The following is a 143,719-nucleotide window of genomic DNA, read 5'->3' as shown; positions in this document are numbered from 1 at the left end:
GTTCGAGAAACAAGATAAATAAAAATAAAAATTAGTGTATCATATGCTGAAAGGTAAACATGTATGTCTTTCATTTCATTAGGAAGCTACATCAAAGGTAAAAGTTGGTTGGTGAAACTTGCTGAAATTTGGTGAAATTTGGTGAAACTTACTTTACATATGCTAATGCAGGTCTTGCATCGCATTTCCTCTTCTTGGTTCTCTTTCATTCTTTCTTGTTTTCCCTACATTGTTTCGGCTTCTGTATGGTTTAGTAGTGGTTAGTAAAATGGTTATGCTCATCGTGACAGAAAATATATCAATTTATACATGCCCTTTGATGGACTAAAAAGAGGGGTTGCTATTGTTAAGTTTTTAATATGAGTCATATGAAGGACTTGAGAAATATGTTACCATGATGTTGAACTTATTGACTAATTTTCCTTTTTTATTTATTATGTTTTAGTGGGAGAAGATAATTGATCAAAGTTACCCGTAAAAGGAGATTGATGAAGTGTGTTGTGAAGGATCAGAATTTCTGGGGGGTTATACATAGACCTTGGGGGTGAGTTTTATGGGTAACTTAGAAGAATTCTTTTGTATTTTGGTTAACTTGTGGACAAAAATTTATGCTCAACAGATGCTTGTGATGAATTCTTTTATATTTTGGAGCATATTTTGTCTTATGAGATCACATTTGATTACATTTTTTAATTGAAATATTTTGAAACATGTTTTGAGAATTGAAAAAGTCTTTGCAAATGAAACAACCTAAAAAAAGGGATATAAACCTACAATACCATTACAAAATATCACAACTTAGATGACGGTAACGAAATTATACTGTCGTCTAATTAAGCATTAGGACGACAAAAAATAACAAATAGAGGACGGTGATCCACTATTGTCAGAATTGATAAATAGACAATGATGATCTTGTAAAACTGTCGTCTAAATGGTTAATAGATAACGATAAATCATCGTCTTCTATAGTGTCACAATAGATAGCGGTCACCTATACGACGACAGACCACCGTCGTCTATAGCCTTTTTTTTCTTTTTTTTTTCCTAGTGAATAGCATAAAATAATGGTGAACGGGTATTAAATCAGATATGATGCAGTGGCTAATGTATGATAATATAAGAATAGAGTAATAAACATGACGCATGGGGTGAAAATATAACCTTTAATATATAATAACCAATCAAAAGATGCTTAAAATTGAAAATCTTAGGGGTGGGCACTCAAACTGGCGAATCGGAAATTCAAGCCGAACCAAATTGAAAAAAAACCGAGTTAATCAAAAAGTCAACGACCGGTCAAAAACCGAATCGGATCGGTTTGGATCGGTTTCGGATCCAATTCCATGTCTTCAAAAATCGGACCGGGCCGAACTGAACCGGTCAAATTAAAAAAATATATAATTTCAATATATATTTATATTTAATGCTATATTTTTAATTTCACTAAAAAGAAAAACTAATATTTATCCAAGTTCAATTTCAAAATATCTCTTTTCTAACTTTAATATTTATTTTTATATGAAATTGAATAATTTATTAATTTTCAAGTAAAATAATAATATTTCAGTTGAGAATTGTATTAAAAAACAATTAAAAATAATAATTTTTATAATCCAGTTCAAAACCGAACTGAAACTGAAATCGGATCAAAACTGGTTCAAACCGAACCGAACAGTTTTTGAATTTTTTTAATTAAAACCGAACCGAACCAAACTGGATGAATAGTACCGAATCGGTTATAATTTGAGACAAAAACGAGTCCAAACTGAATCGTGCCCACCCCAAAAAAATCTTGAAGTATTGTCATATTAGTTTAGTAAATGCATTTGAAAGTTGCCAGATGAGAGAAGGAAATAATTTTGCTTGGCATATTATTTATTTATTTTGCTGCTTGGCCTGTTGTGAAATCTGACATTCGCATGGTTTTTTATATTTTTTTTTTATTTGCATTGGATGCTTCCTTTTGCTCTTTTTTATTTTTTGTTGATGGCTTGCTTCGTAATTGTAGCCGTTGCTTCTCCCTTTCACATGGGATGACCTTCCTTGTTTTTATATCTCAACAGAGGACCAGCCGGTCATGCTGGTCTCGTCAAAACAATTCGTCGTTGTGCTTTTCAAACGTCCCCAAGTGGATTGGGACAAGTGGTTTGGCCATAGGAGAATATCCACGTGTAGATTCTTTATCTTTTGAGTTTCCTTCTTTCTCATTCTAGGTTCTTGCGAAATAAATATGAGCAAAAGACCACACTCAGAGGCCCTCCGATACCTAAGTTAGTTCAGTTCAATCTTTTAGAAAAGATGCGGCAATAGCTAAAAGGATGGAGTTTTCTCTCACTGGAAGAGCTAGGTGGCCAAAGTCGTATGTGGTGGTGCTTAGCCTTGTGAGGAGAGGGAGAGAGAGAGAGATGTTTCTTTCGGGTTTTAGAACTAGGTTTAGGATTACCTTGAATGTCTTGTATAGCTATGTATTTATAACTTCCTTGTGTGCTAGGATTTTGGGAGAATAATCCTTATTTGGTTAGGATTATTCTTCCCAAAAAGATAATAGGAAGGATTATTCACTGTAGATGTCCCTGAACTTGGCCCCCAATTGCAATTGGGTCCGTAAACTTTTTTATGAGGCAATTAGGTCATCCAACTCTCTCATACGTTCCAATTGAATCCTTCAGTCAATTTGGTTGTTAATTTGAGGGCTAAAACAGTCCATTTAAATTAAAAAATTTAAAATTTTTAAAAATTGAATAATTAAATTATATTTAATTAAATAAGTAAACTTAAAAATAAAAAATCCAAACCCAAATCCCTCTCTCTCTCTCTTTCGCCCTCTCTGTCTCTCCCTCTCTCCCGTAACCCATTCCCCCTCCTCCTTATCCCACCTGCTCAAAACCCATATCCCAACCTAACCCCCTTAAAACCAATGAGAGAAAGCCAAAGAACATACTCTACCCTGCCCTCCACAATCCTTACGTCAAGACAGATTGAAGTTGTCTACTTGGGATTTTGGGTTTTGTACATTATGTGAAAATAAAGTGTTGTGTTTTGTGTCTTCTTCTTGACCAAAAAAGCATCTCCTTGAGGGACCCAAACTAAGGTTTTCGACAAAGAAGTTTTTGCAGGTTGGGTTGGGATCTGGGTTTTGAAGGAGGAGGGGGGAATAGGTTGCGGGAGAGAGAGGGAGAGACAGAGAAGGAGACTGATGAACACAAATGAAAGCAAAAGAAAAGGTGAAAACCACAGGAAGAGGCCAAGAGATTGTGGAATTGAGAAGTTTCCTTGAAGAAGAGAATTGTTGGGTAGGGTAAGTTTCTCTCTCGCTGCTTTTTTTTTTTTTTTTTTGTCTTTCTGAAATTCCAGAACGTTGGAATTTTCTGTACCAAGTCTCCTCTAACAAATGGCTTTCCAAAATAGTCAGATTCTTGAGGTGGGGTTGTTGAATTGATGATGGAAGAACAAGGTGGCTTTCCAAAATAGTCAGATTCTTGAGGTGGGGTTGTTGGGTGATGATGGAAGAAGAAGGTGGAGTTGGGGTCATGAAGAACCCGAAAGGACGTTTTTACCCCTTCATTTTGACAGACAAATTGACAGAGTTGGACGGTAGGATCTAATTGGAACTATTTGGCCAATTAAAGGATGTAATTGGCGCAAAAAAAAAAGTTCACGGACCCAATTGCAATTGGAGGCCAAGTTCAGGGACGTCTACAGTAGATAACCCTAATATGAATTATTCCAAGAGATTTAGTGGAGATTGGTTCCTTGATTTAGGGAGATATTCTTATCTTAAATCAAAGATAATTTCCCGAATTAAAAAGAAATTAATTAGGGCAATTAGTTTGACCTAAGGAGTATTCCTTTTCCACGTGTCGTTTTCTTATTGGCCGGTGAAATATATGCTCCCACATCTCGATAACTCTAGAGAGGTAAGGGTTGCTGCGAAGGTGATTTATGACGATGACTAGGCTTGCTAATGGTGTTTCATGGTGGAGATGGAGGTGAATGGCAGAGCTAGCCTCAAAAGTTGACAACAGTGGTCAACAACTTTGCATGTTGGCTGAAGCTTGCCGTCAGTTTGTGGGTGAATAATGGATGTTGAGCTCAATTTTCTTATGTGCTCAATTTTTTGTTTTATCTTGAGCTTGGAAACTTTTTCTTTGATTTTGCTTTAGATTTGCTTGGCACGAAGCCTCCAAGTCATTTGGATTTGGGGATGGTTATGGAGTTTGCTTTGGTGTTTCCGACACCTCAGTGGCATGGGTGCTCCACTTAGTGGCATGACAAGATCATATAAAGCTCGTGGTTGTGGAGGAATCACTTCAAGAGAAATGGCTTAATTCCCAGCAAAGTCATCATTTATGTAGGGCCATCTTTGTTCCAGTAGCTCTAGATGGACTTGGGCCGCTTTGCCCTGGTTCAAGAACTAGGCCCCAAAATACCCCGAAAGAATGCAGATTCTTAGGGAATACTCTTGTTTTTCTCACCAAGAAGATAATGATTAGTAAATCAAAAGTTTAGGCTTGGCTTGTGTTTCAATGAATCAATATGGAAGGGCTTGGCATGAGAGGCTTGTGGTGTGGGGGCTAAGAGCCCATAAGTTTAGCAAGATAGAGTTTCTGCTTGAGTTGGAATGATGGCGTTGTAAAAGAATATGGGTGATGCTCAGGCTTGGTGTTATGAAAGAAAAGGCCAAGGTTTTTTGGTGCTTCCGGCAGCTAGAGGATGAGCCTGCCTCTGCTGCCATTCTCTTTTTGTTCTTTCCTCCTTTTGCAAAGCATGAGAAAGCCTATTTATAGGATGGGCATGCAGAGTCTTTCTGTTTTAATTATTGGAAGATGAGCATTGGCAGTTGAGGTTTAAATGGGAGGCATTAGTGCTTGCAGTTTAATGATGGACGGTAGAAGCTAGGTTTTAAATAATGGGATGCAAAGGCAATGGCGGTTGGGTTTTAAAAGAGACCCAAACATGTGGAGGTCCCAAATATTAAGACATTTACCTCATAAATATGCCTCCCCCCTTAAACCCTCTATTGCAAGCTTCAGTCGGTAATATTTGATCTTCAAAGGGTCAACTTTATCCAACGAAATCCCAGCACTGAGATGCTCGATGAATTTTACAGTCCCATGATTCCGCAGGACGTACTGTCAGGCCAATAAGTTGGGAAATTAGAACTGCAGTTATGTAAAATACCTATAAACTGCACTAAATTCACAAAGCTTACCCATCTCGTTGTTGTGGCACATCTCCAATGCTGCAAACTGAGAATGGCAAAAACCTCGACATCTTCAGCCCCTTTTGCTTAACCTCTTCAACCTAAGAAGCTTCATAAAAGTGCATATTGTACAGCACTTGTGCCAGCGTATAGCTAATATGGTGCATATGTGTAACCAGCTTTGAAGTGGCAGTAAAACCAACTTAAGAGTCATACACAGTTGCAGTATGTCAAACGAAATCAATTTCGATTGCAACCCAATGGGACCCTTGAAGATTATATGGAAAATAGACCTTCCGGACTTTTGTCCAAGCTTGGCCATACCCATGTTGCCACATACAGCGCACATAGTGATGTATATTGTTCAGCTTGCTGGGTGGAAGGTCAATGGTGTTTGAAGCAACTGCCTTCTTCGATCCACGTTTCTTGGCAATCCCTTTGACCGGCTCTAGAAATTGCTGCAGACATTGAAATGAAGGCATATTATAGAATGACAACCAAAAGCAAATGAAGCAGTGAATGTAACATGTTTACCTGCAAGCAATAATCTGCCGTTGTCCAGTGAGTTCCAAATACCAACGGATGAGAGAGTTGTCTTTTCCGGATGAGAAAGGTTGCCATGTCCAGGTGCTGAAAGTTGACGTATATAATATCAGCACAATTTCATACAACTGTACACTTAATAAAGGTGAGAAAACAATTGAATTATCGTAATAAAGTAGAGATTTGTGTATTATTACCCTTGGGCTACTCCATTCCGTATCATTGATCAGTTTGTAGAAAAAATCAGCGCCCACTGAACATGATTCCAGCTGCACCTCCGCACTTCAATAGGCAAAATTGCAACGATGAATTTTGTACTCATCTCATAATTCTGACTTTGTTCATGACAAATATACACATGTATATTAAAGGAAACTCTACATTTTCTCATTACTATATGACTACATACTAGAATAACATGAAAATCGGATTTCGAAGGTAAAGAATCCTAACCTGATATCATTTTTCCAGGCAGTGTAAAACTCTATTACTGCCTTCACATCTTCAATGGGCAGGGGTTTTGATGGATCAAAACATGGCGGGGTTGCAGTCGCATCTGACACACTCATCGTCCTCTTCTTCCTCAAAGGATCAGTAAATAGACTCAACAATGTCTGGGCCAGACACTTCTTTCTGCACCATTTACCTTCCACTTCTTTTTTTTCAACACTCACACGACCTTCTTCATCACCAACGATACTAACTTTGGGTATACTTGAAGGATTCATCGGACCTCCCGATGGCATACTATCAGTTATTTTCCAATCTTCTAACAAAAACAACAATCTTTTGCAGATTTCGTCACACCCGACCACATCTTCCGGGGTAGGTAGCTTCTCGGATTCTGCCTGCTCAACTGCTTCATGCACTTGTATGTGAGGAACTGAACCGGCCATTTCTGTCTCTTAGACTACCATGGCTGCAGAGGGTTCGGCTCCATCACCGGGGACTTGTGTTTCCATTACTGCCGGTTCTGTAGGCGGACTAACATAGTCATATAATGGCAACAAGTCATTGTAGCCTCCTTCATTCATATGAGGACTACCGAGGTCCTCATGTCCTTCCCCACCTTCATTCAACCCACCATTTCGTTTTTTCAGCTGCTCTATCTCCAGCTTAAAATTGTGTTCCATTGAAGCGAGGGTCTTACCGAAATCCTCCACACACTTTTTATTTTTTTTGCAAACTCTCTTTCAAGTTTCAATGACTCCTTCCGTATCATTTATTCCAACTCATGCACTCTGTTGCGAAGCACTCGATTCGAACTGGCTACATTGGCCAATTCATCATTTGTCCTTTGAAAGTCACGCTTCAAAGTGCGTAACTCAGTGGACTCGAGTTTACCCTGCATTCAGTTATAATGCAAGTGTTACAATATTTCCAAAATATATCCCAAATACAACAGTTATTTTCCTATTGTATTATGACGTATATATTGCAAAAAAAGTAATGATTGCCTTAGAAGACGACATAAGGGCCTCAGTTTCGTCAATGTCATCATCTTTTTCTTCTACAAAGGCAGAAGTGCTGGTTTTTTCTTCAGCGTCATCGCCAAACAACTCAACAATTTCTTCAGTGTCTTCAACACTGTCACCCCAAGTCCAATAGGGCTGCTGCTTGTCAATTACAGTTGGTCGGAGAAGTTGCACATCAACCTGCAATTTACACAGACAATATACATATCAGTAAACTTATTATATTTTGATATGCCTAACATCATCATTAAAAACATAACTAACCTCATGGTTCTCGAATACTTGGCTCATTAGCTCATGAAAATGAGCCAAAGTATTGCTCCTCCAATGTAGTATACGAGGAATGTAGGCATTATCTTCGTGCACCACCAAATGTAGTGCAGCCAACGCTGGAAATACCTCATAAGCCCAAATATGGTTTGAGGAAGAAAACGTCACTCACTGTAAACAAATGAAATTTAACTTAAACATGAATGGAAATTTGCTCACCTGAAGTGCAAAGGCAAAACCTTTGATGTGATACTCTCTTGGTTTACCAGTTGTCGTTTTCTTTGCTTTCTTTTCAGATTTGTTTGTTTTCGCAGCTTTTTTGGGCACTTTCACTCACTGGTAATCTGCACAAAGTGCCTTCAGAAGTGACGCATTTGTCTTGGCATAAGATACAACACCCCATGGATACTTCACAAACTCTTCAAGGTCTTCCGCCAACTTCAAATACCGCATGTCAATGTGGACATGTTTTTCACTGCACAACAACACAAAAATAGCAGAGTATACAAATCCAAGCTTGAATACATCGTCCTCATCAGCGCAGTCGAGGAAGGCTTTTTCTAATTCCAAAAGGTTGACAGTTTTATCGTTGCCAAAGTATCTCCTTTTCAATGAGCAGTTCTCATTAGTGGCAATCGGAATGAAAGGAAGGTTTCAAAATCTTAGCCCTGTGACAATGCAAAATTGTTGCGCCGTGAATTGGATCACCTTATTGCCAACGATGAATTTTATCCCGTTCACTTGGGAAACTGTATTCAGATCAGCCTTCCTCAGCAAAAATCCGTGGACAATTGGCGAAGTCCACTTAAGGTCCTCAATCAGTAAGAGATGACCAAAACAACTCTCTTCAAACCTTCGTAGTTGTTGCTAACTGAATTTGTCCTTTATGGTACTGATTGCGATCATTGTATGGGAAAGGGACAACGCCTTTCCCTGGAACTTTTCTTCCTCAACAATCATCAACTTAATTGGAGAAACCATATTTCCCTGCACACAAATATTATACAAATAATTTCAGGCCGTTGAAATCTAGACAATAACAAGCAATAAACAAACAATATACAGGCATAGTTGATTAATAGGTAGGAGATATATCAGTCACACACGTACAATATAGACAAAAGATGAAACCATATCACAGATATTAACAAAAGAGATAACCATATCACAAATGCATATTGCCAAAGGAACATATGACCAAACAAGATCAGGAAAAATAAGAAGAAACTTACAAAGGGCGAAAGATAAAGAATAAAGACAGAAGTCGGTATTTTATAAGCAAGCAAACTCTCCTCGGTTATGTTGTTTATCTAAACAAAGTAGAAATATGAAGGAAAATGTCAATGTTCCCTCATTTACAAGTAACTCATCTCCTATGTCACACAATGTACAACATTTGAAATAAAGAAATCAGAATTATAGACTATTAAACGAAAAATAAACAAAAAATACAGAGCATAAACAAAAACATAGCTATTTACAATTCACCTACTAATTCAACGGCTCAAAGCCAGTTAGAAAATTGTTGTATCCAAAGAAATAGTGTTGGTTATAACTCTTATATCAATTATAACTGTTCAGTAAGCCAGTTGAGGTTAGTTGTAACTATAATAGGATAGGTGCAATGTAATTGAACAAATCATAATATCTAATTTCTTAGCACCTCTTATCTCTATAATCACTCTGTCAAATTTGTGCTAAATACCAAAATCCTATGATCAAAGAGTAGCTGTTGAGAATGTATGCATGTCGTTTTTCTATTATAAATCAATTGTTAAAAAATATTGCATTGAAATTCATAATTAAGCTCACATATTAAAAACAAAACAAAACAAAACAAACTCAGCCCTTATCAAGAGCCTATTACCTCACTATTGTATTCAAACGAGCTTTTTTTATATCTAAAAGAACATTTTGCTCTGCAAAGTTGTGTATTTAAGGAGCCTATTGCTCTGTATTTGAAGTTTTTTATGCCACTTTTCAGCACAGGTCATGCACTTCACTATGAGCTTTTCTGGAAAATAGTAAAAAGTTCACAATTTTAACTTTTAGCCATATTCTCTCAGTGCACATACAGCCCAATTGTATAGTGTCATCTGCTCTGTACTCTTTTCATCAATTCATGATTTTGTGCAAGGAAATGCAAAGAAGTAAGAACCCCTTGAACATCATCCACGACCGCATTTGAAGTTATTATTTTTGTTGCAGTTTCTATTTTTATTTGCAGTTTTTGTGTGAATATGTGTTGAAATGATTTTTTTTTATTTATAACCATTGATTGTTTATATAAATATTGTATAACTGAATAAATATTACAAAATCAAGTTTGGTGTAGTGGTTTGTGAGTGAGCCTCCCTCCTTTGAGGGTCAAGGTTCGAGTCCCTTCAATGACACAAAATATTTCTTTTTTTAAAAAGTGAATAAAGGGCAACGGAGTTGGTCCCCTGCAGACAGTGGCAGGCCGACGACGGGCAGTGGCGGCCTATAGCGAGTGGCTGGCGGTTGTTGGCAGGTAGCACAAGTGGCCGGAGGTGGTGGCCAGCATTGGCGGTTGGCTAGATATGGACATGTGGCATAGTATGCTTGCCTTAGAAGGAGTGACATTGTGTGTAATTTTGATATTTTTTAATGATATTTTTGTAAAATTAGGTACTACATTTTGGTCATTGCCCCTATACTAATTAGATGAAATTGTATTTCTATCTTTCAAATTAGTGAACTATATTCTGTTTAAAACTAAAGCTCCCTAATATTTATTGGAGCATGAATAATTTACACCCAGTTCAGTACTTCATAAATCTTTTCCTATTTTACAAATCTTCCTACTCCAGCCTACACGTAGGTCTGTCTTTAATGATAACACTTCCACATGACATAACATCATTGGCCGAGTATAACAAAATAGTGGTATTCCCAATGCAACCAAGTTTGTTGTGAGCTTTGAGCAAAGTAGACATGATGTTACTAACGAATGAGGAAGAATTGAGATAAGAGGAAGAAGAAGAATCGAGAAATCAGAGAGAGAAAATGAGAATATTATTTGAAAGTTTGTTTGTGATTCTTGAATATTACAGTATCCCAGAGCCATTTATACTTTGAGCTTTGCTTAGTAATTAAGCTAGCTCTTCCTAACTAACAGAGAGATACACGTGACTATTACAACAACTAATACAAATTAACACCCATGATTAAAGCAACCATCTTGACACCTCAGCACCCTTGCTATTAGCCAAACATCCCCCCTCAAGCTTATTATGGATTTCCCAGTTTGAGATTGATACAGTGCTGTGAAAACACAGGTGCATGAAGTCATTTTGTAAATACATCTGCAACCTGCTCATCTGTTGGAATGTATTGCACTAAGATATCTTTGCGTTGAACCCTTTCTCTCACAAAATGGTAATCAAAATCGAGGTGCTTAATTCGGAGATCCCAGCGATGACAGAGCCTGCCATTTCAAGCAATGGGCACCGATTGGTGGTGAAATCGGATCGGGTCGGAACATTGGCCTTAAGTAAAGATCCAAGAGCAGCTCTGGTACTTCAATTTGAATTAGTGGTCGAAACGATTCATTTTGTCTTGAGATGGTTTTATATAGTAGAGGGTGGGTTATGAGGTACTGTGGGTGAGTGAATGGTGGTGGAGTTGGGAGGTATGGTTGGGGCTGCTTGAGAGAGAGAGAGATATCAGAAAAGAGCGAGGTGCATCTAGGTGCGTCGTGTCAGGGAAGAGTTTGGGGAGGTGGTGGATCTAGGTATGGGTAAGGGGGATGTGGGGATGGAGTTTGGGGAAGATGGATTGGGCTGGTTTTGGCTTCTTCTTTTTTTTTTTCTTTTTTGTTGTTGTTGTTGTTGTTGTTGTTGTGTCAGTGCTTATTTTGGTTTGAATGTTCTTGTTTTTGTTTTTATTTTTTCTAATTATAATTTTTATACATTTGATTTTAAATTTTTTACTTTATTAATTTGGCTTAAGTGTTACAATACCCCTAAAACATTTGTCAATTTCCACTAAACCCCCTTAAAATTAAAGTGACCCACTTTGCCCCTTATCATCAAGTCTGTTAAAAGTTCCATTAAAAATGCTGATGTGGCACCAATGGGCACTATTTTGCTAAACTAAGTGCCATGTGTGAAGAAAAAAAATTAAAAATTATCTTTTAAAAAACTTAATTTAACTATTAAAAATAATTAAAACCAAAAAATCCCAAATTCCCTTCCTCCAACCCCATTATCCCTTCCCAATCGCCATCACTACAATCACAACCACCCCTAACTGCTCCTCTCTCTTCCTTTCTCGCAGGGTATGGATACAGCTATTTCGAAACTAAATCAAAGTGGTTGGGTGCACATCTTCCCAGAAGGTAGTTGTTCTCGAGATGGTGGCAAAACCACAGGGTCTTCCAAGAGAGGTGTTGGGAGGTGAGGATCTTGTTGTGAAAGTGTGTTGCAGAGAGAGATTCCCCTTTTCTTGGATTCATAGTTTTTTAAATGATTTTTTTGGGGTTGGCTCCCAAGCTTTGGTCTTTGAGCTTTGAGCTTCATTGTAAAGAGATGTGTCTTCCTTATGAATAGTAACTTTTGGCAGATTGGTTGCAGCTGCATTTGGATGCAATGCTCTTTTCTTTGGAACAATATTTGATGACTGTTGCATATTCTTAGGGAGGGGGTTGGGTTTTGGGTCTGCAAGAGAGGAAGAGAGAGGAGCGATCGGGGGTGGTTGTGGTTGTGGTGATGGCGACTAGGAAAGGATAATGGGGTTGGAGGAGGGGAATTGGGGAATTTTTAATTTTAAAGTATTATTTTGATTTTTTAATAGTTGTTGAGACCCAAAAAATTCATGGTTGGGCCCGAATAAATTATCAGCCCAAAACGACAATCTATTAAGAAAAGGCGTAAAACGGAGTACACGAAAACTTGCTACATACGAATTGCAGTTCACGTGCCATGCTAAATAAATAATTCATCATGCTAGAATATACCGGCTCTACAAGCCCATGCCAAAATTAAACATCGCAGCCCTTCCCAAGGGCGATAAAATTAAAACATGCCGAGCAACATACCATGCCAAGCACGAAATCGTTATTTCATACCCAACCACACTACAAGTCTAAGTGGGCCCAAGCCACTCAAATGCCCGGGGCTTGCTTGAGTGGGTTGTGGTATGGATGGTAATAAATCAACATGAGGCCCATTGATGGGCCGAGAAATGAAAAGTCTCAAGTTGCTTGGGAGCCTCAGAACTCAAGCCCATTTCTTAGGCCCAAACATTTGGGTGAGCACAAGAGAGAAAAAATAGTCAAATAGCCCAATCAATTGACTCAACCAAAAAGCCCAATATTTAATAAAAATAGCTCACTTACCACCTTAGCCCATACAATTGCCACAATGAGCCACAAAAGCCCCAGGCCCTTGCTAAAAAAATAGAAGCCACAAAGAGAATGTCTGAAGGTTCATTGAACAGAGCTGCCGAGAGGTTCCAGCACATGGGGGGAGCAAGTTTCAAAGCCAAATCATTCAAGAAACCAAGGGGTATTAGCGTGTAAGATGCCAGGAAGAGAAGCACCCTTCAAACCAGCATATATATCCAAACTCCTTTCCCCATCAGACTTGGCCATGAAAAAAAGAAAGGAAAGCAATAAAAGAGATGGCTGGGATGGAAGTCTCCTATTGGGACAGCTGCAGGAAAAGCGGGCCTTGAGCTATAAAATGAGGCCTCTTCTACCCAACGAACTCAACCCACATTTCAGAGAGCAAGCTTCCTCTCTCACCTGCAAAACCCAGCAATTTTGTGCACTATTCACCCTTCTTCTCCATTTTCCTCTTTCGGCATACCACTTTCAGAATCTGTCAAGCTGCCGGAAGAACATTGTTCTTCCTTGACCTCTTCTCAACCAAATCTTCTTGCAAACCTCTCCTTTCTTACCTTAACACTTCCCTCTTTCCCCCAAAAAAGCCTAAATTTCCCCTCAGTGCTAAACTCATGTTGATTTTGCTTCCATGCCACATGTCTCTCATGCCAAGCTCAAAAGTTTATTTGTAAGCATTAAGAAATCACCTGTAAGTTGTTGTTGTTTTAGTTAGTGAAGATAACCAAAATACTTCTTAAGGCTCTGCTGCCCTTTCGAAGCATTTTTAGGGCTTAATTTTCGAGCTCAGACAAAGGGGACAATTTCATCAGTTTGCCCTTTACGGCAGCCCAGCCCATTTACAACTGCTGGAAGAAAAGTCCCCTACAATAGTTAAATTAAGTTTTTTAAAAGATAATTTTTAATTTTTTTTCTTCACACATGGCACTTAGTTTAGCAAAATAGTGGGTCTCATTGGTGCCACATCAGCATTTTTAACGGAATTTTTAATAGACTTGACGGTGAGGGGCAAAATAAGACATAAAACATCGGTAATGGGGCAAAGTGGGTCACTTTAAATTTAAGGGGGTTTAGTGGGAATTGACCAATGTTTCGGGGGCATTGTAGCACTTAAGCCTATTAATTTTAACTGTTTCTAAAATAATACAAATTTTTAATTGTTGTTTTTTCCTATGTGGAGTCCAAATCAGCATAAAAATGGGATTACATCAACATTTAACGTTGTAATTTCTATAAGTTAGGGTACCAGTCAAAGAGGTTTTCAAAGGTTGGGTATGAGGGTTTTACTATAGTTGATCCAAAAATATAAGTAATGTAAAACATCATTTAGTTATAGGCTCGAACCATGGTGATAAGTGTAGTATTACAATGGTTTTTGCGTGTTGTGTATACATGTCAAATACAGAACACCTCTAACCACAACACGCTTTAAACTAAATACACAATGATTTAGGTCTTTTGTGGATTAATCATGTGTGATTAGTATGCTTTTATATTTGTATTACCCCTTTGTTGGTATATGTATTTTCCTTTGTGGCGGATGATCTTTGTTCCTAATTGATGAATACAATTATCCCTTTTTCTCTCACATATACACATTGATTTTATTCCATCGTTTAGTAACCTTTTTGTAGCGTGTTGGCAAAGTTCGTTAGTCCTTTGAACTTGCCCCGGTTCCCTTTCATATTAATACCCTTCAAATGGGGTCTTTTAATATAGGTCTAATATTGAGTTTGCACTATGAATGCAGTCCACCTCTCTTTTGAGAATTGTGCTCATATTTTAAATTTAATTGTGCAAGATGGTTTGAAAACAATAAATCAATCTATAGCAAACATTAGAAGCTTAGTAACCACCCTTCATACATCACCGACCAAGTACCATGTTTTTCTAACCTGTTGCCAAAATATAGGGTTAAAACTCAGAAATGTTCCATTAGATGTGAAAACTAGCTGGAATTCAACTTATAAGATGTTGGAAGTGGCTACAAAATATAAAGCCGCTTTAGGATTATTTCAAACAAACATCAAACATCAACCCTTTTTAACAGATGAAGATTGGGATATTGCATCACTTTGGAGACATTTAGTTCAATTTTATGAATCCAATGAAATAATTTCTGGCTCTGACTATCCAACTATTCCTTCAGTACTAAAAGAAATAACTAAAATAAAAGACATTTGTCTTGAAATTGAAAACAATGATCTTTCCAAACAGCTTCTTAATGTATGTGATATGAAGTCAAAATTTGCAAAGCACTTAGGGGATTTGCCCTTGATTTATGGTTTGGGTGTAATTTGCAAAATAATTAAGATGTGCAATTGATTAAATGCCGTGTTATAAGTGACCATCGAGCAAGTTTGGCTCCAAATAGTGTTAAAGTGTGCATTTGTGGAAGTGATTGGTTTAAACAAGAAAAAAAAAAAAAAGGTCAAGAAGAAAATGAGTACAAGATGAACAAGAATGGCCAGAGTGGTTTGTCCAAGATGCAGAATAAATATTTTCTTTTTTGATTGTTTTGTACTCTACTTCAATTTTGTTTCAACATTATTTCAAAATTTCAAGGAATTGTTATTATATTTAATTACGAATGGAGTTTTTAAACGGAAAAAACGAATGGACTGGCCCATTTCATAGGACTGGCCCGACCCGGCCCGATAACTCTTTAGTGCTGAAAAGGCCCTAAGCCCGGCCCGATAACTTCGTAAAACCTAATTGAACTCATCTTCTTTCCAGCCGCCTCCTCTTCACCGTTCTATCGTCTTCTCTTCTTATCTCGACTCATTGTTGTTTTTTCGGTACTTGCTTTGCTCTCTCATCACAATATCAGGTATATCTCATCTTTCGTCTGTATCTGAGTTATGATTTTTTCTCATCTTTCTCTTCTTATCTCGACTCATTGTTGTTTATTTGGTTTGTGGGTAAAAGTAAGGTAAAATTTTATACATTTCCATTTTGATAATTGTTGATGCCCTCTCCATTTGCTATTTGATGTTCCTTCTTTCTAGGTTTTCAGTTTTTTCAGTATTTAAATTCTATTTGCATTTGTTCTCTGTGGTTCAACATGTTATATTCATTGTTTAGGGCTCTCTAACACAGGTAAAAGAATTGCCTTTACTGTTTTTTGTATAATATTTGCCTTCATTGTTGTTTATATTCTCATGGATTTTCGGAAGCTTTTTTCGGCTCAAAATTTGCATCTATTGGATGTGGATCTTCTGTATTGGAAGATAACGAATTTCTCTCTTTTATTTTTCTTCCTCTAGTGCGAGAGAGACCTCGACCTTCTTTGTTTGCCGCCGTCTCTTCCTCTAGTCGTCAGCTCAACTTCGCAACCATGGTATTTCTCTCTCCAATTTTATGATTGTTTCCTGTGAAACTGAAATGAAAATTAAAATGAAAAGTTTGTTTGTTCATGGTTCTGATACGTTACGTTTGGTTTTTTCTATCCTAGATCATCCCAGAGAAGAACAGGAGAGAAATCTCCAAATACCTATTCCAAGGTACACACAAAAAGCTTATATTTTTGTTTATTCTCAATGAAATTTTGGTTCGTTTCCATTTTTTGTTAAAATTTATTGAATTTAATTTCAACAGAGGGAGTGTGCTATGCAAAGAAGGACTATAACTTGGCAAAGCACCCAGAAATCGATGTGCCAAATCTGCAGGTGATTAAGCTGATGCAGAGCTTCAAATCCAAGGAGTATGTGAGAGAAACTTTCGCTTGGATGCACTACTACTGGTACCTGACCAATGATGGTATTGAGTTTTTGAGGAACTACCTCAACCTTCCATCTGAGATTGTCCCTGCAACTTTGAAGAAGCAGGCCAAGCCTCCTGGTCGCCCCTTGGGCCCATCTGGTGACCGCCCACGGTAATTGATTTGTTTTATCGTCTTTATTGGTTATTGGATCTATTGATTTTTGTAACTGGGATTGATTCTTTGAGTGTTTTGCGAACTGGGTTTGATTATTTGAATAACTAATAGTGGCGACTTGTAACTGTGGCCTTATTTGAAGGATTTCTGTGGTTCTTTGTTCTAATTGTAAATGGCTATTCAAATAGGTGGTTTGTGTTATTTGGTTTAGCTGATAAGTTGGTTTGCACGTGTAATTTGTACAGGAAGTCTTTAGTTTGGTAAACTGCTTCAACAATCATTTTGTTTTTGGAGTTCTGAAAGAAACTGCAAGACAGTTTGAAATTAGATTGTATTGAATACTGTAATCGATTGAAATGTGGTTTGGTTGATGGAATGATTGAGAAGTTTGTTAGAAAGCTTGGATTTTATTTGGGTTTTAATTTAAAGGTCTAGAGTATGTGATATCGATCATTTAGGAAGAAGTTATTTAACTGATTTGTGTTAGTAAACTGTGACAGATATATGCTTCCTTTTCTAGTTTGTATATTGAACCCTTTGATTTGTTGGAATGTAATGTGGATGTTTTGATGATGTGAACAGTGGCCCACCTCGCTTTGATGGAGGAGAACGCAGATTTGGTGACAGGGATGGGTACCGTTCAGGTCCTCGTGCACCAGGGGGTGATTTTGGTGACAAGGGTGGAGCACCTGCTGACTACAGACCTTCTTTCGGGGTAATTTTCTGTTGTAAAGTAGTTTGTTTTATATTTCTCATTTAGGTACTATGTCTTTTACCATATATTGGGTTGGAGATCAATTGCCTTTCGATGATATACAATTCTTCTTTGCATTTTGGAATTGTATTCTATCTGATCCCATGTACCTTGTTACTGAGGACTTGACAAACTTATATACTTCCCACTTAAATGTGTTGTATGATTAGAAGATTTCCTCACTTTGGAAAAATGATGCATTTGTTAACTTGTATGCTTCTCTCTCCTGAAATATCAGGGTAGTAGGCCTGGCTTTGGTCGTGGTGCTGGTGGATCTGGTGGAGCTGGTGGTTTTGGTGCTGGCCCAGCGAGCTCTGATCTCTCCTAAGGAAATGGTTTACTTAGACATTGTTTGGTTTCCTAAGTTTTCATTTAAGAACGGATGACATTCTGTATTAGGAGACAATAGCAGTTTTGTTTGACTTGCAACAGTCTTGGGATTGTATTAGATGTTTGTTTTTATTCTATATGGTCTTTGAATCGCACTTTGCAAAATTTATTTTTCTGTTATCTATATATGTCGTTGAGAAATTTCGTAGACGATGTTTAATAATTATTTTCTTGCGTTTTTTGACCCTCATTTTTCTGTGACCTTCAGTAGCTTGTCATAGTTTAGCTTGGCATTTTTGGACCTTATAGCACTAGCATCATGGTTTAGCTTTAATAAGGATAAATACCAATGAGCACTGATGTGCTTAGCACGATGACTGGCGGTGCGGCCTCCTTTTATCTTTACTCTTTATATACCCCGCTTTTAATGTGTCAACATGTAGTAGAAAACAGTCTTAATTTGCCGCAGATGAGTGATGTCAAGTTCGAACATCTATGGCACTTTGGCAATGTGTTTGTGAGAGAGGCGATTTTCAGTAGAGCATTCCACAATCTACTGAGCATTCCACAATTCCCAACTTGTGGAGGCTTTTGTGGGGGCTGATCCCAATATCAGGTTTGCCAAGTTGGACTGTCTCTCGACCTTCATTTCGTCAAAAAGCCCTAGTTTTTCTTGGATGGACTCAAGCTCCTGAAAAGTTCGACAATGATGGCAACTTGGTTGATGCACAGGACAAGGAGGGGTTGAAGGAAATTCTTCCGACTTTGTAGGAATTCACTTTGAGGCTTCAAAAAAAGTGATGAGAGGCGCTCTTTCATGTTTCGAACCGCTGACTTCTAGGGCACAATGGAGGTTGCAGGTTTCAAGGTGCTGAAGTTGTTGTATTGCAAGAGTTTGAGGGGGTTTTTTTTTTCGGTCGACAAGAGATTTATTTGTTTATGCCTTTGGACTGCCGCTAGAGTTGGAACTTAACCTAATTGATTTGTGTTATGTTTCTATGGGCATGCATTGTGCTAATAAAACCTATTCATTGCCCAGGAAAGTCAATATATCTATAATAATAAGAAAAAATATGCACAAGGTCTCTCTGGACGGCCTTTGATCCTACAAAATATATCGCAACTCAACCACTTATAAGAAGCATTTCCAGTCTCCAGTATAAAATTTCGAACAGAAAAATCATTGCAAATCTTTATGTAACTCGTGAATTTTCCATTGCACTTGAGATATGTTGAAAGTCTTTTGACTGAGCAGACAGTTGAAGGCAGATGTTGTCTCAAATGATGAAATGAGTTAGCCACACCATGTATGAACACGCTTGGTCTGTCGGGAGAGGTTTTTTTTTTAAATGCTATTTATAGGGTATAGCCGGACGGCCATACTTTACAATTTTCTTTTTTGGGGTATATCCGTGCGGCTATACTGTTAAGATATTATATTTTTAGAGTATAACCGACCGGCTGTACTTAAAAGTATTGTAAATATAATATTTTGGGGTATATCCGGGCGGCTATACTGTTAAAATATTATATTTACGGAATATGGCCTCTCGGCGATACTATTTAAAGGTATAGAATAGTAAATAGAATATTTTAAAGGTATAGCCGTTGAATATATTATGTTTTAATTACTTTTATTTATTTAGTGAAGAATTAGTATTTAAATATTTGAATTAATTTCATAAAAATTACTTAATAAAAATTAATTAATTATGTTTAATGATCTTAAAGAATTTTGTGGAATGTAAAATTATTTTTAAAATAGTTTCAATTATTTAAAAATTCTAGAAAATTATTTTATAATTCGAAAAATGGAATTTTAGCCTCCAAACCAAAAATCTGAGCCTTGAAACAAAAACCATAGCTTTCGAACTTATTAGAACTTGTTCCAAAACCGTTTGCAAGCCTCGAATCCTAACTGTAAACCTATTGTAGGGCACTTAGGACTCGATTAGGGTCAGATAATCACGTAACTTGACCCAAGGCTTTACGATTTAGGTTTCGCTCTCAATCTTGGGCTTTGGGAAGATTTAATTAAGACACCCAAACGAAAATGAGTAATTTATTTTTTCTTTTTTTCACAATAGAATTAAATCAGTAACATATTTAAAAATTCACTAAAGAAATAATAATTAAAACATAATTACTAATTAAAAGTTATTCAAAAAAGCTAAGATATTACTTAATCGCATATATTAAATTAAAGAAGTTGGCCAAAAAAACAAAAGTGAAGAACTTAATTTTATATTTTTAAAATTCAAAAAAAAAAAAAAAAAAAACCTCTCCCGACAAAATTTCGTCAGCGGAGGTGGCATTCGTCGGGAGAAATCTAATCCGATAAACATTTTCCACCTGTGCCAAAGAGAAGTTCAAATTCGAATTGTATAAATAAATGAAAACAGGAATTTATTTTTTATGTTTAGGTTCTAAATGCACCATAGAATCATATAACATCTCAAGTCTCATGAAACAAAATCGGAAAAAGTTAAAAATTAAAAAATTGATGGAAATAGGATTCTAAATGAACCATATTAAATCTTGCTGAGAAATTAATCTACGTAGACCCTTATAGAGAAAGGCATTTACATTGAAGTAAGCAGTTGAGGTGACATCTATGATTGCAACATCAGCTTCAACTCGGAAATCATGCATGGTTGCCTACACAAGTTGTTTTGTCCTCCAGACATGGAAGAATTTCTGAAGTCTGCAAGTACACATGTAACATCTCAAGTCTCATGAAATAGAACTTTGCAGCTAAAGGAATGATTTGTGGAACAAAAAGAGAAAATCATTTCCACATAAGATATTATAAATGCAATATATATGCCAATTACCATAAGAATATCTCAATCATGTTGGAAGATGTTACTCCTGGAAATTAGGAATTAGGCTCGAAAAACAGGTTAACTGATCCTTAGTTGATATACATACCCTCTAGCTATGTAATATGCCTTCAACTTATAGTCCTATTTATGTATCTTTGTAAATTGTGCATATGTACAAAACTTACTCGTTTTTTAATAAATGAGAAACACAGCTTATGTGCAAGCCAAAATAAAGTATCTCGTTGGTGCGCGATATGTAAATTCCTACGTAAATTCATACCGGTGACAGCTAGCAGTTAGGTGCCACACGTAAGTCCTTCCGGCTCGAGGTTGTGGGTATGCCCTGGCGCTGGTGGTGAGAGTAGTCAATCTCCCCCTAAACTTTTTTCCATCAAAAAAATAAAAACCGTTACAGAACAACTCGAACACCAAATGAACAAAACAGAAGCATTCCATCAGAAAGATCTAAATTACAGCAGCTTACCTATTTGAATAGATGACAGAGAAAGAAAACTCCCTAAACTCCAAGGATACAGAGTCCAATATAAGGAGCTCGAAAAATGAACCCTCTTCCCCAACTGATCCACACTACCTCTCTCTTCATATCATCAAAGACCCTCCTATGCCTATTGTTGGAAATAATAGTGCTAAATTGCTATAAAATAAACAAATAAACACTACAAACAAAACAAATTTTTACAACAGTAGTATGTAATTAAAAGAACCTTAATTGAGTCGAGGCAAGTGTTGGACACTAAGCACTGCAATTCACAAGGAACTTTGAACCAAAATTATGCAGGAAACTCTCTTTATGCAAACTCTAATGCTCTCTATATATGAAAGTATGTATCTAGAGAATTGATTGAATGAATTAAAACTGCAGGAGGATTGCTCTATTTATAGATGATGAAATACCCTTTCCAAAAAGGTATCCCAATCTGAAAAGGCAAACAGTGCATCCTTTGGTCTTGAAGAGTTGTCACCCCAAACAATGTATCCCTTAGTTTGAAGAGTTGTCACCCCCTAATTGAAGATGTCTTTACCCAAGGGTCATGTCTTTAACCCAATGGATTTTATTAATTTCCATTCAAATAGAAAATTAATATTAAATATAATATTAAATTTCTCACAATCCCCCACATGAATGGAAATTAGTTTCAACAATATGCAAATGATAATGCAGACTTAGAGAGAGTTCCTATTAGAAGAATATGGCATCTGGATAGGTAGCTTTTGGCTTTGAACCTTCCATAGTGAAGTACTATCGGATTTACTTGGCTAATCAGTGAACGTGATGTCTTGAACTGTTCAGCCGTTTGTGTAAATCCAGACAATAATACTCACACAATACCCTTCTAGACATATCTGGTTCGATCGGTTGTGCCCATTTTGGCCCTGAGCAACTCCTGGCATTCATAAGTGCTTTAGAGAATTTAGCCCTAAAAATTCTCATGGAAACAGCCCTATTTCACACTTATATAGGTGATTTCCTATTGGTAATATCCTCTCATATCTTACTCGGATAATCAAGGTATAGGAATCATTAAAAGCATAGCTTAACCTAAACACATTTCATACAACACTGTATCATCATAGGATATGGGTAGGAGAATATATCTCTGCAGTGTTATTTTTGAGTTATCATAATTTAGTTGTCCCTTTTGAACCTAGATCTTGAGATCTCCAGTCAACTAGGTTGGGTTTCCACTATGACTACTCATTTGACATGGGCTTTAACCCCATTCCCCTCGATGATCTATAAACTTGTTCTCCGTTCAAACCTTTAGTAAATGGATCCGCCAATTTATCTCTTGACTTTATGTAGTCAATGGTAATTATACCACTGGAGAGCAGTTGCTTAACGGTGTTGTGTCTTCGACGTATATGTCGAGACTTGCCGTTGTACATATTGTTTTGTGCCCTTGCAATTGTAGATTGACTATCACAATGTATACATATAGCAGGCACAGGTTTTGGCCAACATGGAATATCTTCTAAGAAATTACGTAGCCATTCAGCTTCCTCACCAGCTTTATCTAATGCTATGAACTCAGATTCCATAGTAGATCTAGCTATAATAGTTTGCTTAGTAGATCTCCATGATATAGCCGCACCTCTAATTGTAAAGACATATCCACTTGTAGAATTGGAGTCTTTAGTATCCAATTAGCATCACTATATCCTTCAAGTACAGCTGGATATCTTGTATAATGCAATCCAACATTTTTGGTGTATCTTAAGTATCTTAGAACTCTGACTATAGCTTTCCAATGATCCCTTCCAGGATACTAGTGTATCTGCTTAATCTATTAACAGAGTAAGCTATATCAGGCCTTGTGCAATTCGTAAGATACATGAGACTACCAATAATACGAGCATATTCTATTTGTGATACACCATGACCTATATTCTTCACAAGATTAAGACTTGGATCATAAGGAGTTCTTACTGGACTAGTATCATACTTGCTAAACTTCGCAAGTATTTTCTCAATATAATGTGATTGGGATAAAACTAGTCCATCAGATGTTCTAGAAATTTTAATTCCTAAAATCACATCTGCTACTCCCAAATCTTTCATGTCAAAATTTTTGGTCAACATTTTCTTGGTAGATTTAATCATCCCAATATTGCTACCAATAATTAACATATCATCAACATAAAGACAAATAATGACAAAACCATCTTGAGTGCTTTTCATATAAACACATTTATCACACTCATTGATCTTGAAACCATTTGACATTAATGCATTGTCAAATTTCAGATGCCATTGTTTTGGTGCTTGCTTTAACCCGTACAAGGACTTAACAAGCTTACATACTTTCTTTTCTTGTCCAGGAACAATAAACCCTTCAGGTTGTTCCATATAAATTTCCTCATCTAAATCACCATTTAGAAAGGCCGTTTTCACATCCATTTGATGTATCTCAAGATTATGGAATGCTGCAATTGCAATTAACATTCTTATTGATGTTATTCTCATAACTGGTGAATATGTGTCAAAATAATCCAATCCTTCTTTTTGTTTATAACCTTTGACAACAAGCCTTGCCTTTATTTGTCAATTGATCCATCAGCTTTCATCTTTTTCTTAAAAATCCATTTATAACCCAATGGTTTATTTCCAGGAGGAAGATCCACAAGTTCCCAAGTGTGATTCTGCATGATGGATTCAACTTCGGCATTAATAGCCTCTTTCCATAAAAGAGCTTCAGGAGAAGTCATGGCTTCTTTGTAAGTTTGAGGCTCATTTTCTAACAAATAAGTTAGAAACTCAGGACCAAAGGATTTGGTTGTCTTAGCTCTCTTACTACGCCTGGGTTCATGTCCAGGTTCTGGTTCTGCAGTCTCTTGGTCTATATTTTCTTGATGACTTTCTTGGTTATCGCTATTAACAGTATCTAAGGTTCTTTTAAGTGTATTTCTTTCTTGTGCATCCTTATAAGGAAATACATTTTCAAAGAAAGATACATTCCTTGATTCAATAATCGTATTCACATGTACATCTAATATATCAGATTTGTGTACAAGGAAACGATATGCACTACTGTTAATGGCATAACCGATAAATATACAGTCAATAGTTTTGGGTCCTATCTTAACCTTTTTAGGGGTTGGAACCGCAACTTTAGCTAGACACCCTCACACTTTCAAGTATTTATAGGAAGGCTTGTGACCTTTCCATAACTCATAAGGTGTTTTGTCTAACTTTTTATGAGGCAATTTGTTGAGAATGTAATTAGCAGAAAGTAAAGCTTCCCCCCACAAATTCTGGGGTGCTCCAGAACTTACTAGCAACGCATTCATCATTTCTTTTAAAGTACGATTTTTGCGTTCAGCAATACCATTTTGCTGAGGTGAGTATGGGGCAGTAGTTTGGTGAATAATTCCGTGTTGGGAACAAAACTCACCAAAAGGTGATTCATATTCACCACCTCTATCACTTCTTAATATCTTTATTTTCCTGCTAAGTTGATTCTCAACTTCACTTTTATAATGTTTGAACATTTCTATGGCCTCATCTTTGCTTCTTAGCAAATATACTTGACAATATCTTGTACAATCATCAATAAAAGTAATAAAATACTTTTTACCACCTCTAGTTTGTACAAATTTCAAGTCACAAATATCACTGTGAATTAATTCTAGAGGTTCTGTACTTCTTTCTATAGACTGGAATGATGATCTAGTTAGTTTTGCTTCAACACAGGTTTCACATTTATTATGGAAATCAATATGAAACTTAGGTATTAGTTCCATGTTAATTAATTGACGCAATTTGTCATAATTAACATGCCCTAATCTTCCATGCCACAAATCAGATAACTCAAGCATATAAGCAGAACTAACTTTATTATTATTAACTTTGTGTACAACAGTCATTACATTCATCTTGAAGAGTCCATCAGTAAGGTACCCTTTCCCCACATACATTCCATTCTTTGTAAGTACAAACTTATCAGACTCAAAGACTAGTTTGAACCCATTCTTGCTAAGCAGTGATCCAGAAACCAAGTTCTTCCGGATCTCAGGGACGTAAAGTACATTATTGAGAGTAACTTCCTTTCCAGATGTCATCTTTAGAACTATTTTCCCTTGGCCATGAATTTTGGAGGTGGAGGAGTTTCCCATGAATAAAGGCTCTCCTTGATCATTTGCTGCATAGGTAGAAAACATCTTCCTTTCAGAACATATGTGGCGTGTAGCTCCAGTATCCACCCACCATTCCTTGGTGTTGCCCACCAAGTTCACTTCAGACACAACTGCAGAAAGATTAATATCTGACAAGTCAGTTGAAAGCTTGTCTTCTTCAGTCATGTGTGCCTCAGTCTTGCCTTTTTTCTTTTGGTTGCCTTGTCCATTTCTACTTCGGCAATCCACAGCTCGATGGCCTTGCTTGTTGCAATTGAAACACTTTCCCTTAAACTCCTTGGATTTCTTGGAGTTCCCTTGACTTGAGCCTTCTCCAGAGTGCTTCCTCTTCTTGTTATTTCTTGACTCTTTTTCCACTATGTTAGCCTTAGCTTCCATTATGGATCCAGACTTTTTGTCAGCACGGCGATTGTCCTCTTCGATCCGTAGCCTTACTATCAAATCCTCAAGTCCCATCTCCTTACGCTTATGCTTAAGGTAGTTTTTGAAATCCTTCCAAGAGGGTGGTAATTTTTCAATGACAGCAGCCACTTGAAAAGACTCACACAATTCCATCTTTTCTGCATGTATCTCATGTAGAATGAGTTGCAGTTCTTGGACTTGACTTATGACAGTCTTGGAGTCTACCATCTTGTAGTCAAGAAACCGACCGACAATGAATTTCTTCATTCCTGCATCTTCGGTCCGATATTTCTTATCTAGTGACTCCCATAAAGCCTTGGCCGTCTGAATTGGACTATACACATTGTATAGTGCATCACTTAAACCATTTAGGATGTAGTTCCTGCAAAGGAAATCCGACTGGTTCCATGCATCAGAAGCAGCCACTGTTTCTATTGTATCACCAGGTCCAGGAGGATCTGCTTTCAGGATATGAGCCAAATTCAATGTGGTGATGTAGAACAACATCTTTTGTTGCCATCTCTTAAAATCCATCCCATTAAATTTTTCAGGCTTCTCTGCATGATTATGGGATGAAGGCAACACTACAGCAGGTGCACTTGTCTTCACAGAAGGACCCACTTTCTGTATCTCATTCGACATTTTCCTTAATTGAGTGAACAATCTCAATGTCAATAAACAAATATTTGGTAGTCTTTAATAGATAAATAATGAATCACAATAGTGTGTTACAACAAAACACACAGAAATTAATAATACAATACCGATAAGAAGTATAGCAAACGCAATATGCAATTTATTCAAGATAACTGTAATACAGAATGCTATATTTCACAGATACAGTGAATTTAATGTATGTAGATAAATATAATCAGAATTTATAAACAGAATAATAAAAAATGATGCCAAACAGAAAATAGATTCCAAATAAATAAATAAAAACGATGATGTATATTTAGACTTTGTCTAATAATAGAAACAAAAGGCAATCAGTGTTTGTGGCAATCTTTATTGAATGGTCCCGATTATTATAACTTAGCTTTGGTTAACTTCGAATTGTATAAAACAAAGGAAACTAACAGGAAACCAATTTAATAGAATAAACAACTAATAAAAAGATGTTTTGTTGTTTGTACCAAAATCAAACCTTTTGCAGCGTTAACAATTAAATGCACAAAACAGATTAATGTATATAGCAATTAACACATATAATTCGTCTTAAGATTGTTGGAAATAATAGTGCTAAATTGCTATAAAATAAACAAATAAACACTACAAACAAAACAAATTTTTACAACAGTAGTATGTAATTAAAAGAACCTTAATTGAGTCGAGGCAAGTGTTGGACACTCTGACCTTAAGACGAATTACGCCCCACACTGGTGCTTATGGTTCACTAGCGTTCGCCTCCCAGGATACAACGACTCCCCTCCTTATGAAAGAAGCACTGCAATTCACAAGGAACTTTGAACCAAAATTATGCAGGAAACTCTCTTTATGCAAACTCTAATGCTCTCTATATATGAAAGTATGTATCTAGAGAATTGATTGAATGAATTAAAACTGCAGGAGGATTGCTCTATTTATAGATGATGAAATACCCTTTCCAAAAAGGTATCCCAATCTGAAAAGGCAAACAGTGCATCCTTTGGTCTTGAAGAGTTGTCACCCCAAACAATGTATCCTTTAGTTTGAAGAGTTGTCACCCCCCAATTGAAGATGTCTTTACCCAAGGGTCATGTCTTTAACCCAATGAATTTTATTAATTTCCATTCAAATAAAAAATTAATATTAAATATAATATTAAATTTCTCACACCTATTACACCAAACAGCCCAGTAAATTGTCAATACATCATATCTCCCAAAACCAAAGCCCACTTCTTTCCTCTAAAAAATTTAACCTTCACAAACAACAATTCATTACACGAAGCAGGGTTAATCCAGCTCAATCTTACCTCCTTAACCCGCCGCAACCATATAGATAAAGCCGCTAGGCAATGAAGCAGCGGACGGACCAGGCAGATAGGGAAAATAAATTCCTCCATATTGTTGAAGAACAATAGGATGAATGAACACTTTTGAAAAACTCTTTATTCCGTGTGGCTGACTCCTTTTAACAGTACAAAAACAAAAAGAGAATAATTAATTACATAATAGAGTCATAAAGGCACCAGTTGATGCTGCTATTAATCTGAAGAGGCATATAAAATCAACCAATGTGCCTGTATGTAGGAATGTGTCAATTGAATATTCCAGGTGAACGTTTCCATTTCTCCACGTCGTGACTATTGTTTTTGTAGAAAAACAAAAGGCTATATACAACGGTAAACCCTCCTCTGAAAACGACACACAAAGAAGCCTTGCAAATGAAAAGCTCTCGAAGAGAAGGCAAGTAAGGGCTGCCACTATTCACGTGAATAGTGGCAGCCTTACTTTTTTTAGTTCCATCCCAAAAGGCTAGGGCAAGAGCAAGGAAAAAAAAAGAATATGCAACAAAATATAAACTTGTTATGTATTTATAGGGAAAGTGAATAAAATTGTTATGTATTTATAGGGAAAACATCCATAATTTTTTTCTTTTTTTTTTATAAAATTTCGATTTTTTTTTTTTTTTTTTTTTTTTTTTTTGCTCGCTAACATCAGCGCCCTCGGGCTGAAGCCCAGGCAAGATCTGCCCTTGGGCTTACCCAGGCTGGTGGGCCCAGGCCTTGCCCGTGCTGTTGGTTGCGCGCTGGAGGTCGTTTGGGCTCGCAAGGGCAACCTTTTGCCCGATTTTGAGTGCGCGCTAGACTTGCTCTAAGTTAAGAACAATATTGATATTGTTAATAGTGGGCAGCTACCGGCTAGCTTGTCTCTCTGTATATGTTGCCTAAAGCCATCTCTAACCCTTGGACTCTAACCCAAAATATCCCCTTAAATCTCTCCCAACCTAAGAAAATGAAGGACCCAAAATTTGGGAAAACCCAAATTTGAACCCAATACTATTCACTGGACCCCACGCTGAGGTGGAAGAGCCCATGTGCTTCTGAAAATAGTAGGACCCGCGCTGGTTACATGTTCTGATGGGCTTGTCTGTGGCATGGGCACGTGTTAGCACTTGGGGAGAGAGAAAAAACAATTTGAGTCTGGACAAAACCCAAATAATCACTTTTTGAAGATGAAGAATTTAAATTTAGCCCCTCATGAATTGGAGAAGGCCTAACAATGAGTCATACTCGGCTTCTTCCTTTGAGCCCTTCCAAGCCTTATCTAAGGTTTCGACCAAAAAAAAAAAGAAAAAAACAGAAGCCTTATCTAAGGCTTGCAGGGCACTTGTGCCTTGTTTGGCTAATGGTCTTGCTAGGCCTATCCATGCATGTGGGCCTACGCATGGCCCAAGCTCTTCATTATCCTGGCGGAGAAAGTGACCTCTAGTACTAGCTCCGGTCCCCTGTTAATGCATGACAAGATGTCTCACTTTTTCCCACCCTAGACTTTGGTAATTCGGTTCCCTTTGTCCACATGGGACATGTCACATGGCATCCTACTATTGGCGTGTAAATATTTGCTCTCACAGAACACTTGAACAAATGATTACTATTCTAGAGAATATAATTTGCCAAATTGGAGACCGATTCTAGAGAATATAATCTGCCAAACCCATATATTATTTATTCCTGCATGTTCCAACACCAATTATCCACCACTACCGCCTAGATCCCTCCCCCACCCTCTGCATACACACCCTACTTTATATCTCTCTCCCCCTCTCCCCTCCCACTCTCGGCCTCCCCAAAATCAAAATTTTTTTGGGGTAGGTTGTTGGAGAATTGAGTGATCAAATGACAGATATATTGTTTGGCATATGGTAACCTTCGACAAGAATTGAAAGTATTTGCAATATGGCTATAGGAGATGTTGTTTCATAAATAAATATTGCAGAGGATCATATATGAAATATTATTCTTCTTCGATGGAGAAAGAGAATGAGAGAGAGGGGGTGGGGAGAAATGAATGAGGGTGTATTAAGACATTACAGAGGGTGGGGGAGGGGACCATTGGGCAGTGCGTCATAGTTGGTGTTGGAAGGGGTGAGGGGAAGTCGTAGGATAGTGAGGTTAGGTTTCTTTTTTTTTCTTTTTTTAAATTTATTTATTTTATAACATGATTATGTTCGTTTTAACAAATTTCAATGTTATAGTTATAGAGAATTGACCGAAATGCCCTTAAATTTAACGTAAGGTTTTACGGAGTTAGACGTAAGTTAAAAGTTTAGGTGGTAATCACACACAAGTCTAAAAGTTCATGTGGTATTTATGCAAATTTCCCTAATAAAAAAGAGATAAAGCTTGAAAAAATCAAGTCATAACAATACAAATAAAACTTTTAACAAAAGAGAGGTGAAAAACTCTTACAAAAAGAGAGGTGAAAACTATATAGAGAACCCAAAGAGTCTCTGTGACTTATTCCAAACATAAAGAAATGGTAAAAAAGATGGTGGTGGAGATCCGACACCGAAACACAGTTGTATGTGATGGTTGGACGAAAATCATAATAAAACGAAAACAAATATGGAAAACTTTTTGTCTTTGAAAATGAGGGAAGAAGAGAGGGAGGAAGAGAAGAGGGGAGAGGGGAGAAGGGAGAGGGGAGGAAGAAAAGTAACTTCCTCCCTCCTCAAAGTGAAAACAGCTCTAGAAGTGTTTTTTTTTTTTTTTTTTTTCTCAGAAAGAGGGTGCTAGGGTTTTTTTTTTATGTCTGTCGTGGCCATGCCCTAGAGAATTATTTTGCTTGTCTGCGTGAACAAAAATAAAATAAATACAGACTTTAAAATGCTATAATAAGGAACAATATGTGAACTGGAAAATGGTTTCTAAAACTGTTCCAAGAGATGCAACTAAAATAACAAGCACAAATACAACACAAAACTCTGAAACTACATATTTTGAGAAATTTAAATTTCAGGCATGTCTTTGAAAATTTTAAGTGGGCTTTTTGATATATACACGGTGAAACTATTTTGGTCTAAGTAAACTTTGTTTAACATAGGCTGCCTTCTCCATATACAATTTCTTGATCAAGTGGGCATAGAGATACTTTACCTTAGATGATTATTCAATTATTATGTTTTGATAAAATAGATGATTGATCATTTTGATTACAAGACCAACATGTATGACTTGTTCCTATAGTTCAAGCTCATGCATAGATTGATAGATACCCAAAAAGAGAGAGGCCTATTATCATAACCTAAATAAACAAGGCCCAGTATCTATGGGTGTGCCAGTGGAATATCTTGCCTAGGAATCAAATGAGTCCGAAATCAGAAAATATTCACTCATGTATAGATAATAGATTTTGGGCTAGTTTGGCAATGTTCACTAAGTGGGTTAAAAGCATTTTTTGCTGACATTTGGCAAAGACAGTAAAATAAAAGTGCTGATAAGGATGCCAAAGGTGTCAAAAAGGTATTGATATGCAAACAAGCGATCTAAGATTTGAACTTTCGTAACACTTTATTAATATGTGTGTACGTGAGAAACTCTCCACTCCAAATTTCCAAACAAGCCATATGTGAAGTGTCACTTAGCTATCAAAAACTACAACTATTATATTGATTCAAGTGGCCAAAATTTAGAATTAGATAGGTGGCATGCACTTGGTTTAGTATTCATCTATCGGATGCACACTTTTAAGCTGTCATTTTGTCTAAGGTAGATACTCACGGCCAGCATTTAGCGTACAAAGCAGGGTTCCAAAGGATTCCACAATAAACAAGACAAATCTGATGGGTGTCATGTGAACTCAAATTTGACCACTATCCCCAATCAAAGGGCTATACTATTACTATAGCACTAGCACAAAAACAAAACCAAGTTGATAATTTGTAGCAGATTGGTGGTTTGTTTATATTTAACTACAAAATCTAGCTCAGATTTCATTTGGGTTATTTTTCTTCAAGTCTTCAAGCAAGAAGACAGTGTCAAAGGGTTCAATAATTATACACCCCAAAACCCTAGAGCATTGAAAAGCCTAGAGTAGAAAAACTTGGGTAATAAAATAAGAATATCATTGTTTTTCTATTTCGGTCAATCACGGCATGTTAAATAAAAAATTTATCAAGCGTAACATATTGTGATTCATCGAAAATAATAAAAGAGGGTTATCTCTATGTCATACAATTGTTTCTAGGGCTAGAGAGGTAGGCTCCAGGCAAGGCAATATAGATTCAATATTTACTATGACCAAAACCAGATAAACTGCCAAATGATAGCTGAAAGCTGATAATACTGCATGGCTGATTTTGACCCCATTTCAGCTTTTGACATCAACATCCAGGCTTCATTCAACTTCAGCCGTATCTTGGATTCTACTCAACCTCACAAAAGTGATTGGTTTTGGGAAACAGAGTTCTGCAAACTGCTACGCCGCCTAAACAAGGCCTGAACAGTCTCAGGCCAGAAAAGAAAAGACTGGTATTGGTAATGGTGAAGAGAAAGGAGTGTTTTTTTTAGAAGTAAAAGAGGTTTCCATATTTGGTGAAGCTTCTCAGCGTCACTTTTTTCTTGAGACTTTGCTTTCAGATTGGGAGTTTAACCTTAATAATTTCCAAAGTTTTGTCAACTCGCAAGCAAACCAACGCCCTCTCCTCCCTCCTCTCTCTCTCTCTCTCTCTCTCTCTCTCTCTCTCTCTCTCTCTCTCTCTCTCTCATCCTAGATATTTAGATATTTGTATTTTTCTTTCATATTTTTTACTGGATTTCGCCTTTAAACATGAGGGTTTATACTTATAGCAACTCCATGCAAACTACAAAAGTTTGAGGCAAAGGGTAATTTTTTATCCTATGTGACACTTTGCCCTGAATATTTTCCAAGTAATATTGATTTGGATTAATTATTTTAAAAGTCAATAATGCAATATTCTAAGCTATGAGAAAGAAGAATTCAAACTCATGTGCAAAAATACTGACCAGTGACGAAGCTAGAATTGTAAAGTTTGAAGGACCGAAGTAGAAAATATAAGTATATAAAACACTTAAGTATTCAACATGTTTTGAGCTAAACATTTCTAATTTAGTCATATTTAAATCGCACTGGAGAAAGGGTCATGCCAGCCACTCAAGGCCTATATCTTAATTTTTGTTTTGTTTAGAGAAGGAATCCGTGATTCTAGGTCCAATGATATATATGCTGTCTCCTATAAGCCTATTCCTATTTCATAATGCTTTTGTTGGCATACAATAACTTAATGTTCAACGTGAAATAGCTTCAACTCTTATAGGTCAAAAGTTTTGTTTTACTAATCTCCTCCCATTTTCAAGAAATGATTAATGAGGAGCTCTTCTTCTTCTTCTTGCTCGTCCTGAGTGGACTCTTAGAGCAACTCCACCCATTTGCCCTTAGCCATGGCAAGGGTGGAGCTAGGGCAAGCACTATTCACGTGAATAGTGGTTGCCCTTGCAAATAGTAAATCGTTTCTCCACCCGTTGCCCTTAGCCATGGCAATTACTATTCACTTTTTTGTTTTTTCCTCCTATTTTTTAATGAAAATAATTAATTTGGGTAATATTTTCAGATAAGATTTTCGGATTCCTACGTGTCAAGACTATTCATAATCAGATAAAATTTTCGGATAAGATATTTGGATTCAAATTTCGGATTAATTTCAAAGTTCAAATTTCAGATAAATTTTTGGGTTCAAATTTCGAATGAATTTCAAAATTCAAATTTCAGATAAATTTGGGTTCAAATTTCAGATAAATTTGGGTTCAAATTTCGGATGAATTTCAAATTTCAGATATGATTTTCATCCAATAAAATCAAGCCACATGGCATGTCTATCTTGCCAAATTTTTCTATAAAACCAGAGTCTCAGCTCATACCTCTCACACCACATCTTTCTATATTTTCATTTCTGAGAGTTTATAATTCATACTTCATTCATTCTGAATGGAAGAATTTAGGAGATGCTTGGAGAGACAAGAGAGAGAAAGAAGAGAGAGAAACCGTAGAGCAGATGAAGTCAATGAGTTGCAGAGACAAGTCGATGAGCAAGTTCTCATAACAGTGGCTTTGGAAGAAGAAGAGAACCAAGGTCGCCGCCATAGTTCACAAGCCGGCCGCCGCCGGAATGTGGAAAGACATAGGCATTCTAGGGGTAAGAATCTTTTGGAAGATTATTTTATCCCAACTTCTTTGTACTCTGATGTTGATTTTCGAAGGCGATTTAGAATGCAACCTCATTTGTTCAATAAAGTCATGCATGATATTTGCAATTATGATGCATACTTTGTTCAAAAGTGTGATGCTGCTGGGGTTTTGGGGCTTCTTCCGGAGCAAAAGCTTACAGCTGTTATACGAATGTTGGCGTATGGAGTATCTGCTGATCAGGTGGATGAGATTGCCCGGATGGGGAAGTCCACTACGTTGGAGGCTTTGGTAAGATTTTGTCAAGCTGTTGAAACTCTGTACACTAGGGACTACCTGCGTAGACCTACTCCCAGGGACCTCCAAAGGCTTCTGCAAAAAGCCGAAGCTCGAGGATTCCCTGGAATGATTGGTAGCATCGACTGCATGCATTGGCAATGGAAGAATTGCCCAACTGCCTGGCAAGGTGATTATGGAAATCGAAAAGGCCAAAAAAGTATCATCCTTGAAGCGGTTGCTGGTTTCGACACATGGGTTTGGCATGCCTTCTTCGGAGTTGCAGGATCACAAAATGACCTCAACGTGCTGGGTCAATCCCCCGTCTTCAACGATGTATTGAGAGGTCAGGGCCCCAATGTCACCTATGAAGTCAACAATACAGTATATCAGACAGGATACTACCTAGCTGATGGAATCTACCCGAGGTGGACGACTTTTGTCAAAACCATTCCAAATCCCCGATCCCAGAAGCAAAAATTATTTGCTACATATCAAGAGGGATACAGGAAAGATGTCGAAAGGTGTTTTGGCATCCTTCAAGCCAGGTGGTTGATTATTCGAGGTGCGGCCCGCATGTTTGATGAGGAGATCCTCAGAAGCATTATGATGACTTGCATCATCCTCCATAATATGATTGTGGAGGATGAGTACGATTATGATGCTTTAGAGGTCTACGAACCGGATCCAATGAACACGGCTTTGACACGGATTTATGAAAGGCCCATGGGGCCAAATGGAGAACCGTTTGAGCCGGAACCGTTGGTGAGGGATGGTCATTTGATGACCCGAATGATAGATCGATATACGGAGATGCAATCTTCGTATATTCATGAAATGCGTCAATTTCACTTGATGGAGCATCTATGGGCGGTGAAAGGCAATGAAGATTAATAATGGAGAATAGATGCTTTGCTTATGTTTTATTTAGTATGGTTTGGTTGTGTTTTTATTTTTATTGTGCCTTGTTTGTACTTTTATTTTTATTATTGTGCCTTGTTTGTACTTTTAATTTTAATTTTATTATGTTTTGTTTGAAGTATGGAATATGTTGAATAAAAAGGTAATTTATTGAATGCTTTGTTTATTAAATAATGAAATGTAATACAAGTCATTATGAATTACTAATAAAATAAAATACATGAATTATAACAACTTTAATAGAAAACAACTAAAATACAAATACATAAAAGATATGCTAACTAATTTAATGGTTTCCATCATTTAACCAATCCGTGTTGCTAGGCCCATCATCCCGGAAAAGTCTTCTTCTCATAACATCCCTTCGTTCTAGCTTCCAAAATTGTTTTGTTTCAGGGGACATATGACTTGTATTCATCGCCATGGTTTCCCGATCTGTCTTGTCCATATCTTTTTTGCGCAAATACTCCCTTTCACGTGCAAACTCAGCATCAAGGGCCAACTCGTGCTCTTGGCGTTTTTGCTCCATTTCTATTCTTATGCCGTTTTGCCTTGCAATTTCCTCCAAAAATTGTGAATTTTGATTGCTTGAATTACCCTTCTTCTTTGCCTTCGCGGCCTTTCGGCCAATGGGCCTCGGCTCCTTTTCGATGGGTGAGTCTTGACTCATAGGAGAATCAAGAGGTGAATCCGATGTCATTGAATCACGGAGTGGCGTCTCGTTTAACACAACCTCCGGACCCGTTGGAATAATTACGAAGCGTTTGCAAAATTTCACCACCTCCCAACATTCATGATGGGTGAAACTTTTTTTGCCACCCCCGGTTGCACCGAACCACATTTGTGCTTGAATCATCTATTGAACAAAAAAATGGAAATGCAATAAATATTTAAAATATATTGGATATGCAAGAAATATTAACAACATATTAAAAATACAAGCAATATTAACAAAATATTGAAAATGCAAGAAATATTAACAACATATTGAAAATGCAAGCAATATTAACAAAATATTGAAAATGCAAGCAATATTAACAAAATATATACAACATATTGAAAATGCAAGAAATATTAACAAAATATTGAAAATGCAAGCAATATTAACAAAATATATACAACATATTGAAAATGCAAGCAATATTAACAAAATATTGAAAATGCAAGCAATATTAACAAAATATATACAACATATTGAAAATGTAAGCAATATTAACAAAATATATATATTAGGAGATTAAACTTAATAACACAAAAATTATAAAATACTTACCTCGTTAGTACGATTTTGCCCACTTCTATAGTTGTCCATCGCTTTTGCTAGGGCATTTCTCCATTTTCCCAACTCTTTATTGAGAATTTTCCACCTACTGGATAATGCCATCTCCGTACGAGTAGACCCCGGAATTTTTTCACAAAATTCGGCATGAATTTTTTTCCACATATGAAAAAATTTCATTTCATTGCCGGACACGGGACAATGACAAATTTGGAGCCAAGCCTCACACAAAGAAACATCTTCCATTGTGCTCCAAGCCCCTCCGGTTTCGATAGAAGAAGCCATAAAAATATGAAATCAAAATGCTAGATGAAAAAGAGGAAAATGTTGTGTAAAAAGAGTGAATATTAGTAGAAGTATAATGAAATGTAAGAGTATTGGTGTTGAAAGTGAAGGGTATTGATAGGTATTTATAGAAAAAAATACCAGAATTTTTTAGAATTTTTTAGAATTTTTTTTCATATTTTTTTCACCCAAAAAAGCCTCAGCCGTTGGATTAGAAAGGAGAAGCAGATCGGAAGGCACTGAGCGCGACACGTGGCAGCCTACCGTTGGCGCTGGCGTCAGCGCTGACGTCAGCGCGCGCTGATTCAAAATTTTTTTACCGTTGGCGCGTGCATTGCACGCGCCAACGGTAAAAATTTTTTGACAGCCCTAGCTGACGTCAGCGTGACGCCAGCGCTGACGTCAGCACCCGCGTTTTGGACCTGGGGCTGGTTTGGCCTTCGGGCTGGCCCGAGTTGGTGGGTCCCACACCAAACCCGGGCCTGGGCTGCACGCTGGAGCGAAATTTTTTTTTTTTTCTGCCCTTGCCTCGGGCTGGGCTCCTTCGCTGGAGCCACTCTTACGCATAAGATATGCAATCTTGTCATAAACAGTAGATTGTTCCACATACATTCTTGTGAGAATCCGACGGGATGTGCACACATATAGTATTTTTATTTTAATGCTATAATATAATAGCACCACTCTTCAAATTGCAAGTATTCTAATTACTACTACTTTTCTTGATGACAATGCCATTTGCTATTTTCACTTAAATTTTTCGAGCAAATTTGAGGAAATTTGGCTCCTATATATTCAAATTAATCATGTTTTTCCTCTATTAATTATTTTTTAAAGTAAACTCAATTTATAATTTTTTTTAATACCAACAATATTAAAAATAGAAAAACACAAACAAAAGACTTGAAGTGCATCGGTAACTGATGGAAAAGTTTGGATTGTCTATAGACACAATAAACGCAATGTATTGAATAATATTTAAGGTCACATATTTCTCTTTCTCAATATGAAATTATGTCCTTGGATCAATTCCTATATGTCGTGGCTACCAACTATCTTACTTATAAGCTACTTAATTTCAAAATTAATTATAAAGATGATGATTCCTTTGGCTTGGCTTGAAAAATAACATCCCATCTTTTCTTATAGCCGCCTTGTCATTTGATAAATAATAGTTTTTTTATGTCCAAAACTATGGCATTTTTGGACTTTATAGCACAAGCATCATGGCTAGCTTTAATAGGGATAAATACCTACGAGCACTGATGTGCTTAGCACGATGACAAGCGGTGCGGCCTCCTTTATCATTTCTCTTTTTATATATACACACCTATCTTTAGGTTTTAAATGCGTATACGGATCTAGTTTAATAAAAAAGAATTTTTATATAATTTATAAATGAGTGATGTCAAGTTCGAACTTTCATGATATATTGGTAATGTGTGTGTGAAAAAACCGTCATCCTTCATCTTAACTTTAGCCATACAAAAAAATATATATCTAGGCTTAATGTTCTCTTATAAAATATGAAACTCTAAACCCTTCAAAATATCCTTAGTATTTAAAATTGAAAGATCAAGATTTCAACAAGGACATGAAAAAAGAGGGCAAGAAAATTGAATAAGATGATGATGATGATGATGATAGCATACAATAGTTCAGAAAAAGAATATGAAATTGCAGTTGTTAGATCAAAAAGAAGGAGATGTCAACTGGAAGTTGGACTAAAGCATAAGGATCACTACTTTCTCTTCCAAATATTATTACAACTTGAAATAAATGGTGGCTTGCCTTGTTAAGGGTAGACAGAAAAACTGAATGAGGCATGGTCCATGACCTAGCTTAAATTCTTGTTCTATGTATATTCTCTTTTCTTAGATGTGTCCCAATCAACCATGCACAGAGTCGCAGACAAAGTCTAGTTTGAATGTGACTGCAACCACCCCAGAGGGAGACCACTCTATAAACATGGTAAACATCAAGCCAATAAGCAACTTAATTTTGGTGCTGTCATGGGCTGTGTGTGTGTGATCCCTGTCATCATCATCAATTCATTATACTAATTGTGCATGTTGTAGCAATTATGTCCCCCAATCCCAAAGCTATTGAACACCCACCCCAACCCCAAAAGTCCCAAACCCTTTCCAAGCTCCAAGCTCCAATTTCCAAATGAGTGACCGAGTAGCATAGACCATTTGACCTAGAATTAGGCCAGTTTAGAATTTATTGAGGGGTGTCCCTTGAATTGTAGGAGTTGATGGGGATGATAAAGTTGACACCTAATTATATTACACCCACACATAATAGTAATTTTGTAGTATTTTTGACTTGTTATTATTATTATTTGACAAGGTCGCATTCTAAATTAGTCTAATTTATAGAAAGAGGGGTCAAGTTCAAATACAATGGGACAAGATGCGATGTCTTGACTTGGCCTCATTTGCTATTTACTTATTATTTTTAGAATACATTGTTATTAGTGTTGATGAAGGGCTACAGAATTGAAGTTGTGTTCTCATCTTTTGTCAACCCTCTTCTAGCCTTCATGTTTTATATTTGCACAACAATCTCAACTTTTCACATGGCATAACATTGATATTCCCCATCCAAAACGTATGGAATTTTTTAAATATGAATTTCCTATTTCCCATGACAGTAATTGACCTTCAAGTATAGGTTTTTTTTTTGTTTTTTTTTATACAAACGATATTCTATTTTAATTTAATTTAAATTACAGAGAGGGAGATTCGAACTCGAGTACAAAGTGAGAAACACATCTATTCTAGTCAACTTATTCTAAACTACCCTAATGAACATGAAGGGAAACCACACTCGGTGCATTCAAGCGAGCAAACTGCTTTAATTAACTGACCTTACCCGCATATGAAAACCGAGACTTGAATTAAACCATTTGTGTTCAAATGAAAACCAAATAAGATGACTTTTAGCTTATGATATACAAGACTTGAATTAGCTAGAATCGAGACAAACATAACATATGGTGCATATCCATAAACTACTATTTAACGTGCAAATTAGTTCATTATATCTATGTATAACTATACTTAATTAATATTTTATAGGGGAAAGGACTAGAATCGAATGGAAATTGAAGATAAGCATGCACATCGAATGTTCTTTACAATAGAATAATAGAATAGAGATTTGAGATTCGGTTGTGCTTTTGTTGTGTGACCCATCATCATCATCATGCACTAATCAGTGGTGACTTGTCTGAAAAAGGACAAGTGTCATCTTTAAATCCAGCAGGCAAAAACTTTTTTTGTGGGTTCCATGGATTTAGGGTGTGAGGCTTTGACCTCCTCTTTCTCTTCTCAAGTCTGTATCAGAAAGCAGGCTGCACGATTGGGACCCTGAGACGCGTTGCGCAGTTAATTAATTCAATGCCCGTTAAGACTCTTTCTAAGACTCATCTCCTGCTTGTTAATTCATTTTCATTTCATAGCTGTTAGCCTATTAGTTTTATTTCTATCAACAACAACAACAAAAAACCACAACATTCGTTTTCATTTTTGCCCTTCTTTATCTTATATTTTGTATTTGGTATCCCTTATTTTGTGTTTTGTTGTTTATTTTATAATATGAAGCATTTTTGCTCATAACTTTAACCCAAAGTTTATGCTCATCACTTTTTTCAACACTTGACACGTGTTCATAAGTATAATAATAGTTACATAAATCAAAGTAAAAAGTTAACTATAGTTATATATATAGACACATGTCAAGTATTAAGAAGGTTGGTGAGGATACACCTTGCGTTAAAGTGGTGAGCAAAAATATTTTCATTTTATCTACCAAATGCATTTCACTTATGCATCGTGAAATTAAATGCTAAAATTATTATATACTCCGTTAGAAAAACTTAAAAGGACTCAATTAATAAGGTGTGCATAACTGTTTGTTTTATTGAATTTTTTTTTCCAGTTCTTGTGCAAATTTAAAACATATAAACACAAAAGATGGTTAGATGAAATGAATGGCCGAGAATATTTTTATTTTCAATTTTTCTTAACCTAGTTTACAAAATCTTAATCCCTAATTTTGAATATAGTTGAAAAAAAGAAGACAAACTAGTCTTTTTTTTCTTCTTTTTTTTTCTTTTTTTCTTTTGAGAAAGGATGATTATTTGGATAGAAAGTTAAGTGGGGATACAATCTTGAATAAGGAGATCCTGAACAAGCTAAGGGGCTCAGGGTTCAGGGTTTAGCATGTATTTATACTTGGAGCAAACCTAAATTTCAAGCCAAAAACTTCAGTAGCTAAAATTAAGTAACACTTCTGTTTTTCTTTCATAAGTAAATAATATACACTCCATTTAACATATATTCTCTTCCAACTTTATTTAGAGACATCAATGTTCCATTTATTCAATAATTTGTGTTTTCTGTCATTTGATTATAAATTTTGTTGCCTTATTTTTCAATGACAACGAACTACATGCAGTTGCAAAATTAGGTACCAATGATTGCTATCTATTAGCGGCCTTAAGATTCAATCCAATAATGGTTATTAGATAGGAAATTTGGTGACTAGTATTGGATTGGATTGGAAATGAAGGCAGGGTTGAATGACTTTCTATGTTGGGGGAATTAGGAAGGATTAGTTATAAGGTATTGTTATCCCATCATTTTGTGGGGATTATATGGGATAAATTTTCTTCGTAAGTAATCCATCTTTTACCTTCAACTTGGTTAAATTAAAAAAAAAATCATTTCTTCCTTAAATATGCTTTAAATATAGTGAGTGTCCAGTCCAATCTCCAATCCAATCCAATATTAGTCACCAAATATGACATTAGTTTTTTTTTTTTTCTCTCGTTTGTCTTTGAGAAACAAAAAGATAAACTCTAGTTAATAATAGATAAGAGAGGTAAATACTTTCAACTACTTAAGCTATAAAATATTTGATCTTAATAAACTATTTTTGGTCTGAATCTTATTAAACTAACAACGGTAAATTGTAAGGTCAATTTTGTGGTATAAATAATTCACCTTTAGTGTGAATCGACACAAAACCAAGGGTATAAGGATAATACCTTTAACCACTTAATTACATGTTGTTTTAGCCATCAAGATCTTAACCAACTATTTTTGGTCTGAATTTTAGTAAAGTAATGATGGTAAATTGTAAGGTCAGGTTGCGGTTAGAAATAATAATTCACCTTTTTGGTCCTAAAGGTATGATGTAATCATGTTGGGTAGAGCATAAGAGGTTAGTTTCTGAAATTGTGAGTAGTTAAGAATTATATGAAAAGGAAAGGACACCATTGCAAAAGCAGCTGTACTGAAAATGGTGTTGAGGCAAAAAAGAAACGAAAAACAAAAAACAAAATGGTAATGATTTAAAAATTAAAACCAAAACTAAAATTAGTAGTGGTATTTGGGGTTTAGTCTGATTGAGACACTAAAAATGGCAGACATTTCACCACCATCATTCTTTTCTCCCCTCCAACTGTTTGGTCTGCTAGCGGTTCTCGGAGCCAAAACCGGAATCAAAAACCAATGTGTTGAATCCTTTGTTCAGACCCAACGGAGCAGGAAAAGAAAAAAAAGGAGAAAAAAGGAAAAGAAGGAAAAAAACACCAGAAACAGAGAAAAAGCCAGTCATTGGTACCAATCGAACCTTTTTGCTTTCCCCATCAATCAAATAGTTCGAATTTTTTCTGGGTTTTAAAAAAAAAAAAAAAATTTCGAAATCTGAAATACCCACATCACAAAACCAGAAAAACCCACAAAAAACAAAACCCAGATTTGAAATTTTGTTTTTTGTTTTGTATCGATTCCCTCCACGTTCTTCTCTCTTCTGGGTTTGTTCCATCCAGGAATGGTTACTTTGCTATGCTTTTGAAGCACGTACATTGTCTGTAAAAGAGATAAAGAGAGCAAAAGAGAGGGGGATAGAGGGGTTTTGATCTGGGATTAATGAGCCAAGAGGAATGTGAGGAAGGTGAAGAGATAGAGGTAGCTAACCAGAGGCTGGTTTTAGAGAGATAATGAGCAAAGAGTTCAGATTCATTTTGAAGGCCTGCAAAGCAACTGTGCGCAAAACACATACTGGTGGAAAGAAAAGGGCCAACCCTTTATTCACAACAATGTCTGTAGCCCCTGCAGATGATGAGCCTGGTGAAATCGGCCATGCTGAGAAGGTCCTCTCCAATGGTGACTTCTATACAGGCCAGTGGGTTGATAACTATGCGCATGGCCAAGGCAAGTACTTGTGGACAGATGGGTGTATGTATGTTGGTGAATGGCAGAAGGGCAAGACAGCAGGGAAAGGAAAGTTTAGTTGGCCTTCTGGTGCCACTTATGAAGGTGAATTCAAGAATGGCTATATGGATGGTAAAGGGACTTATACAGGTGCTGCAGGAGACACCTACAGAGGTTCATGGGTTATGAATGTGAGATATGGTCAAGGGACTAAGAGCTTTGTCAATGGGGATTACTATGAGGGTGAATGGCGCCGCGGACTGCAGGACGGTCAAGGGCGGTATCAATGGAAAAATGGGAACCATTATATTGGTCAATTGAGGCATGGAATGATTCATGGGAATGGAACTATGATTTGGAGCAATGGGAATAGGTATGATGGGTCTTGGGAAGAAGGTTTACCTAAAGGAAATGGCACATTTCGGTGGGCTGATGGGAGTTTTTATGTGGGGGTTTGGAGTAAGGACTCAAAAGAGCAGAACGGGACTTATTACCCAGCAGGGTCCTCTGGTGGTAATGTGGATTGGGATCCTCAGGAGGTGTTTGCAGTGGACTTGAATGATTGTAAGATATGTTCGGTTGAAACTATTTCGACTTTCCCTTCACAGAAGATGCTGAATTGGCCTGGAATGGAAGGGGAGTTCCCGAACAAGCAGGTTATTTATAAGAATGGAAACGAAGGGAATGCGAGGCCTAGGAGACCTACGGATGCGAGGGTGAGTAATTATAGTAGGGGATCCAATGGAGATAACATGTTTGATGGAATTGATCGGAGTTCAAGAGATGGTAGTGGAGCATTTGGGAATCTTGAGTTCGAAGGTTCGGTTGCCAAGGGGAATAGACAACAGCACTTTAAAGTTCAGCCAATGAAGAAACAGGGGATAACAATATCCAAAGGGCATAAGAACTATGAACTTATGCTTAATCTGCAGTTGGGGATCAGGTATTCATGATTTGTTGGTTGTTTTCTGCTCTTCATTCTCCCCCTGTTCTGTTTTATCATGGCTTTTTTTGCCTTTCTTGGTACACTTTTTGTTCTTCCTATGCTTTTGATTCTAATCTTTTGATCTGCAAGTAAATCTTTGAGATAAAAAGAGTTAAACGAGAAGCCTTGGAAATGTACCATGAAAGAATGGGAGGGAATATTTCCTTCAAAAACAGTTGCGTCAAATGTGTTTTCGGATCTTTTGGTTGTTTTGTATCAGTCCTTATTGTACAACAAAGCTTAAATCTAAGCTTTTAGTTGCTCGGTACCCCTTAACTCATCCTTAATTCTTATTCATCTCTTTTAAGGCCTCCCAGCTTAGCTTATGATGATCTCCTCCGTTCAGGTTCATGTTTTAGATTTTCATGCTATGTACATCATTTTAATGTTCTAAAGGCTTCTTAGAGCTCTCTTAGTCAAAGAGAAATCTGAGAAAAGCCTTTGAAATTTCTCTGAATATGAGAAATTACAAACTACATAGTTTCTTTCACCAACTGCTTAAATCATTAGGTCAATTTACAAGTTTGTGAGACCAAAATGGCAGAAAAGAAGGCGAGACCAACATTAGATTATGTTAGACTTACCACTCCTTTTTACAATTAAGGAAAATGGAAAACATTTATATGGTCTTGGAAGCGATCCCCAGGGGTAACCCTGGAGGCAATCATCCTTGCTTCTGCTAGGGTGGCATGGTTCTATCGGTGGAAACCTGCTACTCTACCAAGCAAATATGATCCTGGGAGGATTTAATTATTAATTTTTTACAACTCAACATCTACCGTTTTTAACTATTTTGTATTTTTAGTATATGAGTTTCTGGTATGGCAAAATTGACAATTTCAACTTCTTTCCTTTCGTGAAATGAAAAGGTTTCCACTAAGAATATGAAATTTAAAAGTTTATATTCATGAGATAACTCTTCATTGCATGTAATTGGTTTCTTGTGCCATAGCACAGACATTCTGTTGGAAGGCCTGCTCCAACTACATCTCTTGACCTGAAGACTTCAGCATTTGATCCAAGGGAAAAAGTATGGACAAAATTTCCCCCAGAAGGATCCAAGTATACTCCACCCCACCAGTCATGTGACTTCAAATGGAAGGATTACTGTCCTGTGGTTTTCAGGTAAAGACCTGCAAATGTTTCTTTTTTAATGGATCATCTTTCTCTATCTAAGTAAGTTAGTAGTGTGGTAAAGTAGTTGTTGGATTTTGTATAATACAATTCTGAAACTACCATCTCTGTGACACGAAGAGTTTCGTAATTAACTCATAGTTTCTTACAGATATATGACTTTGTCAAAATCAGGGCTGCTAAACAGTGACATGTTTTATCATACAAGCAGACTACTAGCATATCGTTTCTTTACATTCAAAATCTCGGTTGGTTCTGATTGAAGCATACATGGGTTACTGATTTGTCCTATTTACCCCTCAGGACTCTCAGGAAATTGTTTAAGGTAGATCCAGCAGATTACATGATATCAATATGTGGAAATGACGCCCTTCGAGAGCTCTCATCCCCTGGAAAGAGCGGAAGCTTCTTTTACTTAACCAATGATGACCGGTACATGATAAAGACCATGAAGAAGGCGGAAGTAAAAGTAAGTTTTGTCTCTTCCCTTTTCCCCTTTCCCCCCACTTCCTGCTTTGCCCCCACCAACCCCGCCCCCTAGATTTATATTGACTATTTGTGCCAAAACTTGCAGTTATAACCATATTCTGTCCCTTCAATTAAGATTTAAAATTATCAAATTTAGCTGACGAATGTTGTGATTCTTGAATTAATCCATAACAAATAAGAGTCTGTTCTTTGTACTGCTTTCTACTTCTGAAATTCATGTCTGGCATTCTGCAATTCCAAAGTTAGCAGTGAATTATGTTGCTGCCACTACTATTTAATCATGACATCCTTCCCAATTAATACCCGAGTGAATTCTGATTTCATCCTTTAAGTTTCCACACCATATAATGTGCTGATCTCCACTAGCCAACACTGTTACAGGTGCTTCTGAGAATGCTTCCAGCTTACTATAATCATGTTCGATCCTTTGAGAATACTCTGGTCACCAAATTTTACGGTCTTCACTGTGTAAAATTAACAGGGACTGCCCAAAAGAAGGTAATGTTCTTTGGTATTTAACCTTTATTGAGTTATCAACTTCTGATTATGAACTTTATGAAATTCCAGGTGCGATTTGTCATTATGGGGAATCTATTTTGCTCCGAGTATGGCATTCATAGGCGGTTTGATTTAAAAGGCTCTTCCCTTGGCCGTACAACGGATAAACCTGAGTCCGAAATTGATGCAACAACGACTCTTAAAGACCTTGATCTTAATTATATATTTAGGTTGCAGAAGGTTTGGTTTCAAGAGTTCTGCAGGTATAGTTTTACTTTTCCTCTGTCTATCATCTGTCCGTCTCTCTCTCTCACTCTCTTTCTTTTGCTGGTTGGGAACTTGTGTTCTAAGTCTCTTCTCTATGATTGTTTTGGTCTACTGTATAAACTTTTTTTGGTTAGGAAGAGGAATAAAAAATATATGAACGTTCCCTTTCCTTCATTATAGTGTTAAAACTGCGTAGGAATAGCTAGAGTCACCATCATAACTCATAAGGTTGATGCATATTATGCAACCTCAATATCATTTCTCTCATAATGAATATTTTCAATGGTAGGAACCTGATGAGAAAAAAATAGTTCCTCAGTCAGATTATACTTTCCAAAGAGTTCCTTGGCCTTAAACTAGCTGCTAAAGCTCGTTCTTCAGAATTTTTGCAGTTTTGGTTATTTGTCAAACCTCGAAAGTAACTAATGCCTGACTTTAGGAAAAAGGAGTGGTTGATTGAGGATGAGTGTAAGATGCTAAGCACTTTTGAGCACACATTCAGGTCATAGTCAGAACTTATGCTAACCATTCACGGTTTAATTCTCTCTCTTTTTTCTTTGTCTCCTAACATTATCACTCCATGTATGCACGTGTACCTATGCAGTCCGTTGAGCTTAGAAACTCAATTTAGCAAAGCTGATTTAGTTATTAAGCTTAGGCTTTGTATCTTGTTGTGCATTAAGCATATCTATATAAAAAAAAGCATAATGTCTGAATAAATAAAATGATAACAATTTCCATAAGGTTTGAGTTTGCATTAGATTCGTACACTTTGAATGCTATGTCCATATGTGAGAATGTTTGGTACATTAGAAGTTAGATATGGAGGATTTTGCAGTAATAATTTAGTCTAGTTTCTCTTTTTAAGTTAAAAGTATACCTTGATGCAGGCAAGTGGACAGAGATTGCGACTTTCTTGAACACGAAAGAATAATGGACTACAGTCTGCTGGTTGGCCTTCACTTCCAAGAAGCCTCATGCAGGGAACCCCCCACACCAGACCGAACCTCTGGAGTTCGCACTCCTACTGGTTATTTCTAGCTCATTTCTTCAATTACTTGGCCAGCTCATAAATTCAAAGCAAACCCTTTCTGACACATGATTTATGTTCTGATCTTGCAGGAAATGCCGACCCTGACAATGAAGGGGCCCCTCGCCTTTCTAAAGTCGACATGGATAGGCTTATTTCTGACTCAAACCGGTAGGAATGAATCCATTAACACTGTGCTCCATTAACACTCTGCTAACTTTCATCTTTTGAAGAACTCCCTAGTAGTAATTATACCTGATTCATATGATTTCATTGCATTCTTTCAGGTGGTCTTCGATTAGATTAGGTATTAATATGCCTGCATGGGCTGAAAGGACAGTGAGAAGAAGTGATTGTGAGGCTCAGTTGGTTGGAGACCCAACAGGAGAATTATATGATGTCATTCTGTTCTTCGGTATAATTGACATACTACAGGACTATGATATCAGCAAAAAGCTTGAGCATGCATACAAATCATTCCAATATGACCCAACTTCAATCTCTGCTGTTGATCCGAAGCAATACTCAAGACGCTTTCGTGCTTTCATCTTCAGAGTTTTTGTAGAAGACACATGACGGTATAATTTGACCCGAGTTTTAACTTGAAGCTGGCAGTCATCCCTGTATAGTTGGTCTTTAGCGGAAATGGCAATGCTTACTAAAAGAAAGCATCAGTTTGGTCATTGACATTGTCATTGAGTTTGAGTAGTGGCTGCCAGGGGAGTATGCTTTGGCATATCTGTTATTGCATTTATTCCCCAGTGTCATAACCTCTTTTAATTTATAGTCACAGATATATGATGTGTTCTGGTTAGAGATTAAAGTTGTGAACAGAGTTACTCAAGCCTTTTGGAATTGTAAATGAAAAAGAAAACCAAAAGGTGTGGACCTACAGTGGATGTGATTCATTTTGTATAAAAATTTGTTCTTCCCAGGTGAGGTGTCTCTGGGATTTCAACATTGAAAGAGAATGTACAGGAAATGAACGGACAAGCTCTAGTTTATCTTGCCTTTACAATTAGATGGGCTCTTGTGTATTTTTCTTTTTCAGTTTTTATATTGTTTTGAGATGTGATTCTTTGTGTGTCATAGCCTAAATCAAGCTACATATCATGATCTCCATTGAAAGGCCAGCAGGTACAAGGTTGGATGAACATGCCGGTGCAAACAAATGAATGACAATCCTAACATTCCTAAACAAGATGTGTTTCTTTCTTAGGCACCTCCTCTAGTAGAGGTTGACAGCCCTAAATTGCCAACTGCATCGCAGCCACTTTAATGATTCGTGTCCGTTGAAAGTTATGGCGAAAATAGAAACAAAATGTGTCTGATCGGTTTGGTTCAATTTTCGTTGGTTTGAGGCAGCAACGATGGGAGAAGGGGTAGGGAGGAGGGGCAGCAAGGAGCTAAGGCTTTAGAGAGAGAGAGAGAGAGAGAGAGAGAGAGAGAGAGAGAGAGAACATATATGAATAGATCTAAGTTATTATTAGGAATTTAGGATCCAATTTGATTTGAGGAACTTTGGATCCAATCATGTCTGATTAGAGTTGACGATTAATTGACGTTACTAATGTGATTTAGATATTAATTAGGCTAACTAATATATTCGGATATAAATAAATGAAATTAACATATCCGATTCGGTTCAGTTTGTACCCACTCTTCTAAGTGATATAGATGGGGCTGGTTAGCCTAATTAATATCTAAATCTGTTATAAAATAACCTGGGATATGTGTGATAATTCAGAGCTGCACGTAAAGTAGATGAGACACAGCATTTAACGAGGTTCGGCTATGCCTACGTCCTCGGAGAGCAGCAGCAGTAACTTTTCCACTATGTAAAATAATAGGGCTACAAGTTTAGTGTTTACAATATATGTGGCTCACTGAATTTTCTCTCTAGGAGAATTTCTCTCTGCTCTCTCTTTCCTCTTTCTTCCTTCTCTTCCTTTCTCCTTTTTTCTTCTCTTCTTCTTTCCGTTTCTCTTCTTATTTATAGGCTGAAATAATCACTATTCATCACTATTCATCACTGTTCACCCGTGACAGACAAACTCTATCAAAGCCGCCAAATGAACAGTAATGAACAGTAATGAACAGTAATGAAAACTCTATCAAGCCGCCAAATGAACAGTAATGAACAGTAATGAATAGTTAGTGGGCTCCACATGTTTATTCTTTTACAACACTCCCCCTTGGAGACCACTAATGATATGTCGGTTGTATCATTAAAGACTTGCTTGGAGAAAACCTAGTAAGGTAGAGAACTGATGGAAAGAAGAGTACAACAATCTGTATAGCATACTTCTGGATGCTCCCCCTGATTAATATCTCCCCCTGATGTCTTCATGACTATCTTTTGGATTGAGAATCTTTCGGAGTGAGTGGATGATGTAGCCACCAACAATTCATATAGTAAATATATTTCCAGTGAATCATGACTATCTTTTGGATTGAGAATCTTTCGGAGTGAGTGGATGATGTAGCCACCAACAATTCATATAGTAAATATATTTCCAGTGAGCTATCTCTATGTAAATCATAGAAATTTTCAGAGTACGCATATCTAATAACGCTTGGGCTATTTATAAGTTCACTTGAAAGAATATGCCCATACATGGTGTTATGCGGAAATAGCATCAAATATACCTCACATCATCCCAAAATGATGGTGATGGAGTTGAGCCTTATCTGGAAAATATGATGTCCGGTCCAACATACTTCCGGAAAATCCTTAAAGTGCCCAACGGATAATCCTCATAAAAATGCTTCAATACTTTCTTAGTATAAGCAAGTATCTCGTTGGCATAATGCTCGATCTTTAAGTCGAGACAAATATTTCTGGAATTCTTAAGAAGCTTTAATGTGTTGCAAACACATTATAATCAATATACTCACTGAGGCAATTTATGTACATTAATATTGAGTACAGATTTCGTGCGTCAGGCACATGTCTACAGACTTGCTTCATGCAATTTCAATCCTTTCAAGGATTTTGTTTAAAGGGATTAAACTCTATGACACATTATATAGCTTTAACCCAGCTATTTATACATCTTTAGGGAATCACTTCAGGTGATATGCTCTGTGCATTTAATAACCCTTAAAGATAACATGTTGGTCTCCTTAAATGTGCAATAAAGGGGCACAATTGAATCTATAAATATGGAGAAAACCCAACATCCCTTGTTTATGTCAAAAACATTGTGTCATACAAAGTAGGTATATTCCCTTTTTATTCCGAACACCCAAGTATAACTTTTAATATTAACATCTTTTAGGGTTCGTACTGTGGGTTTGTTCTTTCACGTTCATTCTCATCTATAATGGAATTGCCTCATTCCATTTTGGCCAATGATATTGTCGACATTTAATAATTGAACGTGGTTCCAATCAACACAGCCCATTGATGATTTGAGTAGCTACTCCAAAACCAAAAATTGTCATTCATCAATTCATGATCCCACCATTCTCATGTGCATGCGCATGCATGAATTATAAGCATTTATTTGCCTTTGGGTACCCAAGCCACTTCATGGGGCTTTTATTATGTGAGAATGTGGATTATAACCTCCATTGGAGCGTTATTTAGTAGTAGGGCGTGGATAATCTCTACTTAGGGAGTTGGAACATTGAGAACCCATATATCTGTCATGCTGCAGGCATGCCACAGATTAATACATACATGTCAATTAATTTCTGGGACTTTAACCCATATAATTTGCTACGCATTAGGCGTGCATAATATCAATATTGACATGTCAAAGGATTGTCCATTTGGGACTTCAATCCACATCATTTGCTACGCAACAGGCGTGCATCATATTGATCACTGCTATACCCATGTTATGTTCTTATGGGACTTTTAATCTGTGCAGTGTATTATCAATGTATCCAACTTGCAATCTGTAAAATTTGCATTAATAATTCATGGATACATACAAGTCATTCTTTTGGAACGGACTTATCTCCCCATTTGGTTACCTTTCAAGATAAAATATCAAATAGGTATATAAGCATAAAATAACACAAGTATTGCTTACATCCTTAGGTGGGAGAAACTTTTCTCAAGTATCATTCAAGCTCATATCAGCCCAGTAAATATAATGTAGCGCTTGATGATCTAGTTATATCCTGCAAGAGCAAAAATCACAACTCTTTTGCCTCTGTCAAAACAAATAACCCTCATAGTTAGGATTACTTCATGGATTCATTCTTCAGATGTTCATTCTAAAGAAATAAAATCTCTTATGAACAGAGAGTTATAAAAAGAGAAAAAATGCAAAAATAATGTGATATTGATTGCAAGAGAAGGTAAGCAATCAGGGAAGGAAGCTGGTGGGAGTAGACAATAAGCTCTCATATCTCCTAGTCTAGAAGGACCTCAGGAGATTAGAGCATAAGGCCGCCTTTACAATTCCCTGATCTTGCAGAAACATGATCAAGGATAGTCTTGCTTCCTGAATGGATGATCAGAGATAGTCTTGCTTCTCAGGCATATTAAGTGCTTACTGATAAGAAAAACAAGTAGATATCGCAGCACTAGGTATGGAGTAAACTGGATGTCTTCTGCAAAGAAAATTTCGTTAGTAACACATTTATACACAAATACAATGAATAGGTAGAACCGGTGAATTTCAAATTAACCATAGGAAAATTGCGAGATTCTCGGGATGCTGTTGAAAAAGTGCGAGATTCTCGGGATGCTTTTGAAAAAGTAGCTCAGTGAAATCCGTAAAGCAAGATCGGCTTTGAAAATAATGCTTGAAAACGCCGAAAGTGCCGACATGCATTATTAGAGGCCACGTGAAGTTTTGGACTCTAGGAAAGAAAAAGATAATATGGGGATTCGATAAGATATTGGGGTCCTGAAAAACAGTAGCCATATTTCCTCCTATAGATATGGCCTTTGTAAAACTTGATTGGAGCAACTGCGTTTCAACTCAAATTTCTTCATTTTCTGAAACTTTAGTTTTCCTAAGACTTTCTTCGAAACCTTCTCAAAAATGGCTTCCTCTTCTTCCTGCCCAAATTATTTCAATTTAAATGATGCTCCAACAGCAAACAGTGACGCCAAAGTTTGGCGTCCATCCTTTGTATCCCAAAATCGTCATCTCACAGTTAATGATTCTGTGATGATGAATGATGCTACTGCTGTCATAGTAGCTAGGAATTTCATTACTCCAATGGATGAAATGCTGTTAACAGGGAGGTCTGAGGAAGAGGCTATGGATGACTCAATGGCTTTTAGCATTCAGAGTGCTGTTTCTGTTTCTAACATGGCTGATCGTTTGCGTGTTAGAGCAAACGAGGTTGAGAAGCTGACAACTGAAAATTCGTCTCTCCAAAGAATGCTTCATGAGTCTCAACAGGAGGTTGAGAAACTTAAAGGAGAGAATAATTCCTTGTTGAAACTGGTGAGTTCGTACTCAGTTGATACACTGAGAAGGCTAGACATGTTGCAGGTCTCCAATGAAAGAATTTTGGGAGACCACGAGAAGCTCATGGCTAAGCTTAAGAGGCGCCGTCCTCTTCCTTCAGAGGCTTCCAGAACATAATGTAATTTTATAGATTTTACAGGGCCTGCACCTTCATTGCAGGTGGAAAAAATCTATCTGTTGTATGTTTCTGTAATAATAATTGCGCACATTCTTAAACTTGCACCTGTGGTTTTTACGTCTTTTCAAAATGACGGTTTGGAACCTTGTGCCTTATAGGTTCAAATAACCACATTGTCTCTCCCAAATTGCATGGTAGCCCGGAACTTTTGGCCTGGGCACAAACTCAGAATTTATTTGCCCTTTTCAAATGGACATGAAATATGAATTGAGTAAAAGCCACGATAATATCGCAATATAGTAGTGAAGAGCATTAACTACTATATACCCCCAACTTCAAGTTCAGGATCTCTCATATATTTGGATCCATGGGCTTCCGGCCCAGGTATAATAAAATATGTGGGGAGCCTCAATTCATTATTTGAGGTTTATATTGATATTATCCATTTCGCGGTGTATTCTTAACAACCGGAATTCACAAAATATATTTCTTCCTTGAGGTGTCGATTATAATAGAATCGAACTTTATTAAATTCATCATCTTCTTATGCCAAAGAAATATGTGGTGTACCACAATTTGCAATAATACCTCAAGGGTTGTCCATTTAATTGTTGGAACTTCAGGTTCTCAATACTCTTAAATTTTGAACTTCAGGCCAAAGCCACATATTCTCATGGTATGGACATTTTTACAATTTTCTGTACATATTCCGGGACTTCAAGCCCTTACATAATTGTCCATATTTTGAGGAACTTCTGGCATCTCATTTAATTTCTCATCCATGAGTTTAAGGAACTGCAGGTTCCCTTTTGTATATAGTGACGGTTTACCCAAAATGGTTCATATTTATGCATACGTCACTATTCATGTGAATAGTACTATTCATCAAGTCATGAATACGTATCTATTCATCTGCCAGTACAGTTATCATCAATGTGTACGGTACCATGAAACTGCAGGTTCCCTTTTGTATATAGTGACGGTTTACCCAAAATGGTTCATATTTATGCATACGTCACTATTCATATGAATAGTACTGTTCATCAAGTCATGAATACATATCTATTCATGTGTACAGTACATCTGCCAGTACAGTTATCATCCATGGCTCATATTTATGCATACGTCACTATTCATGTGAATAGTACTGTTCATCAAGTCATGAATACATATCTATTCATGTGTACAGTACATCTGCCAGTACAGTTATCATCCATGGCTCATATTTATGCATACGTCACTATTCATGTGAATAGTACTGTTCATCAAGTCATGAATACATATCTATTCATGTGTACAGTACATCTGCCAGTACAGTTATCATCCATGTGTACGGCACTATGAACCAATACGGTACTATTACATCATTAAGGAACCCCAGGTCCTTATTCACATGTCAGGGATCAAGGACCTTTAAGTCCAATCACATGTTTACAAGTATAGTACCGGAGAGACTGCCAGCTCTCATATCAATATCATCATCAAGGATCTTCAAGTCCTGATGTAATTGTATGATGAGGATCAAGGAATTGCTGGTCCTGATCTGCATACTGTAAAAACTCATCATACAGCACATTTAGTCCATAAAATAAATTGCTGGTAAATAAATTACTGGTATGGACGATAAAACCCGCACCACACTTTAAATAAAAGTAAAGGCGTGGACGATAAACCCGCACCACCCTTTTAAATAAATGTAAATGTGCGGTAATTTAAATTCATAAATTAAACGTGCGTGTATGGGCACTAATTCTGCTCCATACTTTTAAATGAACGTAAAGGCGTGGACGATAAACCCGCACCACCCTTTTAAATAAATGTAAATGTGCGGTAATTTAAATTCATAAATTAAATTGTTAGTATTAGTAACGGTCTCCCACTGATAATATGTTTAGTATTACCAAGGGTCCATTTTTGTTAATGGTTAGTAATAGAAAAGCAGATAAATATAGTATATTATATTACCATCAACTTTTCATATATATATATATATTAGTGGAAAGCTAGATGCGTTGGCTTTTCTTCTTTACATCAACATAATGGTTAGTATTATAAATAATAGTGCAGCACAAAAATTATACCTGAGAGCTTCTCGTGCTGATAACGTGTTATAAAATAACCTGGGATATGTGTGATAATTCAGAGCTGCACGTAAAGTAGATGAGACACAGCATTTAACGAGGTTCGGCTATGCCTACGTCCTCGGAGAGCAGCAGCAGTAACTTTTCCACTATGTAAAATAATAGGGCTACAAGTTTAGTGTTTACAATATATGTGGCTCACTGAATTTTCTCTCTAGGAGAATTTCTCTCTGCTCTCTCTTTCCTCTTTCTTCCTTCTCTTCCTTTCTCCTTTTTTCTTCTCTTCTTCTTTCCGTTTCTCTTCTTATTTATAGGCTGAAATAATCACTATTCATCACTATTCATCACTGTTCACCCGTGACAGACAAACTCTATCAAAGCCGCCAAATGAACAGTAATGAACAGTAATGAACAGTAATGAACAGTAATGAAAACTCTATCAAGCCGCCAAATGAACAGTAATGAATAGTTAGTGGGCTCCACATGTTTATTCTTTTACAACAAAATCACATTAGTAACGTCACGTTCCCATTGAAAAAAAAAAAAAAAAACCTGATGCTTTTTGTTGAATTTTTTTAACAAAGTGGTAAAAGATTTGTCAAAAAAAAAAATTCAATACATTTAATAAGAATAAATTTGGAAAGGAAAATGACATATGTCGAGAGGAAAATGGAGAAGATCCAAAAACAAATGTTAGAGAGAAGATTGCTATCCTTCCTTTAATAATTAAAGCATATTTTAAAAATAATAGTGAGTGAAGAAATAGGACTTCGGTTGGAAATAACAGTATTAATTTGTTATTTGTATAAGCTTTCGTGAAAACAGTTTGAAACTTTAAAAGGTGTTTGTGTAATTTTTGAAACCTATGGGTTTGGTGAAAACACCGAAAACTTCCAGGGAACTCATACATCCCAATTGAGGAAGAGGCTTTCAAATTGCTTCTGGGCCGTTCCTGAGAGTAACCACGTCGAGAGTCTATAAACCAAAGCATCATCACCCAAATGTTCTTCGCCCTTTGTCCCAAAGAAACAAAGCCCCTCGACTTTTTGTAAGTTTGATGTTCAACCCTTTGTTTTCGGTTTTCTTATTGCCTCAGATTGGAGTAATTTCTTTGCTTTGATTTGTAGCTATGAAGACTGAAGAGGTTTTTCTGGCAGAAGATTTCCTACCACCATGGATAGCAGCAGTGGGCCAGTGACCGTCAGTAGTGAAAATGGTAAGAAAACTTACCCTAGCTGCAATGGTTTATCCTATACCAGGCAATTTTTTTTGGATGGTTCAGATGTTTTTTGAATGCCGAGAACTGCATACTTTCTAAAGGCAGAAAATCAGCTAGGCTTTAATTCCCGTAGAAATTGTTCATCATCAACCTCTAACATGATTCAACTCCGCAATTTGAAGACCTTCAGATTGGTTCACTCAATATTTTCTTGTACATTTGCTTCCAAAACAAGAGTGTTGGTTGGAGATCCAAAACCCTCACATTTTTCTCTTCAGAGTCAGTTGCTCTGCAGACACATCACCTCAGAAATCTCAGAAAATCAACACAATTTAACAGTCACTTACCTCATAAACACTTGTGGATTGTCCCCAGAAGGAGCGGTTTTAACTTCTAAGTGGGTCGAGTTGCAGTCACCAGAAAGAGCAGACTCCGTTTTAGAGCTTCTGAGAAACTATGGAGCATCTCAAACCCAGATATCAAAGCTTATTAGGTCACATCCAAAACTTCTTTCAACTGATCCTGAGAAAACCCTTTTGCCAAAGCTTGAGTTTTTCAGCTCTCTTGAAATTTCAAAAGTGGACCTATTAAAAACTCTGGCTTTTAATCCAAAACTTTTGGCAGTCAGCTTGAGAAATCGGATTTTGCCCACTTATAACTTCCTCAGGAGTATACTCTCTGAGAAAAATGTTGGTGTTGTTTTCAAGCTCAACTCATGGATTTTCTTGGAAGGTCACTGCAAGCATGTGGTGCCAAATATTGGGCTTTTGAGAGAATCGGGCATGTCTCAACCATGCATTTCTTTTTTGCTAACTCGTGGTACTCGCGTTTTGATGGCAAATCCTGAAAAATTTGGTCAACTTGTGAGTGAGGTTAAGGAAATGGGATTTAATCTGGAAAAATCAACTTCAGTGAATGCCCTGTGTGCATTGTGTGGTAAGAATAAGTTGGTATTGAATAGAAGTCGCGAACTTCTTAAGACATGGGGTTGGTCTGAGGATGATTTTCCCTCCGCTTTCAGGAAGAACCCACAGTGTATGGTTGTCTCGGAGAAGAAACTTATGCAAGCAATGGATCTTTTAGTGAACAAGATGGGATGGTCGTCAGGAATGATTGCCAAATATCCTGTGGCCCTCGGTCTCAGTTTGGAGAGGAGACTTATCCCAAGGTGCTCTGTTGTTAAAGTTCTGTTGTTGAAAGGTTTCATAAATGAGAACTTGAATCTGGGTTCTCTGCTGAAACCTACAGAGAAGCAGTTCTTGGAGATTTTTGTGAACAGATATCTTGGCGAAGTACCTGAATTGTTAAGTGTGTATCAAGGGAAGGTAGATATCCAGGATGTCTGATCTGATATGTTGAAATGGGTGAGGATGTAATTATTTTAGCCACCTGATGCTGCATCACTCGTATGCATTAGCTTGCTTTTGGCACAATACTATAATGCTGTCCTCTACCCTAGAAATTCTCTTTAAAGTAAGGTTTAAATTGTATCCCACATCTTACTAAAATTTTGCAGGAAGTAAATTCAGTTTTTCGTTCTTCTACTCTGCAGCCTACCTGTTTTTAATTAGATTTATATATGCTTTCTTATTAGAACAAATGCTTGCCGTAGCGTCGCCCGAATTGTTCTGTTTATGGTTCCCGACTTTGGTTACCCTTGAAAGTTGATTTTGTACAATGTGCGCTTGTATTGCTTCTATTAGGGTACAATATATTGTATTTTGGGTGAGGAGTGGAAGAAACTAATTTCTGTCCATTTTTCAAAAGATAAGAATGACTCTCAATCCTTTATCCCCTGCTCTCTGAGTAATTGTCCTCTGAGATGCAGCTAGCCTAGTTAAGCGGCCACGGTTGGTTTATAGGAACTACTTCAGTGTCAATGATTGATTAGTTTCATATGGAATCATGTCAACATGGCATCAAAGGACTCGATAAGCATCATTTTCTCATTGTTTTCTCTCGTGTTAGCCTTTTTACCGAGACCTTAACAATTCGGAACGCGATATCTGCAATGCTTGATGAATTGGGAATTCAGGGGACATAAAACCCGGCTCTGATGGATGTGCAAAGTAGGGTGGTTTGGCAGTTGTTATATTTAGGATGAATCTATCCCGCACTAATGGTTGTGCAAAGATGCGTGGAACTTCTCTTTGTTCGTCAAAATATAAAAAGATGCCTTGTTTATTCTTTACTTGGTTGACAGTTTTCAAGAATTGATTCTTAGTTGGCATACATGCAATTCATTGCCCCAAGCCATGAGAAAATAAGTGCCTGAAAATGAATTTTCTGATGTTATGCAAGCACTTAATTTCCTGAAGGGATTTTAATTTTTTTTTTTAAATGTTACATGAACTTATACCTTGAAATAAATTTGTTATTAAGAAAAATTTAAGAGAAGTGTCACCTTAATTTTTCAAAATTCATGATTTGTCATCTCACTTTAACACCATCCAATTTTCCATATATTTTTAAGGATATTTTAGTTTTTCCATTTTCAAGGGTATATTAAGAATAGAAAAATCATTATAAAAAAAAAATTGAAAATAAAAAAAATTATCACCTTACCCCATCATATGTGCACCACCAACGGCTCCAACCAACCCCGCCCATCTTGAAATCCAATCCCCCTTCCCTCTTTACAGGCCCTTCCTCCATTCCCCTTTCCACACATAAATTTCCTTAGCCCACCCAAATAAGGGCGGAACAAGGAATTTATACCGGGCTGGGCTAATTTTTCTTTTTTCTCAGCTTCTTCTATATTTTAGCTAAAACACATATTTTTAGTCCTCGATGTCCACATACACAATATTTGTTGGAGTGTGGGCTTTCTTTTCCCCAATTAAAATTGTTTAGAATCAATTCCCCCCTCATTCATGGAGCGCAAGAATGCTATCAAACACTTTGCTGAAATTCAAATCCTCATAAATTGGGTAAAATTTTGAATTATCCATCTACCTAGTCTTTGAAGAACTCAGCACTTGCTTCCTACAAGGGTCAACCTCAAATATCTCTCAATTGAAGAGATACGGGAGGTTAGATAAGGACTTTAGTATTACTATTTTGGCCTCTTTTTTTTTTTTTTTTTTTTTCTTTTTTGGGGTAAGTTGACAAAACTTGTGACTTTCAACAAGAAAAAAAATGGTCAAATGTTGTAGAAGAGTTGTTGAAAGAAAAAAAAAATCGTCACTCTGAATGAAATTGATGATCGGATCAAGCAACTAACACATTTTAGGATTGTGTTCCAAGCCACTATGCATCCACGCATTTTTGGAGTCATGTTTGAAGCCATTTGGAGACAACGAGAATTATGGTTGAAATTGGAAGAGAAATACCGAAGTGTTGAATTTTGATGCGTAAATACGCATTTGTGCAATAAAAATATGACGAAATGAGACTATTTTATTAAGCCCTAAATGCACATAAGAGAACACATGGCATAAAAAAGCACCCCCAAAACATTCGGTATAAGATTAGACAAATTTCTAGAATCTACGCACTAGCCAAAATGGGCTATTGGGTTCATTTTACAAAACGTTGGGCTTTATTTACCAAAAATCCGTACTCTAACATCCTTGACCCAATTTAATCAAATTTAATTCTTTTGTGAAATTATAATTTTACCCTTGGGAGTAGGTGTAATTTGGTCACTTTTAATCTAGAAGGATCTAGGGGAAATGAGTGACACCATTGTGTAGAGCTCGCTCTCACGAGTTTGTGGACACGTAGTAGGCCCAAATTGGGGTTTTAATGAAGAAATTGTGGTCAACGGAAGTGTAGTGGCACAACCGTAAATTTTTCGAAGTTGGATTTTAAAAACAGATAAGCTTTCTCTCTCTCTCTATCTTTCCTCCGCACGCAGCATCAAATTTATGACTGCGATTTCGTTGTCGTCCAGTGTCCGACTAAGGTGAAATTGGTTGCAAAAGTTTCGTATCGACGTCCTCTATCTAATCCACTCATTTTCCCAGCTCAAAAACCCAAGGAAATTAAATTGGAACGATTGGAAGTTCGGGTGATTTTAGAAGTTTTTAACGCCGTTTTCAGCGACTCTGGCCGCCATTTTCGTTGAGTTAGGTATGAAACTTCATCTACTCTTCGTGCTCTATCTGTTTATATACGTATTGTAAATCGATTTTGAGGTTTACAGATCGTTCAATATACCCATATTAGGCAGGTGTTTTGGTCGTGATTTCATCTAGCTCCGGTCGCGTTTTGACCATGGTCCAAGAAACAAAAAAGTGTTCCCATTGTTAGTCTGAACGTATTGGTATAGGTATTGTAGGGTGTTTCGAGAATTTTACATAGCCGAAATTTTCTCAATCCACCCATGCGCTGCCGACATTTGTGGCGGGGCGTGGGCCATGGTGTGGTGGCCCATTGTGTTCTAAAATGTTCTCCATGTAGTCCCGAGCGCGACAGTATGCTAGGATTCGAATTTGGTTATCGTATGACAGTCGAACAGATTTACGCCTATTAAGCAATATATGGGTTTGATATGTTTGAACCATTGGATTGGCTCCAATTCCAAGTATGTCATTTCTCGTGCCTCTGAGATCGTGTAGGAACTCACGGCTTGAGAATCAGAGTTCCGGATACTCTGAATCAATGATTTTAGGGTTTGGTAAATCGGTGACCGTCTGATCGCGCAATCAAGAGCGATCTTACCACTCGATCGAAACCAAACTTTCAGGATGTGTTTAGTAGACCTGGTTGGACCTCTAGGAACTTTTGGTCTTGAAATCAAAAGTCATGGGCCTCGCAGGCCCTATTGACAAAAAAATGGAAAGTTTGAACAAACCATTGACCTAGAGTTTTTTGAGACTATCCCGTCCTTTGTAAAGTACTAGAATAGCCTTAGGACTTCTCTAAGGTGGTGGGTCCGCGTGAAGTCTCGGGAACTAGGGTTTGATTTTAAATGTGTTGTTGAGGCCGTATAACAAGTTTTGGTAGTGTTTGGACTTTTGATTTAGTGTACATTACTCTTTGAACATTTATAAGGTATGTTTATAGTCGTTTAATTTTAAGATTATAATATTATTTAATTGTGGTTATTAGTTGTTATATTGATATAAATGAAGCTTTGGGGATGGTGTGAAGTGGTACATGATTTGATGTTGAATGATGGTAATTACTGTGCGAATATGGAATTATTATTATTATTATTATTATTATTATTTGGTGGGTTGGGTATGAAGATGGGTATGGGTTTAAAAAAAAAAATTGTGGGCGTGGGTGCTTGTTAGAGAGATAGATAGAGTTGTAAATTTGTCATCAAAAGTCATTTTACAAATGGGTAAATTTGTCGTTAAAATTTTGAAGATAAAGTTTGTGGGAAAATATGATAGGTGGGTGGAAATAGCAGCATACTCCATAAAGTTTTAAATTGTTTTCTCAAAACCTTTTTCCATTAATTTGTCCTTCTATAATTGATGATTTTATATATAAAAAAAGTCTTCAAATAATAACAAATTTAGTACTTAGATTTTTACAAGCGAAATTCAATAAGAGGGAATTGAACTTAGGATGAGATATATCTTCTTAACCAATTAAGCTTCAAGCCCCTTACAAGTTAGTTTTTTAATCGAATCGAGATTAAATTTGTTATTTGTTATTTGTGTAAGTATTTTTATATATGAAATCATTAACTTTTGGACGAAAAAATAATGATACCAAATTTTGTGAGAAGAATTTGAAACTTCAGGTACGTCATCACCTAATTTTCGAAACCTCAAGGATTTTGACAACACACCGTAAAATGTAAATAACTCCTACATCCAAATTCCAATTGCAAAAAGTGGCGCTTTCAAATTGCTTCTGGGCCGCACTTGAGAGTAACCACGTCGAGCGTCTATAAACCAAAGCATCATCGCCCAAATGTTCTTCGCCCTTTGTCCCAAAAAAACAAATGCCCTCGACTGTTTTTAACTTTGAAATTCAACCCTTTTTTTGGGTTTTCTTGTTGCCTGGGATTGGAGTAATTGCTTTGCTTTGATTTGTACCTATGAAGACTGAAGAGGTTTTTCTGGCAGAATATTTCCTACCACCATGGATAGCAGCAGTAAGTCAGTGGCCGTCAGTTGTGAAAATGGTAAGAAAACTTACCCTAGCTGCAATGGTTTATCCTATACCAGGCAATTTTATTTGGATGGTTCAGATCTTTTTTGAATGCCGAGAACTGCATACTTTCTAAAGGCAGAGAATCAGCTAGGGCTTTAAGTTTTTCTGTAGAAATTGTTCGTCATCAACCTCTAACATGATTCAACTCTGCAATTTGAAGACCTTCAGATTGGGTCACTCAATATTTTCTTGTACATTTGCTTCCAAAACAAACAGAGTGTTGGTTGGAGATCCAAAACCCTCACATTTTTCTCTTCAGAGTCAGTTGCTCTGCAGACACATCACCTCTGAAATCTCAGAAAACCAACACAATTTCACAGTCATTTACCTCATAAACACTTGTGGATTGTCCCCAGAAGGAGCGATTTTAGCTTCTAAGTGGGTCGAGTTGCAGTCACCAGAAAGAGCAGACTCCGTTTTAGAGCTTCTGAGAAACCATGGAGCATCTCAAACCCAGATATCAAAGCTTATTAGGTCACATCCAAAACTTCTTTCAGCTGATCCTGAGAAAACCCTTTTGCCAAAGCTTGAGTTTTTCAGCTCTCTTGAAATTTCAAAAGTGGACTTTGCAAAAACTCTGGCTTTTAATCCACACCTTTTGTCAGTCAGCTTGAGAAATCGGATTTTGCCCACTTATAACTTCCTCAGGAGTATGCTCTCTGAGAAAAATGTTGTTGCTGTTTTAAAACGCAACTCATGGATTTTCTTGGAAGGTCACTGCAAGCATGTGGTGCCAAATATTGGGCTTTTGAGAGAATTGGGCATGCCTCAACCATGCATTTCTTTTTTGCTAACTCATGGTACTCGCGTTTTGATGGTAAATCCTGAAAACTTTGGTCAACTTGTGAGTGAGGTTAAGGAAATGGGATTTAATCTGGAAAAATCAACTTCAGTGAATGCCATGTGTGCATTGTGCGGCAAGAATAAGTTGGTATGGAGTAGAAGTCGCGAAGTTCTTAAGACATGGGGTTGGTCTGAGGATGATTTTCTCTCCGCTTTCAGGAAGAACCCGCGGTGTATGATTGTCTCGGAGAAGAAACTTATGCAAGCAATGGATCTTTTAGTGAACAAGATGGGATGGTCGTCAGGAATGATTGCCAAATATCCTGTGGTCCTCAGTCTCAGTTTGGAGAGGAGACTTATCCCAAGGTGCTCTGTTGTTAAAGTTCTGCTGTTGAAAGGTTTCATAAATGAGAACTTGAATCTGGGTTCTCTGCTGAAACCGGCAGAGAAGCAGTTCTTGGAGATTTTTGTGAACAGATATCTTGGCGAAGTACCTGAATTGTTAGGTGTGTATCAAGGGAAGGTAGATATCCAGGATGTCTGATCTGATATGTTGAAACGGGTGAGGATGTAATTATTTTAGCCACCTGATGCTGCATCACTCATATGCATTAGCTTGCTTTTGGCACAATACTAATGCTGTCCTCTACCCTAGAAATTTTGTCTTTAAAGTAAGGTTTAAATTGTATCCCACATCTTACTAAAATTTTGCAGGAAGTAAATTCAATTTTTCATTCTTCTACTCGGCAGCCTACCTGTTTTTAATTAGATTTATATATGCTTTCTTATTAGAACAAATGCCTGCTGTAGCGTCGCCCGAATTGTTCTGTTTATGGTTCCCAACTTTGGTTACGCTTGAAAGTTGATTTTGTAGAATGTGCGCGTGTATTGGTTCTGTTAGGGTACAGTGTATTATATTTTGGGTGAGGAGTGGAAGAAACTAATTTCTGTCCATTTTTCAAAAGATAAGAATGACTCTCAATTCTTTATCTCCTGCTCTTTGAGTAATTGTCCTTTGAGATGCAGCTAGCCTACTTAATTGGCCACGGTTGGTTTATAGGAACCACTTCAGTGTCAATGATTGATTAGATTCATATGGAATCATGTCAACGTGGCATCAAAGGACTCGATAAGCATCATTTTCTCATTGTTTTAACTCGTGTTAGCCTTTTTACCGAGACCTTAACGATTAGGAACACGATCTGCAATGGTTGATGAATTGGGAATTCAAGGGACATAAAACCCTGCTCCGGTGGATGTGCAAAGTAGGGTGGTTTGGCAATTGTTATCAATTTCACTGTTTTTTGGAATGAATTTCTGTTCAATGAACTTCTCTTCGTTCGCCAAAATATATAAAGAGGCCCTGTTTTTTATTTACTTGGTTGACGGTTTTCAAGAATTGGTATACTAGCGATTTGCCCCCTGAATTTGTACCTTACTTTCAATTAACTCCCTATCTTTTTTTTTTTTAGAAAATTAAGGATATAAACTTTTTTTTTTTGGCCAATTTCCCCCCTGCCGTCTAAGGGTTAGTTTGACATTGCTGTGCTATGAAAATAATCGCTGTCAGATTTGCTGTGAGAGAAATCAGCTGTGAGAGAAAGCAGTTTGGCGTTTGGTAAACTTTTTGTTATAAGTGTTGTTTGTACAATAATCAGTTTTTGAGTGTTTGGTAAATTTTTTTGTAAAAGTTCTATAAGCTGTGTATAATGACTAAAAATGGTATTATATTGAAATGACTTTTTTGTTCAAGTGTTTGGTAAAAGGAAAAGCACTTTCACTTTAACGTATATAATTTTTTTTGTATTAAATATGTTTCCATCACACCGTAAAAATTATTTTAATTATAAAATAAATAAAGTATTCAATTAAAAATAAATATATTGTCAATAATATGGTCATAACAAAAATTAAACTAGTCATAAACAAGCAATCATATACATTTCTAACCAGATGAACTCATTAAACTTGCTGCTATATGATTTCTCAATGCCTCCATTTCTTGTGTTACATGACCATTTTCTTGTTGTGCATCAACCTCTTTCTCAATCTCTTCATCTTGAGTACCATTTAGGTCATCTTCACTTTCATCAAAATGACAATAACGTTTGGCATGTCTTCTTATATAGTTATGAAGTGCCATGGTTGCAATAACTATTTTGACTTGTTTTGCAATAGGATAACTAGGCATGTCGCGTAAAATACTCTATCTCTTTTTCCATACTCCAAAAGTGCGTTCAATAACACTTCTCAGGGAAGAGTGTGCATGATTAAATACCTCTTTATGACCCATCGGTTGAACACCCCTACGAAAATCAGGAAGATGATATCTTTCACCTTTATATGGTCCTAAGTAGCCTCTCATTTGTGGGTATCCCGCATCTACTAGATAAAATTTTCCTTAAAAAAATTTAATAGATTATTCACAATGTAAAAAAATTTAAATATAAATTATATGAATTTCTTTTTCTTTAGATAGAAATAGTACCATTTGGAGGTTTAGGAAAATTCAAACTTTGATCACGTAAAGTCGATAGAAATATCCTTGTGTCATGGGCCGTGCCTTCTCATCCGGCACATGCAAATACAAATTGCATGTCAAAATTGCATGCAGACATCACATTTTGGGTAGGTATCCCCTTTTTACCAATAAATGGTATTTGATTAGAAGGAGATACTACAGCTTGCACATGAACATCATCTATAGCACCAATACAATCCTACAAGTGATAAAAAGACAAACATAATATTAATTATAACATTATAAAACATAGACAAATATTTAATAGTAGATGCAATAGTTACCTTGAAATGAGGCATATATCTAGAATCCTGTAAGATTTCCTTTGGAGTGTTGTTAAACTCATTTTCCAATGGTTTAATTACATCCACAGCTAAACGACATACAACATCAAGTAAGATACTAAAATATCTGCTCACAGTCTCACCAGAATGTTGAAAGCGATCTTGTGCTTGCCTAATTGCAGATCCATGTCCTAAGATGTTCAAGAACATCCCTAACATCTCAGCAACACTCATTCTTCTTGAACCCTTTAATCCATAATTGTTTTGCAATTCATCACACAATCATGTAAATACATCTTTATCCATCCTAAACATATTATGGCAACGACTTTCATTTCCAAAAGTCTCATACTCTCCTTCAATCATTTTGTTTTTTTAGGATACGAAATACAGAGTATTTCATAAATATCCAAGTTTTTATTTACACTGCTTGTGGAAACTAGCCCCTAAAACAAGAAACAACACCGAACAAAGTCACTACCATTTTAGGATTTAGGGTTGAAAGTCACTATGATTTGAAATGCCTACAAAAATGTCCAAAGTTGAACTATACACCTCAAGTAATCCCAGCCCCAAACTACCACTTACTGTTCAAAGGCTTTGTCATTCAACTCTACAAAATAAACCAAAAGGTTGCCATCACAATAAAATTTTCATAACACAGCTTTCTTCCCCCCTCAGACACACATGAAAATAAAACAAGCTTTCCTCAAATGTTTCAACGATATGATCAAAGCACATTAACTATTAATGACCCAAATATCTTTCAATCAAATATTATATATAACATATAGGGAAATGCTTGGGATAGAAATATTTCAATTGTTCAGGCTTGTGAAGCTGATATTCACCAGGAAAGTTTGTATGGACCCCTACATTAACTAAGGTACATGAATTAGTTTGGAAATACCAAAACTCTTCTGTAATTAACAGTACCAGAAATAGAAAGCCTCTTGAACTGGCAACACTTCACTTTCTTTATCTCTATCTCCAAACTAATAAAAAGAATTCACCTAACCAACTTGCAACTCAATAAGATACCAAATAACAGTGGCTCACTACTGATATAAAAATTCATCTAGAACCCAAAATTTCAAACTGAAAACATAACCAATGAATCAATAATAGTTTTTCAGGATACAGAGATTAGGAAGAGAAACAAAACAAGACCATAACAAAATCTATCATATTAACACAAATGCAAGCATTTCAAGTACAGTGAAATATAAAAATATTTAAAACCACCAAGAGGTTCTTTAGAGCTTTATGCTTTGAAGGTTATGACCAAGGTAATATAGAAAATTCCAAGTAAAAATAAGAGCTTTATGCTTTGGAGGTTTGACCCCCTCGAAATCTATTTGCCCAAATAGAGAGAAACAACAAGAGAAAGAGTGAGTAAGTGAGGAAGGATGTGATATTTTTTGCAAGTGAGACAAACAGTAACAGAGCAAGCGAGACAAACAGTAACAGAGCAACAGACAAAGACAACAGGGATGTTTTTCCAAGTGCGTTTTTGCTGTTGGTTTTCTATATCACGTATTGGCATGAGAATGACATTTTTCCATTTGGGAAGATAGTTAAAACCCTAGAAATTAAAGAGAAAGAGGGACGATTGAAATTGAAAAGAAATAAACATAATATGCATCTCTTACCTGAGTCTTGTGGCTCAGCAGTGCGCTTCAATTGATCCAACAAGAAAAAACTGTAGGCATAATGGAAGAGAAGGAGAGGAGTGGGCTATGTGAAGAGATTGTGAGAAGAAGCAACATGATGTGAGGGAAGGAGGAAGAGAGAGCGTGAAAATAGATTGGGGTATTTTCGGAAGTTTGTAAAGTTCATTAAAACCCAGCGCTTCTCAAATCTGATTACCGTATAATCAGAAAATGAAAGCAGGTCATTAGCTGCTTTCATTTATTACTTTCTCTGACAACAATTTTTAAAAATAAGTGATTTTCTTATAGGTTACCAAACAAGGTTGGGCTTCCCGAAATTTTTTTAAAATCACTTATTACCCCAAATAAGCAATGCCAAACGGGTACTAAATTCGCAACATTTCATCCAATTTGCTGTTAAATATGAGGGTAAAATAGTCATTTTGTACGTTAAAAATAAATAAAAAATAAAAAATAAAATAAAAAATTGAAAATTGAAATAATAGTCATAAAATAAAAATTGAAAACTCTCTCTCTTTTCCTTCTTCTTCTTCTTTTCTCTTCCCTCTGTCTCCGTCTTCTTCTCTGTGTCTATTTCCATCTATGGCCATAAAGTCGTGCACGGCCCTGATATGAAGTGGGAGGGAGCTAGCTAGCGTCCGGAGATGAATCCGACGGTGATAAGACTGGGTGGTGGTGTTGTGAACTGGGATGGTGTGTGTTGGGTTTTGGTTTGGTTTGGTTTTGGTCGTGTGACTTGGTGAGAATGAAGTCCCATATTTATATAGTTCCAATTTGTCTTTGACTTTTACTTCTTTGCTTTGACTTAAAATATTACTGTATTTCGACTGTAATTTATTTTGTTTTTTTTACTTTGTTAATTAATGGAAAAAGAAACATTCCCAATTAGTGCCAGACTGCAACCTATTTAAATCTAAGTGTATCTATGTATAATTATATCAAGGCTTGTTTAGTAACTAATTAATAAATTCTGCATGGCCGTAGGATTGCATTTAAAATACTATCAACATATTTAATGAATACAATTCAACGACCAAGATTAGAAGCATGTAACGAATACTTAACATAAAATACTTATTGGAGAATCTCCGAGAAAGCTAGTTTTTAGCATTATGGTTTCTTTTTCTGTTGTTGCTCCTTTGCAAGCCCTTGTTTGCTACTATTCTAACAATAAACTTATGCATATTGATCTTAGAGATAGTGACTTTTAGTACCAAAATTAACATAAACTATTGATTATGAAAGAGAACCCTGAAAAGGGGAAATCAGATCAAACCAGTTGAATCAAATTGATAGGTAAATTAAATTCTGTACTACTGACAGGGAGGTAAAATCTCCTGCCGGGAACAAATCAAGCTGGTTTAAAATTGTCAACACAAAATTTGGAAGAGCACCCTGCAACTCTAAAACATGACTTCCAGAGAAATTCAGGCCAATATAAGCAGGGAGATTTTAGTTACTCAGGATATCTTGTCGGAGGAGAAACATGATGTGAATTTCTTTTAGGATCAAGTTCATATATGGTTGTCAGCTATCTTCTCATATTCAACGTTTTGTCCACCCCACTTCTTCATTCGCTCCGAAGATTGTTCAACCTGTGCCAAGAAAAAAGATTATGATTATTGTCTTTTAAACAAGAATGCTGAAGACATAAGTAAATGAAAATCCTTGTTGGTGATCAGTTATAAAGTAAACTGAAGGACCATATGGATTCCTATAACAGATTTAACTGACCTCCTTGTTCCAGTTGGTTCTATAAAGCACTATCAAGAGAAGCAACGTTTGAAGAGCAGTTCCACATATCATACCTCCCCAAATTCCCTAAAATAATGAACAAATGTTGGTATTAAAACTAGCTGGACAAAACACAGATTAGAGACCGTGAAGACGAAAGAATCTCACAAACATTTAGCTGTGGAACTGAGACTGAAAATGTTTTACCTTAACTCCCCAGTTTGCTTTATAACCAAGAAGGAATCCAAGTGGGAGGCCAAAAATGTAATAACAACCCAAGTTGATATAAGCCACCAGTCCTTGCCATCCGCCTCCAATAGCAACACCTGAAGTCATGAATCCAGTAAAAATTAAAAGGGGGAAGAGTCCTGTATACAGAAAGGGAACTGAGGAAAAGCCAAGTGACTCGATTGATACCCGAAATGACGGGTTGGACACTATTAAGAACCATGGTAATTCCAAGAAGAAATGCTAGCTTAGCAACAGCTTGTTGCAATTCCGCGTCGCTTGTGAAGATGACAGAAAAGTAGTCTTTGGTTATCAAGATGACAATCATGCAAACAATCCCAATGAGCAGAGACTCAAGGACTGTCACGCAGACAGCGTATTTAGCTGCTCTTGGACGTCCCAATCCAAGTTCATTGGAAACTCGAACACTGAAAAATCAGCGGCAGGGATAATTGTAAGCACAACATCGTTGTTGCCTCAAAAAGTGTTGTTTGTGTATGATGACAATGACATACAAAGTACACCAAATGATAAAAGTAGTCTTGGTACTTACCTTACTGCAGCATTAATTCCAATGAACAACATTGCTTCCCATCCATTGAGATTCATGCTGCAATGCCAATTGATTGAGTAAAAATCCAAGAAAAAACATCATAATTTGAATGCGGAAATGTACATAAACCATCTAATCTAAGAAGGAAAAAGAAAAAAAAACAAAGGATCAGCAGCAGAAGTAGAAAGTGGTTGCAAGAACAAAAAGGAGGAAGTTGGGTCCTTACCAGATAGAAAGTGAATCAAGAGAAATCACAGCATTGCCAAGATGTCCAGTAAGAATGATTATACTCATCATATACCAAATCTCAAGGCAAAGCATGATAGCTGATTCGAGTGAGAGCCTTACAAAGGCCCAGATGTCTTTGAAAGCTAACCATGAAAAACCACTCCACCCTTCATTGCACCAACCGATTATATAAATAACTTGACAAATCGCAAGTTCCCAACCTGTGATGTCAAATGCTAGAGCTGCACCATAGATGCCCCAATCCAACACGTAAATGAAGAGAAAGAGCCATCCAATGTGTATAATAAGGGCCAGAAAACCAATCCATGCAAGAACAGCAACCTTGCTTTGTGCCTGAAGGAACTTTTGGGAAGGGAACGTGATGGCAAGTGAGAATAACTGAGGAATGACATATATGGTGAAGGTTCCAGCAAGGTCAGCCACTTCTTCGTCCTGCCCAAGAAGCTTTAAAATCGGGGCAGAGAAAACGTAGAGTGGCGTGAGGATGACACAGCTGGTAAATAGAATGATCCATGACCTTTGCATGTACACTCCAAGCATGTTAACCCTTCCAGCACCAAATGCTTGACCACAAAGCGTCTCTAATGCACTTCCCATGCCGAGCTACAAGTTTGTACAAATTATCAAATTTAGCTCCTTCAATTCCATGACATAGGTTTTGCTGCTAAGCTACATACATAGTCGATACTGCATACCAATCAATCAATCATGCATTTGATCTGAATGATCTATCATATGCATGCATGCATGCATACATACATACATACATACATAATTCCATATTAGTAAGACAACCCATTAGAATAATTCAAAGGGGGGAAAGACAGAGTTTTGAGTGTTCCTTTTAATTAGATTTCGATTTTAAAAAAAATTGGTTAAATTAAATTTGATTTTTCACCGTTAGTTAATATGGTTTATCCAAAATACAAAGGCTAATCCATTAGGATAATTGGGTTGATTTTTCAAATATTTTGGGCTCATTATCCTCTCTCTCTCTCTCTCTCATACAAAATCTCTTATCATTTCCGAGCTTTTCTCAACTGTGAAACAGAGTATGATTCAAAGACTACAACTTCCAATAAGAAACATAGAAAAACTCTCCACTCAACTTTAGTCAGTCTCTGAGACTGGAAAGGTGTGTGCCGTCTAATTCACAGAAAGTATATACATTTAACCATTTTAATATATAAATAAATAAAAATGCAGAATATTTTGAAAACTGAGGAATACCTAACACACACTAAAAACAAAAAAATAAATTTAGGTTTTAGTTACAAAAAAACTTTCACTTTTGAAAAAAGCCAAAACTTTTTCAAAAAAGACAGAAAAACTTCTCAACTTTTAAATTAAAGACATGCAAATATAAAGGATTCCTTAAGAAATCCAAAAATAAATAAGGGCAATTTTGTCCATTTTGGCTTCTTTTAAAAAATTTCTCACTCTTTTAGCCTTTTCCAAAGTCTCCCAAAAAAACAGATAAAAGAAAAGCATGAAGAAGAAGACAAGTGCAACATAAGAAACCCAAATCATAAAAACATAACTCAAGTAGAAAAAGACAAGAGTTATTAAATCTCACCCCACCTAGGCTATATGTAAATTGACGACATGCGCGTTGCGTGCACCCCATTAATTATATATGAATTATGGTATGTGAATTAAATGCATGGAATTAATAAATGAAATGGTGGCTAGAGCTAATTTACCAAGAAGCCGAAAGAGAAGGTTGAGATCACAGAGAGTGAGATTGAGACGGCAGAGAGCTGAAGGTTTCCGAGGTGTCCGACGAACATGGTGGAAACAGAGTTGGTCCCAAAGTTGCAGATGATTGTGAAGGCGATGGGCCCTCCTATTTTCCACAACTTCTGAGTCTCTCTCCACGTCACCGACCGAGCATCCTTCCAGCTCGTCACCGGCTCATAGTCTCGAACATCGCCGCCGTTCACTGCCGGAAGCAGTGGCGCCTCCATATGAATTAAATACTGCAGGAACGCGTGCACGGCCCTGATATGAAGTGGGAGGGAGCTAGCTGGCGGCCGGAGATGAATCCGACGGTGCTAAGGCTGGGTGGTGTGGTGTGTGTTGGGTTTTGGTTTGGTTTGGTTTTGGTTATGTGACGTCGGGAGAATGAAGTCCCATACTTATATACTTCTTCTTTGACTTTTACTCCTTTGCTTTGACTTAAAATATTACTTTATTTCGAGTGTAATTTATTTTGTTTTTTTGTACTTTGTTAATTAATGGAAAAAGAAACAATCCCAATTAGTGCTGGACTGCAACCTATTTAAATCCAAGTGAATCTATATATCAAGGCTTGCTTAGGAACTAATTAATAAATTCTGCACGGTTTGTGTAAAAAGACTTTGATTTGTATATTATTAGTCTCAAGTCTGAATCCTTATAACACCTTAACAATCAGAGATGGACTCAATCACAGGTTAACTTGAGTTATAGCTTAGGTGGCTTTTATTATTTTCCAGCCCAAAGTCACATGTAGCCCACCCTACAGCCTACCCCACTTCATGCATCAGCCCTTCAAACGTTCAATTTTCTTGGTGGGTCATTTTAAGGTTCAAGAAGTATAAATTATTATTATTACTAAAATTTGGGGATTTTTTAAGGTTCAAGAAGTATAAATTAGGGATTTTCAATTCAGTGTTATGAATTATCAATTACGGATTTACAATTAGGTTTTGTAAGTAAGGTAAATTTAGTCCACCATATTTTGAAATTCTAGGTCCGTTCCTGTTAATAATGTGTGTGAAACTTCCCTTCCTCATTCCTCTTGTAATGTAGACTTTGTACTATAAAAAAAATCTGCACGGCTTGTGGAAAACTTTGCAAAGTATTGTTAATTTTAATCTAGAAGAAAGAAAAATCAAATTAGGTAAGCTATGCTTTGCATGAGCTCGTCTTGCTCCAATTTTGCAAATATCAAAGAACGTGGCTCTCACTCATCATTGGTGAATGTCAGTGTCACAACTCAGAAGGTTTGCAAATATCAAAGAACGTCCAAGGGATATGGATGGTTAATAATTACAATAGATTTGACAAAGAATGGTCTTGGATTTAGCTAGACTAACGTAAACTCAAAGCCCACCATTCAAATTTTCCAATGTAATTTCAAAAACCAAGCAATGAAGTTTTGAACCACCACTCTCTCGCCCACCTACCAATCGCTCTTGAGACATCGAAGTTTCCTCCTCCCATTTGAAATGCGGACTGTTTGGTACAAATATAGCTAAGCTAAGCCCCACACCATACATTATACATGCTCAATGGAACATATATTTGTCAACGTACGTATCCATGTGTAATTATTTCCCTTGTTTGCACCGCACAGCAGCAGCACAAGAATCCAACCACCTCACCTTCAACTTGGTAAGATTTTCTCAGCACCAGACACACACACAAACTAAAAAGTTGATATGGTAATCGATGCTCCATTGTCCACGTCTCTGGTACTAAACATCAATAAATGCTGAAATGAATGGACCTGAATAAATCTGATATTTTCTCAAAATTTTAACATCTCTGCGTGATTATTAATGGAGGTGCATTAGATTGTCATAATGTTGATGTTATATTACTTCTCCGTAATTGTAATGACTCTTTATGACTAATGACTTTTTTGATTGAATTATGATTGCAATCAAATAATTTCTTAAAACACAAAAAATAATTGAATCCATTAAAGTATTTGTCTGACTAAAGATCATGGGAGGCTTTTGGCTCCCTCATGACCTAAAAGAGATTTTTGAACCCTACCCAAAGTGGATGCGAGCACAGATGGTGGACCCAAAGGCACAAAGGCTCAAAACTCTAACAAACCTTTACTCAACCTTTTAAATGTCCATGGGTCTACAGACCCGGACCACAAAGCGTTCCCAGTGCAGTTGCCATACCTTGCTACATACATAAATGCATAGCTAAATTAAATTAGTCTCTCTTTCATTCCTCCAACACAAGTCATCTCTTAAGCAACATTTCTAAAAATTGCCGCTGCAATTGGCCACAGAATTACAAATATTCAAGTCAAACAGCCCTTGAGCATTTAACAGAAAATCAAAAGGAGACGTGCAACCTGCTATGCTATATACTCTCTCTCTCTCTCTCTCTCTCTCTCTCTCTCTCTCTCAATATATATATATATATATATAGCCAAAAGACTGAGGAGAATGTGACCATATATTCACCTAATAAATGTAACTGAACTCACTCAAAAGTTAAACCTTTCCCTATAATTAATTAATAAGAGTAAACAACTCAAAACAATATAAGCATGTAAACAGTCACATTTTTACATGAACACATATGATACATATATACACATATATATAGAAATAGAAATAGAAATAGAAACAGAAGCAGATGTAAATAGATGTAAACCAGTAAACCGAAAGGGATGCCAGAGATGACAGTGACAGAAAGGGAAATAGCAGAGAGCTCAAGATCTCCGAGATGACCCACAAAGATGGTGGTGACAGACACAACCAGGTACTAAAACAGAGTTGTAAACGCCACTGGAGCTGCAATTCTCCAGAGCTTGGCTGCCTCCTTCCAAGAGACCCACATGGCCTCCTCAAAGCTCCTCACTGCCGCGTAGTCATCATCAGCTGCCTCCGCTTCGCTTTTGCCTTTGAGCAACGGTTCCATTAATTTACTCCAAACCAAACTCACCAATGAATATGAGAGTTTATGAGCAATAGTACTATATGCTCTTATAGAACATGAATTTTATTTTCAATATTTGTTGTTTTGTGGGCAATGACAGCCACTTTAGCTACCTAGCAAGCATGGTGATGGAATGGTGAGGAGCCATTATAGTTAACACATTTACAGTGTGTGGTGTGAAAGACTGAAGCAGAGCAATTATGTCTTTACTTTTGTCATCTTCTTGTGCCAAAAATATCTCATTCTCTAGAATGACAGAAATTCATTATGATGAAGGCAAATTCACATTTTCTTCTTCTTTTTCGTTTTTTTTTTCATTGCAATATGATGTTGTCGACCATGTCAAAACAACCCACAAGTCTATTTTTTGACAAGTAACCAAAATCTTTTGGGGCTTTTAAGTTTTATTGAAAATATAATTGAAATTGCAAAAAAAAAAAAAAAATAAAAAAGGACCGTCGCTTGGTGTAGCGTGGCTCATATCCTACTCAAATCATGGTAATGGTTGGCCAAAGTCCAAAAACAGGCGGCGACACCGTTAAGCTTATGAGCAGAGGAATATGCATTGGCCTCTGAAAATGGCAAAGCTAGAAATCTCACTATATCATTGCCTTTTTTGTACTCGTACTTGAAGATTTTATTCATCCAAAACAAAAAGTTTGAACATTGAACATTGAAGGAGCAAAGAATTTCAGGTACTTTGAGCTCCATTCCCAGCTGTGATGTCTTGACCACCCCACTTCCTCACGCATTTTGTTGCTTGCTCCACCTGCAGATTCATTTCAATGTGGATATTTTCAAATCTCACATTGTTTATGATTTGCAATGAATTGAAATATTGATTATACCTCTTTGTTCCAGTTGGTTTTGTAGAGCACAATCATCAGAAGCAAGGTTTGGAGAGCAGTTCCACATATCATGCCCCCGCAAAGTCCCTGCATCAATCACAGGAATTCATCAAACACTCTTGAATTAAAGTAACCTACTTGGAATTTGGAAATGATATCTTAACTTACCATCACTCCCAGATTTGCAATATAACCAAGAAGATATCCAAGAGGAAGTCCAAAAATGTAGTAACAACCCAAGTTTATATAAGCTACCAGTGCCTGCCATCCACCACCAATTGCAACCCCTTCAAGAACCAAGCAAGCAAACATGGGCATCAGCAGAAGAAGTGGCATTATTTGTATAACATTTCATAAACTTAGTCACACGTCAAAACGGGTACCTGATATTATCGGCTGGATGCTGTTGAGCAACATAGTTATACCAAGAAGATATGCTAGCTTGGCGACCGCTTGTTGCAGATCCTTATCACTTGTAAAAAGTAGGGAAAAACTGTCTTTGGTTATCAAGATAACTGTTGATGCTCAAAATGGCCCGGCCAATATTGAGTCCAATTTAGTGATTAGATGTGCTGAGTCTTCAGCAGAGAAGAGGGCTGAGGCCCTTGGTGAAATGGGTTGGTGAGAGACCTGTAGAAGGTAAAAAGAGGAGAAGCAATCGTTAAGCTTCGGACACCGGTGTGGTGCCGGCCGAAGGCTCTCCGATGCCTAAGTCAGTTACAAGTAGTAATTCTGGCAGAGTAACAGTAAAAGTGGGAGAGTAGTTCTTGGTTTTACCTGGGTACTGTTCCCTATTTATAGGGAAGTGAAAGTGGGAGCTTTGCACAAAGTTCCAATGTGGGACTTTATGCAAGCCGTTGTGGTGACGACACGTGTCCTGGAGATTAGGTTTGGCAGCTGAGAGCTTCGGCAGGTGTCTGGCACCTCGAAAGTGTGTCTTCCTTCGGCATGGGAGAAGGCGTGGCTGCCTTGGTGCTAGTCGCTTTGATGCTGGGTCTGCTCGGTTCATTATGGTGTAAACAATAACAATCATGAAAAAAATCCCAATTAGAAGACACTGAAATACTGTCACATAGACAGAGTATTTGGCTGCTCTTGGTCGTCCTGATCCAAGCTCACTGGAGACACGCACACTGCATTATTCGTAGAAATTAAAAACCTTAATTAACTCATTCACCAACATGAGAATAATCATTCAAATGCAACATGCAATGCTTGTTCACCTTATTGCCACATTTATTCCAATGAACAACATTAGTTCAAATCCGTTAATGTTCACGCTGCGAAAGGAAAAGAAGAGAATGGTATTAGCATTAGGTATCAAAAGCTTATCATTAGCCACCATGGTATTAGCATTAAGATGTTAATTACCAAATAGAAAGGGAACCAACTGCTATAACTGCATTATCAAGATGGCCTGTGATTTTGACAACACACCGTAAAATGTAAATAACTCTGTTGGTCCTTTTTTCCTTCCGTCGTTCCTTTTTGCCGCCCGCGGGGGTCAACTCTGCTAAGAGGAATGGAGAGGTTCGTTGGATCGACACCAATGATCCGATCGGATGGTATCTCTTGGCTCGCAAAGAGGACTCCTTTAATTTTTGAACACAATTGAAAGTTGAATCAGTTTGCCAAAAGCGAGCGGGCCTGATAGAGGCCTATCCGTCAACTTTTCTCAATTCTGATTCGTGATGTTGCGTAATCGTGCCATTATTGGGTATATGACCAGCCCAATAGATCTGGTATGGATGTTTATGAATGATTAAGGACTCGCGCGTCTTTTTCTGGACTTCTTCTCAAGCCATTGTGCTCCAAGAGGGGTACTGGCCTGGATTGATTCTTTTCTATGCCTCAATCAAGAGGACTTCAATATTCTTTCCTTCACGAATGTCAACTTGACAAGTATGAGCGATACCTGAACAAGTAAGAGAGAGAGAGAGAGAGAGAGAGAGAGAGAGAGAGACCAAGTTCGTGGTTAGTAAACCTTATTCGGGTTTTAACAACCAGTTTCAATATCTTTATCGTCCTTGGGCTAGATTAATAGTTAATTTGAGCCCACCGGTATAATTCGGGCCCAACTCAACTTCCTATCCCTCCTATTTTTGCTGTTTCATTCGAGCCCCTATTCCCTTTCGGGCCCGAACGTTGGTTCTTTTGGACTTTTATAAAGGGAAGAAGGCGGGAATTCAATTCTATGTATTAAAATAGTCCATAATTCATTTTTGGGTAATTAAGTGAACTTATTAAAGATGAATTTCCTTTAGCTTATATTTAATTTAAGTGTAAACCAAATAACAGAACCTTCTTTAATTAATACATCAATTATCTTTAAAATACAAAGCAAGGAAAGAGAGACTGGAGACTTCTCAATCCAGTTAAGTGATTACAAGAATTGAAAATATATTACTTTTAAAAGAAAATCATACTATGAGTATGGCAGAGCAACGATGGATAAATGCAGTAGTTGTCACCCGGTTATCTAAATGAAGTAGACAGATTGTTATTATGAGAATCTTTGAATGTTTTTTGAGACGTTGTGTCTGATTTTGGAGAGAGAGTCTTCTTCTTCCGAAGTAGACTTTCTTTATTTATAGAGGATGAAAGAGCTTGTAATGATGGAAACTGCGACAAGACCTTTGGCTTGTGGTTCAAGGTCAGCTGCTGGATTGTTGGTCTTAACTGGTTCATAGAGGGAATGATGGAAGGCTTTTGGCAGGAACCGTCAGTTTTCCTTGTGAAGCTCTCTTGATTTGACCCCTTTGTACTTGAAGAACTGATGGGCAATTTGATCTTTCTCTGGTTTTGGTGGCTTCTATACGACTTGTTTTCTTGTTGGGAGAGAAAAAGTTCAAGTCGTCATTAAATGTGATAATCCCCTTTAATCTCCTATGTGAGCCTAGAAAACACGTTTATCAATTTTTTGGCCTTTAGTGCAAGATAAGGATTTGGTCATTTATGATTTGGGCCTTCTCATCAATTTATTCAAAAAGCCTGTTAAGAAAAAGGTGACTTTTCAAGAAATGACAAACATTAATGGACCTGGCTTTATCTTTGAGATATTCTTTTAATCCTTTGGACAATTTTTGGTCCATTTACCAAAACTGGGTAAAAACAAACTCATACATCGAAATTCCAATTGCAAGTAGAGGCATTCAAATTGCTTCTGGGCCGCACCTGAGAGTAACCACGTAGAGCGTCTATAAACCAAAGCATCATCGCCCAAATGTTCTTCGCCCTTTGTACCAAAGAAACAAATGCCCTCGACTGTTTTTTAGTTTGAAATTCAACCCTTTTTTTTGGGTTTTCTTATTGCCTGGGATTGGAGTAATTTCTTTGCTTTGATTTGTAGCGATGAAGACTGAAGAGGTTTTTCTGGCAGAAGATTTCCTACCACCATGGATGGCAGCAGTGAGCCAGTGACCGTCAGTTGTGAAAATGGTAAGAAAACTTACCCTAGCCGCAATGGTTTATCCTATACCAGGCAATTTTATTTGGATGGTTCAAATCTTTTTAGAATGCCGAGAACTGCATATTTTCTGAAGGCAGAGAATCAGCTTGGGCTTTAAGTTTTCATGTAGAAATTGTTCATCATCAACCTCTAACATGATTCAACTCTGCAATTTGAAGACTTTCAGATTGGTTCACTCAATATTTTCTTGTACATTTGCTTCCAAAACAAACAGAGTGTTGGTTGGAGATCCAAAACCCTCACATTTTTCTCTTCAGAGTCAGTTGCTCTGCAGACACATCACCTCTGAAATCTCAGAAAACCAACACAATTTCACAGTCACTTACCTCATAAACACTTGTGGATTGTCCCCAGAAGGAGCGATTTTAGCTTCTAAGTGGGTCAAGTTGCAGTCACCAGAAAGAGCAGACTCCGTTTTAGAGCTTCTGAGAAACCATGGAGCATCTCAAACCCAGATATCAAAGCTTATTAGGTCACATCCACAACTTCTTTCAGCTGATCCTGAGAAAACCCTTTTGCCAAAGCTTGAGTTTTTCAGCTCTCTTGAAATTTCAAAAGTGGACTTTGCAAAAACTCTGGCTTTTAATCCACACCTTTTGTCAGCCAGCTTGAGAAATCGGATTTTGCCCACTTATAACTTCCTCAGGAGTATGCTCTCTGAGAAAAATGTTGTTGCTGTTTTAAAACGCAACTCATGGATTTTCTTGGAAGGTCACTGCAAGCATGTGGTGCCAAATATTGGGCTTTTGAGAGAATTGGGCATGCCTCAACCATGCATTTCTTCTTTGCTAAATCGTGGTACCCGTGTTTTGATGGCAAATGCTGAAAACTTTGGTCAACTTGTGGGTGAGGTTAAGGAAATGGGATTTAATCTAGAAAAATCAACTTCAGTGAATGCCCTGTGTGCATTGTGCGGTAAGAATAAGTTGGTATGGAGTAGAAGTCGCGAAGTTCTTAAGACATGGGGTTGGTCTGAGGGTGATTTTCTCTCTGCCTTCAGGAAGAACCCGCAGTGTATGATTGTCTCGGAGAAGAAACTTATGCAAGCAATGGATCTTTTAGTGAACAAGATGGGATGGTCGTCAGGAATGATTGCCAAATATCCTGTGGTCCTCAGTCTCAGTTTGGAGAGGAGACTTATCCCAAGGTGCTCTGTTGTTAAAGTTCTGTTGTTGAAAGGTTTCATAAATGAGAACTTGAATCTGGGTTCTCTGCTGAAACGAACAGAGAAGCAGTTCTTGGAGATTTTTGTGAACAGATATCTTGGCGAAGTACCTGAATTGTTAAGTGTGTATCAAGGGAAGGTAGATATCCAGTCTGTCTGATCTGATATGTTGAAACGGGTGAGGATGTAATTATTTTAGCCACCTGATGCTGCATCACTCATATGCATTAGATTGCATTTGGCACAATACTATAATGCTGTCCTCTACCCTAGAAATTGTCTTTAAAGTAAGGTTTAAATTGTATCCCACATCTTACTAAAATTTTGCAGGAAGTAAATTCAGTTTTTTATTCTTCTACTCGGCAGCCTACCTGTTTTTAATTAGATTTATATATGCTTTCTTATTAGAACAAATGCCTGCCGTAGAGTCGCTAGAATTTCTTCTGTTTATGGTTCCCGACTTTGGTTACCCTTGAAAGTTGATTTTGTAGAATGTGCGCATATAATGCTTCTATTAGGGTACAATGTATTGTATTTTGGTTGAGGAGTGGAAGAAGCTAATTTCTGTCCATTTTTCAAAAGATAAGAATGACTCTCAATCCTTTATCCCTTGCTCTTTGAGTTATTGTCCTCTGAGATGCAGCTAGCCTACTTAAGCGGCCACGGTTGGTTTATAGGAACTACTTCAGTGTCAATGATTGATTAGATTCATATGTAATCATGTCAACATGGCATCGAAGGACTCGATAAGCATCATTTTCTCATTGTCTTCTCTTGTGTTAGCTTTTTTACCGAGACCTTAACGATTAGGAATGCGATATCTGCAATGCTTAAGGAATTGGGAATTCAGGGGACATAAAACTCGGCTCTGATGGAGTTGCAAAGTAGGGTGGTTTGGCAATTGTTGTCTTTAGGATGAATCTATCCCGCACTAATAGATGTGCAAAGATGTGTGGATCTCAAGAGGGAGGTCAAGGAACAATTTCACTGTTTTTTTGGAATAAATTTATGTTCAATGTACTTCTCTTCGTTCGCCAAAATATAAAAAGAGGCCTTGTTTATTCTTTACTTGGTTTATAGTTTTCAAGGATTGATTCTTAGTTCATTGCCCCCCAAGCCATGAAAAAATAAGTGCCTGGAAATGAATTTTTTGAATTGATTGAATTAATTCAGAAAAATGAAGAACGAGAGCAAAAAGGGGATTAGGGCAGTCCTTGAGAGGGTGGGAAATTGGAAAAGAAGGAAGAAAAAGGCAAGACAAAAAGCTCAAAGGGATGATCAAGTGAAGCTTGCGGGTTCAATTATTACATCTAAAAGTTGGTCTGAAGCTATGGTTGTTTGTATTGGGAAGACTTTGAATCGGTTCTTCTCCCCAAAGCTTTTGCCGTGATTGGGTTGCGAAATGATTGTTGATCCATCATCCAAACCACAAGGTGGCGCTAAAAAGAAGTCGTTTGAGATTTACGATGCATCAGCTGATGAACTCCCTTTGGGAAGTGCAATTTTTGCAATTTGCTTCGTCCTCTATCTTGCATTAATTTCATTCACTCTAATCTTGCATTCTTTTTTCAATCTAATGGCCAGGATCGTCTCAGACTAAATCATTACCCCAGAAATTGGAAACCCCTTTTGATGCTGATGATTTGGGAGGTGCTCGATGCTGATTTTAGCAACTCTGGTCAGATAACTTCTTTCCCCTTTCTTCATCTTTGCATGCATTGGAGGTTTGGATATGTTTGTAATCATTTTGAGAGCTTCATACTGGCTATTTATAAGAAAATTAAAACCAGATATCTCCACCGCGTACTCTCACCTTCTAAATTTCCTCTTAATACCTGTTGCCCTTGCTCACTTTCCTCTCATCCAACCATGAGTGCTCAACTTAATGCTAGCTCTTCACGGGCGAAATCCCGTAGTTTGAGTCCGACGTCTTCTCCCAGATTGGGGAGTAGGTCTTCTGTGGAACCCTCTGTGTTACACAAGGGCATATTTACCTTTAGGATTGAAAGAAATGAAACCAAAGTCTCCACCTCTGCTCTTGCGTCTAGTGTCCAAACTCAATGAGACTTTCTGCTTGGTAGGGAAAGTCTTTGGAGTTCCTGTGAATAGCAGAGTTATCAGGCATAGGCTCAAGAGTGAGTGGAAGAACCTGCAGGGTGAGGTCTCTATTGACCATATTGGTCGAGACTGGTATAAGGTGGAGTTCAATGCTGAAGTTGATGTTTTTTTCGTTTTGGATAACAGACCCTGGTTTGTCCAAGGTCAGATTTTTAACCTGCAGCGCTGGACCCCAGATTTCTCACCCTTTTATGCTGTTGTGACATCCATTGTGGGCTGGGTCAGAATTCCCTTTCTGCCCCTCCATTACAAAGACCCTGAGGTTCTCTATGATTTGGTCTCTATCCTTGGAGATCCTATTAGTGTGGACCTGCAGTCTACAGAGGGTAAACAGATTATGTTTGTTAGAGCTCACCTTGTGTTAGACCTAACTAGGCCCCTAAAAAGATGCCTAGTTCTGGGTGAGCATCCCCAGGAAACCATAATATTTGTTAGCTATGAAGCCCTTTTTGCGATCTGTTTCTATTGTAGCCAGAAGATGGAGCGCGATCACATTTGCCCTATCAAAATTTCAAACAAAAGCTTTCTGATGGCTTTTCCCAGGTGAAATGAAAATTGGATTCATGTAACAAGAGAAAGGTTTCCCACTCCTTAGCCGGAAAGATATGTGGCCATGCAGGTTGAAATATTAGAGAACGAACCTAATGTGTTCCTTAGGGAATGAGTCCTTGAGTTTGAAGAGCAACAAAAACTAGCTGATGATGTCATACTGGTGTTCCCACAGCCTATAACTGTGGACTATTTTGCAGAGGAAAATTCTGACCAGGGTGAGAAGGTGCCCACTGAGGTATAGGACCCAGGGTGGACGGTTGTGGCTAACCGTAAAGGCAAAGCCAAAATGCAAGAAAGGGATAGGAGAACTTTTAAAGAAGTTGCTAAGGGAATCAAATTTACTGAAGGAGGTGGGTCTCGTGATGTTGGGGTTAAGTTTTCTCCAGTTGACCATATTAGCAAGGGGAAGGGTAGGGCTGTTGTGATTGCCCCTGCTCATTCCCAAGAAGGCAGCAGTGCCTTCACTGGTTTCGCTTACAAGAGTCCTAAGAAGAGAACTCGTGATGAGGTGGAAGTGGAAGAGAATTATGCTCCAAGTGTTGAGATGCATGGAGAGTATCTGAGGGAGACTGAACCCTTGGTTGGTAACACCCCTAGCCCCAATCCATGAAGATGTTATTCTGGAATAGCCAAGGCAGTGGTTGGCCTGGCTTTATTTTGCAAGCCCTTTTTTATATTAGTACGTCTAGTTTGAATGTTTTCTATATTTTGGATTCCAGAGCCTCTAGGGTTGAGCTGAGGTTATTGCTCAGAGGCTTGGTTTTGATGGTTTCTTTTGTATCCATGCCCTTGGTCATTGTGGATGGATATTCTTATTGTGGAATCCTTCTTTTATTAATATAACCATTTTAGATTCCCATGAGCGTTTCATTCACTGCCACATTCAAGATCTTATTGACCAAAAAAATTGGAAAGCTACTTTTGTCTATGCTTATCCCTAGAAACAAAAACAACATCAGCTGTGGATTGATATCCTTGGCCTCAAACATGCGGCTTCTGAAGCTTGGATTCTTATGGGGGACTTTAATAATATATGCGCCCCTAGTGAGAAATTAGGTGGTTACACTCATTTGATGTCTGCTTTGGCAGATTTTAATGGCTTTATTAATGATGGTGAAATTATTTCTCTTGTGCTGCTGGCATTCCTTTTACTTGGTGCAATAGTCATAGAGTTATGGGATGCGGGTCTGCCTTTGAATTGTCCGATTCCTTTCTTTTTCAACTTGTTTGGGACTGCGTGTTCGCGTGATTTTTGCTTGTAATTTCCCTTTTTTTGCATTAAATAAAAAAAAAAAAAATCTGATGTTATGCAATTTATTATTATTATTTTTTAAAATGTCACATGAACTTATATCTTGAAATCAAGTTGTCATTTTAAAGAAAAAATTAAGAGAAATGACATCTTAATTTTTCAAAATTCATGATTTGTCATCTCACTTTAACACCAACTTTCCATCTATATTTAAGGGTATTTTAGTCTTTCCATTTTCAAGGGTATTTTAAAAATAGAAAATTCATTATAAAAAAATAAAATTGAAAATAAAAAAAATATCACCTTACCCCATCATCTGTGCACCTCCGGTGGCTCCAACTAACCCCGCTCACCTTGAAATCCAATCCCCCTTCCCTCTTTACAGGCCCTTCCTCCATTCCCCCTTTCAAACACAAATTTTCTCATCCCACCCAAACAAGGGCGGAATAAAGGAATTTATATAGGGCTGGGCTAAATTTTTTTTCTCTGGCTTCTTCTATATTATAGCTAAAACACATTTTTTTAGTCTTTAATGTTCAAACACAATATTTGTTGGAGTGTGGGTTTTCTTTCCCCCGATTAAAATTCTTTAGACCAGCATTCGTGGAGGGCAAGAATGCTATCAAACACTTTGCTGAAATCCAAATCCTAAGAAATTGGGTAAAATTTTGAATTATCTATCTACCTAGTCTTTGAAGAACCCAACACTTGCTTCCTACAAGGGTCAACCCCAAAAATCTCTCAATTGAAGAGATATAGGGGTTAGATAAGGACTTTAGTATTACCATTTTGGCATAGTTTTTTTTGTAAGTCGACAAAACTTGTCACTTTCAACAAGAAAAAAATGGTCAAATGTTGTAGAAGAGTTGTTGAAAAAAAAAAAAATCGTCACTCTGAATGAAATTGATGATCGGATCAAGCAACTAACACGTTTTAGGATTGTGTTCCAAGTCACTATGCATCGATGCCTTTTGGAGTCATGTTTGAAGTCATTTTGAGACAATACTAATTATGGTTGAAATTGGAAGAGAAATACCGAAGTGTTGAATTTTGATGTGCAAATACGTGTTTGTGCGATAAAAAGATGACGAAGTGAGACTATTTTATTAAGCCCCTGAATGCACATCAGAGAACGCATGGCATAAAAAAGTGCCCCCAAAACATCCGGTATGAGATTAGACAAATTTCTAGAATCTTATCAAAAATAGAATAATAATAAAATAATTTGTTTTTTTTAAAATTCTAGCCGAACAGGTATTGTTTGGGCTTAAATCCTACGAGCTAGCCAAAATGGTTTATTGGGTTCATTTTACAAAACGTTGGGCTGTGTTTATCAAAAATGGTGACTAGTCCTTACTATTTAGCCAAAGGGGGATTTAACTAATTCATGATTTTTTGATAAATTGGTAAATGAATTACCACAAGTGGTGATTTAATCCAAGAATCAAATTATTTCAATTAGTTTCAGTCCAAAATTCACAATTTCTTAGCTGTTAAAGTTTTTAAGGATATTTCCTCATCGTTCGTGACTAAACTACAAGGAAAATTGATGACCTTAAAAGTTGAAAAGTAAAAGTTAGACTTGCTTGAGAATCACGGCTATTTATTATATGATCATCGGATTTTTTCTTTTCCAAGAGTATTTGGTTATTTATGGTACCAACATTGGAGGAATCTAGAAATTATTGCTTGCTTCAGTCTAGTTGTTGCAAAAGGAATGATTAGGAGACATTCAGGAGTATTGATGAGCAGGTGCCAAAAACGATCAATGCATTGGAATGACAAAACTTTTGCCACTTTTGCATGAAATGGGGGCTAGTCCAAAATTTTAAAAAAAAAAATCCATATCTTTGTTGCGTCGATTCAACGCTGCACCATAATGGATTCAGCTGCATCCTCAACTTGTGATACTCGCAAGTGCACGAGTCGTTGGTAGTTTAGCATATGTAAGTGCAAGGTCAATTTCACAGGGATTGATGATTGAATGATCCAATTCAGTTTTCCTACACAAAACAGAAATGAAAACAAAAGAACACAAAAGAACACAAAAGAAGAAGAAAGAAAAGAACTAAGACAAGATGGTGAGGTTTTAGAATCCACCCTAATTGTTCTAATCACGTTATGGCAGCAAGTAAAAAAATTGATTCAATCATGACGATCCTCACAAATAAGTCCATGGTGTTTGTGTTCACCCGTTTTGATTTTAATCCTGTGATGGTATGGTAAAGTTCCCCATTGGCTTGACAACCATTAGTGGTTAACAAATCAACTTTCTTTTGTGCGTGAGCGTGCCACTGCTAGCAGTTCAAAACCCTAGCAGACTTCTAAAAAATAGATAACTTGCGCCCCAAGTTACTGACTTTTAAACAAGCAATTGTGAATTTGGGTGAGGAATATCTCTCAAATAAGTTCTTTTCTCGCCTCAGACTGGTGAGAACTTCATAATTTTTCACAGTACAAAATTGGTAGTTTTGGCCAGAATAAATGAAAAGAAAGTAAACTGTTTAGGCAGAACTGCTCATTACAAAGCTCAGAAAGAGAAAAAGCCAACTCCAGAATAGACAGCAGAGCGTTCGACTTCAATTTCTGCCTGGGTAGCTGCTTCTGAACTGGGCTGGATTGGATGTGTCTGTGTTGGATTGGATCGTCAACACCTTCAACTGATGAGTTTTAGCTGGAAATGGATACCGACATTTGAGTTTGGCAGAGCTTCAATTTATTTCGAGCCATGGAAGGCTTGTTGAAAGGGTTGAATTGAGGCATCTCCAGTCTGAAGAGAACAAAAGTGGCTCGATTGATGGTCACTGAGCTGGAACTGCACTATGGTGCCTGTCCTGCTTGACCAAGGCTTTCTGTAAATTTGTTGAGGTTTTCATATTTGTGAAAAATCCTGACTCTGCTTGACTTGGCTTTGTGCTGAACCAAATTTGTAACAAGAGAAATCTCGCTTTGTAAAACAGTTTCTCTGACTGAACCGAAAACAGAGATTTGAATTATAGTTGATTTGTTTCTTGTGGCTCGATGAGCTTTGGTCACTTCAGTGTTTGAAGGCTTTTAAGATCAATTGATCATTTTGAGTTTGTCAGTTATGACTTTGAGAGTTTTTATCTTGATTGATTTTTAGGCTGTCCTTCATCTGTTCACCCTCTCTCTTATTTTATAGGAAATGCTGGAGTAAGGTTTTTAATCTTTGAATAATGGACGGCAAATCTTTTCAAAAGATCTTTCTTTTTAAATGCCACAAAAAGGGGAAGCTATCTATTCTGGCAGAGAAGAACCATCAATAATAAGTTCCCATGGTGATCTTTTCCTTGCTTTTCCCAAAAAGAAAATCAACTCCTTTTGTTCTCTATTTGTTCCTTGTAAAGAAGGAAAGACACAATTGGATAGGACCCGACCCAAATTCCATTTTGGAATCCGAGCCAGACCCTGTGCACGTTCGACCACAAAATTATGATCCATAAGCCTCTAGAAGTTCCAATATACCCAGGACACATGTCCTGAGAGTTTGATCTCGATCGGACGGTCGGATTGATCACGATCATACAATCGAATGATTTCTAAAACCCTAGCCCTAGGGTTCGCGATTTTGGAGTATTGGGAACTCCGATTCACGATCCGTCAAATCCTAAACGATCCTGGAATTGTGTAGATTAAGATATCTGAAAATGATTACGATCCAACGGCTCAATTGTATTGAACCCGGAAATCATACAATATGCAAAATCCGTTCGAGGCTCAAACGGTATCCGAATTGAGATCTGCGAATTCCTACGCGCTCATGACAACACGAGGATCATTCTAGGACTGAATGTGGTCTCCACTAAACTGCCCACGCTCCGCCACACGCGCCGGCAGTGAGTGGGTGGCTTGATAAATTTCTGGCAGTCGGAAAAACTCCAAACCACCGGCCCAAACTCCTACTCTATGTAAAACAACCTATTTGGAACCACTTTTGTTCTTGGACGTACCCCAAAAACTAGCCGAAAGTGGCCGAAATTTCAATCTCAAAACCGACCGAGCTTTGGATTGTGGTTTGATCTACCTAGGCTAGAAATCGTTCAATCCTACCCAACCAACAGCTAAGTCATGAAAAATAGGTAAGGGTCCATACCTTTATCGTCCAATTTGGTGGTCAGAATACGGAGATCGACGGCTGTGAAATTTCAAACTAAACCGGATGAAATTTTCAATTTTTCCTACGAAACCGTGACAGCCGAGTGGCAGGGAAGGTCGGGCTTGGCGGCGGAGCTGACGCTGGTGCGATTAGGTCCAGTCTGGTGGGTCGGGGCGAGGTGTGGCAGTGGCTGGGTAGTTATGGAGGTTCGGCTGGGGGGTTTTCGAACCAGGGGAAGAAGAGATCGTGATAGAGAGAGAATTGGGGTTTTAAAATTCTGACTTTGCAAATTATCATTTTGCCCCTCTACGTATTTTGACCATATTTTCTTCGTTAAAGCTCCGATTTAAGCTTGCTACGTGTCTACGGACTCATTTCGTCGCGCTTTACGCAACGGTGTGTGTGGAATTGTCAAATTCTTTCTCTGTCAAAAAGTTAACTTTTCTTTAATAAATTATTCCAAGGGCAAAATTGTATTTCCTTCTAATAAAATAATAATTAAATATTAATTAAGGTTTGGGTTATTACACAATTTGTCATGATGGTCAGTTTGCTTTTCCTGTTGAACAACTCCCTTGCTCCCTACTTATCTCTTGAGAATGTAGTCTGCTTATCTCTTGGAAAGGTCACCTGCTTTAGTGTAGAGTTTCTCTGTTTATAAAAAGGGATTTTGATCTTCTTTCTTTGGCTGCAAACAATGGAGAAGTCTTCCTGTAAAACCTGCCTTCATTAACTCCTTATCAACTCCTCTGTGATAGTTGAAAATTTTGACTTTTTCAAAGTCAGAAATTCACGCTGGCGCTTCCTTGAGAAAAAGATATGCTGTTTTGGCTTTTTGGGATAGAGACCAAGTGGTGAGATCTTCTCAGAAGTTGGGCATTTATCCAACACTGTGTGTATCGGCTCTTTAATTGTAAATAATAGTAGTTTATTCTTTTCAGATCATGGCTGCTTTTGTAATTTGTTCAAAAGGATCTGGGCTTTTCTAGTGTCTTGGTTTTTTTCCTTATGATTCCTATAGATGAAAGCCCAAATGTTTGGTTCATGGGCCTCTCGACAAAAATGGGATGACGGGTAGAATTTTGGCCTAAACAGTTTGGATCAAATTGCATTGAACATCACAAGGACCCCAAAGCATTGTGTTTACATTAGGCGTCCTGGAAACCAAATCATATGAGTTGCTAATGGATGGAATGAAGATGATCCCCAAACCTTCCCAACAAGAGCAAAATGCATAAATCCTCAGGTGATCAATCAACCAACAAGAGCAAAATGCATAAATCCTCAGGTGATCAATCAAAGGATGCAAAATAGCTCCATTAAAACAGTGAAGAAGAATTCATGAATGAAATCAAACTTTATAAACTCAAACCATGATACAAGACTAGCAAGATGTTTATTAACTAATGACAGAAAAACAAAGTAAAGCTAAGGAAATACAAGAAGAAAATAAAAGACAAAGGGAGGAGAAAAAGATAGGGACATCATGCTAGAGATGGAAAAGCTTTATCTCCATGGCTGCCAGGAGGCCAAAGCCTCCCAGCTGCTGCCTTTTCTCTTCTCTCCCTTTGTGACTCTTAACTCTTCCTCTCTTTGTGTACAATGTAAGTGTAAATGATGGATTTGAATTTTCTTGACTACATAGCTCTTTGGAGACTCTCTATTTATAGGTATAAGGGTTAAGTGAATCAGATTATACAAGTAAGTTCACTAACCACACCTATTTCACCTAAAACACACTTGCATTTGAAAACAGTTCTTCTTCTCTTTAGGCTTAGTATTGCAGCTCCCACTTCATCTTGTTTTATTCCCTTTGGCTGCTGCAAAACTCCACTCAAATATAAGAAATGCATATGCTTCACCTAACTTCCCCACAATCAATAACACCTCATGCTTATGTCATTATGACCAAGCACACTTAGCTCATCCTTAGGTTAGCATGACCAGCAACTTCAAGGCTTACGAATTGGGCTACCCTTAAGCAAATGATGACTTTGAGCCCACAAACTTGAAGTTCAGAATGTCTTCTTTTCAGCCACATGTCATTTGGCACGTTGACAAAATCCATCCTGAGCATGGTTCTGTGTTTGATAGGTGACGGACTCCAGATTTATCAAATAGGGCTGAATTTTGGATATGTTATAATAGACAACCATTGGAACAACTTTCATGCAGAAGTATGCCTCATTTGAGTTGTGTAGTTTGCTGAAACAAGTCTTGCAATGTGACTTACGAAATTGGACTGGCGAGGGCCTGTAGCCAAAATGAGTTTGTCTTTAAGCTCTTCTTCCATTCATCCCAATCTGGCCTTAACATGCTTGAATTGCATGAATTATTCTCTTTCGCTCTATTGGCCTAAAATTCTAAGAAACTAAGCAAAATGAGTGAGTAAATAGGGCATGTATATGCATGAAATTATGAGCTTAACAATCTTCATCATCATTTTTCTCTTATAAATACAAGAATGCATGGATTGGAGAGGGGACCCAACCAACCAACCAACCAATCAAACAAAAACTCAACAATCAGTCTAGACTGATCAAAAGAAATCAAAGATCAAATGATCTTGCAATTATCAAAGGCAAGCAAGCAATCTTCTATAGGAAGCAACCCAACTCAAACAAAATCTCAGACAGCCAAAAAGAAGACGAGATTCTTTTTGCAATATAACAATGTATTTCAATCATAACTTATAATGGATTGAATTCTCTTACAAATTTGGTTCAGCATGACAGGACCTGCCCCGGAATTTCCTGGAAACCGAAGCGGACCCCGTCTTTGTTCCGACATCTTCCCGATGCCGGGCCCACTTACTAAGAAATCGAGACTTTCTACCAAAAATTTTGGCAGAGTCTCCCCTGTAATTTAAGCAAACCTAACAAAAAATTTCAACCTGCAACGCACATCAAATAAAAATCCCAACCAGCAGCATGCTTTCATAATTCAACAAGTCATACTAAAATGGCCTCCGGCCTCACAAGTAAAATCTACCATGGGCGATAATAGAGCATCTATTGAATTTAGATTACAAGAACAGTTGAGTAGAAGAAATTACTCAATTCCTAACTAGGAAGATTCACAGTTCGAGCCTCGAACACCACTTGCACGCTTCCTAGAGCGACTACTGGCTGGGGGGCGCAAAACAGAAAACATGTGAGTGGACAAAAACCAAATTCGCAGTTAAAAATAATATAATAACCCCACCATGTAAAAATAATGCTCTAGTCATGCAGGTTCACAATTCAAATTAATTACTCAAAACATGATTCATTTAAAACTCTTCATAATACAAATCATCTCCTTCAAAAACCTCATTCTCTCAATTTTACAACTCTTGCCAAACCACTGAAAAACTCTAATTCTTCACTCACTCAACTATACATATACATATAAATATAAATATATATATATATATATAAGAATATAACTATAACTAGCTATACGATATACTCATCACACTACCTAGGTACCGGGGAAGCAATCCAACTAGGGAATCGTTTGACTAGTTCGCAGGATTTCCAGGTGCTATCCTGCGTCTAGGGATGAGCGGTCCAACCGGGGGACGAAACTCTAAAGCTCCCACACCGGAACATCCAACGCCATGTGTGGCTCCCAAACTAAGTCCTACGTGCGCAGACTGGATCATCACACACCGGAACATCCAACGCCATGGGTGATGACCCTAAACACTATACAGAGTCTTTCCATACGCTGGAACATCCAACGCCGCATATGGAAAGTGTCTCACACGCCGGAACATCCAACGCCACGAGTGAGACGGGTAACCTATTCTTCCTACACGCCGGAACATCCAACGCCGCGTGTGAAAAGTCTAATACTTGGGGAAGGTACTTACATAGTATAATCATACAACTTCTCTCAACAACCCATCATAATCAAGTTCTTCCACAACACCCTTCAACAACCCAAGTATCTCGTCTATAGAGAATAATATACATATACTTCCCCACAACCCTTATAAAAATACACTCTCAATACCCAAAATGCCAAACTCACAATATATTGCCAACGCGCTATACAACATCAAATTCATCTCATGAATATAATATATTCAATAAGCCATAAAAACATTATGCAAAAATCCTTCATCAATAAAACCATGCATTGATTGAAAACAAAGTCCACTCACAAATATTCCCACGCTGCCTGACCACGTGAGGGTCCTGCTTGCTGAGTACGTGCAGTCGAAACACCTATTTCGAGATACGAACCTTAATTAATATAAAATTACATCGAAGTGGAAATCACAAATTAAATGCTTAAATCCCCAAATTCCCAATACGTGCACGTTGAAGAAGGTATCCTAAGGTCCTATTACAGGTTTAGGAATCGTTCACGATTTTTACGGTTATCGCTAACCAGCCAACTTTGCATTATTGAATCGAAACATCCAGGGCCCCGATTCATAATCCGTGAAGTCCCATACGGTCCTAGGAATACCTAGAACAACATATTTTAATTTGAAAAAGATCCAATGGTCGGAACCTATCGAACCCAATAACTCACAATATGCGAAAATTCGTTCGATAGCCAAACGACATCCGAATTGAGATCCGTGAATTTCTATACGCTCGTGACAACATAAGGATCTCATCGGGTAAAATTGCATCTTTACCAGCCTCGCCCACGCGCAGCCACAGGCGCCGGCAGCTCGTGGGTGTGCAGAGTAATTCCGATAACGGAAAAACTCCACCCGAGCTCACCCTTCATATCCTAGCTTTTACTCAAGGTCAGGATCACTTCATTCAACTAAGGGAAGGTCCAATTCGGGCGGCAACTGGCCGGAATTTTACTTTGAAATCCGGCCAAAACCTAAGTTTTCTAATCGATTTTCTAGACAACAAATCGGTCCAAACCTATACAACAATCAGCTAGAACTCGGAAAAAGGATGAGAAACCATACCTCACTCACCAGGTTTGGGCGGCGGAGGAGGCGGCGCGACGATCGGAAAGCTCTGGTTCAAACCAGTCGAGCTCGTGGCCGGAGTTCGTGGTTTCCGATGGGGAAAATCGGCTAGACTTGATCGGGACATCGAGGCGAATCGATCGGGACTGGTGGCGTGCCTGGCCGTGGCCGGTGCAGAGAGAACCGAAGAGAGAGAGTGTGTTGGTGTCGGGGAGAGAGAGAGACTGAGGAGAGAGAGAGTCGAGTGCGTGCGAGGAGAGAGAGAGAGAGCTGAAGTGAAAAAATCTGATTTTTATCAAACTTTTTTGAAATATTTACAAGTTTGCCACTGATAATGTTTTGATCGTAACATTTTCGTTACAGCTCCGATTCAAGCCTACCGCGTGTTTACGAATTCGTCTCAGTACCACATACCCAAAAATACCATTCGTGGTCCCAAAATCCTTCCGGATAAGAAAATGACCAATTTACCCCTACCCCAAGGGTAAATTCGTAATTTAATTTAAATCAATTAAAATAGACATTAATTTTGGAGTCGGGGTGTTACAAAGCAAATAAGATAACACAAATAGAAGTCAGGTCTTTCATCATATGAAAACCTCAACAAGTTTATAAAGATACCTCAATGTCTTAAAATTGTCTAGAAATCTTCCACATCATACACAACCAACTAGAACAGGTACTTGCCTGTAGTTCTGCTCACTTTTCCAGCCTACATATTGGCTCAACTTGTTTATAGCTCTGCCAATACCAACATTGGTATTGATTTCCAACTAATCTATGTTTGTTGAAGATATTGACGTGCAATTTCAGTGCAGAAATATCCAGTCCAGCCTGACCTTAAAACATCATTTTGATTGTATTTTTAAGTAGAAGTCAAAGTACAACAATTTGACACCCGTCTAGATTTAGCAATTCATTTTATGCTTTGTGCTTAAGGCAGTTCTGCTTGGATTAGTCTGTTATATTCACCACAAATTATGTATTTTGCTTTACTTACCATTTTTGTCTAGATAAATTGTGAAGTCCTCACCAGTCTGAGGGATAGAAAAGAACTCTCTTAGGAGGTTCCCCCATCCAAAATCACAATCGTTTGTTTAAAGTCTATTACTTGGGGCTCAAGTGTATAAAGTCATTCAAATTCATAGGGTATTATTTGCTAACAATGACACGCTCACATTAAAAAAAGTTAATAAAAAATTAATGAGGCAATTTACTCAACAGATTCAAATATAAAAAGGATAAACAAGTATTTAATGTACAAAAATAGAAGAATAAAATCTTACGGGTATACTATACATCAGTCCTGATCTCTTGGACCCCTGTAGTCCAAGAGAGTTATGGTCACTCACCGTTAGATGTAAATTCAACGGTTGACTTGAATCGGGTAATAATCATTTATGTCATATTGCATTTATATATATCATTTTGAACCATTGGATTAATATCCAACGGTGGGTGACCACAATCTCTTGGACTCCTGTGGTCCAAGAGATCGGGACTGTACTATACATTTCATAGTTTTTTTAATTTTTTAATTTTTTATAATTTTTTTTATGGGGATACATTTCAGAGTTATTTACACTAAAACTTGTGCTTTTACTAAACCCTTTGTAGTTCCAAAAATTACACAAATACTCCATAAAGTATTAAATTATTTTCTCGAAACCTTTTTCCATTGATTTTTCCTTCTATAATTGATGATTTTATATAAAAAAATGTCTTCAAATAATAAAAAATTTAGTACTTCGATTTTTATAGGCGAAATTCGGTAGAAGGGAATTGAACTTAGGACGGGATTATATCCTCTTAACCACTTAAGTTTCAAGCCTTTTACAAGCTATTCTTTTAATCAAACCGAAATTAAATTTGTTATTTGCGTAAGCTTTATTATATATAAAATCATTAACTTTTGTACGAAAAATTAACAAAATCGGATTTAATGAGAATAATTTGAGACTTCAGGAGAAGTTGGTGTAATTTTCAAAACCTCAAGCATTTTGACAACACACAGTAAAATGTAAATAACTCATACATCCAAATTCCAATTGCAAGAAGAGGCTTTCAAATTGCTTCTGGGCCGCACCTGAGAGTAACCACGTCGAGCGTCTATAAACCAAAGCATCATCGCCCAAATGTTCTTCGCCCTTTGTCCCAAAGAAACAAATGCCCTCGACTGTTTTTAAGTTCGAAATTCAACCCCTTTTTTTGGGTTTTCTTATTGCCTGGGATTGGAGTAATTGCTTTGCTTTGATTTGTACCTATGAAGACTGAAGAGGTTTTTCTGGCAGAATATTTCCTACCGCCATGGATAGCAGCAGTAAGCCAGTGACCGTCAGTTGTGAAAATGGTAAGAAAACTTACCCTAGCTGCAATGGTTTATCCTATACCAGGCAATTTTATTTGGATGGTTCAGATCTTTTTAGAATGCCGAGAACTGCATATTTTCTGAAGGCAGAGAATCAGCTAGGGCTTTAAGTTTTCCTGTAGAAATTGTTCATCATCAACCTCTAACATGATTCAACTCTGCAATTTGAAGACCTTCAGATTGGTTCACTCAATATTTTCTTGTACATTTGCTTCCAAAACAAACAGAGTGTTGGTTGGAGATCCAAAACCCTCACATTTTTCTCTTCAGAGTCAGTTGATCTGCAGACGCATCACGTCAGAAATCTCAGAAAACCAACACAATTTCACAGTCACTTACCTCATAAACACTTGCGGGTTGTCCCCAGAAGGAGCGATTTCAGCTTGTAAGCGGGTCGAGTTGAAGTCACCAGAAAGAGCAGACTCCGTTTTAGAGCTTCTGAGAAACTATGGAGCATCTCAAACCCAGATATCAAAGCTTATTAGGTCACATCCAAAACTTCTTTCAGCTGATCCTGAGAAAACCCTTTTGCCAAAGCTTGAGTTTTTCAGCTCTCTTGAAATTTCAAAGGTGGACCTTATAAAAACTCTGACTTTTAATCCACAGCTTTTGGCAGCCAGCTTGAGAAATCGGATTTTGCCCACTTATAACTTCCTCAGGAGTATGCTCTCTGAGAAAAATGTTGTTGCTGTTTTAAAACGCAACTCATGGATTTTCTTGGAAAGTCACCGCAAGCATGTTGTTCCAAATATTGGGCTTTTGAGAGAATCGGGTATGCCTCAACCATGCATTTCTTTGTTGTTAGCTCACTGTACTCCCTCTTTGATGGTAAATCCTGAAAAATTTGGTCAACTTGTGGGTGAGGTTAAGGAAATGGGATTTAATCTGGAAAAATCAACTTCAGTGAATGCCCTGTGTGCATTGTGTGGTAAGAATAAGTTGGTATTGAATAGAAGTCGTGAAGTTCTTAAGACATGGGGTTGGTCTGAGGATGATTTTCTCTCCGCTTTCAGGAAGAACCCGCTGTCTATGATTGTCTCGGAGAAGAAACTTATGCAAGCAATGGATCTTTTAGTGAACAAGATGGGATGGTCGTCAGGAATGATTGCCAAATATCCTGTGGTCCTCGGTCTCAGTATAGAGAAGAGACTTATCCCAAGGTGCTCTGTTGTTAAAGTTCTGTTGTCGAAAGGTTTCATAAATGGGAACTTGAATCTGGGTTCTCTGCTGAAACCGGCAGAGAAGCAGTTCTTGGAGAGTTTTGTGAACGGATATCTTGGCAAAGTACCTGAACTGTTAAGTGTGTATCAAGGGAAGGTAGATATCCAGGATGTCTGATCTGATATGTTGAAACCGGTGAGGATGTAATTATTTTAGCCACCTGATGCTGCATCACTCATATGCATTAGCTTGCTTTTGGCACAATACTATAATGCTGTCCTCTACCCTGGAAATTGTCTTTAAAGTAAGGTTTAAATTGTATCCCACATCTTACTAAACTTTTGCAGGAAGTAAATTCAGTTTTTCTTTCTTCTACTCGGCAGCCTACCATAGATTTTTAATTAGATTTATATAATGCTTTCTTATTAGAACAAATGCCTGCCATAGCATCGCCCAAATTGTTCTGTTTATGGTTCCCGACTTTGGTTACCCTTGAAAGTTGATTTTGTACAATGTGCACATGTATTGCTTCTATTAGGGTATAATGTATTGTATTTTGGGTGAGGAGTGGAAGAAACTAATTTCTGTCCATTTTTCAAAAGATAAGAATGACTGTAGGATTCGTATGGGTCACGCACGGGCTGTCCCAGCTCGGCAGTTCATTCGGTGACTTCGCGGTCGCCAAATGAATTGGGACCCTGTGTTGATGATCTACTAGTTGATTCAAGATCCGGGTGATTTTCCCCATTTAACTAGTGCCGAAATCAGTCGGGAATCCGAAATGACGGCACAGCACAAGCCGCCGTACCTCCGGAGGCTCCGCTTTGCCTCAGATCCACTCAGGTTTCGTCCCGAACATCTCCTTGACCTATCCTCTTTGATTCTGATTATGGGGCATTCAATGCACTTGATGTAGACCAGAAAGAAGAGGCTACCCGTGGGCTGGGAGAGTAGCTGCCTCTTCACTCTCCTTCAGCCGATTCAGATACCGAAGCATCTCTCTTGAAGAGAGGAGCAAAAGCTCTATCTTTGACTCAGGAGGGCGTTCCACCACATCGACTGATGCGGCGCGGTTCCCTCGTTGTGAAAGAAGTAATGAAAGTGAAGCCCCAGGTCAATCTTTGAGTAATTGTCCTCTGAGATGCAGCTAGCCTACTTAAGCGGCCACGGTTCGTTTATAGGAACTACTTCAGTGTCAATGATTGATTAGTTTTATATGGAATCATGTCAACATGGCATCAAAGGAATCGATAAGCATCATTTTCTCATTGTTTTCTCTTGTGTTAGCCTTTTTACCGAGACCTTAACGATTAGGAACGCGATATCTGCAATGCTTGATGAATTGGGAATTCAGGGGACATAAAACCCGGCTCTGATGGATGTGCAAAGTAGGGTGGTTTGGCAGTTGTTATCTCTAGGATGAATCTATTCCGCACTGATGGATGTGCAAAGTTGTGTGGAACTTCTCTTTGTTCGCCAAAATATAAAAAATCGTCACTCTGAGTGAAATTGATTATTGGATCAAGCAACTAGCACATTTTAGGATTGTGTTCCATGCCACTATGCATCCACACATTGTTGGAGTCGTGTTTGAAGCCATTTTGAGACAACGATAATTATGGTTGAAATTGGAAGAGAAATACTGAAGTGTTGAATTTTGATGCGTAAATACGCATTTGTGCGATAAAAAGATGACGAAGTGAGACTATTTTATTATGCCCTAAATGCACATAAGAGAACACATGGCATAAAAAAAGCGCCCCCAAAACATTCGGTACAAGATTAGACAAATTTCTAGAATCTACGCACTAGCCAAAATGGGCTATTGGATTCATTTTACAAAACGTTGGGCTTTATTTACCAAAAATGGTGACTAGTCCATACTGTAACATTCTTGACCCAAATTAATTGATTTAATTCAATTTAATTCTTTTGTGAAATTACAATTTTACCCTTCGGAGTAGGTTTACTATGGTCACTTTTTAAGAGTGCTGCTATTTCTAATTTTTCACCTCCTTATCCTATTTTCCCACCTACTTTATCTTCAAAATTTTAAAGATAAATTTACCCCTTTATAAAATGACTTCTAAGTACTTAAGAATAATGAAATGAAATGTAAAATTTAAATATTTAAATATTTTAGAAAAAAAACTTTAACAAAGGGAAAAGCTTTAAAATTGAAAATTCATCTCCAGTTTTTCATAAAAATAAAAAAACCTTCCCAGACCTCACCTTCTTTCCTAATCCATCTCCTTTTTTCTCTCTCTTCTCCCATCTCTCTCTTCGAATCCATCCCTAACAGCCCTCTCCAAACCCTAGCACTACCTGGTATTGGATTTTTTGTTTTGATCAAAGTGGGCTTTCCTTAAGGAAGAGGACAAACAGATCGTACAAAGCTAGGCTTCCAGAAAGGAAAACCACGCGAGCACTAACACCCACAAAAAAAATGTAAAACTAAAGTACAAAGAAACTGAAATACAAGGAAACGAATTTGTTACCAGCCATTGGATTTGTGATGCAATGTTTAAGGTTTTCAACTCTTCCCAAATTTGAAGTTAATTTCTGTGGGAGCAAATATTTTCGTCTCCAATCACAGCGCGCCACATGGAAAAGAAGATTATCTCTCAAATTAATTAATTGAACCAGTTTATCTGGCCAATTAATTAATAGGGATAAATATCTTAATTAATATGATATTATCTTTATTTAATAAGATAATATCATTAATTCAGATATTATCTTCATAAAAAGAGATAATATCATTTAATTGTTATAAAACTAGAGGGAGAAAATGTAGAGAGAAGTGATATGCTAAAGATAAAGCTTCACCATGTTTATTCATGTCTTAATCTTTGGTAGAACCACCTATTTATAGGCTTACAAGATAGGAGATTGAATACCATCATTTACAATATACCTATAGGTTACAAGCACTAATTACAAGTACTTAGTGCATAGGTTACATAAAATTCAACGGTGGAATACTAAGAGGTATGGTGGTCATCCACCAACTCATGCATTTACAACACTCCCCCTTGGATGTCCACCATACAATGACATAGTTCCCTCATTAAAAACCTTGCTTGGAAAACCCAGAGGGACAAAACCGAAGCGAAAGGAAAAAGAGTGAAACTTTCTTCTGGATCATTAATATGGTGTTGGATGCACTTATGTTGCCTCATTAAAACCTTGCTAGGAAAAACCCAGTAGGACAAAAACCTAGTCGAAGGGAAAAAGAGTACAACAAGCATATGTCCTGTATGTAGTAGAATGGGGATGCTCCTCTTGATTGATATCTCCCCCTGATTGATATCTCCCCCTGATTAATATCTCCCCTTCTCTGATTTGAGCAATACAAGCAACATTGTCTTCATACATGATCATCTATCACGTTATTCGACCTGCTTTTCACTTTTCAAATGATTGAAATATTTAGGAGCATCAACAACTAATTTAATAGTTAGAATATGTTACAACAATATCAAATTTGAATTCAAAATACTCAAACTCTTAGTGTTAACTCTTAATTAAGAATATTGTGGTATTTTATATCCTTCAAGAGGTTGCTTCATCCGATATATCTTAAATATTTCATAAGCTTTGAATGATTTCCATGTACCATATAGTCTTAATAAATATGCATTTAACACATGCTATAAGTTTTGCGTTAAAGTAACAACCGCACTTATAGAAATGTGGATGCATTTACGATGAGATTGGAGACTAAAACCACATGTCTCTCCCAGGAAACCTTATGTCATATTAGTGATCTTATTTCACTTCACAAAACACCAATTCGTAACCTTCATACTGAACATTTGTAATTTGGTGTTTGAGTTATAGGTTCAATATGCAACTCTTCTTATTTAGTGATAAATGGAATTGCCTATTTTCATTTTTGGCCAATCACTTAACTTGTCGACATTCATGAAACGTGATTTAATATAATCATAGCCCTTGATGATTGTAGTAGCTACTAATAAACCAAATGTATCATCGATTTGTGATCCCACAATTCTTATGTGCATGTGCATGTATAATTTATAATCATCTCATTGCTTTGGGGTACCAATGCCTCTTCAGGGGCTTATGTTGTCACTTATGGGACAAACATCTCTTTTACAATGAATTATTTAGAATATGTGGATCATAACCTCCTATAGAGCGTATTTTTTATAGGGCTTGAATTTTTCAAATAATCTCCATTTCTGAGGAGTTAAGTCTTTAGAACCTATATTTCTGTCATGCTTCAGGCATGCATTATATAGATAGTCACCATGTTAATGGATTGTGATACAAGAATATCAATCCATGTTAGCATATGTACAACTTATATATGCATTATCTTGATGAGACAAAAGTGGATTGATTCAACACTATTTCACGACGTTCTTCAGAAACTGCCATTTCTCCCCCTAACGGCGTGAAAATTGTCTCAAAATTTAGGAAAATAAACTCACAGTCATTATCAAATATGTGACCATTTTAGTAGGCGCATTCAGTAAAACTGGTGAAGTAATTCATAATTAAATGTTGTATAGGCTCACAAATATCCCCTTGAATTAGGGCTCAAAGTCAATTTTTAACTGGGATGATCTTATGACAGCTTTTATTTGTGAGCTTTCTTTGTAATGATATTTGTTGGACAAGACAATATTTTGAGTCTTTAAACGATGTCCTTACAAATTTATAAAAATCTTATGTATCATTGAGGAACATGGATTGCCAAGAGAGTCATGCCACAACATAAAAGTTATCCGGTCAATGAACTTCTGGTTCATGACATCATAATCTTCAACTACTTTAATAGTTGTGTAATATTGAGGCCTCATGAACTTTTGGTTCATGACATCATAAACTTCAACTACTTTAATAGTTGTGTAATATTGAGGCCTCATGAACTTTTGGTTCATGACATCATAAACTTCCTACCCACAAAAGAAAGCAGGAAGTTTCTCCAATAGACGTCTATGGCCGTCAATATTGGGGCGGTAATACAAAACATTACCATTGTAAAACGAAATTAACTAATAACACAACATAAATAAAATAAAATGAGTAAAGTGGTATAAACAAGGAATAAAATAAATAAATTAAAGACTATGAAATTCCAAGATAATCCAATATTAATGTGGATTCAATATGTAGATAAAACTACAAGTTTAAGAATTGGATTTCCAACCAATTCAGGTTCATATGGGCACAAATAAGTAATGAACTTTAGGTTCATATGTAGTATTAAGATCCATGAAAAACTATGAACTTCAGGTTCATATCAATCTATATTCGAAACTTCGGGTTCGAATATGTAGATCTAAATAAATTGAATTAATAGTTGTGCTTTGAACTTCATACTCAAATCGATGTATATGCACTCGAAACTTCTGGTTCGAGTTCTTGACATATGTAGGCCTCATGGAATTCTGATTTTGATTAATACAAAATCGAGGAGTTTCATGTCCTTATGTGCTCTTTAAATTTGCGGAACTTCACGTCCTCAATTATTTGGAATCAAAGAACTTCAGGTTCTGATTCAATCAAAAGGACTCTATGTCCTAATCTAGTTATATGATGAGGATCACGGAACTTCGGGCCCCTGATCTTTTGTATAATTCAAACTCATCATAATAATTAAGATCATACTTAAAATTAAATAAACAAACAAATAAAAACAAAAACATGGCATTATATTCATGTGTAATAAGAATAAGAAATTTTTTTTTCTTAAACAAGCATGATGAAGTCTGATGGTGAGTACAAAGAAACTCTACCATGTGATGACTCTAGCTCATATAAGAAGAAAGAAAATTCAGAGAAAGAAAACATACCAAGAGCAATGTTGTGCTGATAACGTGTTATAAAACTAAAGGGAGAAAATGTAGAGAGAAGTGATATGCTAAAGATAAAGTTTCACCATGTTTATTCATGTCTTAATCTTTGGTAGAACCACCTATTTATAGGCTTACAAGATAGGAGATTGAATACCATCATTTACAATATACCTATAGGTTACAAGCACTAATTACAAATACTTAGTGCATAGGTTACATAAAATCCAACGGTGGAATACTAAGAGGTATGGTGGTCATCCACCAACTCATGCATTTACAACATTAATTAAGATATTATCAAGTTCGACTCGATCAATATGAATTTGGATAGAGAATAAACTCATCATATTCTCTACAAAACCCTAGCCCCGAGGCTCCTATAAATAGACGACCTCATTCATCATTCAAGGTACATCTAAACCTACTCCTAATACTCGAGAAAAATATCTGAAGCTCTCTCTCCCTCTCCACTCTCCATATTTTCTCCACACGGCTCCGGCTGTCCTGTTCACACCCTACATACAACTCCGTACCCTTTGCTTAGCTATTGTTTTCCTACAAACACTTGAACTAACTTAGGCATTGGAGGGCCTTTGGCCAACACCCCCGGGTGTGGTCTATTTACTCCAATCTTTTTTACAGGAAATGAGGAAGAGAGAGAAGGAAGATCGAAGGTTGGAGGATCTAGAAGTTAATATACTCTTGCGAGATTATTTGCACAAATAGTTTCAATTCCTCGGTTTCTATATACACAGACAACTCCCAAACTCGTGTTCTGTATTTAAGTTCATACATTGATTATGAATGATTTACAAAAACAATGGTGGGATGCACATAAAGGGTATTTTAGGAATAATGGTGGGTGGAAAAATAGGATTATGTTTTTTCAAATTTATATGGTGGGTGGGAAAATAAAGTGGGTGAAAAAATAGGACAGGTAGGTGAAAATAGCACCACTCCTTTTTAATCTAGAAGGATCTAGGGGAAATGAGTGGCACCGTTGTGTAGAGCTCGCTCTCACGAGTTCGTGATATGTAGTAGGCCCAAATCGGAGTTTTAATGAGGAAGTTGTGGTCAACAGAAGTGCAGTGGCACAATCGTAAATTTTTTGAAGTTGGATTTTAAAAACAGATCAGCTCTCTCTCTCTCTCCCCTCCGCACGCAGCAAATTTCTGACGGCGATTTCGTCGTCGTCCAGTGTTCGACTCAGGTGAAATTGGTAGCAAAAGTTTCGTATCGACGTCCTCTATCTAATCCACCCATTTTCCGAGCTCCAAAACCGAAGGAAATTAAACTGGAATGATTGGAAGTTTGGGTGATTTTAGAAGTTTTTGGCACCGTTTTTGGCAACTCCGACTGCTATTTTTGTTGAGTGAGGTATGAAACTTCATCTACTCTTTGTGCTCCATCTGTTTATGTAAGTATTGTAAATCGATTTTGAGGTTTACGATTGTTCAATATACCCATATGAGGCTGGTGCTTTGGTCGTGATTTCATCTAGCTCCGGTCACATTTTGGCCCTGGTCCAAGAACAAAAAGTGTTCCCATTGTTGGTTTGAACGTATTGGTATAGGTATTGTAGGGTGTTTCAAGAATTTTCTGTAGTCGAAATTTTCTCAATCCACCCACGTGCTGCCGGCATTTGTGGCGGCGTGTGGGCCATGGTGTGGCGGCCCATTGTGTTCTAAACTGTTCTCCATGTGGTCCTGAGTGCGACGGTATGCTCGGATTCGAATTTGGTTATCATATGACAGTCAAACGGGTTTATGCCTATTAAGCAATATCTGGGTTTGATATGCTCGAACCGTTAGATCGGCTCCAATTCCAAGTATGTCATTCCCATCTTAAGGTTTTCTCTTGTGTTAGCCTTTTTACCGAGACCTTAATGATTAGGAACACGATATCTGCCATGCTTGATGAATTGGGAATTCAAGGGACATAAAACTCGGCTCTGATGGATGTGCGAAGTAGGGTGGTTTGGCAATTGTTATCTTTAGGATGAATCTATTCCGCACTGATGGATGTGCAAAGATGTGTGGATATCAAGAGGGAGGTCAAGGATCAATTTCACTGTTTTTTGGAATAAATTTCTGTTCAATGAACTTCTCTTGGTTCGCCAAAATATAAAAAGAGGCCTTGTTTATTCTTTACTTGGTTGACAGTTTTCAAGAATTGATTCTTAGTTAGCATACATGCAATTCATTGCCCCAAGCCATGAGAAAATAAGTGCCTGAAAATAAATTTTCTGATGTTATGCAAGCACTTAATTTCTTCAAGGGATTTTTTATATAAAAAAATCTAACATGAACTTATACCTTGAAAACAATTTATCATTTTAAAGAAAAATTTAAGAGAAATGTGTGAAACCCATATTTTTATATATGTATATTAATATATCATAAAATTAATTATTTAAAATTATTAGTTTTCAAAAGATATAATTGATAATATATATATATGGCATGTTACGTGAATCTAAACATTAACTAGCATGCAAAGAACCCACTAGTGTAGTGGTTTGGAGTATTTATTCCGTCAGACAAGGTCCTGGGTTTGAGTCCTAGCATCTGTGTTGTGTGTGTGAGTTTAATATGCTATCGCCCCTTTCAATTGGAAAAGTCCAAAAAAAAAATAAAAAAAAACACTAACTAGCATAAGCCTATCAAATCTTATTGCATGGCTTTAACTATATCAATTCATTTCAGCCTTATTTATTATTTATTATATACACACACTTTACAAAAGCATTTAGAAAGATTTTTGTTTGCTTACTAAGCTTTCTGTTAAAGATTGACGTGTTGCAAATGGAATCCTCAAAAACAATTAAAGCATGAGGTGGGATATATTGGCATGATGACAGGACCCGCCCCAAATTCTTCGGAACTCGAGACGAATCTTGTGGATATCTGACATCACCCCGATGTCAGGCCCACTTCTAAAACTATATCCTTTTTCCCAAAAAGGAATAAGGGCACGAGACTTTCTAGCGAAATTTTGGCAGAGTCTCTCTTGTAAATTGAACATTCCCCAAATGTCAACCTGCACAAAATTTACAATTTAATATCCCAACAGGCAGCATGCACAATATAACAACATGCAATTCACATAGATGGCCTCCGGCCTTCAAATAATCTTAAGCGAAACCATCAAACAAACTCTAAACAATGCCAATAATGAATTCAGACAATTTATGAATGCCCACTATAATCAGTATAAAATAACTTCCCACATATCCAACATACGAGGTTTTAACCTCCTAACACAATCACATCTCGTTTTCACCCAAATTTAAGGACCAACGACAAGGTCAGAACCAATCTCAATAAAACAACATTTAGTCTACGGTTGCACCTAGGCACTACCCTAGGCTGCCTACGTACCCTTACTGAAGGATCAAACCACACGTAGTTCTTTCCCAATATAACATAACAATCCTTTATTCATCTCCCTTGTAATCACATAATCCCCCCATACGCTAGAAAATCCAAAGCCACATATGGGATCTGTCAACACGCCGGAAAATCTACGCCACGTGTGACCTAACCATCGCATAATCTCCCCCATACGCCGAAACATCCAACGCCACGTATGAGGTCTGTCCTCACGCTGGATAACCTATGCCACGTGGGACCTAACAATCACAAAATCTCCCCATACGCCGGAACATCCAATGCCACGTATGAGGCCTATTAACACGCCGGATAACCTACGTCACGTGTGAACTAACCATCACATAATCTCCCCCATACGCCGGAACATCCAACGCCATGTATGGGGTCTGTCCTTACGCCAGATAACCTACACCACGAGGGACCTAACAATCACAGGATAGTACTTACAGTGTAATCAATATCCGGAGAGGTACATAGAGTAGTGCGTATAGGACTTCAAACTGACATACTCTCAATTATCTAAACTAATAATAGATGTATTCCTAATATAGTGATACCAGTCGATAGTAGACTGCAACGTAATTTAATCAGGAAAATAATATTATTTTTAGACCAACGATCATACACATAAACATAAATTTCATAAAGATCCTAGAACAATTTAAATATTATTCAACACTTGTTTTCACACAAATTCCATAAAATACCGTATCACACAACTAGAACATTATACTTTATTTATAATTAAATAATATTAATTAATGATAAGCAACAACCTCTAAGGAAAACCCTAAATCGAATCAATTTCCAATTTAACCTCAAATAACAGTTAAGATTCGATAAAAAAGTTATCTTAATACCTTCCGAAAGGTGAAAATACCTCGGAAGACTCACGGTCAACCGAGGGGTCCAACTACCCCAACTTGGTCAAACAGGCACACGACCTCCAAATTCCGATTTGAAAGTTCCTATAGGTTCCACAAGGTTTAGGATACACGTCCCGCAAGTTTGGTCCGGATCGGATGGTTACTCGGTTACTAGGAACCTAGCCTTAGGGTTGGCATTTTCGGAGTATCCGGGACTCCGTTTTACGATCCGTCGAATTCCATACGACCTAAGAATGTCTAGATTAACATATATTAAATTCAAGACGGTCCAACGGCTCAAACCAATCGAACCTCGATATCACAAAATATGCCATATCTGATCGACGATCAAACGATATCCAAATTCATATCCGAGCATACCGTAGTGCTCGGGATGACATGAGGATGATTTTACGACTCAAAGACCGGCCAACAAATGGTTCACGCCCCGCCACACGCATCGGCAGCTCATGGGTGGCTTGATCAAATTTCGGCAACCAGAAATCTTCACAACTGGAAATCCAGCTTCCTACCCTATTTGGAACCACTTTTGTTCTTGGGCCTACCCCAAAAAGTCTAAGGAAGTGGCCGGAATAGGAGGCCGAAAACGGCCAAAACTTTAATCTCTTAAATTCATTTCAAAATGCAGAAATTAATTCTAAACAACCCAACCAACAGCTAGAACACATTGAGAGGATGAGAAAACATACCAAGTTTGAAGAATTTAGTTGCCGGAATCACCCGAACGAGCTCCTTCAAGTTATGGGTAAATTCGGCGACTTTTCTGCAACCGGCAACTACGGGCAGCGGTAGCGGTGGTGAAGGGTTGGGATAGGAAGAGGGATGTGAGCTTGACGTTTTGGTACCAATATCATGAAGTTTGGTGGCCGGTAGAGGAGATGGCGGAAGAAATATTGTTCGGATGAACAGTAACCGGGGAGGTGTTTATGCGCGCAAGGGGAGAGAGAGAGAGAGAGAGAGAGAGAGAGAGAGAGAGAGAGAGAGAGAGAAATTTCTGTTTTTATAAAAATCCCATTTCAAAATAATTACGATTGTGCCATTGAGTTTCTTTTGATCGTAACTTCCTCGTTACAACTCCAAATCGAGTCCACTACGTGTCTACGAACTCATCTCATCAAGCTCTACGCAACGGTACAGCTGAAATTCTCAAATTCCTTTCTGGTCACAAAGTCAACTTTAAACTCAATAAAATATTCTAGGGGTAAAATGGTCTTTTATCTACATAAATTAATAATTATCAATTTATTTAGGACCGGGTCGTTACACATGAGGTGTAAGAACAGTAGGTATCCCTATATATATAAACTTAAGCACTCTACAAAGCCAATACATAAGGCTATTTGGTGTGGCAGATTACTTTCAAGCCACCCAAGTAGTCTAGCAATCTATAGGCTAGTTATGTGGCACAATATTAAACTTTTATCTATATCTTTGCCGACTCTAGCTTGCTATAAATAGCCCTACCTTATAGTTCATATATCATAAGTTCTTCAAGTTGCGTTAGTTTCCTAAAAATTGTAGACAAAAGAAAGAAAAGAGTGAGAATTTAAGTGTGGTGAGATTTTGGAGAAGCTCAAAGTGCTTGGACTTGCAACTGGGAGTTATACAATAGCTTGGGATTTGAGGTAGGGGTTTTTCTTGGGGATGCTTTACATAAATTGATTTAATTAAATATTGTGAACACTATATTATGCTTTGTAATATTATTTGATTATTATCCTTGATATTGGGTGTTTACATGTTGTCAATTATCATTATAATTTGATTAATATTGACATGTTCATATGTTGTCGGTAGTGGTTGGAATTCTTGGGTTGACAAAGAAATTATGGAAAAGAGGGTAATGGGAAGGATCTTTTGTGTAGTTGAGTCTGACCATTGTAGGGACCAAGTTCAGGGGAGCCCGTGTGCACAGTAGACTAGGAAATCAGAGGTATAATTGTTGATTTGGTGATTTGGGCTTGGAGATCAATAGTGTAGACAAGACGACTAGCAAAAGGGGAATTGAGTGATAATTGAGATGGGTGTTAGTTTATATAATGGGACATTCAGAAGCACAGTGGTAAAATGAATGGTATGGGACATGCAGATTTGCTTACCCTATTATATAGATTAACATGTTGGGAAAAATTAAAGTTCATTCATGCATTGCATAAATTGTACATTATAAATCTCACTAATCACAGAAGACATAGGACCCCTACTGAGCATGTAGTGCTCACCCCTTATTGAATCTATTGCAAGGTTTGAATCTGAAGTTTAGTTTGCGACGAGGAAACAAGAAGAAAGAGTTGTGGATAGTTTTGAATGTTTTGTTGAAAGTTTGTTACTTTCTTGTTATTTTTCTTGTAAAATTACAATGTAAATTACTTTAGTTTAAATAGAAGTTTATGTTCAATCTTCATCTTTCTTGATATTTAATTTTTAGTTTTAGTTTTTCTTTTACCTCACACTCCCACTAAAAAAAAAAAAATGGGGTGTGACAAAATGTCACCTTAATTTTTCAAAATTCATGATTTGTCTTCTCACTTTAACACCATCTAATTTTCCATCTATTTTAAGGGTATTTTAGTCTTTCCATTTTCAAGGGTATCTTAAAAATAGAAAATCTTAAAAAAAATAAAAATTGAAAATAAAAAATATCACCTTACCCCATCATCTGTGCACCACCAGTAGCTCCAACCAACCCCGCCCACCTTGAAATCCAATCCCCCTTCCCTCTTTACAGGCCCTTCCTCCATTCCCCCTTCCACACACAAATTTCCTCAACCCACCCAAACAAGGCAGAACAAGGAATTTATATAGGGCTGGGCTAAATTTTTTGGGAGATTTTGTTGGCACCCCATTATTTGCTCTTTGCACCCCATACTAAATTTAAACATGAATAACCGATTTTACCCTTGTACATAATTACCGTTAAGGATAAAAAAAAATTAAAATTTAAAATTAAAATTGCTCAATACACCCCACATATGTTCCTACAACCCAGTTAGGCTTTTTTTCTCAAACCATCATGTTCCTACAACCCTAACGAGGTTTATATGTTTATATTAGTGAAATATATCTTGTATTTATTCATGAAGGGTGAGACTGAAGTTAGAGAGGCCTTGAATAAGGTATGAATTTATTTTTTGGCATTTTTCAAGTTTAGGATTTCATGATGGTCACTGGTTGAGTTCAACACATCAGTACTGAATGCGATAAGTACATTTGGTGGGATGCCACTGAAATGTTGCACCTATTTCAGTTGTGTTTGACCGGCCGTTAACTTAAGATGCGGTAGAGATCAGATCCACCATAACATGGAATGATGTTCAGTGGTGTATTACCGAACTTTTTCATGCAGTTCTGTGGCAACGAACCGAAATATATTTATTTTTCAGTAACTTATTGTGGACCATAAATTTAATGTAAGCTATTTTGACCTTACTTCTATTGAATGAATAGAAACAAGGTGACGCCCTTACTAAAGGCAACAATGTAGGAACAAAATGTGTAATGGACTATAGTGATCAATGCATAACTTATTTGGTAATTATTTGAGTTTTTTTTTTTTTTTGGTATGAAATCCTTTTTAGTATCATCAACGTGACATTAGTGTTTCAAATTTTAACTTTAAATAACATGAGTTTTATGTGTAGATATTTAATGGTAGAGATGCATTATTTAAATGGGCTCATGCAAAAGGAGAAGTTAATAATATTGTAATTATAATTAGAAGGTCTGATTATGGAGGTAAGGACAAGAGGAGACCTCGAGTAATACTTTCTTGTGAAAGGAGCAGTAACTATAAGTCTTGCAAGTCTAGTGAGACAACTGATGTAAGGTCGCATGCAAATAGTGATACGAAAAAATGTGCTAGGGACATTGGTACTAAGAAATGTGGATGTCCATTCTTGTTAAAAGGTGTCAATATTTGTGATGGGGATAATTGGAAGTTGGAGGTGGTTTGTAGAGTACACAACCATCCTATTTCAAAGTATCTTCAAGGTCATTCATTTGTGGGGCGACTTTCTGAAGAAGAGAATGCCTTATTGGTGGACATGTCTAGAGTTTGGTGAAACCCAGAGATATGTTGGTCATCCTGAAGGATAGAGATGCAATGAATGTTTCAACTATGAAGACAATATACAATGCTAGGATCCGAAAATAAAACCAAAGAATTTGATGGGAGAACACAAATGCAACAATTGCTTACTAAGTTATCCGAACACAATTATATTGAGTGGCATAGGACATCTAGTGATATTGTAACTGACTTGTTTTAGACACACCCTATTAATATTGAGATTTTGCGTGCATTTCCACATGTACTTATCATGGATTGCACCTATAAAACTAATAGATATCGTTTCCCACGATTCTAAATTGTAGCTGCTATGTAAGTTTTACAACTCGTAAGTAAAGATGGATCAATGGGACCTACTCAAGATGGCTCAGTATGCTCAACATGTATCTCAACATTACTATCATGAGTAACACTACATTTTCAACCTCCGCATCAACATTACTATCATGAGTAGGAACTACATCTTCAACCTCTGTAGTATCCTCAAAGTGATCTTGGGGAGCCACTCTCTGTCTCCTCGTTGAGGCTGTGAGACGTTGTCTATCAGGTCGAGATGATGAAGCCTCAGTAGTATGAGTCCTCTTCATATCTAAAAAACAATATTAAGTACAAATTCAGTAAAGGATTCGGTAGATGATCGGTGAAAAATGAAAACACATTAGGTGGACAATCACTGTAAAACATAAACATATTCGGTGGAGTACCACTGAAAAACGAAAATACATTCAATGGAGTACTACTGAAAAACGGAAACAAAATCGGCGGACTACCACCGAAACAAGGCAACGATTCCGATGGTAACCCACCGAAAGTAAAATTAATTTTTATACAGACCAAGTTCAAATTCGGCGGACTACCACTGAAATAATGTAACCATTTCAGTGGTAACCTACCAAAAGTAAAATCCAGTTTCGTAAAACCAGGTTTGAACTATACACCCCCAAAGTTGAAATCAAAAATTAAAATCAAACTTTGGTCAAACCTAGGCTTAATCAACACTTAGAAACATAAATATAAAAATCAAAATTGAAATCAAACCTTGGATTTTCAAAGGATATTAAGGTGAGATGGAATTGTGAAAACTTGACAGATCGACAATGAGGGTTTGCGATGCTGAGGCGATGGTGGTTTGCGATGGGGTGAGGCGTTTGGGGTTGACGATGGGGTGTGCGATGGGGGTTTACGATGGGGTTGGGGTTTGCTACGATGGCTCTGTTTCAAATTGGATGGGGTTGTGCGATGGAGTTTGTTGCAAACCTCTGATGGGGTGTGCGATGGAGTTTGTTGCAAACCTCTGATAGGGTATGTTTGCAAGATGAGGGATTTTCAATTGGGTGGGGTTTTATATGAGATGGGGTGTGTCTGAAAGAGAAGGGGGTTTTCGATGGGTGGTGTATAATATGGGATGGGGTGTACACAGTAAGTTAGAAAATGAGGTTCATGAGGGCAATTTAGGAAGAAAAATGGGGTATAGTGAGTAGTTTTAAATTTTACTAAAATTCAGTGGGGTGTAAAGAAAATGTGAGGTGCAAAGAGCAAATAATGGGGTGCCACTAAAATCTCCCAAATTTTTTTTCTCTGCTTCTTCTATATTTTAGCTAAAACACATATTTTTAGTCCTCAATGTTCGAACACACAATATTTGTTGGAGTGAGGGTTTTCTTTCCCCTGATTAAAATTGTTTAGAATCAATTCCCCCAGCATTCATGGAGGGCAAGAATGCTACCAAACACTTTGCTGAAATCCAAATCCTGAGAAATTGGGTAAAATTTTGATTTATCTATCTACCTAGTCTTTGAAGAACTCAGCACTTGCTTCCTACAAGGGTCAACCTCAAATATCTCTCAATTAAAGAGATACAGAGGTTAGATAAGGACTTTAGTATTATTATTTTTGTTGGAATTTTAAAAAGGTTTTAAAAATTAACCGCTTTTATTTAATTAATTAATTTGGCTGTTTTCTTTTATTTATTATGGAGGTTAACATATTTAATTTTTAGGTATGAGTTCTATATTGAATGCCTTAATTTTCTAGTTTAATGTGGTGAATGTTACATATTATTGGATGCCTATAAAAGGCCACTCCTCCTTCACATTTAAAAAAACACAATACACCATTAGAATATCACATACCACAATCACCACCACAAACTAATTCTCTCCTTTTCTACTTTTATTCTCTATTTTATATTATTATTTTGGCAACGGTTCTGTGACTTAGATACCTATGTATCCGTCTATAAACGTGCTCATAACGGATCTTGAATTTGTGTACAAGGGGTCGTATCTTGGAGTCTTGTAGACCATCAATACTTGCGCTTAGGGAGGCTACAAAGGCTTTAGGACAACATCTTTGATGTGCTTCAACGTACCAAACTCACCTTCTTACTTATAATTTATTTTGTTTTCACTTATCTATTAATTTATTTTTCTTCAATTTCATTATACCTTAAAAGTTTTCTAATTTGTTTATATGTCATTTATAATATAAATGTTTTGTATTTGGCTTATGGAAAAGGAAACCTATCATTTTTATAACAATTTTGGCCTAGTTTTTTTTGTAAGTTGACAAAACTTGTGACTTTCAACAAGGAAAAAATGGTCAAATGTTGTAGAAGAGTTGTTGAAAAAAAAAAAATTGTCACTCTGAATGAAATTATGATCCGATCAAGCAACTAAAACATTTTAGGATTGCGTTCCAAGCCACTATGCATCCACGCATTTTTGGAGTCGTGTTTGAAGCCTTTTTGAGACAACAATAATTATGGCTGAAATTGGAAGAGAAATACCGAAGTGTTGAATTTTGATGTGTAAATAAGCGTTTGTGCAATAAAAAGATGACGAAGTGAGACTATTTTATTAAGCCCCTAAATGCACATAAGAGAATGCCCCTAAAACATCCGGTATAAAATTAGACAAATTTCTAGAATCTTATCAAAAATAGAATAATAATACAATACATTAATAATACAATACATTTTTTTATTTAAATTCTAGCCGAACATGTATTGTTTGGGGTTAAATCCTATGCACTAGCCAAAATGGGCTATTGGGTTCATTTTACAAAACGCTGGGCTTTGTTTACCAAAAATGGTGACTAGTCCATACTATTTAGCCAAAGGGGAATTTAATTAATTCATGATTTTTGGATAAATTAGTAAATAAATTACCACCAATGGTGATTTAATCCAAAAATCAAATTATTTCAATTAGTTTCAGTCCAAAATTCACAATTTCTTAGCTGTTAAAGTTTTTCAGGATATTTCCTCACCGTTAAACTCCAAGGAAAATTGATGACCTTAAAAGCTGTAAAGTTAAAGTCAGACTTGCTTGAGAATCACGACTATTTATTATATGATCATCAGATATTTTCTTCTACCAGAGTATTTGGATATTTATGGTACCAACACTGGAAGAATCTGAGAATTATTGCTCGCTTCAGTCTAGTTCTTGCAAAATGAACGATCAGGAGACATTCAGGAGTATTGATGAGCAGGTGCCAAAAATGATCAATGCATTGGAATGACAAAGCTTTTGCCACTTTTGCATTAAATGGGGGTTAGTCTAAAATAAAAAAATATCCAAATTTCTTCATTATCATTTTTCTCTTATAAATACAAGAATGTATGGACTGGAGAAGGGACCCAACCAAACAACCAATGAAACAAAACTCAACAATTAGTCCAGACTGATCAAAAGAAATCAAAGATCACACGAACGTGCAATTACCAAAGGCAAGCAAGCAATCTTCTGTAGGGAGCAACCCAACTCAAACAAAAGCTTAGACAACCAAAAAGAAGACGAGATTCTTTTTACAATATAGACAAGATATTTCAATCAGAAATTAAAAAAGATTGAATTCTCTTACAAATTTGGTTCAGCAAATCAGATAACACAAATAGAAGTCAGGTCTTTCATCATATGAAAACCTCAACAAGTTTATAAAGATACCTCGATGTCTTAAAATTGTATAGAAAGCTTCCACATCATACAAAACCAACCAGAACAGGTACTTGCCTGCAGTTCTGCTTACTTTTCCAGCCTACATATTGGCTCAACTTTTTTATAGCTTTGCCAATACCAACATTGGTATTTATTTACAACTAATCTCTGTTAGTTGATGGTATTGACGTGCAATTCTAGTGCAGAAACATCCAGTCCAGCCTGGCCTTAAAACATCATTTTGACTGTATTTTTAAGCATAAGTCAAAGTATAACAATTTGAGGCTTGTCTAGATTTAGCAATTCATTTTATGCTTTGTGCTTAAGGCAATTCTGCTTGGATTAGTCTGTTATATTCTCCATAAATTTGTGTATTTTGCTTTACTTACCGTTTTGTCTAGATAAATTGTGAAATCCTCACCGGTCTGAGACATAGAAAATAACTCTCTTGGGAGGTTTCCCACCCAAAATCACAATCGTTTGTTTAAAGTCTATTAGTTGGGGCTCAAGTATATAAAGTCATTCAAATTTATTAGAGTATTATTTGTAACAATGACACGCTCACACAAAAGAAAGTTAATCCAGAAACCATTATATGGATAAAAGATTAATGAGGCATTTCACTCAACACAATCAAATATAAAAAGGATAAACAGACATTTAAAGTACAAAAATAGAAAAATAAAATATGACAGGTATACTATACATTTCAAAGTTTTATTTATTTATTTTATTATGCAGATACATTTCAGAGTTATTTACACAAAAACTTGTGCTTTTACTAAATCCTTTGTAGTTCCAGAAATTACACAAATACTCCATAAAGTTATAAATTGTTTTCTCGAAACCTTTTTCCATTGATTTTTCCTTCTATAATTGATGATTTTATATATAAAAAAATATCTTTAAATAATAAGGAATTTAGTACTTAGATTTTTACAAGCGAAATTCAGGAAGAGGGAATTGAACTAAGGACAGGATATATCATCTTAACTACTTAAGCTTCAAGTCCCTTACAAACTATTCTTTTCATCGAACCGAAATTAAAGTTGTTATTTGCGTAAGCTTTTTTATATATGAAATCATTAACTTTTAGACGAAAAATTAACAAAATCAGATTTTTTTTTTTTTTTTGGTGGTTGAAAAGATCTTCTATTCAAAGCACAAAAATCCCTAAACAAGAGTCTCACGCCCATAAAAAGAAAGTAAGTCTGTCTATGCAAGGAAACAGACAAAACAAAATCGGATTTAATGAGAATAATTTGAGACTTCAGGAGAAGGTGTAATTTTCAAAACCACGAGGATTTTGACAACACACAGTAAAATGTAAATAACTCATACATCCAAATTCCAATTGCAAGAAGAGGCTTTCAAATTGCTTCTGGGGCGCACCTGAGAGTAACCACGTCGAGCGTCTATAAACCAAAGCATCATCGCCCTAATGTTCTTCGCCCTTCGTCCCAAAGAAACAAATGCCCTCGACTGTTTTCAAGTTTGAAATTCAACCCCTTTTTTTGGGTTTTCTTATTGCCTGGGATTGGAGTAATTGCTTTGCTTTGATTTGTACCTATGAAGACTGAAGAGGTTTTTCTGGCATAATATTTCCTACCACCATGGATAGCAGCAGTAAGCCAGTGACCGTCAGTTGTGAAAATGGTAAGAAAACTTACCCTAGCTGCAATGGTTTATCCTATACCAGGCAATTTTATTTGGATGGTTCAGATCTTTTTAGAATGCCGAGAACTGCATATTTTCTGAAGGCAGAGAATCAGCTAGGGCTTTAAGTTTTCCTGTAGAAATTGTTCATCATCAACCTCTAACATGATTCAACTCTGCAATTTGAAGACCTTCAGATTGGTTCACTCAATATTTTCTTGTACATTTGCTTCCAAAACAAACAGAGTGTTGGTTGGAGATCCAAAACCCTCACATTTTTCTCTTCAGAGTCAGTTGCTCTGCAGACACATCACCTCAGAAATCTCAGAAAACCAACACAATTTCACAGTCACTTACCTCATAAACTCTTGTGGGTTGTCCCCAGAAGGAGCGATTTTAGCTTCTAAGTGGGTCGAGTTGCAATCCCCAGAAAGAGCAGACTCCGTTTTAGAGCTTCTGAGAAACCATGGAGTATCTCAAACCCAGATATCAAAGCTTATTAGGTCACATCCAAAACTTCTTTCAGCTGATCCTGAGAATACCCTTTTGCCAAAGCTCGAGTTCTTCAGCTCTCTTGGAATTTCAAAAGTGGACCTAGCAAAAACTCTGGCTTTTAATCCAAAACTTTTGGCAGTCAGCTTGAGAAATCGGATTTTGCCCACTTATAACTTCCTCAGGAGTATGCTCTCTAAGAAAAATGTTGTTGCTGTTTTCAAACGCAACTCATGGATTTTCTTGGGAAGTCACTGCAAGCATGTTGTGCCAAATATTGGGCTTTTGAGAGAATCGGGTATGCCTCAACCATGCATTTCTTTTTTGTTAACTGATTGTACTCCCGCTTTGATGGTAAATCCGGGAAAATTTGGTCAACTTGTGGGTGAGGTTAAGGAAATGGGATTTAATCTGGAAAAATCTACTTCAGTGAATGCCCTGCGTGCATTGTGTGGTAAGAATAAGTTGGTATGGAATAGAAGTCGCGAACTTCTTAAGATGTGGGGTTGGTCTGAGGATGACGTTCTCTCCGCTTTCAGGAAGAACCCACAGTGTATGATTGTCTCGGAGAAGAAACTAATGCAAGCAATGGATCTTTTAGTGAACAAGATGGGATGGTCATCAGGAATGATTGCCAAATACCCTGTGGTCCTCAGCCTCAGTTTGGAAAGGAGACTTATCCCAAGATGCTCTGTTGTTAAAGTTCTGCTGTTGAAAGGTCTCATAAATGAGAACTTGAGTCTGGGTTCTCTGCTGAAACCTGCAGAGAAGCAGTTCTTGAAGATATTTGTGAACAGATATCTCGGCGAAGTACCTCAATTGTTAAGTGTGTATCAAGGGAAGGTAGATATCGAGGCTCTCTGATCTGGTATGTTGAAACGGGATGAGGATGTAATTATTTTTAGCCACCTGATGCTGCCTTACTCAGATGTATTAGCTTGCTTTTGGCAATCCTCTACCCTAGAAATTTTGTCTTTAAAGTAAGGTTTAATTTGTATCCAACATCTTAATAAAATTTTGCAGGAAGTAAATTCAATTTTTCGTTCTTCTACTCCGCAGCCTACTTGTTTTTAGTTAGATTGATATATGCTTTGTCATTAGAAGAACACATGCCTGAGTTGGGGCACTCTCCGTAACGTGGCCAGTCTCTTTCTGTTTATGGTTCTTGACTTTTGGTTACCCTTGAAAGTTGATTTTGTTGAATGTGCACATATATTGCTTCCACTGGGGGTTCAATGTAGTCTATTTTGGGTGAGAAGTGGAAGAAACTAATTTTTGTCCATTTTCGAAATATAAGAATGACTCTCAATCCTTTATCCCCTGCTCTTTGAGTAATTGTCCTCTGAGACGCAGCTAGCTAGCCTACTTAAGTGGCCACGGTTGATTTATAGGAACTACTTCAGTGTCAATGATTGATTAGATTTACATGAAATCATCTCAACATGGCATCAAAGGACTGAATTTTCTCATTGTTTTCTCTTGCGCCGACCTTTTTCTCCAAGACCTTAATTATTAGGAACGCGATGAATTGGGAACTCAGGGGACATAAAACCCAGCTCTGATGGATGTGCAAAGAAGGGTGGTTTGGCAATTGTTATCTTTAGGATGAATCTATTGAGAAAGCCTCTGGAGATTTGTGGATCAATTTTACTGTTTTTTGTTTCTCTTTTTTTGGAATAAATTGCTGTTCAATGAACTTCTCTTCGTTCACCAAAATAGAAAAAGAGGTCTTGTTTATTCTTTACTTGGCTGACAGTTTTCTAGTATTGATTCTTGGCATACATGCAATTCAGTAACGTTATTGCAGGCACTTATTTTCTCATGGCTTGGGGCACCCAAAAATGATCATTCCTGATGCTATTGCAGACGCTTATTGGTGATTTTTGATGAATCACACCGACGAAGTTGTCGAAGAGATTAGACATTCAGTGCGCTGTTCGTCGGTGTGATTCAATCAAAAATCACCAAGAACCCAAATATTACCACAAACCATGCATTTATATTAGCTAAAACACATATTTTTGGTCCTCAATGTTCAAACACACAATATTTGTTGGGGTGTAGGTTTAGTTTCCCCCAATTGAAATTGTTTAGGATCAATTCCCCCAGCATTCATGGAGGGCAAGAATACTATCAAACACTTTGCTGAAATCCAAATCCTCAGAATTTGGGTAGATTTTGAATTATCTTAGACTTTGAACTCAGCACTTGCTTCTTTCAAACACTGCCCCAGGTTCAACTTTTCATAATTTTCTTTGAAATTTTTTTGGTTAAGCTCATAAGATTGAGCTTCAGAAACGGGCAAGGTGTTTCCCAAATGCATCTCGTTGCAATTCTTGTGCATCTTCAAGAGGATTTGGCGGTCCTGGTCCGTGAAGTCGAGGGCTCCCAGTTTGGGTTTGTGAACCGCAGGGCAGCAACAACCTGCTTGCTGAGGGTGGCGAGGTCGTCGGGATGGATTTTTATCGTAATCACCCCACGGTGTTGTGCCCCTATTATATTTTGTTCTTTTTTTTATTATTTTCTTTTAACTTTTTCACATACAATGCCCAATCAGAAGAGAAAAGAAACAAAAAACCAAAAAATAAAAAGGGAACGCATCCTATGCCGTTGCTGCCGCCAATAGTGATATTCCCACTAGAAAGTAGAAATTAGAATCCGTTCATTCGTAAAGCTGGTATAAAACCAATATTAAACTACCAATTTTGTCCCTCCATATAGTCTGAATTCCACACAATTCAATTTTTTTTTTGTGTCGTCAAATTACTCTAGTATGGAGGGGTGTTTTGGTCCAATCTTGCAGCTCCTACTGTAGCTTTCCGTGTTTATTTTTTTGTAGAACTTTAACTTTCCTTATGTTTTCAAGTCTCAAAGTCCTTACCTCGGATTCATGAGGAGAGGTGTTGGGCAGTGAAGAAGGAGTAAAGGTGGATGTAGAGGGATGGCTATAAGGTGGGGAGCGAGTTGAGTTAGGAGGAGGTTGGGCCGGGAGGGGGATGAGGGATTGGAGAAGGTGGTTGTCAAGTGGTTGGGGAGGGGCTGCTGGGTAGTTGTGGTGTGGTTGAGGATGGGCTGTAAGATTGGACCAAAATGCCCTTTCATATTAGAGTAATTTGATTTAAATTGATTGTTGTCCCTTAATTGCTTGGAATTGGAACTACAAGGACAAAATTAATCAAATTAAAACTATAAAAACGTTAATGTTAAAAATAAATAAATAAAAGCTACAGAGTCTAAAAGTGATTTTTTGCCTATTAATTATGACTCCAAATTTTACAGGATGGTGGAATGCTAGAGATAATAGTTGTTGAAGTATGATTTCTTTCAATAAGAAATGCTTCATGCTTACTCTCCAAAAATGAATGATGAGGGGTGGAGTACTTGCAAAAGCTTACTGATACATACTCATTATAATAAGCTAACAATGGGTATTCAATTAGGATTTTAATGGATTTCAACGACCCAAACAACAAAGAGAAGTGATAAACGTGGGTCGGAGTGTTTACACGTCAAAATTAGAAAATTAGCTTGTTCATTTAGCCACATGTTAAAAATTGATTAGTACATAACACCACGTGGGATGCCATCTGGTGTCACATACCCATTGATTGTAAATCAAAAAAACTTTGTTCCTCGTTTATTCTGTCACTAATTGTCGAGATTGTCATCAAAGCAGCTTCATAACTGTTGTCAAGATTGGACAAAACGATTCTATGATGGTGCATCCACACTTCTTGTCACTGAAACAGCTTACTATTAGTTTGGGCCTGCTCGAATATCTATCAAATTTCTTGAAAAACCCCTATCAATGGTCATTTTCCAATGGTTAAATCCATAATTCTTATACCTCATACTAGAAGTGAGCATTTACCTCCACACCCACAATTAGAGTTCGACTCTCACCTTCGCCTTCTCAAGGTTTAGGCCTCCGTTGTAACTGTAACACACAAACAAGAAGAGTACAATTCTAGATGTCACTAGCAGTTGCTTTCAAGTCCAACATCAGTGTAAAACAAGGAATAACGTGATCTTTCTACATCCCACACTGGTGAATCTGATCCATCTTCTTTCTTTCCTTCTTTCTTCATGTCCATACGTCAACCAACAGACAATATTTGCTATGTGGGGACAGATGCAAGGGTTGGATTTCTACTTACCATTAATTTACATGCCTACAAAGGGGGGAATATTGAAAGTGCCACAAAAAGATCCATATATTGATTGCAGCATAATGCAACATTCTAACATGATAACACCTATCCTGTTCCAACACTTACATTAGCAAGTTTGATAGCCAAATCAAAATGGCGGGCGATTTACATTAAAAACTACTTTCTTTTTAGGTAATTACATAAAAGCTATCAACACTATCAAAGTTCTAACAGCCGAAAAAATGGACTGCCGGGTGTTTGAGCAAATCTGAACCATATGTGCCTTCTATATTTATACTAAATCGTAGCAGAATGAAGGATGTAGCTGGTGGTGCTTCAAGCATCAAAGAGTAGCACAAATGGTTTCTGCAATGTTTGTAAAACCAATTATCCAAACAAAATAATGCCAACAAATAAGCAAGAAAGGTGCATAAGTTTATCGAGCAGAGGCAGTGCCATATATATGTTAACAAGAAACCACCCACATCATAATTTTACCTGAGTGATCATATTTAGGATATATTCACATGCTTAATTCATAGATGATATTTGTGTTCATTAGGAAAACCATTGTGGAGAATTATATGAAAAATGCACAAAAGGAAAAATTGTACATTTGATTTAACAATATTAAAGTTGAAAACAGAAATGCAAATTCCATGCCTTTTCTTTTCTCATTAATAAACAGTCTAATTCTTTCTTTGATTTCAGAGTAGTTCTAGAAGATTATGAATTTTCTTCCCTGTTTCAATTTCTTGATCAGACACAACTGTAAACTTTGTATTCACTTCGGCACTTGATGGACTAAAGAGTGAGTGATGATACTTTACTAACTAATGCAGTTGTAGACCCGCTAGACATAGTCGACAAGTTTTGAGGAAGAAAGATAACACTTCCATTTTGCAACACGCAACAGGGTGTAAACCTGCTAATTGGCTGGGGTTGCACAACAATGTGGAATTTCATCATCAAAGAGAAGACTTTTCCAAATCTTTTTCTCTCAGTTCTAATGGGTTTGACACTGATGATATACGCAACAATCCGTTATATCGAGGGAATGTTAATCAGTGTGTCCACTCTACTACTCTTAAAGAAGTTGATAAATATATACAGAGTATCAGTTATCCACAAACTCAGAAAGAAAATTTAATCCTCTGGGAGACATTGGCTATACCTGTCAGCAATCCTCAGCTGGTGGAAGTCAGACAGGCAGTTGCTGGAGGAAGAGGTGGAGTTGAAGCAGAGTCTCCATTCCTTTGGTTTGTATCAGTTTCCAAGTGTGATGGTGAAATACATGGGAATGCATTGTCCTTATCAACCCCGTGATCATAAAGCAACCCCTGGAATACATGCCCGCTAATTTTCACCGTCGCTTGATAGGCTAACTCAGCTGCACCATTACTGATGGCAGTGACTCTGTGGCACCTGAAAACTGCTGGTGCACGAACTTTATCTGGTAACGACTGTTTGATATTAGCATCTGTGAATTTAAAATAAACCAAGTTAACTAGGTCTGTCAATTACACATAGCAACCGTTTCGAAAAAAATTACTCAAGTAAGAATACCACTCAAGAAACCTAACTCATTCTCATCAAAGATTATAATTCTTACTAGTTTGAAACACAAAAATTGAAGCTTTGACAACAATGAAAGATCAATCATTCTCTGGTTACATGATATAAAAGATCATTCTTTCATTAAACATGATTAAAGCCTACATTACTTTGCTGAGTGACTCCAACTATACTGTAACAGCAAAACCAAAACCAATTCTAACATGGAATTAAGAAAAATAAAAAAGAGGGTAGCTTGGTGACTAGAGGCTGTACTTGCATTCTGTGATGGCACCACAACTCTTGGTCTTTTGGCAACAGAAGAAGACCCAGAAGAACCTGCAGTCAAGGATATTGATGACTTTTGCATACGTTCTGAAATTGTCCCTCTAATCAAACTTTCCTTCCTAATATAAAAAAAATTTAAACTAATTTCATAAATTAAAAGAAGATTTATTTTAATATCTTCCAAAAACACTGCACAGGAAGTGTAGATATGAATCCATGAAGAAATTCATGATAAAAAAGTTATTTCAAAACCTTCACCACCACCACCACCACCAACACCAGGAACAGCAACCGTCACCCCCATCTGCCGCTCTCGCCGCCTCGCCGCGGGGACCCAGGTGCTCTTCACGTGAGTAGAGCAGTCATAGCCGCGTCCTCTGCAACAAGTCCTGCACCTCCCGTACTCACAACCCTTCTTTGCCTTGTTTCCACAGTCCTTGCAAGCCTTCATCTTAGAACTCTCACCACCACCACCACCACCTTCATTTTCATTATTATTATTATGACCTTCACATTCCACAACCTGTTCATGTTGAGCACCATGGTTGCCAAAATTCAGCATGTCTTGCTTAGAAGGGTTCAATTCTTGGCATCTCCTGAGGCCCCAAAAATGTGAACTGTCAGAATTAACCTCAGCTGTTGTAGGTGCATGTGGAGCACATGGGGTGGCAGTGAGAAGAGGGAAAATGCCAAGGCCAACACCAAGGGTGGTGGATGAAGGCAGGGGAAGGTCAGAGGAAATGGGTTGGTTCTGTTGGTGCATGGAAGAAGGAGTTGGAGCAATGAGGAGGATATCTCTGAGACCCAACATGGTTTCATAGGGTTTGATTGACTAGCTTGAAATATGTTGTTGTTTTGGGCCAATTATTGCTCTGCTTGTTCTTTGTGTATTCTGAGTTTTGCGGAGAGAGAGAGAGAGACAGAGAGAGAGAGAGAGAGATAGAGAAGGTGTCTTGTCATATGTACCGAGTGAATTTTGAAGATTTCTGCTTCTGCAAACAGGCTATGAACTCCCACTTAAAAAGTTCTTGAAAAAAAAAACAGAGGAAATTCTTGGTAAACAAAACAAAGCCAGTTTTAACCCGGAATCAATTATATGCTATTTTCCTAGAAGTAGAGGGGGAAATGAAAAAGGCACTACAACAGTAAGCTTTATTCTTACCTCCCTCACTTCTTTTTTGTTGTTGTTTTTAGTGATTTAGTGTTATGACATGTTTACTTATTAAAATCGGGTATTTGAAGGATTATAATTCCTTTTTTTTTTTTTGTGTTTACTAATACATGGGTATTTTAGATTTTAGTTTCCGACCTCTTATAATCCAAACTCATTTGTTTTCCTCAATTCCCAACTTCATCAATTCATGATTTTCTCATTTCATCACAAGCGTAAATTATAACACATTGTATTGTTGATTGCCACAAAATATGACTTTCCCCAAATCTATATATATAAGAATTGAAATTATTAATTAAATGAGAATAATATAGTAAATTCATACTTTTTAATATTAAATAAATTAAAATTAAAAAAAATTCAGATAATAAATTTTATTTTTATAAAACACAACTACTCATTTTATTTTTTAATTATAAAATAAATTTAAATTTTTTTAAAAAAACTTCTTATAAGTACAGAAGCGCGTGCTGAAATGATATTACTTAAATGATTTAGTATGGTTAGTTATCCCATTGTTCTTATCAGACCCCTCAATAACGACAGTCTGAACTTGGATCTTTTAAAAAAAAACAAAAACAAAAACATCTCAAAATTTTCAGAAAAATAATAAATGAAAAGTAGTTCTTCTCTGGTGCTACAGTAGGAAGATACTAGAAGTCTAACTAATGACTTTCCAATCCATGTTTCTGCAAATGCTCTGTTTAGCTTTTAAGATGGCCACAGCGCGTTTTGGTGGGGGCTGCCTGCCTCTGATATAGTGCGCATTATGCGCAGCCTCGCTATTTAATTATTATTTCTGATAGCAGAGAAGGCCTGAGTGTGTTAGGTAGAGTCTAGGCCTATAGGGGTGTAGGTACAGCCTAGAGCCTAGGGCCTAGGCAGATATGTGATTGCATAAAGTGTGGCCTTCCTTGACCCTTGGCCAGCTTGATAATGATTTTTTTTTTTTTTTTTTTTTTACTTTTTTTAAAATTAAAATAATTCTTTTTGAGTGGCTTGGTGCATTATGAGAGTGATTGTTTGTTTTAATATTTAGTAAAATAGGGTAATTATTGCGCAATGAATTTGTTTTGTTGTGTGCTTCTTCTTATCTACCCAGTGACTGTCTTCAATTATGAAGTTTTATTTGTTTAGTGAAAAGAAAAGTAAAAGAGGAAAAAATTTCAGATTTTGAATTTTGTTTTGTCCAAATTTAGATTTCGAAAAATCACTTGAATCGCATATCCAACATTTTCTTAATAAATATGTTCAAAATTTGAGAAATATGTAGGTTGGGTTCTTACATTTTGGTTCCAACTAAATTAGAGTTCATGAATCCCAATTTCACCTAAAATTCTAGGGGGTGGACATTTGAACGGCGAAACTAGTGAACCAAAACAAAACAAGCTGAAAAATACTGTGTTGACCAAAAAAGTCAATCTGGATTCAAAACCAAAGCGGGCTGGTTTGGTCCGACTCTGATTCTGTTTATGTCACGAAAAACCGATTAAAACCGAACCATATTAGATAGGTATATACATTTTTTTTTTCAATTAGCCAATCCTTTAGGCCCAACTCTCCTTCCAACTATTTGGGTAGCCCAACTCCAAACCCCAATAATTTTCCTAAACTCCCCAGACAGAAGCCCAATTCCCCAAACTTCCTAACTCCCAAACAGCAGCCCAGTCGAGGCAGTCATCTGTTAGAGATCAGGATGATGAACAAAGAAAGAGAAAGAGAGCTAAGTTATAGCTAATATGCAGTGTTCAAAGCAGAAAAATATCCTACATCGAAATCTACGAAGCAACCAATCACCGATTCACTTTTCAACTGCTGTGATTGTAGAGAAAGATATCTGCACCCACTTGAAGATGGCATTGGTATTGAAAGAAGATGAAAAACCAAGCCGCCCATGTTCTAAGTTCTAACCACAGAAGTATGAGAAAAAAAAATACATCATCCAGGAGTTACAGCTTCCATGAAAGGAGAATCATACTCCTGCCGGACAGGCAGAGCTCCCTCCAAGGACTTCTAAGCTAACATTATTGCTCCATGCATCAATGTAAGTAGCGGCGGTCCTACGTTTTGGAGGCTCTAGATGAACATCCTAAATGGAGCCTTCTACTCTATATGTATATTTATGTGATTTTTTTTCTTCAGTAAGTTAAAAAATATATTATATGAACTAAAATTCACAATTGTAACATAAAAAAAACAATCAATATATAATTTACATAACAACTTTAAGAACACATCAAATAATCACTCGTCTTGCATTTTCGAATCAAAAGTATCAATTAACTTTACATAATCAAATTTCCTAATTGATTTAAGCTATAAGTTTAAAAAACAATGGGGTCTTTATTAAGCTTCCTCTTTTAATTTTGAATTGAGTTATTGGGCAAGTATTTTGTTTCTACAATGAGTAAGCCTTTATTGAGTTTCCACTTTTTAATTTTGAATTGATTGACTAGGTAAGTTTTTTATTTATTATATATTTATAATAATTGGTTTGGACCTAACATAATATTCATATATTATAGTTTTTTAAAATAATATAGATATGTATATATAAATTATTATATAAATTGGGGACCCTCCCAATTTAAGGACTTTAGGCGGCTGCCTTGTCTGTTTGTGTCCAGGACCTCACCTGAATGTAAACTAACAAATAAGTTATTATAGTTGACTTACATGGTCAAAAAATGACTAATTATGTAATTGCAATATAGAACCATGTAGGTACGTATGACAGATTTTACAAAAGCCTCGCTAATTAGAATCGAATTAAACTCCGAAACTTGGAGCAAAATTTAGCAGGCTTATCCTCTTTAGGTTATAGTTTGGGCAAGATTACTTGGCTAGGGTATGAAACAGGGAATCCAGAAACCTTGGGCCAACCCTCTTCTTGTCATCTAGCACCAAATTTGTTGCCTCTGCAACAATTTAATTATATTTTATGCTAATATTGGTTTACAGCCACCATCCAAAATGCTAATAAACTAGGATCGTAATTCCAGGGTCCTTTAGGATCGTAAGCTGCAACAAAGCTTACCCTTCACGCGTAATCTTCCACTTCTATTCCACATCAAACTATGAAAAGCCCATTTCTTCTCATATCTATTTACTAGTAATGTCATCTCAAGTGCTTTCCTTTGTCATATCGCATCTCACAAAATACTCCCAAGTCCTAATTAAATGAGAAAATGAAGAAGAAATTAGAATTGATTGATGGATTGATCTTTAAAAAAAAACAACAACAACAACAAAAAGAAAAGGAAAATGATCTTATTGAGTTCAATCAAACCTAAATGGTTGTAGCTTCGTAAAATTAATTTCAACAAACTACTCATAGATTGTACAAGATAAGGAGAAGAACAATTGAAGGCGAAAAAGGGACCTAATTTATATGCAAAAAGCATAAAAAGGATGATGTGAAGGGGATCGAGAGAGAGAGGCGGAGATGGTGGTGGCGTTGCAAATCTGGAGGTACTTTGGAGGCAGTGTCTGAGATTGCAAATCCAATGTTACATTTTTAATCTCATAATTAATATTTCGCCAAGCCCAATTTCAAAACATCTCTCTTTTGCATGAAATTGGATCATTTGTAAATTTTCAAGCCCAAAAAAATTAAATTTTAGTTGTAATTTGTATAAAAATAATAATAATCCAGTCCAAAACCGAAAAAATCAGAAACCAAAACGGAATTGGTTCAAACCGAACTAGCTGGTTTCATAATTTTTTTTGCTAAAACTAGACTGAACTAAACCAGTTAAATAATTCCAATTTCAATTTTGATTTGAGGTGGAAATCGAATCGGACCGCGCCCACCCCTAGTGTCATGCCCATGAAAATGATGTTCTTATCAGGTGCAATTGTTAGACTGAATTAGAAAAATTAGTTATGTGAATCATGTCCAAATATACAGTTCTAAATTAAAATTAAAAGTGTCAAACAGACTCTGTTGAGCTAACCCAACCCATCTAGAGTCGGCCCACTTAATAAACGAGTTAGGTCGAACTTGTCTATGTATGAAAATCATTAAGTCCGACTTGAGCATGAAAGTTTCTTCAAGGAACAAATAGCAGGGGTCACCCTTTCGTGCAAAACCTCACAACTGGACACGAAAGTTTCTTCATGGAACGAAGGTGATTATGCAAGTTTCCTCTCAACTTTGAACACTTTCTTAAAATCAACTTCTCAAGACGAGCAAAGTCTAGACTGTTACTGTAAAGAATGTTTAGTTGGAAGGTTTTGGTATATTGTCAATAGTAGAGTACAGCAAAATATATACTACCAATATTACAGAATCTCCATAGCGTGATCCCCAATCCTAGGGATTGATTTGGATCTGTCTACCTATATCAAGTAACTACTCTATGTATGGTTATAATTAACATATTACAATAATAACATATCAATTACAATATATTATTCTAATACTCCCCCTCAAGTTGGAGAGTGAATGTCATGAAGTCCCAACTTGCTGCTTAATCTAGTATAGTCGTTCTTTCCCAAAGGCTTCGTAAAAATGTCTGCTAACTGAGCGTGGGAAGGGACATATGAAGGAGTGATCAGTCCGGCAAGCAGCTTTTCTCGAACGATGTGACAATCAATCTCAATATGTTTGGTGCGCTCGTGGAATACAGGGTTCGCAGCAATATATAAAGCAGCCTGATTGTCACAATATAATGGAGCCGGGTTCACCTGAGGGACTTTCAGATCATGTAGTATGTATCGTAGCCAAGTGAGTTCCAAACAAGCGTTTGCCATGGCTCGGTACTCTGCTTCTGCGGATGAACGAGAAACATGTTGTTGCTTTTTGGATTTCCATGAGATGAGAGAATTTCCCAGAAAAATACAAAAACCTGTGACAGATTGTCTTGTGGTACGGCATCCGGCATGGTCTGAATCACAGTAAGCTCTCAAAGCAAGATTGTTTGATGCAGGAAATAATAAGCCTTGACCTGGAGAATTTTTTATGAATCTGAGAACACGGAGTGCTGCATCCCAATGTGGTTTTCTAGGCTCATGCATGAATTGACTCAATGTCCGAACTGAATATACTATGTCGGGCCTTGTTACAGTGAGGTAGATCAAGCGTCCCACTAACCGTCGGTATTTCATAGGATCATTGAGTAAAGCTCCATCTGTGGGTGTGAGTCTGAGATTTTGCTCCATTGGAAACTTATCTGGACGAGCGCCTAAGAGACCCGCATCTTGTAATATGTCCAAAGCATATTTCCTTTGAGACATGTAAATACCTTTCTTGGAACGAGAGAACTCAATACCCAAGAAGTATTTTAAATCACCAAGGTCCTTGATGCGAAAATGCTTGAGGAGAAAAGATTTGAGATGCTCCATTTCTTGCAAATCATTCCCTGTGAGAAGTATGTCATCCACATAAATAAGAATAGCTGTAAAAGAATTATTTCGAACCTTGGTGAACAAGGAGTAATCGGATTTTGACTGCTGAAAGCCTGCCTGTTGAATAGCACCAGAAAATTTGGAAAACCAGTTCCTGGAAGCCTGTTTAAGTCCATAAAGGGACTTATTGAGCCGACATACAGTATTCCCCCCCTGTCGGCGAAGTCCGGGAGGAAGGTCCATGTACACGACTTCGTGCAAATCGCCATGGAGGAAGGCATTCTGAACATCTAATTGATGGATGAACCAATTACGAGCAGCGGCAACAGTGAGAAGACAACGCAATGTGGTGAGTTTGGCTGTAGGAGAGAATGTTTCCTGGTAATCAATGCCTTCCACCTGTGTGTAGCCCTTGGCCACAAGCCGGGCTTTGTAACGATCAATGGTGCCATCAGATTTATATTTGAGTTTGAAAACCCATTTACAACCAATGGGTTTGTGTCCAGGTGGCAACGGGACAAGAGTCCATGTATTGTTTTGTGCCAAAGCATCTAATTCTGTTTGCATGGCCTGCTGCCAATTGGGATCAAGGATGGCTTGAGCATAACTGGTGGGTTCAGTGGTGCCTGAAATGTTAACTAAAAAGGAATAATGGGGGGATGAAATGCGAGAATAAGACAAGAAATGAGAGAGTGGGTATTTTGTACCTGTAACAGCAGATGGCGACCGGGCAGATGAAGAGGCATGGTTGGACATGTGGTAATGTTGGTGCCATGCGGGAGCCTGCCTTGGACGAGTGGAATGACGTGTTGGAGCCATGGGAGATGAATGAGGTGAACCAAGTAACGTTGGTTCAGATGGAAAATGAAGAAGTGGCAAGGTGTGGTCAGATGAATGGGAGATAGGTGGAGTGTTGGGAACCACTTGACTGGTGGTGGCAGGGTGAGGTTGTGGAGAGGAAGGAGTGATGTTGGTAGGTTCTACAAGGGAGGCATCAAGAGGTGGACATGTGGTGTCATGGGTAGGTGTGTTAATGCTAGTTGGGATTGGGATGGCAGGAGGTGGATACGTGATGTCATTGGGTGATGAAATGGGATTTATAGAAAGTGGTGGTTCAATGTCAAAAATTGGGTTAGGAATAATAGGAGTGGAGGAAGCAGGTTGAGGTGGGATAGTGGAGAAAGGAAAAATATGTTCATGGAACTGAACATCTCTATTAACTAAAAATTTGGAGGTGTGCAGATCAAAAAGTTTGTAGCCCTTTTGTCCCATTGGATAGCCAACAAAAATACAAGGTGTGGCACGAGCATCAAATTTTTGTAGGGGATGAGTCACAGTAGCATAACAAAGGCACCCAAAAACTCTAAGATGGTTAAGGGTTGGTGGCTGGTGATAAAGCATCTCAAAAGGAGATTTATTGAACAATAATGGAGTGGGCAAACGATTGATGAGATAGACAGCAGTTAAAACACACTCCCCCCAAAAAAGAGAGGTAAATTGGCTTGGAAACGTAGAGCACGGGCAACATTGAGAATGTGACGATGTTTGCGCTCAACAACTCCATTTTGTTGTGGAGTGTGAACACAGGATCGTTGATGTGCAATTCCATTGGTTTGCAAAAACTCTTTCATGGATAAAAATTCTGAACCATTGTCAGTGCGAATGGCTTTAACATTGAAATTGAATTGAGTTTTGACAAAAGTAAAAAAAGATTTTAGAAGAGTTTGTGTTTCAGATTTGTGAACCATCAAGAAAAGCCAAGTGCATCGAGTAAAGTCATCAACAATTGTAAGAAAAAAAAACGAGCTCCCGAATGAGAGGCTATTTTATGTGGACCCCAAATGTCACAATGTAATAAGTCAAATGCTGAACGCGATGAAATAGAACTTAGTGGAAAAGGAATTCTTGTTTGTTTAGCCATATGACAAATGCCACAATTATTGTCAACAGAAACAATTTTTGAAGGAAGCAATGAAGAAAGTAATTGAAACCGAGCAGGTGAAGGGTGTCCGAGACGAAGGTGCCATAAATTGGAGGTTTGTGAAACTTGACAGGAAACAGGTATCCTTGGCAAAGGCGACATGTAATAGAGACCACCACGTTGTTTACCCATACCAATCATCTTCCCGGTAGCCAAGTCCTGTAAGACACAAAATGTGGGAAACAAAATAACACAACAATTGAGTGAGTCGGCAATTTTACTGGTGACATTAAATTCAAGTGAAAGGAAGGAACACACAAAACATTATCTAAGGTGATGGTGTTATTAAAAGGAATTGTGCCAACTGAAGTAATTGGTGCGGAAGAACCGGTGGGTAAGTTAACAATGGGAGTGTGAGATGTTTGTTTTTTGTGAAAAGTGTAGAATCAGATGTAATATGATCTGTAGCCCCGCTATCCAAAATCCAAGGTTTGCTAGAAACAGAATTAATTGAAGGAACAGTAAAGGTGGACAGACCTGCTGCATTCACAAATGCATGGTTATTACCAGAGGATGATGCATTGGTGTTGACTAGTGACATGGCTGTGGCCAATTGTTGATATTGGTCAGAAGTAAGTCCACTCAAGAAGGTTTGAGCTGAAAAGTCTGGAGCTTGAATTGGGTTTTGTGAAGGCTGTGTGACACTTGAAGAGCCAGCTTGCTGTGCAGCGTGTGCGGATGGGAAGGATGAGCCCGCATGTGGAACAAACCCATGTGATTGCTGCGTGAAGGTGCGCGTGTTACTACCTGAGAAACCAGAATTTCTGCGTGAGTTTGTACCTCGATTGGACCCTTGGTTTTCATTCCTGGCATGATTTCCTTGTCCGCTTGATGTGTAGGTTCCGTCCTTGAAACGGCAAGTGTCTTCCGTATGTCCGTTTCGATTTCAAAAATTGCAATGGAATTTTAATTGCCTGCAATCTGCAATTACATGACCATTGCGATCACAATGATCACAATGTTTATTTTTGGAATTGTTTGGACGGCTTTGGATAGCTGCAGCAATAGAAAAGTTCTCGGTTGTTCCCGATGTCATCTGTCGTTGTGTTTCATCTTGAATGACAAGTGAATAAGCTTGACGGACTTTGGGCAATGGTGTTATCATGAGGATGTTGCTGCGAACGCCACTGAATGTGTCATTAAGGCCCATGAGAAATTGCATCATCTTATCTTCTTCTCTTTCTTCGTTGTGTGCTTTCATCTCATTGCAAGTGAGAGGAGTTCTGTATGTTTCTAATTCGTCCCAAAGGCCTTTGAGTTTTGTGAAATAGGCTGAGACTGTCATGGTGCCCTGTGTGAGAGAGGCGATGGACTTCTGAATCTGATAAATTGTTGGCGCATTTTTTTGTGAGAATTGGTCTTTGAAATCTTCCCATACTTGATGAGCGGTCTTGGCGTGGACAACCCCTTTGGCTAGATCGGGTTCCACGGAGTGAGCAAGCCATGATAAAATCATACTGTTGCATTGATTCCAAAGAGCATATTCTGTGGGGTTTTCTGTTTCTGATGGCGGCTTAATGGATCCATTGACAAAGCCAATTTTGTTCTTGGCTGTGAGGGCATGAATCATGGATTTATTCCAAGATGGATAATTGGCGCCGTTCAATTTTGTTGGAACGAGCATATGACTAGGGTGGTCTGAAGAATGAACATAGTATGGATTTGATGTATCCATACTAGAATTGCTGTTGCTATTGCTTGAATTTTTGGAATTGGATTTCTTGTTTTCTGGTGTTTGTTCTTTGTCTGACATGGTGGTTGCAGGTTCGCTGGAGGGTTTTGAAAAGGTTAGGAAATCAGGCACTAGGGCGCAGCTCTGATACCATGTAAAGAATGTTTAGTTGGAAGGTTTTGGTATATTGTCAATAGTAGAGTACAGCAAAATATATACTACCAATATTACAGAATCTCCATAGCGTGATCCCCAATCCTAGGGATTGATTTGGATCTGTCTACCTATATCAAGTAACTACTCTATGTATGGTTATAATTAACATATTACAATAATAACATATCAATTACAATATATTATTCTAATAGTTACCTCCACCTGGACTTGGTAGCCATTCCTCCCACTCTGGCATCTCATCAAACTTAAGCTTCTTCAATGATTGAAATGGTCGAAATACAGAAGATCCATTGCAACTATAGAACTCAACACCAACAGTCGTGACAGATTTCATACTTTTTATAGTTAGCTCTTGCAGAACGGGCAGTTGTCCAAGTGGTGGCAAGGACGAAGGATAACTACAACCACTGAGACATATAAACTGTATGTTAGAGAAGGCAAGGCAGAGTCTCCAAACCATTTTGGGAAGGTGATTCCACCATAGAATTTCAAGGTCAGTTTCTCCAAGTTTATGGTGGTTGTAGCATGTCAAGTACATCTCTCTCTTTTGTGGAATCATGGGCATCCTTATCACCCCATTCCAACTCTAACTCCTTAAGATCTTTCTTTTCTTTCAAGTTGGCCCGAAAGGCAACCATAGCATCGAGTACATTTTGCAGATTCAAAATACAAAGTTTTCCTTGAAGGTTTGTCAACTCCGTCAATTCTCCGATGCTTGACCCAGTAAATTTGCCCACAACAAAAGTAGTCCATGTTCTCTAACCTTTTTAGTCTACCAATTTTCACAGGCATGTCTTTTAAGTTAGTTCCACTAATATCAAGATGGCGCAAATTAATCAGTTTTCTTATTTGTAGATTGTAGAGAGTACACACGGAAGAATACTTTTATCATGCACTAACTCCCAAAGATTGCTATTCAAGATGCCACTCCATTCCTTATAATCTAGGTTGCAACTCAAAAGAGACCCCCAAGTGGTTTTGCAGCTAGATGTGCACTGGGGTTTTCATTTCTAAATGCATGTCTTTCAAGTAATAACCGGCAATCTTCATCCGACAAATGTTCTAAGTAGTGAATAGGAACAGTGTGCATGATAGATGCAACACTTGTGTTCCTTGTTGTCACAATTACCTTACTTCCCCTTTCTCCATAAGTGAAAGGAGCCCGTAGAAGATCCCAATCATCATAGTTGTCATTCCAGAGATCATCCAACACGAATAAAAATTTCTTTCCCCGCACTTGTTACCTGAGCTCAACTTGAAGCAAGTTCATATCTGAAATACCACAAGATTTTGAAGTGACCGACTCAAGAAGGGTTTTGATTACCCTAATAGCATCAAAATCTTCAGAAACACAAGCCCAAGCTTCAATATCAAAACACTCTTTCACTTCGTCATCATTGTAAAGGAGTTGAGCAAGCGTTGTCTTACCAACCCGCCCATCCCAACTATGGTGATTAGTTACAGATATATTGTTGCTCCTAATTAGATCATCAGATAACAAAGAGTGTTTCTAACTTTTCTTTATCTCCAACCCTACCATAAGTACAACATTCATGCTCAACGCAGGGTGTTGTGAGAGTTCTGTGTGAAACATTACCCCCAACACCTTCTCTAAGGCCAAGGATATCCTTCTATTTTGCAAGGTGTTCTAGTCTTTTGAGTAACTCTTCTATCCTACCATTCATGTTCATGCCTTGATACAAAGGATTTACAGAAGTAGAAATGAATTTCCACACCTGGGTTTTCTTGGTTTGTTGTTGCAGAGCTCTGGTATCGATCTCGTCCAGTAGGTCATCCGCATCGGAGATTGCATGTTTGAGCTCGTCAAGCCACATTCCAACAGCAGGGTTCACAATCTGCTTCTCCGCATCATTAAGCAGAGCATGAAGGGTCAGCAACGTCATCTTCAGCTTCTCCATGAGTGAATTATCAAGTTTTCTTCCTCGGAACAAAGTCCATCAACTCACCGGAAGCAAGCTTGTCGCACAGAGCCTGAATTAAAGCAGACAGATCCAACCATTTTTCTGTTCTCTTTTTTTATTTTTCTGATGGGGGAAGTATTAATTTCGAAGAAGTTGGAAACTAAAACTGTTAAAAGATTCAGATCAAGAACTCCCAAAGCCTGTGAAGGTTATATAAGCTCAATTTCATTCAGTGAGGGATAGGATTACATGTTTTGGTCAATATGCAGTTGAGGATAGGTCTGTTTTGCTTGCTTTGTTTGTGAGTAGAAATTTCAAAAAGTAATGAAGGTTTTTCTCTTTTTTATTTCTCATTTCCAAACTGTTGACAGTTGTCCTGCAATTGTAATCACATAATATGCAGGACATTGCAGAACCTACGTTTTTTTTATTTTAGGAAGTCACTTGAAATCTCAAACCCACGATTGAATAAATGTTCAAGTTCCATCGAGTGTCTGAAATTCTGAGAATACAATTAATTTGTTTAATCTTACACATTCATTGTACTTCAATTTAAAAGTTGAAAATTTGTGTAAAAAAAAATTTGGTGCCATGGATCCCTCATGGAAATCAGGTTACCATCACTACTTTCGTTTCGTGCCAACCCAGAGTCATACATGCTCAAAGAAAAACTCAGCTATCACGGGTTCATGCACCCACGCTATCTCTATAGCTATGTTTTTCTCCTTGTTGAAAATATAACAGTAGGTGATATTGCTAGACTGAATCAGAACCATTAGTTATGTGAACAGGATTATGTCTAAATGGACAGTCCTCTGTAAACAAAGATCGCACAAGTTCACAACATATTTGACAAGAGATCAGTCTTCTGTTTTTAAGATTCCACATAATCTACTATTACTCATCACAAATAAAGTAACATTTTGTTACTGAGAATAAAAATAACATGTTATATACATCAATTTACACAAGATAAGACATGTAACCTGACAAAACTTCTCTGGGATGAAGTTCAATTAAGTGCCTCTATTCCCACTTTACATGAACCTCCTCCTGATTGGGATTTGTGCTGCTATCGGCAATAATGTACATGAAGCACTACCATGGTTCAGAGTTATTACCAAGAAAATTTCTAACATATGACGGCCTGCTCCAACCATCCTCCATCAAAATTAGGTTAAGGCGTATCATCAATTTCTCCACAGCATCTTCCTCAAGAATGGCTAATGAATCGGATGGTTGCCTCCGTAGTGGGCGACTCTGCCATATCCAAAAAAAGATATTTTATTAATTTGCTTATCGAAGTCGCATGTTATCACACATACATAGGAAACTTACCTTTGTGTCCTGATACAGCTTTAAATATTCAAGTGATTGTTCATAAAATCCACAATGGTACAGAAGAATGCTGTAGTCTCTTAATTCCTTTGGATCAGCTTCCAGGAGAATAAGACGTTCACATGCTGTAACAATAGGAACAATGTTCAGTTAATATGGGGGCATTCCAATGTAAATTTCAGTTTTGATGAAATGAAGGAGAAAGCACAAGGATTTCCTTTCTGTTAGGGCTCAGATCTTGAGGCACGAGGTCATATTTAGGCGCAAAAAAAGAAGTGAGATAATTCTATTTTGGCCTGGTGTTTGCATGGGATAACATTTGCCAGAAAGTATCCCCATCAAGCGGGTACTCAACTTATGGAATCAAAGAGGGGTGAAGGGCCAGCACTTGGGAATACATTTTTTGAACAAACAGATGAAATTTTATTTCATAAGAATAACTGTACGGTAAAGTGGACAAGTAATCCACCAGAAGTACAAGAGAAAAAACATTAATTCAACAAACTATATCTAGCTTAAGAAACCAAAATTAATCATGACACTTGGGAATACTCAGGGTTTAGGGTTTAATATTTGCCAAAATACTTACTAAATTTTTGCTTTTATCTCTGTTTTGAATAACTAAGCTTCATTTACACATACGACAAAATCTCAAAAGAAACTAGAGACCTCTTTCTTGTTACTATGTAAATTTATTCCAAACGATTTTCTCTCCATTCTGTAAATTTGGACTCAAGGTTCTCTCAAAATCCTAAATACAGTACTACCGGTGAAGCTCAAATTGCATATTGTCTCTGGGGCGTAGATGTGGACTGGGCGGACTGTTAGCAAGTGTCTATCATCTTATGAGAATATTGTTAGGGTTTTTGGCCAGATACTAAGGATAATAGTTAAAATGCTAGATTGGAACGGACCCTGAACTTATTGAAGCACAGTTTAGATAGTGCAAACCCTAAGATATTCCCGTTGCAATCTCAACTTATGCTACCACCAGTTCAACAGCATCAAGAAAATTAATCTATTCAATATGACATTGCCTTCTTGACACTGGGATTAAATGAGCTGCAATGAATACGTACCAGATAAGGCACGCCTCATATCCCCAAAATGTACACTAGTCCAAACACCACGATCTAGTCTATGTTGAGCAGCCTTAGCAGATGCCAGCTGAAAACCACTAGAAAAGACAAAGTATCTCATGTATATGGACTTATATAATACGTACAAGGAAATGCTCTATGTAAGTCAACTATTTTAACATCTTAGATTAGTTTAAGTGGATATTACATTCATTTCAGACTGAAATACCTGTCTTCATTAATGTTTGATCTATCAATGAAGTTAGCAGCACGTGCTGCCCTCAAGAATAAATTCCCTGGTTGATCATGCTGAAATGGCCAGAATGCATCCTTCAAATTTCTTAAAATCTGCACATACAGTAAACTATGAGACCACATTAAGCTAGGATTAAGGCTCAGTCATACACAGAAGCATATATATAAATTTATCTCCTATTTTTTGTGAAAACAAAACCCATGCTTACAACTGTTCAGTTGAAATATAACGGTTGATATCTAAATCCTAACAGAGACTTTTCAACAATTTTCAGCAGCTGGATCAAGGTTGGTGAGCACAATTTTTGTACTTCTTGTTGAATTGTATATCATGATGAGAGAGAGAGGGGTGCTTTTCATATGGCAGGCAGGCTCATTACACTCTAAGTAAATATATGTGTTACAATCAAAGTAGCACGACCTGTAAATATTCTAAAGCACATGGAAACAATTTGATCTTGAATGTACCATAGAATACATTTCCATGACCACAGATAAACTAGGAGGAAGCCTCAAGGGAAAAGTTGCTCACTCTAGAAATAAGAGGCAAATAAATACCTAAATTACAAGATTATTCAATTAACAACAGGCAATACCACATCCAATATGACACTCTTTAGAGAACAAGGAGTTTGAGCATGCCCAACACAGTGACATACAATAATACAAATTAAGAAAAGGAAAAAAAAAAAGATGTTGGCATGATAAGATAAGTACCTCCACCAAAAGGCCTTGTGATGTCAATATGTGTGCATTATCAGATTCCTTGCTTTTCTGTTTATGATAACCTCTGGGAAGACTATGACGATCGTGAGGAAAGAATATCTCCACATCAAAATCCAAAAATCCCCATAGGCGAAGCATTTTCAAAATTTCTGAGTATATTAGTGAAAGCATTGCTGGTGATCCTGAACGATGTGTCAAAACCTGTTTGCAATTTCAACATCAAACTCCTAAAACAATGCTGATATTGTAGTGTTTTCTCACAAACAAGCTTGAAATAACAAAGATGTAAGGCAGACTTCCACACCGAGTGGAGATAAAGAGCTCGTGGTTCGGAGTGATGCCTTGCATTGGTTCTTCGGAAAGCCTGAAAGAAAAGAAAAAAGGTCACCAAAACCAAAGAATTTTGCAAAAGCAAGGGGAAATGCCAATGAGGTACATAGGTTCTGATTTAAATTTTTTTAAAATGCCGCGTCGAACTTTTCTGTGACAAAACAATTGTTCCCAAAGTGAACTTTATCTTAGTTTCTCCATGCCAAATTACTTCAACACTAAAGTTTGGCAGTTTTGCAACACCAAGGCTCCCTAAAAGCTTAAATTTAGTTGAAAGTAAAATGACTTAGTAGCTTTTTGGTTCAGCTTTGAATCAACTCAAAAAGAACTCTAATCCAACTTTCAGCAAAACATACCTTGTTTACGTACAAATAATTTTCCAAACTCTCCAACAATCTCTCAGGAGAGGATCTGAATGAAGAGTTGTAGTGAGAACAATAGTCCATGGAAAGATCACCAAATCTACTGATAAAAGCATCCACCGGAAGCGGAACTGACGAATGTGACACAAGGGAGTCATCCTCTGCTGCAATGTAAAGAGCTGTTTTCCCCAGATCAACACATCTATTGATGCTAATGCTGGTTTGCCTCTCTATACCAGATAGATGGCGAATTTGTGAGCAGAACCCCTCCCTAGCCTCCTGGTTGTTTATCAATTACATATTAATCCAAATCCAAAATAAGTCAACCCGATTGCATAATCAAGACATTGTATTGTAACAAAGTCCAAAATTTCTCCCCCAAAAAAAAAAAATCAGCATCATGTAATTGATAAGAGCTAATCCAGTTAATGAACAACATTATCAAATTAACAGTTGTCATTATAAAATGTTTAAATAAATGTAATTTATAAGGAAAAACTATAAAAGAAGTAGGCTTCTCACATCAGCAACAACATATTATTTTTACATGGCTGCATTATTTTCCTTCATTTTCATCTACAGAAAAAACCTAAAGCAACTTTTGGAGTATGTGAAATTCCTCTCTTTAGGAATAAAGTAAGAATGATAAAAGGGACTGCATCAAGCTGATCCAAATGGCCAATGCATTCATTTCATACATAAAAATAAATAAATAAATAAATACATACCCAATTTATATTTATAAGGAAAATTAAGTGTATTCTATTTTCAATTAAAAAAACAGAAGAATTACCCTGGCGAGGGAGGTGGGGGTTCCAGAGGAATCGAGGGCATCGTGAAGAACGAATTTGAAGTCACTGCCTACGTTGGCTTGGGCGCGGCATAAAAGGCGAGGAGAAGGGCATGATTGGTATTTTGAGAATTTTGAAGAAGAAGATGAAGAAGAAGAGGGTGCTGTGAGAAGAGAGGTCCTTAGAACCCATGGAGGAGAAGAAGCACCGAACAAACTCATGGTTTTACCGTCGTTTCAAAACGAACAGAGCGAGTAAGTTGGTTTCTTATCAGATTTATTTATCTTCTGGAAATATCTGTCTAAGTTTGGACATTTGTGCTTGCTGGGTTCTCTTTTTCCTTCAAAGATAAAAACAAATTAACAAATTATTTTTGAAAAAAAACATATGAAAACACACATGGCTTTATAAGTGAACTTGTTCATGCTCTTGCATAGACTCATCACACTCATCACTCATCTCTCTCCCTCCAAAAATCCTACATATAACTTGCAATAATCTCTGAGTTTTGGATTGGTGGTTAGCAGTGGAGGGTACTTGAATTTGGTGGACAAAGAAGTCAGTTCTTGTGGGGCGCAGTGCAGTGGCGGATCTATTAAGTTCACAATGTAAATAAGGAAGTAACTCCTATTTGAATTCAAATAAAAATACTAAAAAATCAAATTCTCATCAAATCAAAATATGAAAAATCGATTTTAGTGCAAAATACGATTTAGGCTAAAAATGATGGCTCATTAAGTCAATATATACTTCATAATAAAATCCCATAAAATCAAGTTTTCTTATTTGATGTGTAAGGAATAAAAGCCGCCAAAAATTATCTTGAGAAAATGATTATTTCGAAAAACTATTACTTAGTCAATATTTTTACATAAAACAGTTTTTCATGTATGATATGAATGAATGAAGGGACCTAAGGTCAATATAGGTAAAAAGCCTTATATGCTCAATTCACAAAAAGTTTTTAGCCTTTTAAAATTGCACATTCACTAAAAAAATTCTGGATCTGCCAATGGCTCAGTTTAGGCATGGGTGAGTTGGGTTCACTTACAAAATTTTCTAACTTAATTAGATTTATTTCTAGTAAGGATAGTTTTGAAATTTAATTGGGTGCGCACTTACAATACATATTTAGAATGGGTTAACTTATAAAAAAAAGAAGAAGTAAAGTTTAGAGATTACCCAAAACAAAAACGTGTTTTAGTATTTGTTGATGTGTGATCCCTTGAGAGCGTTTTTGAGCTTACTTGGGTGTTTGAAAGTGTGTGTTTGATCTTACTTGGAGTGGCCAAGTAAGGGTAGGATTCCAGCCACCAATTCCTGCAAGAAAAGAAGGAATGGTCACTCAAAAGTGGTAGTGGGATAGTCATCAACAACTTTTGATGCCTAAGTCCCCTTTTCCCTCAAGGGAGGTAAGAAAAGTATTGTACTTAGAATGGAGAAAATTCATATTACCTTTTTAGGTGGAAAAGTATGTCTCTTTTATACTTGAGAAGAGGGCTTCTCTTCTTGTGTTATTTCAATGTTGGATGGAAGGTTCGTTAGTGACGTGGCACCTTTTGGGTGGTTGTTCACTTGCGAATTGACATGTGTCTCTCTTTTTGTGGGAATAAAGCGACAGTAGAGTATTCATAGACTGATTGGTCCTTTTAGGTGAGCAGTGCTTGGGCTTTTGGGCAAAGCATGCAAGTGCATTGGGCGCTGAAGGCGGTGTGATCCACGCTTTGTCCCTTCAAGTATGACCCAATAAGTGAAATGGGCATGGTCAACCTTTTCATCCCGAGAGTCTCTTTAGCCGCGCACAAGAGGTTTTTTTGGCCTTGTTTTGGCTTTTTGGACCCAGTCACTTCCTTCATTGGGTTAATTTTTATACACATACAAAAAAATTTAAGTATTGAAGTTCGAAGAGTATCCCCATTTAAAAATTTAGTTATAGGAAGATGGTTAGTTATAGGAAGTAGTAAGATCATTTTCAAAGTAACACAAATAAATATAAATATAAGGTTTTGGTATTGATACTTGGCAAGAAATGCCCTTCTGGTTACCTTCAAAAGCCGCACATAAGGAAACATACAAAAGACTTGTCCAGCCTCTTTTATACATTCTACATATGTCAAAAGACTTGTTCGAACCCATTATATGTCAAAAGACTTGTCTACTCTTAGACGCATTTATCCATATAAACACATGTCAAAAGACTCGTCCATTCTTAGATTCACTTATCCATTCCTAAACTTCATGCTCAAACAAAGAATCTAATAAGTGAGCATTGTTGATATAGATTTTTACTTCCTGTTGATGCTAAAAAATGGTTCGATACTTTTGGGCCCAACTTAGTGATGTCTGGGCATTCGGTGTGTTTTGGGCCTCGGTACAGCGATCGATCTGCAAGATGAAAACGCTCGATAAGACCCTATTGAGGCCCAAAAAATCCACGGTTCGGCCTAATGCAATACCTTACCGAGAACAAACCCAATTTGGGCACGCAAAAGTTCGTCATATGAGCTTGCACACATGCACGCCAAGCAAATAAGCAACACGCCACGCTACAAGCTTAAGTGGGCCCAAACCACTCAAGATGCCTGGGGCTTGCTTGAGTGGGTTGTGGTATAGACAGTAATAAATCAACATGAGGCCCATTGATGGGCCGATAAATGGAAGTCTCGAGTCGCTTGGGAGCCTCGGGACTCAATCCCATTTCCTAGGCCCAAACATATGGGTGAGCACAAGAGAGAAAATATCCTAACCAAAAAGCCCAACCAAAATAGCCCATTAGCTTAGTCAAAATAGCCCATTAGCTTAACCAAAATTATCCCAACACCTCAACAAAATAAGCCAAAACTTGGTGAAGTTGGCCCATTTATTTGATAAGCCAAACCATTGTTCTAGACGGCCCATATAAATAGAATAAAGACCAGCAAAACCATCAGCACCTTGCTGAAAAAACAGAAGCCACATAGGGAGCAAGATGTCCACATATGCAGAGCTGCTGGAAGGCTCCAGCACATGGGAATGAACAATTTCCAAGCACAAAACACCTGAAGAACCAAGGGATATTAACATGCAAGCTGCCAGGAAGAGAAGCATCCTTCGAACCAGCATACATACCCGAATTCCTTCCCCCATCAGACCTGGCCATGGAAAAAGGAAAGAAAGAAAGGAAGGAGATGGCTGGGAATGAAAGTCTCCCACTGAAACAGCTGCAGAAAAGGGGGCCTTGAGTTCCCAGAATTCTTGATTTTGTGCAAATAGACAGAGAAGATTTTGCTAGAATAAGATAAGTCAAAGAAGGGGAGGAGAAAGGAAGGAAAAAGCTTGGCCAAAATAGATAGAAACCATTAGGGTTTCTTGGAAAAAGATGGCTTCCAGCGGCTATAAAAGGGGCCTCTTCTACCCAACCAAAAACGAACCCACACCTAGACAGCAAGCT

The 143,719-nt window shown here is 37.3% G+C and overlaps 11 protein-coding genes and 3 long non-coding RNA genes across 19 annotated transcripts; 9 read left to right on the top strand and 5 right to left on the bottom strand.

Annotated features, from left to right (window-relative positions):
• Positions 10,498 to 12,077, top strand: LOC109947529. The gene is made up of 2 exons (XR_002270299.1): positions 10,498 to 11,031; positions 11,794 to 12,077. It is a non-coding gene; the product is annotated as an uncharacterized LOC109947529 (long non-coding RNA).
• Positions 15,545 to 18,064, top strand: LOC18785483 (40S ribosomal protein S10-1). Its single transcript, XM_007218425.2, has 6 exons — positions 15,545 to 15,689; positions 16,126 to 16,199; positions 16,314 to 16,362; positions 16,457 to 16,733; positions 17,319 to 17,451; positions 17,729 to 18,064. The coding sequence occupies exons 2-6, from the start codon at positions 16,197 to 16,199 to the stop codon at positions 17,816 to 17,818; spliced, it is 552 nt and encodes a 183-aa protein (XP_007218487.1). The 5' UTR covers positions 15,545 to 15,689; positions 16,126 to 16,196; the 3' UTR covers positions 17,819 to 18,064.
• LOC18784716 (phosphatidylinositol 4-phosphate 5-kinase 6) lies at positions 41,749 to 48,278 on the top strand. 2 transcript variants are annotated; one of them, XM_007218866.2, is made up of 8 exons: positions 41,749 to 43,763; positions 44,763 to 44,930; positions 45,243 to 45,408; positions 45,810 to 45,926; positions 45,996 to 46,189; positions 47,084 to 47,223; positions 47,316 to 47,394; positions 47,511 to 48,278. In XM_007218866.2, exons 1-8 carry the CDS (start codon positions 42,607 to 42,609, stop codon positions 47,797 to 47,799), a joined length of 2,310 nt encoding a protein of 769 aa, XP_007218928.1. In that variant the 5' UTR covers positions 41,749 to 42,606; the 3' UTR covers positions 47,800 to 48,278. The 2 variants fall into 2 exon arrangements, with proteins under 2 accessions (XP_007218928.1, XP_020413784.1); XM_020558195.1 differs by having other exon boundaries at positions 45,795 to 45,926.
• LOC18785693 (transcription termination factor MTERF6, chloroplastic/mitochondrial) lies at positions 55,705 to 58,273 on the top strand. Of its 4 annotated transcripts, none has more exons than XM_020558198.1 (3): positions 55,705 to 55,911; positions 56,021 to 56,079; positions 56,458 to 58,273. In XM_020558198.1, the coding sequence occupies exons 1-3, from the start codon at positions 55,865 to 55,867 to the stop codon at positions 57,426 to 57,428; spliced, it is 1,077 nt and encodes a 358-aa protein (XP_020413787.1). In that variant the 5' UTR covers positions 55,705 to 55,864; the 3' UTR covers positions 57,429 to 58,273. The 4 variants fall into 4 exon arrangements, with proteins under 4 accessions (XP_020413787.1, XP_020413788.1, XP_020413786.1 ...); XM_020558199.1 differs by having other exon boundaries at positions 55,991 to 56,079; XM_020558197.1 differs by having other exon boundaries at positions 55,862 to 55,911; positions 56,021 to 58,273.
• LOC18785241 (transcription termination factor MTERF15, mitochondrial) lies at positions 61,710 to 63,724 on the top strand. The gene has a single exon (XM_020556180.1). The coding sequence runs from the start codon at positions 62,336 to 62,338 to the stop codon at positions 63,524 to 63,526; it is 1,191 nt and encodes a 396-aa protein (XP_020411769.1). The 5' UTR covers positions 61,710 to 62,335; the 3' UTR covers positions 63,527 to 63,724.
• Positions 68,702 to 72,307, bottom strand: LOC18784717 (protein DETOXIFICATION 35). Its single transcript, XM_020558410.1, has 7 exons — positions 71,928 to 72,307; positions 70,202 to 70,827; positions 69,976 to 70,032; positions 69,612 to 69,850; positions 69,402 to 69,520; positions 69,195 to 69,281; positions 68,702 to 69,055 (listed from the first exon to the last, which is right to left on the bottom strand). The coding sequence occupies exons 1-7, from the start codon at positions 72,189 to 72,191 to the stop codon at positions 68,975 to 68,977; spliced, it is 1,473 nt and encodes a 490-aa protein (XP_020413999.1). The 5' UTR covers positions 72,192 to 72,307; the 3' UTR covers positions 68,702 to 68,974.
• LOC109947165 (protein DETOXIFICATION 35-like) lies at positions 75,420 to 76,776 on the bottom strand. The gene is made up of 6 exons (XM_020556709.1): positions 76,765 to 76,776; positions 76,521 to 76,527; positions 76,127 to 76,258; positions 75,912 to 76,030; positions 75,744 to 75,830; positions 75,420 to 75,664 (listed from the first exon to the last, which is right to left on the bottom strand). The coding sequence occupies exons 1-6, from the start codon at positions 76,774 to 76,776 to the stop codon at positions 75,587 to 75,589; spliced, it is 435 nt and encodes a 144-aa protein (XP_020412298.1). The 3' UTR covers positions 75,420 to 75,586.
• Positions 76,791 to 77,166, bottom strand: LOC109947645. The gene is made up of 3 exons (XR_002270424.1): positions 77,115 to 77,166; positions 76,967 to 77,023; positions 76,791 to 76,876 (listed from the first exon to the last, which is right to left on the bottom strand). It is a non-coding gene; the product is annotated as an uncharacterized LOC109947645 (long non-coding RNA).
• On the top strand, positions 78,932 to 80,735 carry LOC18787050 (transcription termination factor MTERF6, chloroplastic/mitochondrial). The gene has a single exon (XM_020558374.1). The coding sequence runs from the start codon at positions 79,347 to 79,349 to the stop codon at positions 80,535 to 80,537; it is 1,191 nt and encodes a 396-aa protein (XP_020413963.1). The 5' UTR covers positions 78,932 to 79,346; the 3' UTR covers positions 80,538 to 80,735.
• On the top strand, positions 81,964 to 83,902 carry LOC18786458. Its single transcript, XR_002270450.1, has 2 exons — positions 81,964 to 82,055; positions 83,245 to 83,902. It is a non-coding gene; the product is annotated as an uncharacterized LOC18786458 (long non-coding RNA).
• On the top strand, positions 95,378 to 98,140 carry LOC18786180 (transcription termination factor MTERF6, chloroplastic/mitochondrial). Its single transcript, XM_020558446.1, has one exon. It carries the CDS (start codon positions 95,859 to 95,861, stop codon positions 97,047 to 97,049), a length of 1,191 nt encoding a protein of 396 aa, XP_020414035.1. The 5' UTR covers positions 95,378 to 95,858; the 3' UTR covers positions 97,050 to 98,140.
• LOC18787228 (transcription termination factor MTERF6, chloroplastic/mitochondrial) lies at positions 116,344 to 118,189 on the top strand. Its single transcript, XM_020558674.1, has one exon. The coding sequence runs from the start codon at positions 116,814 to 116,816 to the stop codon at positions 118,002 to 118,004; it is 1,191 nt and encodes a 396-aa protein (XP_020414263.1). The 5' UTR covers positions 116,344 to 116,813; the 3' UTR covers positions 118,005 to 118,189.
• On the bottom strand, positions 121,330 to 124,560 carry LOC18786210 (protein LATERAL ROOT PRIMORDIUM 1). Of its 2 annotated transcripts, XM_020558693.1 has the most exons (4): positions 123,386 to 124,558; positions 123,122 to 123,184; positions 122,466 to 122,771; positions 121,330 to 121,657 (listed from the first exon to the last, which is right to left on the bottom strand). In XM_020558693.1, exons 1-3 carry the CDS (start codon positions 123,942 to 123,944, stop codon positions 122,479 to 122,481), a joined length of 915 nt encoding a protein of 304 aa, XP_020414282.1. In that variant the 5' UTR covers positions 123,945 to 124,558; the 3' UTR covers positions 121,330 to 121,657; positions 122,466 to 122,478. The 2 variants fall into 2 exon arrangements, with proteins under 2 accessions (XP_020414282.1, XP_007220689.2); XM_007220627.2 differs by lacking the exon at positions 123,122 to 123,184 and having other exon boundaries at positions 123,386 to 124,560.
• LOC18785131 lies at positions 136,188 to 140,734 on the bottom strand. Its single transcript, XM_007217989.2, has 8 exons — positions 140,292 to 140,734; positions 139,493 to 139,777; positions 139,111 to 139,170; positions 138,798 to 139,007; positions 138,055 to 138,173; positions 137,826 to 137,923; positions 136,747 to 136,871; positions 136,188 to 136,668 (listed from the first exon to the last, which is right to left on the bottom strand). Exons 1-8 carry the CDS (start codon positions 140,508 to 140,510, stop codon positions 136,507 to 136,509), a joined length of 1,278 nt encoding a protein of 425 aa, XP_007218051.1. The 5' UTR covers positions 140,511 to 140,734; the 3' UTR covers positions 136,188 to 136,506.

The sequence above is a fragment of the Prunus persica genome, chromosome G2 (assembly GCF_000346465.2).
Source record: "Prunus persica cultivar Lovell chromosome G2, Prunus_persica_NCBIv2, whole genome shotgun sequence".
In the NCBI taxonomy this organism is placed as follows: Eukaryota; Viridiplantae; Streptophyta; class Magnoliopsida; order Rosales; family Rosaceae; genus Prunus; species Prunus persica.
Note: the sequence above shows the minus strand (reverse complement) of the source record. Positions and strands in the feature narration are given on the sequence as shown.

Coding starts and splice junctions, on each gene's coding strand:
- LOC18787228 (XM_020558674.1), top strand. CDS start 116,814: ATGATTCAACTCTGCAATTTGAAGACCTTCAGATTGGTTCACTCAATA.
- LOC18785483 (XM_007218425.2), top strand. Junction 16,363..16,456: donor CTCCAAATACCTATTCCAAG/GTACACACAAAA, acceptor TAATTTCAACAG/AGGGAGTGTGCTATGCAAAG. Junction 16,734..17,318: donor CCATCTGGTGACCGCCCACG/GTAATTGATTTG, acceptor TGATGTGAACAG/TGGCCCACCTCGCTTTGATG.
- LOC18785693 (XM_020558197.1), top strand. CDS start 56,157: ATGCCGAGAACTGCATACTTTCTAAAGGCAGAAAATCAGCTAGGCTTT.
- LOC18786210 (XM_020558693.1), bottom strand. CDS start 123,944: ATGTTGGGTCTCAGAGATATCCTCCTCATTGCTCCAACTCCTTCTTCC. Junction 123,185..123,385: donor TGGTGGTGGTGGTGGTGAAG/GTTTTGAAATAA, acceptor CCTTGACTGCAG/GTTCTTCTGGGTCTTCTTCT. Junction 122,772..123,121: donor GGTGCCATCACAGAATGCAA/GTACAGCCTCTA, acceptor TTAAATTCACAG/ATGCTAATATCAAACAGTCG.
- LOC18784716 (XM_020558195.1), top strand. CDS start 42,607: ATGAGCAAAGAGTTCAGATTCATTTTGAAGGCCTGCAAAGCAACTGTG. Junction 47,224..47,315: donor TGGAGTTCGCACTCCTACTG/GTTATTTCTAGC, acceptor CTGATCTTGCAG/GAAATGCCGACCCTGACAAT. Junction 47,395..47,510: donor CTTATTTCTGACTCAAACCG/GTAGGAATGAAT, acceptor GCATTCTTTCAG/GTGGTCTTCGATTAGATTAG.
- LOC18785241 (XM_020556180.1), top strand. CDS start 62,336: ATGATTCAACTCTGCAATTTGAAGACCTTCAGATTGGGTCACTCAATA.
- LOC18787050 (XM_020558374.1), top strand. CDS start 79,347: ATGATTCAACTCTGCAATTTGAAGACTTTCAGATTGGTTCACTCAATA.
- LOC109947165 (XM_020556709.1), bottom strand. Junction 76,031..76,126: donor CATCCAGCCGATAATATCAG/GTACCCGTTTTG, acceptor TGGTTCTTGAAG/GGGTTGCAATTGGTGGTGGA. Junction 75,665..75,743: donor AAACCAACTGGAACAAAGAG/GTATAATCAATA, acceptor ATGAATCTGCAG/GTGGAGCAAGCAACAAAATG.
- LOC18785131 (XM_007217989.2), bottom strand. CDS start 140,510: ATGAGTTTGTTCGGTGCTTCTTCTCCTCCATGGGTTCTAAGGACCTCT. Junction 138,174..138,797: donor CACAAGGCCTTTTGGTGGAG/GTACTTATCTTA, acceptor CTGTATGTGCAG/ATTTTAAGAAATTTGAAGGA. Junction 136,669..136,746: donor AGCTGTATCAGGACACAAAG/GTAAGTTTCCTA, acceptor TGGATATGGCAG/AGTCGCCCACTACGGAGGCA.
- LOC18786180 (XM_020558446.1), top strand. CDS start 95,859: ATGATTCAACTCTGCAATTTGAAGACCTTCAGATTGGTTCACTCAATA.
- LOC18784717 (XM_020558410.1), bottom strand. CDS start 72,191: ATGGAGGCGCCACTGCTTCCGGCAGTGAACGGCGGCGATGTTCGAGAC. Junction 69,851..69,975: donor GGAATTAATGCTGCAGTAAG/GTAAGTACCAAG, acceptor CTGATTTTTCAG/TGTTCGAGTTTCCAATGAAC. Junction 69,056..69,194: donor GAACCAACTGGAACAAGGAG/GTCAGTTAAATC, acceptor TTCTTGGCACAG/GTTGAACAATCTTCGGAGCG.